Genomic DNA, 144,179 nt, shown 5'->3' with positions numbered 1-144,179 from the left:
CGTTTAATCCTTTTGTAGCTTGATTTTAAGCTCCATTAGGCAGGACCAGAGCAGCCTTTAGTCTCAGCAACTAATCTCAACCAGGAACAATTTTGACCCTATGAGAAGGGGACATTTGGCAGTGTATGGAAACACTTTCAGATGTCACAGCTACAGGAGTGGGAGTGCTACTGGCATCTAGCAGGTAGAGACTAGGGATCCTGCTAAACATCCTATAATGCACGGGACATCCCCGCACAGCAAAGAATAGAGCCAAGATTGAGAAACCATAGTCTAGGGCTATTCTGGCTCCATTACCAAAACAACACCCTTCTGAGTGCTCTCTACCTAGCACTCAGATGTCCTGTGTATTAAGAGATTTCTCTGCTCTGGCCATGGGGAAGGTGAACAATTGCAAGCCCTGTGGGATATCCAAGAATTACTTTCTTTACTCCTTTCTGGTGGCCTCAGGTAATTTCTTACACACTTGTGTGAATCAGGTTTCAGCTGAAGTGCAAAAGGACCCCTCTGCCAATTTCCATTGCTCCGTCTCTGTGATGTTCCTCCTCTCCAGTACTTTGCCCTAGAGGATTCTAGCCACTTGGCTTCTCTGAATTCTCAACTCCATCTCCTGAACACAGGGTGTCTGCCAGGCTCTGGGATTTCCCTCCCTGTGCTTTGGCCTGGAAACTCTCTCTGAGCAGTGAGGGTAACTGCAGGGCTCACTTCATTTGTTTCCCTTCTTGTGAGGATCACTGTTCTGCACTGTTTATCATCCAATGTGTGAAAACCCTCTTTCATATATTTTGCCTGTTTTTTTGTTTTTACAGTCAAGTGATTTTAAAAACGGGTGGAAACAGAGGTTTTTGATCTTTGAGCAGTGGCTAATGTCCTAAGGCACAATATACAGTTAAATATATAAGGGTTCATCCTTAAACATACTTCAAATAGTCTTGGTAACTCAAGATTTTCCCCAACTTTGTGTCGGCTCTAGTTAGACTATCATTGTTTTTATCCCATTGGATGGCTGACAAAAGACCCATACTAGGAGGAATGTGTCAGCTCTGCTATTTTCTTGTGGTTGGTATTTGCTTTATTAGTATTATCTTCAATTTGTTTTATCTATAAAAATCTGTTTTTAATTATAGAAAAATTCAGTCATATACAAAGGTGGAGAGGATAGCATAATGAACCTTGGCCTACCCTTCTCTCAGCTTCAACAATTAACAACTCACAGGCAATCTTGTCTCATGTATATTCCCACCCACATCTCCAGCATCTTCCCTGACCCTGGATTATTCAGAAATAGATCCCAAGTACCATATCACTTTAATCTATAATTATTTTAGTTGTGTATATCTAAAAAAACCCCACAATTCCATCCCCACCTAAAAACATAACAATAACTTCTTAATATCAATGGATATACAGTCCAGCTTCAAACTTTCCTGATTATTTCAAACTTCTTGGTTTTTTTGTGTGTGTTTATTTATTTGAATCAGCATCCAAATACTATTCATATATTGTTAATATGTCTTTTAAGTCTCTTTTAATTTATAGGTTCCCTGCTCCATATTTTTTTTTCTCCTCTCTCACACTCACTGACTCTCTCTCTGCAATTTACATGTTAAAGAAACATATAAATTTGTCCTGTAGGGTTTCCCACCACCTGGATTTTGCTTAGGGGTTGGGTATCATTTTAACCCATTCCTCAGTTCCCTATATTTCCCATAAATTGTTAATTATATAGAGAGATTTGATCAAATTCAGGTTCAGTTGTTTTGCTGAATCTACTTCATGGGTAGTGTATAATTCTATCAGGAGGCACATTTTGTGATGCTAACAGCCCTGGATAATGACTGCATAAATGATTGCATTAATTCATTAGGGTTATGGTATTAGTCTAATTCTATCATTCTTTCTTCATTTATTAGCTGGAATACATGTATAAAGGCAATCTTTTCTTCATAGTTATATTCTAATTCTCTCATGCCTTCTCTATTTAGTAAATTGAATATTTCTGTAAAGTTAATACTTTCTAACTTCAACTATTTTTCCCCAAGGGGTAGAAATTGTACAGGAAAAAGGGGATACATGCTTAATGCTTTCCCTTTATTTACCAGTTCTCAAAGTAACGATTGTTCCCTATCATCCTCCAAAAGTAACCCCAAGTTTTTTGTATCATTATGATCTCATGCATTTAAACATATTTAATGTGTTTCAATCCATTGCACTTATTCTTGTTAATGCTCAATTTGTCCCATCTTCGGCCAGTGGGAGGCTATTCAAGTTGACTCTTGCAACTTTTTGATATGCCTCCAACAGTCCTTGATAGCTTCCTTGTTATCTAGTTTGACAAGATATTTCAGGCTTCTGTGATTTTGCTAAATAGAACCAGATCCCCTTCATAGGGGTGGTATCATTTTGCACTGCCCCACACCAGGCTCCCCACCCACCCTCTAGATGACTGCTGGTTTCCCCACAGTCTCTCCAATAGAGTATTGAGTCAAACTTGAATTTTTACAGATCTGATAGGTGGGAAGTGGTATCTTGAAAAAATGGTACTTTTAATTTGCATTTTTCACTGTAAGACTGATCATCTTTTCATATGGTTTAGAAGCCATTTGCTGTGAGCTGTCTGTATCCCAGTCCATTTTGCAAAAAGCTTCTTAGTAATCCGTGGTTTCTTTGCAAGACTGTCTGAAGCCATGTGTCTATTTTGTAAAGTCAGGTGGAATCCAACTTAGAGTAGCCCAGGGCAGCAGAATTTCAATGTGATTCCAGAGGGGAAACTCTTCTGTCAGCACCTGTCCTCTTGGGGACTGTCCACCAGGTAGAGTCACCATTGTTCCGCATACTTCAGCCTCTTATCTCTCGATTCCTCTGGACCCACCCTGTTGTATCTGACCCCACACCCACTCTCCATGCAGAAAGCCCTCCTTGTCAGGGCCTCCCTTCCCTTTTCCAATCTCAGGCCAGGAAAAGCACCCAAATCTAAGTTCAAAGAGAGAGCTGGGTGGCCCCAGCCCATAAGCTGACCAAAGAGTGCTAAATAAAACCAATACCTAGATCACCATTTCACTTCTTATACTGATAGTTCAATGGATCAGAACTCAGAGAGGAGGATGAACTATTGGCTTCCTAGATGTCATAGATAGTAAGTTTAGTTGGGCAAATCTAATCAACCAAATGTAATTCACTTGAAGAAAGACTGAAAGGAAAGTGAATGGTCGGCCTAAAACTACATTTAGCCTTCATAAGTCCTGTGGAGAACTTATTTAAAATGCAGGTTCCAGGGCCTCTCCATTGAGATTCTGATTCTGGAAAATCTGGGATGACACCTGGGAATGTGAATATTTAAGTTCCCCAGTGAATTTAGATGCAGGTATTTTCAGACCAGACTTTGAGAAACAGTGGCCTAGATGATAAAAAGGGGAAATTTAGAGCACCTAAGGTTGCTGGGGTCATGTCAGCACTGCCCAGGGGATAGTCATTCTGTGTTGGCTACATCCCTGCTGTGACTGATGTAGCAAACCACCCTTGTTCTGGCTGTGGGCTCATCTACAACCTTCAGGCCACAATTCGACTCCCCTTGTCACTTGCCTGCAGGGAGGGAACCTACGGATCTGCTGACATGAAGACTCTGCTCTGTCGACAGCTGTCTTTCTCATTATAAACCAGTATATTGGCATTCACTTATATTTTTATTTCTGTGGCTTTGGTCACTCCTGAAAGCAGAGCTTCTCCTCTCGTGGTGCGGAGGGACACGGTTTTTTGGCGTGACAGAAACGGAGTCTTACTGTCAGCTGAATCGATCTCCTCATGCACTGACACGTCCAGAAAAATGTTCAGAACAGTAACTTCCTGCTCCTACCATCTGCTCTAATCCCAACAGCGTCTACGCCGCGCAGAGCTCCGCCCCCGCCCGGCCTTTGTTCTCCACTTCCAGGGCCACCCACGCCATCATCCTTTCCCAGGGCCCTGGGGAGTCCCTCCCTTTACCGAGTGCTTCTGACTCCCTACCACCCCTCGTCTTTGAAATCCCTCTGCTCCTCTCTCTGATCTCTCTTTCCCTCCTGGCTTTGGGTCTACGTTGTCAATCATTCTAATCTGTCTCTTTTCTGTTCTTTTCCCCCTCGTGGGATGGAGCTGCTGAGTTTCCAGTCCCTGCTGGTGGCGGAATCTGGTTGACAAAAGACCCCTTTCTGTTATCCTTGTTTAGTGCCCGACCCAGAGGAGCTGGCTGCGCGCGGTTCCCCGGGGAAAGAGAAAAGGGGGAGGGAAAAACTCATCCGCCCACAGGGTTAAAGCCAGCTGCTCTGCTGTGTTCAATGCACTCCAGTGAGTGTCACCCTGTACTGTGTCTTGGCAGCCGGCTGGCTTTCCTGGGCGATATGTCGCTGTGAATCCTCTGAACCACATGCATTAGCACTCACATTGCATCGCCAGTCATGGAAAAAAGCAGAAGAAAGGCTAAACTAGATTAGACCAATCTTCCTTCCCAGGCAGTCCTAGGCTCTTAATAGCAGCCATGACTGACAGGTTGCCCCTCAAGCTATTTACCTCAATAGGTTAGGGACAGCCCCCAAACAGCTTCTTTTCTTTACTAACCTGTTATTTAAGCTTCTCCTTTATTCTATCAAACTGGTCATCATGTGCTGCCAATTTCTGTTCTAATTGTTCTAATCCTCATTATCGCACATCCTGGCTCTGAGAGGGTCTGATTTCTGTGCTGTCTTCCCTCAGCCCCACTAGAGCGCTTCTTGGTGGCTTTCTCCATCTCACTTGCTGGCTCAGAATCCTACAAGGACAGTTAGATCCAGGCGCCCCTTCCCAGATCTCAACACCCTCGCTCCACCAGACCCCTCCCTTAGCGGTACACCCTTCTCTCTGTATTCTGGCCCAGCTTGGTCCAGTGTCCCAAGGCTTCACCCTCATACCTGCCTGCCGTGCCCTCACATGTACTCTTTTCAAAATTCGACCTCTTTTTAAAATGCCAACCTCAAACCTGGCTCTGTTTCAAGTGCACAGCTGGGATACAGTGAGAAGGCACTAGGTGTGGTGTCACAGGTCCCAACTTTCCAGCTTGGAGACCACTTCCCAGCCATGTGACCTTGGGCAGGTAGCTTAACTTCTCTGAACTGCAATGCTAGTAGACAATAATCATACTTCACAGGGTTTTCGTATTTTCAACCAGCTTGTTAACAACCTGAACTTGAGGGACAAACAGGAAACGGTTTTATTTTCCTCCAGCCCCTGCCTTCCACCATGTTCTATCACCTCTCCCTTCCTGGCCCTTGAACAACAGATTTCTGGAAACTTTAAGTTACAAGGACAAGCCTCACTTCCAAATATTAAAAAGTACTGTCCAGGGCTTCCCTGCTGGCGCAGTGGTTGAGAGTCCGCCTGCCGATGCAGGGGACATGGGTTCGTGCCCTGGTCCGGGAAGATCCCACATGCCGCCCGCGGCTGGGCCCGTGAGCCATGGCCACTGAGCCTGTGCGTCCGGAGCCTGTGCTCCACAACAGGAGGGGCCACAACAGTGAGAGGCCTGCGTACCGCAAAAAAAAAAAAAAAAAAAAAAAAAGAAAAAAAAAGTACTGTCCGATACAAATACAAACCTAAAAGCTTCTCCCCTTCCCCGTTCTTGACTCAACTAGACTCGTGACTCAGGAACCCTTTCATTCCTTCTTGGTCTTCCCGCTCCTCTTTTACCTGCTTCTGGGTCTTCCAGAGTCAGGGCAGGAGGAGAGAGAAATAGAAAAAATGTGGCAAAGTCTTTTCACTTAGCTGGCGCTCTCTTAGACACTGATGCCTCTGCCATGACAGAAGACTAAAGCCTGGCTCTTGTGTGGGGTGCAGATGTGTGGATTCTTTGGAGACCCCTCAAGGACCTCTGAACTGCACAGGCCCTTACGGCAGGTGATGGGTTCCCTGCCGGCTTCTTGACCCTGTGCCCAGCAGCACACACCCCCTTGGCTTTTTATGTGGGTGTCTCTCCTTGGCAAGAAGGCCTTTTCGCCTCGGTGGTGTCCCATTAAGATGGGAGGAGCCCACTTTTCTTCTCCAACATCTAATTGGCCCTGAAAAACCTTGTGTATCTTTGCCCTACCCGTACTAGGCACACACGCTGTGGCCTCCACACTCTCTTCTCCCCCTGCCCTTGTGGGCAGCTGCAGCCTAGCACCCACCTTCAGAATCTCCAAGCAAAAGGCAGCTCATCCAGCATCCAGCTGGGTCAGGAGATCCAGTCTCCTCGTGGCAGCACCCCAATCATTCTTGGCTTGCACTTCACCGACCTTAGGGGAAGGTGGAGCACAGAACTTAGCTCTAAGTCAACAAGTCAATACCTCTTCTGCCTCAATGACATTTTCAGCCTTCTCTCTTTTCCAGCCTTCTCTTTACAAAGACTGTGGATGGGTAACAGCAGTGAGGGATGAAAGACCAGTTTGTCAACCTCTCAGCTAGTCTTGCAGGGATGTGTCTAAAAACTCCAGTTTAAAATGTGGGGCTAATTAGAAAAATAATGAAATAATGCCATTTGCAGCAACATGGATGGACTTAAGAGAATATCGTGCTTAGTGAAAGAAGTCAGAGAAAGAAATACTATATGATACCACTTACATGTGGAATCTAAAAATAGACACAAATGAATGTATACGCAAAACAGAAACAAACTCACAGACATAGAAAACAAACTTGTGGTTAACAAAGGGGAGGGTGGGAGGGGAGACAATTTAGGGGGATGGGATTAACAGATACAGACTACTATATATAAAATGGATAAGCATCAAGGGTTTACTGTATAGCACAGGGAATTATACCCATTATCTTGTAATAATATACAAGATATATGTATCTTGTATAATGGAGTGTAACCTGCAAAAATACTGAACCACTACACTGTGCACCTGAAACTAAGACAATATTGTAAATCAACTGTACTTCAATATTTTTTCAATGTGGGGCTAATTATCATCCATTGTTCTCAGATTTGTAGGCCTTATCTAAAAGTCCAAGACCTTAGGAAAAGTCCCTTTCAATATTCATCCTATGTAGAACAAAGCAAATAATGTCATATTCTCTACACAGAGGCTGGCATAGTATATACTCAATAAATGGTCATTGTCATTGTGATGTGGCTGTCCTCTAAGAATGGTAAAAATAGCATATACACATAAAGTAATCTGATGCTGGTGCTGTCAACTTTGTGTAATATTTATTATCTCTGTACTGCAAAATGAATCTATTATATACTATCTATTCAATTATTCTTTCACATATATATGCATTGGATTTTTAATTAGAATGTAAACTTCTTGAAAGCAGTAGGTTTTTTCTCTTTTCCCCATAACATCAGAAACGGAGAGGAGCATGTCATAATTGTTTAATATTGTTGATTAACTTACTCTCACTTTCCCTTGTTTGATCTTCAATGGTATTCAATTGAGAATTTTATTATATTTTTCTTTGGTGACTTTCTGATTGTTTTGTGGGTACATTTTGCTATACCAAGGAAGCTATAAATTTGCTGAGTGTACGTGTCAACGTATTTGCTTCCTTGCCATCCCCTGTTCAAGCTCATCTAAGAGCAAAGTGAATAGAAAGGAATGATAGAGCACAGGTTGCAGGAAAAAGGTGAAGCCCCGTGAGTATTTTGGTTTTAATATAGAGTTAGGTCATTAGTGACTTCTGAAGAATAGTTTAAGTCTTAGAGATTCCTACAGAGCAAATCAGACTAGTTGAGGCTGAGGATTTTAAGCCAAGGGCAGCAAGTCTACTTCAAACTTAAAGGAAGGAGAGAAAGAGAAGAGTGCCTGCCAAGAAAAATTGGGCCAAGGAAGGATAAGGGCTTGGAGCAAGTTTGTAGGTCAAAGGCAAGGAACTGATGTGGCCTGTCTCAGAGGCGGCAAGGGGACCAGCATTGACAGCCTAAGCAGAGATTGGTCTAGAACAGATATTCTCAGCTGGGGGTGATTTTGCCCCTCAGGGGACATTCGACACTGTCTAGAGACATTTTTGATTGTCATGACAGGGGGAACTATTGGCATCTAGTAAGTAGAGTCCAGACAAGCTGCTAAGCATCCTACAATGCACAGGACAGCCCACCCACCTTCCCTCCAATGGCAAAGAATTCTCTCACCCCAAATGTCCATAGCGCCAAGGATGAGAAACCTGGGCCTAGAAAGAGGCCAAATGTTAGCATGAAACAGACATCCATTAAAAGCAACACAGGTAAAACTCAGGGGTTATTGATGGGATTCAAGGGAATTTCCCAGAACCTAAGTTAGGAGGTATAGCTTCATAGGAACTGGAAAGTGATTTGGAAGATGTTCTCTCCCTCTCGCTCACTTTGGGGCCACAGCTCTCTGCTCATCTGCCTGACTTCCTCCTTCCACTCTCTGCTTCCCCTGCATGCAGTTTGCGGTTCAAGTCTGTATATAGGTGTGAGTTGCAATCTTTGTGCTTTTTAATTTTTCAAAGGGAGACCCAGATTGGCCAGTCCTTGCCAATGGAAGGTCTGGCTTTGAGTCGGACTGTAACCAACTATGGCCAGAGGGCAAGAGCCTATCCACTGTCTGCTCAGCAGGGCTATGCCAGGAAATATAAGAAGTATTTCCTCAAAGATGTAAAGAGAAAACAAAACAAAACAAAGACATTTGAGGCCGAGGGAAGAGAAATCTAAGGAGTTCAAATCATGTAGCCTGAACTCTTGATAAATAGATGGCCAGGTCACCTGCCATGAGTGGCCCTCTGAGAACAGCTTGGAAAAATGCTTCCCTTTTCTTGGGGGAAGGGGGGGTGTCCGTTATCAATTTATTGACTCTCAGTTCCAGATACACTCTTCATTACCTGATCTGTGATAATGCAAATGGACCCTGAGGGTCTTTCTTTTGCCAAAAGGACAGTGTTAAGCTTTATCAGCATAGGACACTGGAGGGACTTCGTAGGAGGAAGAGGCTTCCCTTTCTAGTTCTAGTGTTTCCGTGTGCCTTATTTTTTTTTTTTTAATATTTGTCATAATACAAAGCTGTAGAGGCTGTGGAGTGTAGAGCATTACTGGCGCTCCACCTCAGCTAAGTGCCCAGAAATGCAGCCCCTTGGCAAACTTGCAGCCCAGGCCTGGTGACCACCTCATCGTGGCCCTCCTGATGTATGTAACTTGGCATGTAATTTATTTATATAGACACATACACCCAGCCATGTTGTTAGGCATAAATAAATGACATCCACGTGATGTGCGTGTGTGTTAGCGATGATCATCTCTATGCTGTGGGATTATGGGTAATTCTTATTATTACATCTATGTCGGGAATTGAAGCCAAAGATATGAATTCTCAAATTTTCCAAGATAATCTACTTTCTCCTGTCTTTTAGAAACAAAAATCCCCCGGGTTAAACTGGTATATGTCAGTAGACTAACTGCCCTCATATAAGTGCACAGAAATACTAAACTGAGCTCTTACATTGTTTTGGACTCCACGAAATACACAGAAATAGAGCAGTCACTTCAAGTCTGCTATTTACCTGCTACCAAGGACAATGACTACCCAACTGGGAGGATATTGTACATAGAAAAATACAACTTTTCTTTCTCCAAATTTGGGAGGTAGGAGGAGAAATTGAAAGGAATGCAGAATGCAAGAAATTAGAGGTAATTACATGTGTGAATGTGTAGTTACTTATTCTTTGGGGGCATGTCATTTTGCCCTTGCAAATGTATATTCTGGAACCACACAGGATGATTGGTGTATACCCTGAATCTCTACCTTAATTGCCTTATTGATTTTGGTGTTCCACGAAGGAAAACCCCAGGAGAGAGAGGGGAGTGGTGTATTGGGGACGGGGGTTGCATTTGCAACAGTAATTCTCCTAAAATACTTGTTAAGCCCAAACTCTCTGCCCTCTTTCTGTGGGTTAGAAATGTTTGTCCTTAATGCCAAAGTACATTTATTCTTTGGCATTTAAAAGAAACACCCAAGTAACTTAATCTCAATGTGTTAAATCAATTTCAGTTTCTGGGAAGTGAAGGAGTGTATGTACGTGTGTGTATGTAAACCCTTTCCCAAGTCTCTTGGATTGTACTGACACCATTGTTATTTCTTGAGAATATATCCTTCCTAAGTCACCCACTCATATTTTGAAATTTGCCAGGATTTGAAATAATTTAATGCTAAAATTATCCTTGGAGGAAAAGTTCTACACACCAAACGTTCACCCCAAAAAAGGACTCTAAAAATGCAAGTGTTTGGTTGTTCATGCCAGGAATCAAGGCTGGAGAAGAAGTGAATTCATCCCTGCCCAAGTTAGGGAGGGAAAAAAATCTGCTATGTCTCTTACAGCACAACTCCATCACCGTCGTGGCTTGGAAGCCTGTTCATCATGCTGCTGTGGTGCTCATTTACCTCACAACTGGCATTCTAATTTTTGAGCGCTCCCTTTTCAGCTAAGCAAAAGGAGAAGGGAATCTAAGATGTCCACATCCACTGAAGAGCTGGGTTACATGGATGGGATGGGCAAAGGCAGAGTGAATAAATAAGCCATATTTTTATCTAAACAACTTTTGCCACTTTTTAAGGTAGTTTTTGTCATCTAGAAGATGCATGGGTTTCTTTAAGGAAAAATTCATCACAGGAATATCTGTGTATATAAAATAGTATTGGCACCATGACTCCATGGACGATTACCCCTACTCTGATTAGGGTTAGAGAGACCGGTGACTTAACTAATAGTTTTGTTTCATCTTTCATTGGAACATGGCTAATTTATTGCAGAGAGAGGTAATGGTTTTTCTAAGAAACTTCAATTACCCGGGCTACACAGCCCATTCATCTCACAGTACCACGTCCAACGTACACGTAAGTAATGACCAAAATGTGACGACCTAGAAGATTTATTTTGACCACAAGCGTGGACTTCAGCTTCTAGCCTCAATAATTTGTGTTTTCTATTCCTGGAAAAGTCCCCCTCCAGCACCCGCCTCCACCACCCTCTCCCTCACCTCCGCACTTCCCCTTTCCCCCAACCCCCATGCATATTTCTCTCATTATTCACAAGAGAAACTCTTATGTATTCTTCCTGATTCACTTTACCTGCCCACCTCACCCCAAGGATCAATTTAAATTAAGTGCCCTTCTTCTGTGCTTCTTTAGCACCTTCCACCTGTGTCACAGCACCTGTTAAACTGAATTGCAGTTGGTTTTCTCATCTGCCTCTTCCCACCTGACTGAGGGGGCTTCTGGAGGGCAGGGATTTAGTGCTTTACTCCCAGCATTTTATTTGGCACAGAGCAGATTCTCATTCCATTGAATGGTGGTTGAGAGATGTTGAGATGCCCTCCCTCACAGGGTTGGCTGAGGATTCAATGAGATGAGGCATTTGAGATTGAGTTTCAAATGGTAAGGCCGTTTCTGGATGTTAGGTAGTTTTGGCAAAACGGAATACATGTAAAAGTTGTTCTACGGTGCTCACGTTTAAGCAGAAGTTTGGAACAGCTTATACTTATTGCAGTGAATGAAGGGCGTTAGGAAGGGAATGAATCTCTACTGATCACTTTCTCTGTGCCAGGCATTTTTCATGTATTCTTATTAACCCCTCCAGTAATCCTGGAGGTAGACGTTAATATCTCAATTTTACAGATGAGGAAACTGGAGCTCAGAAAGACCAAGGTACTTGCCAGTATCACACAGCTAGTAAATGGCAGAGCCAGGATTTGGTCCCAATCTGTCTGCCTTCAGAACCCGAGTTTGCCCCCTACAGGATGCTGCTTTTGCAGAGGAAAGAATCTTGGGTCATAGATTATAGATAATCACACCTCCATCCCTCCCCCATTCCACAGACCTGAGGTGGGGGGCGGGGCACCAGGAGAAGCTGCCTAAGGCATGCATCTCAATGGGGATGGCCCAAGAATCTGCACAAGTGTTGACTAGATGTCCAGAAGCCAGAAAGGTGCTTCATTTTCTGCACAGCAAAAGATACACCCACAAAGTCAGTCAGCAAATCCACAAAACACTGGAGTCTAATAGTTAAGTAATTGTATTTTTTCAAGCTCTGATTTTTTTCCCCACAAATTAAGGACATAGGAATTTTAAAAGGGGTGGTAAAAGAAAGTATTATACATCCAGGAAGGGGAGGATGGGAACTATAGTGTGCATTAGAACAGTGATCTACATTATTAAGAACACATCACTTATAATTTATTATAAAATTGTATTAATGTATGATATATTACTGTTAGAATCATGATAGGTATAATCATGGTAGAGCAAAATCTTGACTTTAATATAGATGCCTATTTGATTTAGTTTATCCCAACCTCTCTAATATACAACCTGCAGGAAGTTTGTGAAGTGTTTTGTGAGTATATGTGGGTATGCGGGATTATAACAACAGGATGAAGCACGTTTGAATCTCACATGAAAGGCACCTAGCTGTCACCTGAACACATTATGCATTTAATAGTTAATAAAGGACTAGCTTCCTTTATTCAGGCTGCTCCTTCAATCATGAAGCCACACACACACACACACACACACAGGTCTGGAAAACTCTTATGCATTTTTCAAGGTGCTTCTTAAGCGTAATTTGTTTGAAAAGCCCATCCAGACACACTTAAGGGAAATTGGTTACCTTCTCTGTGCACTCACAGATCATTGTATGTACTTCTCCTGTAGTTCCTTTTCACACTGTGCTATGGTTAAATACTCCTACTGCTAGACCAACAGCTCAACAAGAGTAGAAACTGTCTTAACATCTCAGAATTCTCAGAGCCTACCTCAGTGCTAAATATACAATAGATGCTCAATAAATGTTGAATAAGACTAAAAGGAAATGTTTATTGCACTTATACCCTCATGATACCACTAGAGGGCAATGTAATCAAGAGTACTAAACACCACTGATGCAGTTCCAAGATGAATAAGGAAAGTAGCTTTTAAAAAGTGTATATTATTTCTCAGATGTTCTCTGTAAATTTTTGCCATGTCTTTTCATCAATTCTGTATTTAAGTTTGAGGAGACATTCCACAAATGTAAAAAGAACCCTTGAAACGGGCTAAGTTCCAGAGTGCGGAGTCTAGGGATTAGTTCCCTGACCCGGGGAGAAGAAACTACCAGCTACAAGTGTGACTGGAGATGCTCTTACTTCCTCTCAGATATGAAGCAGCTATTTGATATTAGTGCTGTATCTTTTCACATTTTAAAATGCTTGATCCTCCACATTAATCCCACATTAATTAATTAAGTTAAGCATCACTGCATGTAAGAGAAAACTGAGGGACAGGGGAATAAGTCAGTGCTGAGAAAATACAAATCGAGTGCAACTTTCAGTCTAAAAAGTTCCCGCCTATTTATTTCTGAGGCATAGCAACTCTACAGCTGGTTTTCCTTCTGTTTACATATCAGGCCATAGATAGGCAAGAACTCAAGAGGCAAGTTTCTTTTTTTTTTTTTTTCTTTTTCTTTTTGCGGTATGCGGGCCTCTCACTGCTGTGGCCTCTCCCGTTGCGGAGCACAGGCTCCGGATGCGCAGGCCCAGCGGCCATGGCTCACGGGCCCAGCGGCTCCGCGGCATATGGGATCCTCCCAGACCGGGGCACGAACCCGTATCCCCTGCATCGGCAGGCGGACTCTCAACCACTGCGCCACCAGGGAGGCCCAAGAGGCAAGTTTCTAATGAGACATCTCTTCTGGAAGATGTAAATAAACTTTGGAGGAAACTCCACTCAGTGGTCATTGTCACGGTGCCAGATGACGCTTCCTCCATGAAACATTTTTGCCCCTTCCAGCTTCAAGTGAGCCCTCCACCCACTTCCCTCCCACAGCTCTTTGTGACTCCCTGATAGCTCCCCTCACATTCTACCTCGTGTTGTTTGTATGTGGGTACAAGCCTTAGCTCCCCTCTTACACCGCAGTTCCTCCGGGGTCAAAGCATGTTTGCTCATCCTCATGATCCAAAGAGTGTCTATTCATATCTTACATATAGTCGGTGTTCAGTAAATTTCATTTAATTAAATTGAATGGAATTGAGTTCCTGTTCCAATAACTGTGAATCTGAAGCTGCTTTTTTTTAGTCTGTTTCCACTTTCCCTTCACACAGCTGATTTAGCAGTAGCACTTATCAGTTTTAAATTTGGAAAGATTTTTGTTTGATTAAAAAACTTCTTAGTATAAATATTTAGAGCCAGTACTATGATTTAGCTAACAGTTACAGGCTCATTTAATCTAACTAATTCCCTCATCTGTATGGTTAGAGGTGGGGTGTGGACAAACAACATGTTTTCTTGAAAACAGATTAATAACTGATGTCCTTTTTTTTTTTTTTTTTTACTACTTTCCCCTGCCCATGAAGCCTATGATTTGAATCATCTGGCCAATCTAACTTCATTTACAATACAAATAAGTTTATTATTACCTCTCTAATGAGTTCAAAACAAGTAATTAGCAACAGCTGAATAATTGTTGTTCTAATACTGACTTGATATAATCCTGGCCCAAGTCATTTATTTGTTTTTTTGAAAAATGTTTATTAAGTGCCCATTGGGTATCACGTTCTGTTCTTAGGGATAATGGTGAACAAAAGAGAAAGCATCCCTGCCCAAGTGGTACTTGTATTCTAGTGGGGCTAGAAACAGAGAAACAATAGTTATCAAGATCAAGTAAATCTGTACAGCAGTATTTGATAATAAATGTATGACAATGTAGACTTCTAAATATTTGAAATAAGCCTGTGGTTTTACACTGTTTCCTGTGTCTAGAGACCTCCTTTGTCCAGGGAGCTAGGGCACTAGATGCATTCTGAGGCTCCTTCTACCTTAAATATTCTGGTTGCATTTTTCCTGACTATATCAGTTTTCTATTACAATGTAAAAAAAAAAAAAAAGCACAAATTTAGGGGTGTAAGACAACACCCATTTATGAACTCACGGTTCTTTAGGTCAGAAGTCCAGGTGGGCTTGGCTGGGTTCTCTTCTTAGGGTCTCACAAGGCTGAGGTCAGGGTGTCGGCCTTGCATGGAGGCTCTTCTGTGGAGGCTCTGGGACGATCTCACTTTTAAACGAATTTAAGCTGTTGGCAGAATTCGGTTCCTTGCAGTTGTAGGGCTGAGGTCACTGTTTCCTGGCTGGCAGTCACTGGGGCCCCTCTCTTAGCTCCTTAAGGCTACACATTCCTTCTCATGGTCTCCTCCATAGTCAAAGCCAGCAAGGGCACACGGCATCGTACTCACACTTCGAATCTCTCCAACTTCTGCTGCCAGCCAGGGCAAGCGCTCCGCTTTTCAAGACCCGTATGATTCGATGAGGTCCACCTGGAGAATCGCCCTATCCTAGGGTCAGCTGTGTCCCATAACACAATCACAAGAGGGAGAAAGCTTCACATTCACAGGGGCTGGGATTAGGGTGGGACATTTTGGGGGAGCATTTCAGAAATTCTGTCTACCATACTGACCAATGGAACTTCTGCCTCAAGTAATCAGCCTTTCAGAGACCTCGGTTGCCAGACAGAAAGATTTCAGACCTGTGTCACAGATAAGGTTTTTAGAATCATATAAGGTTATTTTATTTAATCAAATAGAGGTCTTTTAATAGTGCATGTTGGAATTTTACAGAAAACTTTTTAAGATTGTTTTGGTCCCTTTTCTTTCAGGTCCTTTCCTTAGAAAATATCTTTTTGGGAAAGTGAACAGGTTAATCACAGATACAATGAGTACCTTCAAGTAAAAAGAATATTAATGAGTTGTCATTTATGGAAATCTTTTTATACCTAATCCTGCAAGGTATGAGTTAATAATCAATACAATTTTCTTTTGTCCATTTTGATCTATGATTCATTAAATTTTAGTATTTCACTATCTCATCAACAGTGAGATGTATTGTAATAGGGAAGAAACTTTGTATTCTATTACAAGTTAATCACTAAAGGGATGTTGCCTATAAGCTTAAATTATACCTAATGGCCCATCTTTGGGAACCCTGCCTCCCAGGTAATGGATGTTAAGCTAAAATATCTTTGCTTAGCTTACAGGAAACATCCTGACCAGGCCCACCTGTGAAGGCCTGCAGGGAGAAAGAAATTAACACATCCCCTCCTGAGGCTGACCAGAACCTGGAAATGTTTGACTTCACTCCCTCCCCTTTCAGTATAAAAGAAGCCTGAATTCTAACTCAGGCAAGATGTTTCTTTGCGACACGAGTCTGCCATCTTCTTGGTCTGCTGGCTTTCCGAATAAAGTTGCTACTCCTTGCCCCAGCAACACGTCTCTCGATTTATTGGCCTATCATGTGGTGAGCAGTATGAGCTTGGACTGGTAACAATATCTGAAAGGGCAACATGGCAATAATGGTGCATAGAAATTTTATGCAGCATTTTTTACTTTAATGGAGTTGAAGAGTAAAGCAACTCATAGCTTTGTTTAAATTTTCTGATCTGTTGACTATTTAAGGTGACAGTTCAATTTTCCCTAAGTAATGATTACTTAAAACTCACTTTCTCCAATTTACCACGTGAGACATAACAATTGTTGTCATTGTGGTTGCAGTGAAATCATTTCTTATGCTAGCAGAGAAGAAAATGTATGAGTTTAAGTTTCAAAAATCATTTATCCTTGATGGATGCATTATGGACAAATGAGTGAAAGCTTCAAAACACAAATCACTAAATATGATTTAGTTAAACATTTTTTATTAACCTACATATTTTCCTTAGTTTTCAAAAATAAGCTTATGAGGCAGACACCTCTACTCTCTGAAAATGATACTTATCCAAATGTATTAGACTAGGTTCATGGCCACCTACTTTAAAATCACCTGGAGTAGCTTGTTTACAATGAGGATTCATGGGGCAACCTCACAGTTACAACAGCTAGGACTTATTTCACTGCAAGTAATGACAACAACAAACAAACAAAAAACACCACAAACACACATATATACACACACATACACTGTTTCTCAAAAGAAACAGGAGTTAATGAGCCAAAGAAATTGAGTGGCTCATCAATGTCATTAAATACTTGGTCCCTTTTTTTCCTTCTCTGTCCTCCATGGGGTCAGCTTTATTCTGAAGAGTGGTACCCCTAACTCCCTGGGAACTTGCTTATTCTACCACATCTTGGAAGAGAGGAGGTTGTTCCTGTATGTTATCTATGTAAGAACACATCCTCCCCTAAAAGTTCCCATAAAACACTTCTTCACCTCTTATTGGGTCAGGTGCCCATTCCCAAGCCAAATACTGTGATGGAGAGATGGGATCATGCTGATGAACTCCAAGCAACGTGTCAACCCATACAACCAGACATGGTGACACGGTCTCCTGAAGCACACTGGGTGGGGATAGGGAATGAGTATATGAGGAATGTGTATTTACCAAAAGATGGGGAAATGGTTATTAGGAAGACTCTACAACACCCACTGTACTTCCAAGACTCTACAGGCACAAAGGTGGTACATTCACACTCTAGAGATTACCATTCTGTTGACTACAGCATGAAGGCCTGCCCTTCCCCCATTCCCACCTGAGGATTTTGGAATTTGACAGTCTTAATCTCTGGGTGAAGTCTGAAAGTCTGCATTTTAAAAAGCTACCAAGAGAGTCTGCTACACAAAAGTTTGGGGACCATGGCACTACACTGTAAACTTCTGGGGATAGTTTCATAATCTTGTATCCTAAGCACCCAGTCCAATATGTTGCCTCCTGTATAGTAAGCGATCAGTAATGTTGGCTAATTGGTGATTGAATTATCAATTTTATCAACCAGATAAAGGTGGTCATGTAACCAAGCAGGACCCTATGAGGCCTTCCCAGAATAAGCCCCCATGCATGTCGTCTGGCTGCCTTTTGTCTGTAGAAAAACTTTAGTAAAAGAATATAATCAGAGAAGTGAGAAAATGCAGAAAGAAAGGAAAACAGTAAAGACAAAATAATAATACTTTAGCCATTAAACAAAGTCAAGGACATTTAGTTCTTCCTCAAGGACTACAGATACCATTCTGAGCCGTGTCCTTTGAGCTGTTTTACAGATACTGAAACCCCCCACCAGGTGGAAGAAGTTAACTTTATGCTGCCCACAAGCACTAGATCCCAGACCAGTTAGAACCAGAAGGTTGATGATGCTGACTCCCAATTATGTCACCACCAACCAATCAGAAGAATGCTCATGGGGCTTCTCTGGTGGCGCAGTGGTTAAGAATCCGCCTGCCAATGCAGGGGATGTGGGTTTGAGCCCTAGTCCGGGAAGATCCCACGTGCCACAGAGCAACTAAACCCGTGCACCACAACTACTGAGCCTGCACTCTAGAGCCTGCCAGCCACAATTACTGAGCCCACGTGCCACAACTACTGAAGCCTGCACACCTAGAGCCCGTGCTCTGCAACAACAGAAGCCACTGCAATGAGAAGCCCTTGCACCGCAAGGAAGAGTAGCCCCCGCTCGCCACAACTACAGATAGCCCACACGCAGCAACAAAGACACAACACCGCCAATAAATAAATAAAAGAAAAGAATGCCCACGAGCTGATCACACACCCCACAAACACACACCCCACAAACCCCCTTCCTCACCCTGTCTTATAAACCTTTCCCTGAAAGACTTCAGGAAGTTCAGGTCTCGGCACTAGCTGCCCTGGACTCCTTGCTTGGCACCCTGCAATAAAGCTATTCTTTTCTACCTCACCCAAAACTCTGTCTCCAAGATTTAATGCAGCACCGGGGTACAGAGGCCAAATTTTGGCAACAGTCAGGAAGGCCTTCTAAAATTAAAACTTTCAGTGGCACATTATCTACAGTGGGAGATAGCCAAGGGCATTGACATTCACCCTGGCTTTTCTGGGCTTATGGACTAGTGTCCCATCTGCAGCGATGGACAAAAGAAACTAACTCTATGATAGGGCCATCACGAAGAGTACAAATTTATCGTTAGAAATGGCTTTCCAAAAGAGGTTTGTAATCAATATAATTGTAAAAGCATTTGAGTATCAAGGTAGGCATGGAACTTCTTGACTTTCACCATGAGTTTTTTACCATGTATTAATACTTGTACTTTGACAGCACTTTTTTTTCAAGTAGATGTTTTAGTGCCATATAGCATTCTGTCACAAAGCAAAGCTCCTGCATGGTGAAAACAAGGCTCAGAGATAAGAAACTATGGTCCATGATCATCAGAATGCATTAGCACAGACCCTTAAGCAAGGAACTCCTTGACATTCTGGAAGGTGTCCTCGTGTTGGCAATCCTCACATCACAGGGTACCTTTATCCTGCCACTGATGAAGTGACTCAGGGCTTCAGCTTCCTATGAAGAAAAATCTGATAGAAATAGAGTCATCCCAGGAAGGTTTAATGCATCTCTTTTGGTTTTGGAGGAAATTTACCATGTGAGTGTATCCCCCAAGTGCTAATGCCTCCACCTAAACAGTGATACTGGGAATCCCAATTTCATATTCGCCTGCCCTTCAGAAATAAACTCTAATACCTAATATATTTAAATAATGTAAGACTTATTCAGATCTTTCCAGAATATCCTCTGTTGCTCTCCTGATCAAAACATGACTGTAACAAAACATTTGCAGAGCCTCCAAAAGTAGCGTCTTGGTGAAACATTTAACATTCATCCATTCAAAAATGTTTGTTGAGCCTGTGGGCCAGGAGGTTACAAAAGGCTGGATATCCTCTGTATCTGTCCTCAAAAACGTCTGGAGGCAAGAGAAATTGTTAGCCAGAGATGCTGAACTTGGACTGCCACCTTAATAAAGGATGATTATTTCAGTATCTGTAGTAGAAAATATTCCATTAGGAAGTCAGGCAAGAGGGAGGTGCTGGGTAAGCCTTCAGTAGCCATCCTTTATCATGGCCAAATCTATGAGTTTACAACATCCTAAATGGTATACAATTACAGGATCTCAAAAGGAATAAAATGCACATCTGTCCCTGCCTGAAGTTTTTTTGTTTTTGTTTTTGTTTTTTTTTTTTGGAGCAACTATGCTGTGCTTTCTGGGAAGTAAAGAGATGAATCTGCACAGTCTACTAGATGATTCCTTAATTTCCCCATCTATAAAATGGAGATGAGACTGCTTACTGGTACAAATTGAAGAACCATGAAATAATTTCCCAGTAAAGTTCCAAACAAATATCTGACTAAAAAAGAAACTAACTGACTTGCGGGGAAGATGGCAGAAGAGTAAGACGCGGAGATCAACTTCCTCCCCACAGATACACCAGAAATACAGCTACAGGTGGAACAACTCCTACAGAACACCTACTGAACGCTGGCAGAAGACCCCAGACCTCCCAAAAGTCAAGAAACTCCCCACGTACCTGGGTAGGGCAAAGCGGAGAGATTCCCGCACAGAGGATCGGTGCCGAGCGGCACTCACCAGCCCGAGAGGCTTGTCTGCTCGCCTGCCGGGGCGGGCGGCGCTGGAAGCTGAGGCTCGGGCTTCGGTCAGAGCGCAGGGAGAGGACTGGGGCTGGCGGCGAGAACTCAGCCTGAAGGGGGCTAGTGTGCCACAGCTAGCCGGGAAGGAGTCCGGGAAAACTCTGCAGCTGCCGAAGAGGCAAGAGACTTTTTCTTCCCTCTTGGTTTCCTGGTGCACGAGGAGAGGGGATTAAGAGCGCTGCCTAAAGGAGCTCCACAGACGGGCGCGAGTCGCGGCTGAAAGCGCGGAGCCCAGAGACGGGCGTGGGACGCTGGGGCTGCTGCTGCCGCCGCCAAGAAGCCTGTGTGCGAGCACAGGTCACTGTCCACACCGCCCTTCCGGGAGCCTGTGCAGCCCGCCACTGCCAGGGTCCCGGGATCCAGGGGCGGCTTCCCTGGGAGAACGCACGGCGCGCGTCGGGCTGGAGCACCCCGGCCTCTGCCGCTGCAGGCTCGCCCCGCACTCCGTGCCTCTCCCTCCCCGCAGGCCTGAGTGAGCCAGAGTCCCGAAGAGGCTGCTCCTTTAACCCTGTCCTGTCTGAGCGAAGAACAGACGCCCTCCAGCGACCTACACGCAGAGGCGGGGCCAAATCCAAAGCTGAGACCCAGGAGCTGTTGAGAACAAAGAAGAGAAAGGGAAACCTCTCCCAGCAGCCTCAGAAGCAGCGGATTAAAGCTCCACAATCAACTTGATGTACCCTGCATCTGTGGAATACATGAATAGACAACAAATCATCCCAAATTGAGGAGCCAGGAGTCAGTGCTGTGCCTCTGAGGTGGGAGAGCCAACTTCAGGACACTGGTCCACAAGAGACCTCCCAGCTCCACATAATATCAAACGGCGAAAATCTTCCAGAGATCTCCATCTCAACACCAGCACCCAGCTTCACTCAACGACCAGCAAGCTACAGTGCTGGACACCCTATGCCAAACAACTAGCAAGACAGGAACACAACGCCACCCATTAGCAGAGAGGCTGCCTAAAATCACAAAAAGTCCGCAGACACCCCAAAACACACCACCAGACGTGGACCTGCCCACCAGAAAGACAAGATCCAGCCTCATCCACCAGAACACAGGCACTAGTCCCCTCCACCAGGAAGCCTACACAACCCACTAAACCAACCTTAGCCACTAGGGACAGACACCAAACACAATGGGAACTACGAACCTGCAGCCTGCAAAAAGGAGACCCCAAACACAGTAACATAAGCAAAATGAGAAGACAGAAAAACACACAGCAGGAGAAGGAGCAAGATAAAAACCTACCAGACCTAACAAATGAAGAGGTAATAGGCAGTCTACCTGAAAAAGAATTCAGAATAATGATAGTAAAGATGATCCAAGATTCTATTTCCAAGATCCAAAATCTTGGAAATAGAATAGACAAAATGCAAGAAACAGTTAACAAGGACCTAGAAGAACTAAAGATGAATCAAGCATCGATTAAAAACACAATACATGAAATGAAAAATACTCTAGATGGGATCAATAGCAGAATAACTGAGGCAGAAGAACGGATAAGTAAGGTGGAAGATAAAATAGTGGAAATAACTGCTGCAGAGCAAAATAAAGAAAAAAGAATGAAAAGAACAGAGGACAGTCTCAGAGACTTCTGGGACAACATTAAACGCACCAACATTCGAATTATAGGGGTTCCAGAAGAAGAAGAGAAAAAGAAAGGGACTGAGAAAATATTTGAAGAGATTATAGTTGAAAACTTCCCTAATATGGGAAAGGAAATAGTTAATCAAGTCCAGGAGGCACAGAGAGTCCCATAAAGAATAAATCCAAGGAGAAATACGCCAAGACACATATTAATCAAACTGTTAAAAATTAAACACAAAGAAATCATATTAAAAGCAGCAAGGCAAAAACAACAAATAACACACAAGGGAATCCCCATCAGGATAACAGCTGATCTCTCAGCAGAAACTCTACAAGCCAGAAGGGAGTGGCAGGATATAATTAAAGTGATGAAGGAGAAAAACCTGCAACCAAGATTACTCTACCCAGCAAGGATCTCATACAGATTTGATGGAGAAATTAAAACGTTTACAGACAAGCAAAAGCTGAGAGAGTTCAGCACCACCAAACCAGCTTTACAACAAATGCTAAAGGAACTTCTCTAGGCAAGAAACACAACAGAAGGAAAAGACCTACAAAAACGAACCCAAAACAATTAAGAAAATGGGAATAGGAACATACATATCGATAATTACCTTAAGTGTAAATGGACTAAATGCTCCCACCAAAAGAAACAGATTGGCTGAATGGATACAAAAACAAGACCCACATATATGCTGTCTACAAGAGACCCACTTCAGACCTAGAGACACATACAGACTGAAAGTAAGGGGATGGAAAAAGATATTCCATGCAAATGGAAACCAAAAGAAAGCTGGAGTAGCAATTCTTATATCAGACAAAATAGACTTTAAAATAAAGACTACTAGAAGAGACAAAGAAGGACACTACATAATGATCAAGGGATCGATCCAAGAAGAAGATATAACAATTGTAAATATTTATGCACCCAACATAGGAACACCTCAATACATAAGGCTAATACTAACAGCCATAAAAGGAGAAATCAACAGTAACACAATCATAGTAGGGGACTTTAACACCCCACTTTCACCAATGGACAGATCTTCCAAAATGAAAATAAATAAGGAAACACAAGCTTTAAATGATACATTAAACAAGATGGACTTAATTGATATTTATAGGACATTCCATCCAAAAACAACAGAATACACATTTTTCTCAAGTGCTCATGGAACATTCTCCAGGATAGATCATATCTTGGGTCACAAATCAAGCCTTGGTAAATTTAAGAAAATTGAAATTGTATCAAGTATCTTTTCGACCACAATGCTATGAGACTAAATATCAATTACAGGAAAATATCTGTAAAAAATACAAACACATGGAGGCTAAACAATACACTACTTAATAACGAAGTGATCACTGAAGAAATCAAAGAGGAAATAAAAAAATACCTAGAAACAAATGACAATGGAGACACGACGACCCAAAACCTATGGGATGCAGCAAAAGCAGTTCTAAGAGGGAAGTTTATAGCAATACAATCCCACCTTAAGAAACAGGAAACATCTCGAATAAACAACCTAACCTTGCACCTAAAGCAATTAGAGAAAGAAGAACAAAAACATCCCAAAGTTAGCAGAAGGAAAGAAATCATAAAAATCAGATCAGAAATAAATGAAAAAGAAATGAAGGAAATGATAGCAAAGATCAATAAAACTAAAAGCTGGTTCTTTGAGAAGATAAACAAAATTGATAAACCATTAGCCAGACTCATCAAGAGAAAAAGGGAGAAGACTCAAATCAATAGAATTAGAAATGAAAAAGGAGAAGTAACAACTGACACTGGAGAAATACAAAAGATCATGAGAGATTACTACAAGCAACTCTATGCCAATAAAATAGACAACCTGGAAGAAATGGACAAATTCTTAGAAATGCACAACCTGCCAAGACTGAATCAGGAAGAAATAGAAAATATGAACAGACCAATCACAAGCACTGAAATTGAAACTGTGATAAAAAATCTTCCAACAAACAAAAGCCCAGGACCAGATGGCTTCACAGGCGAATTCTATCAAGCATTTAGAGAAGAGCTAACACCTATCCTTCTCAAACTCTTCCAAACTATAGCAGAGGGAGGAACACTCCCAAACTCATTCTACGAGGCCACCATCACCTTGATACCAAAACCAGGCAAGGATGTCACAAAGAAAGAAAACTACAGGCCAATATCACTGATGAACATAGATGCAAAAATCCTCAACAAAATACTAGCAAACAGAATCCAACAGCACATTAAAAGGATCCTACACCATGATCAAGTGGGGTTTATTCCAGGAATGCAAGGATTCTTCAATATATGCAAATCAATCAACGTGATACACCATATTAACAAATTGAAGGAGAAAAACCATATGATCATCTCAATAGATGCAGAGAAAGCTTTTGACAAAATTCAACACCCATTTATGATAAAAACCCTGCAGAAAGTAGGCATAGAGGGAACTTTCCTCAACATAATAAAGGCCATGTATCACAAACCCACAGCCAGCATCGTCCTCAATGGTGAAAAACTGAAACCATTTCCAATAAGATCAGGAACAAGACAAGGTTGCCCACTCTCACCACTCTTATTCAACCTAGTTTTGGAAGTTTTAGCCACAGCAATCAGAGAAGAAAAGGAAATAAAAGGAATCCAAATCGGAAAAGAAGAAGTAAAGCTGTCACTGTTTGCAGATGACATGATACTATACATAGAGAATCCTAAAGATGCTACCAGAAAACTACTAGAGCTAATCAATGAATTTGGTAAAGTAGCAGGATACAAAATTAATGTACAGAAATCTCTGGCATTCCTATATACTAATGATGAAAAATCTGAAAGTGAAATCAAGGAAACACTCCCATTTACCATTGCAACAAAAAGAATAAAATATCTAGGAATAAACATACCTAAGGAGACAAAAGACCTGTATGCAGAAAATTATAAGACACTGATGAAAGAAATTAAAGATGATACAAATAGATGGAGAGATGTACCATGTTCTTGGATTGGAAGAATCAACATTGCGAAAATGACTCTACTACCCAAAGCAATCTACAGATTCAATGCAATCCCTATCAAACTACCACTGGCATTTTTCACAGAACTAGAACAAAAAATTTCACAGTTTATATGGAAACACAAAAGACCACGAATAGCCAAAGCAATCTTGAGAACGAAAAGTGGAGCTGGAGGAATCAGGCTCCCTGACTTCAGACTATACTACAAAGCTACAGTAATCAAGACAGTATGGTACTGGCACAAAAACAGAAAGATAGATCAATGGAACAGGATAGAAAGCCCAGAGATAAACCCACGGACATATGGTCACCTTATCTTTGATAAAGGAGGCAGGAATGTACAGTGGAGAAAGGACAGTCTCTTCAATAAGTGGTGCTGGGAAAACTGGATAGGGACATGTAAAAGTATGAGATTAGATCACTCCCTAACACCATACACAAAAATAAGCTCAAAATGGATTAAAGACCTAAATGTAAGGCCAGACACTATCAAACTCTTAGAGGAAAACATAGGCAGAACACTCTGACATAAATCACAGCAAGATCCTTTTTGACCCACATCCTAGAGAAATGGAAATAAAGACAAAAATAAACACATGGGACCTAATGAAACTTAAGCTTTTGCACAGCAAAGGAAACCACAAACAAGACGAAAAGACAACCCTCAGAATGGGAGAAAATATTTGCAAGTGAAGCAACTGACAAAGGATTGATCACCAAAATTTATAAGCAGCTCATGCAGCTCAATAACAAAAAAACAAACAACCCAATCCAAAAATCGGCAGAAGACCTAAATAGACATTTCTTCACAGAAGGTATACAGACTGCCAACAAACACATGAAAGGATGCTCAACACCTTTACTCATTAGAGAAATGCAAATCAAAACTACAATGAGATATCATCTCACACCAGTCGGAATGGCCATCATCAAAAAATCTAGAAACAATAAATGCTGGAGAGGGTGTGGAGAAAAGGGAACCCTCTTGCACTGCTGGTGGGAATGTGAATTGGTACAGCCACTATGGAGAATAGTATGGAGGTTCCTTAAAAAACTACAAATAGAACTACCATATGACCCAGCAATCCCACTACTGGGCATATACCCTGAGAAAACCATAATTCAAAAAGAGACATGTACCAAAATGTTCATTGCAGCTCTATTCACAATAGCCCGGAGCTGGAAACAACCTAAGTGTCCATCATCGGATGAATGGATAAAGAAGATGTGGCACATATATACAATGGAATATTACTCAGCCATAAAAAGAAACGAAACTGAGCTATTTGTAATGAGGTGGATAGACCTAGAGTCTGTCATACAGAGTGAAGTTAGTCAGAAAGAGAAAGACAAATACCGTATGCTAACACATATATACGGAATTAAAAAAAAAAAAATGTCATGAAGAACCTAGGGGCAAAACGGGAATGAAGACGCAGACCTACTTGAGAATGGACTTGAGGATATGGGGAGGGGGAAGGGTGGGCTGTGACAAGGCGAAAGAGAGGCATGGACGTGTATACACTACCAAACGTAAGGTAGATAGATAGTGGGAAGCAGCCGCAGAGCACAGGGAGATCAGCTCGGTGCTTTGTGACCGCCTGGAGGGGTGGGATGGGGAGGGTGGGAGGGAGGGAGATGCATGAGGGAAGGGATGTGGGAACAGATGTATATGTATGACTGATTCACTTTGTTATAAAGCAGAAACTAATTAAAAAAATAAATAAATAAACTTAAAAAAAAAAAAAAAAAGAAACGAAATTGAGCTATTTGTAATGAGGTGGGTGGACCTAGAGCCTGTCATACAGTGTGAAGTAAGTCAGAAAGAGAAAGACAAATACTGTATGCTGACACATATATATGGAATTTAAGGAAAAAAATGTCATGAAGAACATAGGGGTAAGACAGGAATAAAGACACAGACCTACTTGAGAATGGACTTGAGGATACGGGGAGGGGGAAGGGTAAGCTGTGACAAAGTGCAAGAGCGGCATGGACATATATACACTACCAAACGTAAGGTAGATAGCTAGTGGGAAGCAACCACATAGCACAGGGAGATCAGCTCGGTGCTTTGTGACCACCTGGAGGGGTGGGATAGAGAGGGTGGGAGGGAGACGCAAAAGGGAGGGGATATGGCAACATATGTATATGTATAACTGATTAAATTTGTTATAAAGCAAAAAAAAAATAAAAAATAAAGAGAAAATAAATAAATATATAAAATGGAGATGAGTTCCTATTCTATGGCAATATTAAAAGTAGATTCCTAAGGAGAATACATGAACCTATCCTTGGAAAGTGCTTAGCAGATTCTCTTACCTAGTAAGAGCTCATTAAGTTAGACTTATTAAAATGCATTGTAATTCAAAAGGACTTTTGTTTGTTTTCTCATTTTGCTTCACAACACCCATGTAAGGATCAGGAAACTAACTCAAAGTTAGTTAGTTTAATTAGTTAAAAACTGGAAGAACCAAAACTAAAAGCCAGTTTTCATAACTCCTAATCTAACTCTTTCCAGTGCCTTGAGTTGAAATTTAGAGGCATCTTTTCCAACTCTCAACAATAAAGTTCATGCTTTTATAAAGGTTACTACAATTTCCGAAAATCTTAGAATTAAGATGAGACATTTTACTTGATTAGGGTTGTGTCTTTATAACTGAAACAACAGGTTAAACTAGTAGAAATCCAACCAATTAACTAGTTTGGGGATCAACTAAGAAAAAAAATTGTTGGTTAGTATGTGTGCAAGCTGAGTGTAAAAGAAATGTGTTTAGCTACAAACGACAGAAAAACCAGATATAGACAATCCAAGCTGGTATATCAGTTCCCCAATTCCATGAATATTCCAGAATCCTTCTGTCTTCCCACTACACTGTCCTGAGTCCTTTTACGTTCATCCTCATGCTTGCAGCCTCATGGTTATAAGGGAGTAGCACCGTATACACACATCATACCCTCATTTCAGGCAGGACAAAGGTAGCAAAAACTTCCCCTGAACCATTCAGCTTACAGCTCATTGGTCAGAATTATGTCACGTGCCCACCTCTAGCTACAAGGAAGTCCAGAAAAGAAACCACTTTTAACTGGGCATATTGCCATGCCAAATTAAATCAGTGTTCTGCTAGCAACACAAAAAGAAAGAATGAATAACAGTGTCTGCCATTCTGACTTGTTTTGCCATCTTCAGCAACCTTAGGACATATAGAGTTTCTGTTAACTTAGACTCATGAAAATTTGAAATAGGTGCATCATGCATAGAATTATTAATTAATTAAAATTATAAATAAATGCATGCTTTTATTGTGACATTTGTTGTTTTATTTATTTTTGTCTCATGTGTAGAAAGCAAATGTAAAATTGGGATTAAGATTTAGATGAGGTATAAATATATGTAGATATATTTATCTCTTTGGATATTGTTATTTCTTTGGAAATGTCTAAAGAGGGCATCCAAAACCAACTTGAAAACATATACAGACATTTCAACTTTACTGCCATTAACACTTTCTTCTCCGTAGCACCAGATTGCGGTCGTTTCTACATAGCACTGGGCTAAGACAAGAGGCAGTCAAATGTAGTTAGTCTCATCCACTTCTGAAAATGCAAATTTCTGTGAAAATAGTAAAGAAAAGAACCGCCTCCCCCCAAAAAAGAAAGAAGCTATTTAGTCTTTTAGGCTTAGACGTTTAGAGCTCGTTTAGACCTGCCCTCATCATTTGGGAAATGTTTGCTTGCATATATTCTGAAGCATGAAGTTAAGATACATTAAAGATACATTAGAGTTTATTAATAAGAGTACCACTACTTTGGGGCTATTCTTTTCAAGTTCACACTCTAGAGCTGTGCTGTCCAATATGCTGGTCACTAGTCACACCCGGCTACTCAAATACAAGTTAACTAAAATTAACTACAATTTAAAATTCAGTTCCTCAGTCACGACAGTCACATTTCAAGTACTCAGTAGCCACATGCAGCTAGTGGCTACATATAGGACAGTACAGATAGAGAACATTTCCACCGTTGCAGAAAGTTCTATTGGACAGCACTGTGCTAGAAGATCAAGACTTTTTTAAGAAGCAATACCAGAACAGATCATCTAAATTAGTGCAGCTCAATAAAGAAGATGTGATATATATATAGATGTATGTATATATATATATATATATATATATATATATATATATGTAATGGAATATTACTCAGCCATAAAAAAGAATGAAATAATGTCATTTGCAGCAAAAAGGATGGACCTAGAGATTATCATACTAAATGAAGTAAGTCAGAAAGAGAAAGACAAATATCATATGATATCACTATGTGGAATCTAAAAAAAATGATACAAATGAACTTATCTATTAAACAGAAATAGACTCATAGACATAGAAAACAAGCTTATGGTTACCAAAGGGGAAAGGGGATGGGAGGGATAAATTAGGAATTTGGGATTAACAGATATACACTATCATATATAAAATAAATAAACAGCAAGGACCTCCTGTACATCAAGGGAACTATATTCAATATCTTGTAAAAACTTATTCTTTTCTAATAGAAAAGAATCTGAAAAAGAATATATATATACATATATATATATAAAAAACTGAATCATTTTGCTGTACACCTGAAACATTGTAAATCAACTTCAATTTAAAAAAAAAAGAAAAAAAAGTGCATCTCATCACTTGAAGCATTTTTGTCATTCCTCTTTGGAAACAGTTTTCAGAGCCCCTTAAAAGCCACATTAAGAAAACATCTTATTTTCCTTTACTCTGAGCTTACTGAGTGCCTTCTCAACAGCACCCTCCAGCTAGTGTGCTACATGTGGGGATTCAAGGTGCAATTAGACATGGCCTTTCCCCTCTCTGCCATGACCTACTGGGGGAACAAATAACTACAATGTAGTGTAATAGGTGCATAAATATGTGTGTACAACACTCTGGGAGCAGAAAGAAAGAAACAATTGATTCTTGTTAGGACATTAAGAAAAGGAGCTCTTTATAAAGAATTCAGGTGAATGTTACACTAGGGGTTTCAGAGTTTTCCTTTGAGACATCACTGAAGTATTGTTAAAGAAAGGTCTGACAAGAAGTTATGTATTTTGAAAAGGGCATTCTGGTAGCAATAGGAGCAGCTAAAACACTGAAGGCAAGACCTGTTGGAAAGCTATGGAAATAATTTGGGTTAGAGATGTTAAGGGATTGACTAGGTTAATGGCCATGGGAATCCACAGAGAAAGAACAGATTCAAGAGAGGTCTGATTCAAAATATAAAGTTTGATCATCATCCACTCTATTCCTCAGTCTTGGCCCTCCATAACATTGAGTAATTTTTAAAAATTCATCCTCAAAAGATAGATTTACCACACCACTGGGGGTATTCTCAAGAATGAGTTGCATAGATACAAGCCGCATAGCACAGGGAGATCAGCTTGGTGCTTTGTGACCGCCTGGAGGGGTGGGATAGGGAGGGTGGGAGGGAGACGCAAAAAAAAAGAATGAGTTGCATAGATACAAAACAGTATTTCAGGATGTTCTGTTTTTATAAAAACAAAGCAAGAAACACTATGTGTGTGTTTAGATAGATAGGTAGACAGACAGAGAGACGGGAGATTTTGTAAAGATACAGACCAAGGTCTTAGTGATTACCTGAAGTTGGGAAGGATCCAGAGTTTATTTTCTTCATTTTCCTAATCTGTATTTTATAACTTTTTCTGTAATGAAAATGTATTGTTCATGTAATAAAGACAAGCTATTTTTTAATAGTAGTTTTTAAAAGCCACAGCAATTAAATCTAAGGAAGAGTTGTAACAATGTTTTTCAACAATGTCAACATGGCTAAAGTTAATTTATCCACGTTTACTACTTTAGAACAACACTCAGTTGAAATGTGAAAAAGATGTTTTCTTTAAAAAAAGAAAGTTCACGGCCCTGAACCAAGATGGCAGAGTAGAAGGACGTGCTCTCACTCCTCTTGCAAGAACACCAGAATCACAACAAACTGCAGAACAGTCATTGACAGGAAGACACTGGAACTCACCAAAAAAGATACCCCACATCCAAAGACAAAGGAGAAGCCACAATGAGACGGTAGGGGGGTGCAATCACGATAAAATCAAATCCCAAAACTGCTGGGTGGGTGACTCACAAATTGGGGAACACTTATACCACAGAAGTCCACCCACTGGACTGAAGGTTCTGAGCCCCACGTCAGGCTTCCCAACCTGGGGGTCCAGGAACGGGAGGAGGAATTCCTAGAGAATCAGACTTTGAAGCCTAGCGGGATTTGATTGCAGGACTCTGACAGGACTGGGGGGAAAAGAGACTCCACTCTTGGAGGGCACAGACAAAGTAGTGTGCGCATTGGGACCCACAGGAAGGAGCAGTGACCCCAAGGGAGACTGAAAGAGACGTACCTGCTAGTGTTGGAGGGTCTCCTGCAGAGGTGGGGGGCAGCGGTGGCTCACCGTGAGGACAAAGACACTGGCAGCAGAAGTTATGGGAAGTACTCCTGGGTGTGAGCCCTCCCAGAGTCCAATATTAGACCCACCAAAGAGCCCGGGCAGCCTCCAGTGTTGGGTTGCCTCAGGTCAAACAACCAACAGGGAGGGAACCTAGCCCCACCCATCAGCAGTCAAGTGGATTAAAGTTTTACTGAGCTCTGCCCACCAGAGCAACACCCAGCTCTACCCACCACCAGTCCCTCCCATCAGGAAGCTTGCACAAGCCTCTTAGATAGCCTCATCCACCAGAGGCAGACAGCAGAAGCAAGAAGAACAACAATTCTGCAGCCTGTGGAACAAAAACCACATTCACAGAAAGATAGACAAGATGAAAAGGCAGGGGGCTATGTATCACATGAAGGAACAAGATAAAACCCCAGAAAAACAACTAAATGAAGTGGAGATAGGCAACCTTCCAGAAAAAGAATTCAGAATAATGATAGTGAAGATGATCCAGGACCTCAGAAAAACAATGGAGGCAAAGATAGAGAAGATGCAAGAAATGTTTAACAAAGACCTAGAAGAATTAAGGAACAAACAGAGATGAACAATACAATAACTGAAATGAAAACTACACTAGAAGGAATCAATAGCAGAATAACTGAGGCAGAAGAATGGATAAGTGACCTGGAAAACAGAATGGTGGAATTCACTGCTGTGGAACAGAATAAAGAAAAAAGAATGAAAAGAAATGAAGACAGCCTAAGAGACCTCTGGGACAACATTAAATGCAAAAACATTCGCATTATAGGGGTCCCAGAAGGCAAAGAGAGAGAGAAAGGACCAGAGAAAATATTTGAAGAGATTATAGTCGATAACTTCCCTAACATGGGAAAGGAAATAACCACCCAAGTCCAGGAAGTGCAGTGAGTCCCATACAGGATAAACCCAAGGAGAAACACGCCCAGACACATAGTAATCAAACTGGCAAAAACTAAAGGCAAAGAAAAATTACGGAAAGCAGCAAGGGAAAAATGACAAAAAACATACAAGGGAACTCCCATAAGGTTAACAGCAGATTTCTCAGCAGAAACTCTACAAGCCAGAAGGGAGTGGCATTAAATACTTAAAGTGATGACAAGGGAGAAACTACAACCAAGATTACTATACCCGGTAAGGATCTCATTCAGATTCGATGGAGAAATCAAAAGCTTTGCAGACAAGCAAAAGCTAAGAGAATTCAGCACCACCAAACCAGCTCTACAACAAATGATAAAGGAACTTCTCTAAGTGGGAAACACAAGAGAAGAAAAGGACTTACAAAAACAGACCCAAAACAATTAAGAAAATGGTCAGAGGAACATACATATCGATAATTGCTTTAAACGTGAATGGATTCAGTGCTCCACCAAAAGACACAGGCTTGCTGAATGGATACCAAAACAAGATCCATATATATGCTGTCTACAAGAGACCCATTTCAGACCTGGGGCATATACAGACTGAAAGTGAGGGGATGGAAAAAGATATTACATGCAAATGGAAATCAAAAGAAAGCTGGAGTAGCAATACTCATATCAGAAAAAATACACTTTAAAATAAAGAACAGGGCCTCCCTGGTGGCGCAGTGGTTGAGAGTCCGCCTGCCGATGCAGGGGATACGGGTTCGTGCCCCGGTCTGGGAGGATCCCATATGCCGCGGAGCGGCTGGGCCCGTGAGCCATGGCCGCTGGGCCTGCGCATCCGGAGCCTGTGCTCCGCAACGGGAGAGGCCACAACAGTGAGAGGCCCGCATACCGCAAAAAAAAAAAAAAAAAAAAAAAAAAAAAAATAAAGAACATAACAAGAGACAAAGAAGGACACTACATAATGATCAAGGGATCAATCCAAGAAGAAGATATAACAATTATAAATATTTATGTACCCAACATAGGAGCACCTCAATACATAAGGCAACTGCTAACAGCTATAAAAGAGGAAATCGACAGTAACACAATAATAGTGGAGGACTTCAACACCTCACTTACACCAATGGACAGATCATCCAAAGTGAAGATAAATAAGGAAACAGAAGCTTTAAATGACACAATAGACCAGATAGGTTTAATTGATATTTATAGGACATTCCATCCCCAAATAGCAGATTACACTTTCCTCTCAAGTGCGCACGGAACATTCTCCAGGATAGATCACATCTTGGGTCAAAAATCAAGCCTCAGTAAATTTAAGAAAATTGAAATCATATCAAGCATCTTTTCTGACCACAAATCTATGAGATTAGAAATGAATTGCAGGGAAAAAAACGTAAAAAACACAAACACATGGAGGCTAAACAATACGTTAATAAATAACCAAGAGATCACTGAAGAAATCAAAGAGGAAGTCAGAAAATACCTAGAGACAAATGACAATGAAAACACGATGATCCAAAACCTATGGGATGCAGCAAAAGCAGTTCTAAGAGGGAAATTTATAGCAAACAAGCCTACCTCAAGAAACAAGAAAAATCTCAAATAAACAATCTAACCTTACAACGAAAGGAACTAGAGAAAGAAGAACAAACAAAACCCAAGTTAGCAGAAGGAAAGCAAACATAAATATCAGAGCAGAAATAAATGAAATAGAAATAAAACAATTGCAAAGGTCAATAAAACTAAAATCTGGTTCTTTGAGAAGATAAACAAAATTGATAAACCATTAGCCAGACTCATCAAGATAAAAGAGGGGGAGGACTCAAATCAATAAAATTAGAAATGAAAAAGGAGAAGTTACAACAGACACTGCAGAAATACAAAGCATCCTAAGAGACTACTACAAGCAACTCTATGCTAATAAAATGGACAACCTGGAAGAAATGGACAAATTCTTAAAAAGGTATAACCTACCAAGACTGAACCAGGAAGAAATAGAAAATATGAACAGTCCAATCACAAGTAATGAAATTGAAACTGTGATTAAAAATCTTCCAACAAACAAAAGCCTGGTATCAGATGGCTTCACAGGTGAATTCTATCAAACATTTAGAGAAGGGCTAACACCCATCCTTCTCAAACTCTTCCAAAAAATTGCAGAGGAAGGAACACTCCCAAACTCGTTCTATGAGGCCATGATCACCCTGATACCAAAACCAGACAAAGATACTACACAAAAAGAAAATTACAGACCAATATCACTGATGAATATAGATGCAAAAATCCTCAACAAAATACTAGCAAACAGAATGCAGCAACACATTGAAAGGATCATACACCATGATCACGTGGGATTTATCCCAGGGATGCAAGGATTCTTCAATATATGCAAATCAATCAATGTGATACATCATACTAACAAACTGAAGAATAGAAACCATATGATCATCTCAATAGATGCAGAAAAGACTTTCAACAAAATTCAACCCCCATTTATGATAAAAACTTTCCAGAAAGTTTCCAGGGCATAGAAGGAACTTACTTCAACATAATAAAGGCCATATAAGACAAACCCACAGAAACACCATTCTCAATGGTGAAAAATTGAAAGCATTTCCTCTAAGATCAGGAACAAGACAAGGATGTCCACTCCCACCACTATTATTCAACGTAGTTTTGGAAGTCCTAGCCACGGCAATCAGAGAAGAAAAAGAAATAAAAGGATTACGAATTGGAAAAGAAGAAGTAAAACTGTCACTGTTTGCAGATGACATGATACTATACATAGAGAATCTTAAAGATGCCACCAGAAAACTACTAGAGCTAATCAATGAATTTGGTAAAGTTGCAGGATACAAAATTAATGCACAGAAGTCTCTTGCATTCCTATATACTAATGATGAAAAATCTTAAAGCGAAATGAAGGAAACACTCCCATTTACCATTGCAACAGAAAGAATACCTAGGAATAAACCTACCTAGGGAGACAAAAGACCTGTATGCAGAAAACTATAAGACACTGATGAAAAAAATTAAAGATGATACAAACAGATGGAGAGATATACCATGTTCTTGGATTGGAAGAATCAACATTGCGAAAATGACTCTACTACCCAAAGCAATCTACAGATTCAATGCAATCCCTATCAAACTACCACTGGCAATTTTCACAGAACTAGAACAGAAAATTTCACAATTTGTATTGAAACACAAAAGACCCCGAATAGTCAAAGCAATCTTGAGAAAGAAAAATGGAGCTAGAGGAATCAGACTCCCTGACTTCAGACTATACTACAAAGTTACAGTAATCAAGACAATATGGTACTGGCACAAAAGCAGAAATATAGATCAATGGAACAAGACAGAAAGCACAGAGATAAACCCATGCACCTATGGTCAACTAATGTATGACAAAAGAGGCAAGGATATACAATGGAGAAAAGACAGTCTCTTCAATAAGTTGTGCTGGGAAAACTGGACAGCTACATGTAAAAGAATAAAATTAGAACACTGCCTAACACCATACACAAAAATAAACTCAAAATGGATTAGAGACCTAAGTGTAAGACCGGACACTATAAAACTCTTAGAGGAAAACACAGACAGAACACTCTTTGACATAAGTCACAGCAAGATCTTTTTTGATCCACCTCCTAGAGTAATGGAAATAAAAACAAAAATAAACAAATGGGACCTAATGAAACTTCAAAGCTTTTGCACAGCAAAGGTAACCATAAACAAGATGAAAAGACAACCCTCAGAATGGGAGAAAATATTTGCAAATGAATCAATGGACAAAGGATTAATCTCCAAAATATATAAACAGCTCATACAGCTCAATATTAAAAAAACAAACAACCCAATCCAAAAATGGGCAGAAGACCTAAATAGACATTTTTCCGAAGAAGACATACAGATGGCCAAGAAGCACATGAAAAGCTGCTCAACATCACTAATTATTAGAGAAATGCACATCAAAAGTACAATTAGGTATCACCTCACACCAGTTAGAATGGGCATCATCAGAAAATCTACAAACAACAAATGGTGGAGAGAGTGTGGAGAAAAGGGAAACCTCTTGCACTGTTGGTGGGAATGTAAATTGATACTACCACTATGGAGAACAGTATGGAGGTTCCTTTAAAAACTAAAAATAGAATTACCATACGACCTAGCAATCCCACTACTGGGCATATACCCAGAGAAACCCATAATTCAAAAAGACACATGCACTCCAATGTTCATTGCAGCACTGTTTACAATAGCCAGGTCATGGAAGCAACCTAAATGCCCAACGACAGACGAAAAGATAAAGAAGATGTGGTACATATCTACAATGGAATATTACTCAGCCATAAAAAGGAATGAAATTGGGTCATTTGTTGAGACATGGATGGATCTAGAGACTGTCATACAGAGTGAAGTAAGTCAGAAAGAGAAAAACAAATATCGTATATCAACGCATATATGTGGAACCTAGAAAAATGGTACAGATGAACTGGTTTGCAGGGCAGAAAATGAGACACAGATGTAGAGGACAAATGTATGGACACCAAGGGGGTAAAGCCGTGGTGGGGTGGGGGTGTGATGAATTGGGCGATTGGGATTGACATGTATACACTGATGTATATAAAATGGATGACTAATAAGAACCTGCTGTATAAAAAAAAGTTCACTAATTCATAGCTTTACCTTATATAATTAAAGTGTAATTTATACCCCACTTTTAACCAACCTGTCAGAACTTACTTTGCTACTGTTCACTGTAGTATCACTGTATATAATTACAGTAGAGTGTTATCTATAATTTATACCTTTCATTACCTTGTAATTTGGTCTTTGCTTTTCTTTCACGGAAAAAAACAGATCTCTAGCTCCCCCACCCTGCCCCCAAACTCCTATACCCCATAGGTATATGAATGAGCTCACGTTTTCCTCCTGGACTTAGGAAGGTGAAATGTTTCTCCTGCCTCACTCCCAGGTTTTCCTGGGCTAACGGGTTTGTACTTAGATGCCATCACTGTTGCACTTTTTGCTGACACTTGGCAGAGCTGAAAGGCATCTTCTGCACACCTCTGTTCAGAATGACCAGAGCTCTCTGTATGTCCTGTACCACAACCCTCTCACTCCTACCTGGGCCTTCAGAAGCATGTTGGTGGCACGTAGGAGTATGTTTCTCAAGCCCACTGGAGCCATCACTCTGCAGCTTTCCAGCAGCCCCTTTCCCACTCTCCAGCCTCCATCCTGGAGCCCAGGAGGATGAAGAAGGGAGGCAGTGGTGCATTGAGAGCAAGGTATTTAACAGGAAGTAAAAGAGAACATCAACGAATTATCATTTTTTTGTATGTAACTCACAGGTGAATTAATCAGTGGACTTGTGTAGAAGTGGATTATCTATTCTGGTGCAGTAGCAGAAATTAAAATTTCCGACTTGCCTTGTTTTGCCAGTATTAAAGCATTTTGTTCTATTGAATGTGACATGTACAAACTTTTATTTAGTCTCACACATGAAAAGAGAAAGCATAAGGCATGTAATTCACGTGGCTTCTCATCCAATCATTTTAGTCACCGATTACTAAATCTAGTTGAAAACAATAGGAAAAAGGATACAGTTGTCCCTCCAACCAAGGGGGATCGTTTCCAGGGCCCCTGTGGGTACCCAAATCCAAGGATGCTCAAGTCCCTTATAAAATGTTATAGTCTTTGCATATAACCTACACGTATGGTCCCACATACTTTATTCATTTATTTTTTAATAAATTTATTTATTTTTGGCAGCATTGGGTCTTCATTGCTGCATGCAGGCTTTCCTCTAGTTGTGGCGAGTGGGGGCTACTCTTCGTTGCAGTGCTTGGGCTTCTCATTGCGGTGGTTTCTCTTGTTATGGAGCACAGGCTCTAGGCGTGTGGGCTTCAGTAGTTGTGGCACATGGGCTTCAGTAGTTTTGGCGCACAGTCTCAGTAGTTGTGGCTCGCAGGCTCTAGAACGCAGGCTCAGTAGTTGTGGTGCCCGGGGTTAGCTGCTCCGCGGCATGTGGGATCTTCCCGGGCCAGGGCTCAAACGCGTGACCCCTGCATTGGCAGGCGGATTCTTAACCACTGTGCCACCAGGGAAGCCCCCCACATACTTTAAATCATCTCTAGATTACTTATAATTCCTAATACAATGTAAATGCTATACAAATAGTTGGTGGCAAATTCAAGTTTTGCTTTATGGAACTTCTGGAATTTTTTTTCTAATATTTTCGATCGGTGGAGGCAGAGCCTGTGGGTGTGGAGGGCTGATCGTGCTATTTTCCCTACTATTTGTTCTATTAACCTAGCTTCGCAGTATAGACTATCTTGAACTGTAAAGTCTTCCGTTTATAAAATAACATTTCAGTTGTTGTATCAAAAGATCTGCATACTGACCTGCTAAAAGTAGGAAATAACTGTACGTTCCTCCCTATAGAATGAGTATTTCAGAGGTCTAAAAAGGAAAGAAAATCCTGAAAAAGAATTCAAGAAAAATAGAAAGGAGAATGCTTCAAAGTAATGTGTCCACATCATTTCCCTCCAAGGCTAATTAGCAATGAAATACTTTTTGCCGACTATATGGCACGTCAAACCTTTTCCTAACTAATATTTAAATAGGTGATGACAGCAACTACAGTAAAACTAGAAAGCCTTTCTACAAATGAACGTCAGAATTTACAATTTAGAAGGTAATCTGGAATACTAATTATTATATTCATTACATGGTTTGCTTCAGATCTGCTTGTTACAAAGTCTGGGTTTGAAAAACATGCAACCTCATTTCACGATGCACTGTAACTAGTACTTAGTTATGCTAATAACTCTGAATTATGTAAAATAATAGATAACCCAAACATCGTCCCAAACATGTTTCAGAGATATTTTTGGTTATTTGGATCTCGGTATCATTGATCTGAAAATTCACTCAATCTCAAGTAAAATAACAAAGCCGCAAACGAAAAATCTGAAGATGTGAATGTCAAGAAATTCCCTATTTTTAATAGGCGATGCAGCGCATTCTTGCTCTCTCCCTTCCCTTAGATCAGCAGGTGTCTCCGCAGCTCCAGCAGACTGAAGAAAAGCAAAAGGAGGGGCGGAAAGGAAAGGAAATGTCTATGTGGCTTCATCGTGGGGGTGGGGATGGAGGCGGGGCTGGGGGTGGTTTAGTATCATGATTAAAAGCTTTCCTCCTCGGTTTTAAAGTTCGTTCCCATATTAATGATGACATTAAGGACTATGCGGCAGAGCTTGGGTCTGTCCATCTGTAACTTATAAAAGGAAGGGATCGGAGGCAGCAAAGGGATGCAGGGAGAGAGCGAGATGTAGGCGCGTGGGGACGGGAAGGGAGAGGCGGATTTGGCAGTCCAAGTGGGGACGAGAGGAACAGGAATGGAAAGTGTGGCCTGGCCGTCCTACCCAGCGGTGCGGAAGGTGGAGCCCACGACGTCTCATTTCCCTTCCCCCCACCCTAGGCTTTTCCTCTGTAGGTGGGGGATCTCTGGGCATCTAGAAAGGGTCGGTCGACTAAAAAAGGATGCGCAGGCTCGAGACCTCTCTCCTGGGGCAAGCGGGCGGGTGGGCGGGCAGGGGTGGCAGGGACAAGCAGCGGCCCCAAGGCGACGGCTTTGCGGGCGCTGGGGAGGAAAAGGCCACCAGCCTAGATCTCGCGGGTGTACGCGCCCCAAGTCAGGGCCGTCCGTGCAGAGGAGGCCCCGTCCCACAGGCGCCACTCAGGCACGCTCTATCCCTGCGCGACCCTTTGCAGGCCTCGCCTTGTCCCCCGCAGTCCCGAGCCTCTAGTCCGAAACCCCTCCTTGCCATCTCGGGCGACAGTTCGCAAACAACATGGCGACGCGGCGGCGGCGGCGCCTCCTCTCCTGGCCCCAGGGGTTAGCGAGGGCGGCCGCGGCCAGCGTCCCGGACGCGCGACCCGCGAGCCCAGTAGGGGGCGGGGCGGGGGCGATTGAGGAGAGCAGCAGGCGGGAGCGGCTGGCGGGTGGAGCGAGCGGGGGCGGGGGCGGGGCGTCCGGGCGCGCGCGCGGAGCGGGTGCGCGGCGGGTGCGCGGGCGCGGGCGCGGGCGGGGGCGGAGCGGCGGCTGAGGTTGGACGCGACGGCGCGGAGCCCTCTCGCGGCCGCGGCGGCAGCAGCGCCAGCCCCAGCAGCAGCCCGGCCGCCGCCGCCGCCGCCGGTGCCGCCGCCGCCTAGCGCTCCCGCTGCTCAGCCTGACATGAGTGAGGTGGATCGGGTGCCCTCGCCCGCCGCGCCGCCGGCGGTGGCGGCGACTGCGCCCGAGGAGAAGAAAGGGAAGGAACCGGAGCGCGAGAAGCTGCCGCCCATCGTGTCGGCTGGCGCCTGTGCGACTGCGGTAGGTGCCGGGCGGGGGCCGCGGGGCGCCCCGACGGCAGGTCGGGACGGGGGGAGAGGGGCGCCTGGGGACCCGCGTATCCTCCGGGGAGCCCCGGACCCGCCCGGGGAGAAGCGCTCAGGCTCCCCTTTCTCGGGCCGAAATCAAAGAGTTGTGCCTCGTGGGCAGCCGTGATCACTTCGCGATCTGCACCTTCCACCCTCGGGAAATGTCGGGGTGACCGGATACTCTGGCTGTTTTCGGTTATTTTCTGGCTTGGGGGGTTCCCACTTTCTCTAAGGAAATGACCAGCATCTTGGAGTCGGCATCATCTGTTGGATAAGGATAAGGTGTCAGGCAGGCGGGAGTGGGTTTTCCGCTGAGCTATCTGCCTGTCTTGGGAGAGCGAATATTTCCCCCTTTTCCTCGCTTTTCTTTCCGTTCCCCCATCAGATTGAACAGGCTCTGCGCCGAGTTTCCACCTAATTGTGACCTTTCCGTTGCTGTCAGCCTCGATGGTGGTTTTATTTTTCATATGATACAGGCGTGTGACGTAAGGTGGGGAAGCTTTTTTAACCTTTTATTTAAACTCAAGTGATCTAAGCTTCACGGGGATGATTTCCCAGATGGATTTTTTTAAGGATTATTTGGAGAGCGCTCTCAGGCTTCAAACTACATATTGCCAGATGATGTAATGGGACAGCCCCCCTTCCCCGTTTCTACTGGTGGTTTTGACTGTTTACTTTGGAGCACACACACAAAATTAACCTCTGATTTTTGAGATTTTTATTTGACATCATATTTAAATACTTCTTGAAACTTTAGTACATTTAAAGCGCATGACTTGTCATGCAGCCGTGCGTGACAAAATAGTAAAAGTTTAGAGACCATGGTACATTTTGTTTATTCCTGCTTGCAATTCATTTCTTAAAACCTCCCTCTTAAATGACTAAGAACTTACTAAAATAGCTCACTCTAAAGTATTATAGGAATAATGTTTTGATTTGGTAGGTTTTTCGAAAATGTGTAAGGACTGTGAACTGGAAATTGTTGGAACAAGCTCTTTACGTTAAATGAGCACAGCAGAGTGTAGACAGTGATAAAATGACACTTTAAAAAATTAGTACAGTTGATTGATAAGTTGGAGTTGTGGGTAGAAATTGCCTTGGGAAATACTTTGAAGGAATTTGTCACCCAACTGCTTGTAGACCCAATTCTTGCTGTTGGTTTCCTGGGCTTTCAGAGCTTATCTGGGAAGTTCTTAACTGGCAAATAGGCAGTGTTTCAACAGTTCATTTCTAAGTTAGTTTAAAACAGTGAATGCATACATGCTTATAGGAACAGTTATGTGAATGGGTTTAGGTCCTCAAGTAAGCACGCTCCCCCAAACTTATTTATTTCTGTGTAATTGAAAAACTGAAGGCTTGAAATAAAAACTTGGAGAAATTGATACAGTGTGGATACAGGTCTACAGACTGTTATCTGAAACCTTGGAGCTTTGAAATTCAGAGTTCTTCTGATTTTAGAAAGGTAATTCAGTACATATATCATGTATAATATCCACAGTGGGGTCCTGGCCAGTTCCCCATAATCAGGCATATGAACAACTCTGCCGTGAAATGTATGTGTTGTTCACACCAAATGAGGTAAGGTCTATCAGTAGCTTCCTGTCAGTTCAGCTCAGCTTGGACTGTCAGAGAGTTCAGATCAGGTACATGTTTTATCACCAAATAAGCTCTTTCAGTTTTAAGAGCTTAGAGGATTTTGGAAGTGTAATAAAGGAATATGGACTTGTACTACTAGACAAACAGAAGAATAGAATTCAATAAGTTTTTTAAGATCTTGAATAAAACCTTGAGAAGACATAGGTTAAATCAGAAGAGGATACGAATGAATAGAAACACTTGAGATTTCTGAAGGCAGTTTCTGGTGCCTTACAAGCAGGGTTGTTAGCATTGTTTTTGTTTTGTTTTGTTTTTTTAAGTGGCATTCAGAATTTAAGCCTCTTAGAAATGACAGAGGTTTATCATTAGCACTGATGTTCTGAGTCACATCAGGAGAGAAAAAGACTTAGGTTTTGCAATAAGAGTTAGGAGAGCAAGGGAGAGATGAGCAACTTATCGATGATGATATGTGGTGTGTATTTGTCAAAGAGCTTTCTAGAGCTGGAATTCTGAGCTATAGCAATGTAAAGCCTTAGTCAAGAAAATCTGTGCTTGGTCCTCCAGAGGGCGAGAAAACCAGGGAGCTGGCACAATGTCCGAATTCATCTGTAGGTGGGGAATGCCTTGGTGTGGGGGGCAGGGAAAGACAGCTTGTGGCCTGCTTAGTTGTTTTCCAGCCTCCATGTGGATCAAATAGAGCTTCTGGAGGTTTGCTTAGGAACCTGATTGCCATCAATAACTTATCTCTTTGAACCATTTTAGTGATTCTTCCTTTTTGCCCCAGGTTAACAGCTCTGTCTATGTAGATTGAGTTTATGACTCAATTACTGTAGCCCTACAGTAATAGCTTTTTCCAAAAATCATTGTATCACATTTCTGTGAGAGTTTGGAAATAGTTTAGAGTGACGGTTCCCTGAAATAAGTAGAAGGTCAGGTTATGATGACCCTAATTAAGCTTAAAGAGTTGGGATTGTATCCCAAAAATTTTTTTAAAGGTGCAGGGCTGGGATTGAGGGTGCAGGAAAGGACAGGCCGAACATGAATGATCCTAAGACTGCCTAAGTGTGCAGGAAGTCCATTCTAGCCAGTAAGTGCCTAATATGGTGGTCTCAAACCTGGCCATCATTGCCCAGGCCCAAATGCAGGCCAGTTAAATCAATTTCTGGGAGTGGGGCTCAGGCATCTTTTTTTTTTTTTAATCCTCAGATGTAGCTAAGATTGAAAATTGATGCTCTGTGTAGTGAATTAAAAGCTCCTTGGAGTCTGTATTTTAAGTACACTGCCCCGAGTCTGCTTAGTTAATGGAGCAGCATTTGAAATGGAGTAGTGAAAGGTATGGATTAAGTGAATGAGGCACAGCAGAAATCAGATGTAGTGGGAATTGAGAGAAATGGCAGTAAAGGTGGTTCTAGTTAGAGATGCTCACAGGTCCAAGATAGAGCCCTCAGAGGGCTGTCAGTGTTTGGGGTTTGGCCTTGCTGCTGTGGAGAGGTGATACAGACCTACAGAGCTAAGGGCAATAAGGAATATGAAGGGCTAACGACGTGAATATTTACTGAAGTTGACAGATTAGAGTGGAGAAGAATATTATAAATTAGTTGCTGCTGTAATACAGAAGTTAGAAAAAATTGGTGAATGGGGAAGAAGAAAAGGGTCAAAGGAGGAGCAGATAATAGTGATAAGTGAGGATGAGTTTTTCTACTTCATCATTTAAATCAGGTGAGAAGAGAAAGGGAGATTCTCCATGGCATAGGGTTCAAGAAAGAGCTAGACTTTACTTAGGTCAGAGAGGTGAAAGGAAACGGAGGAAATCATTTTAGGATGGTAAAGGGAAGTTTGCCCACAATGAAGGTCAGGAGACTTGTCAAGCAGGGGGAAGGTGAGAGCAAAGCTTAAGGTATGTGGAGAGGATTTGGTAGGAAGTCGGTAACAAGAGTGAGAAGTTTGTACATGTTGTGTCAGGAGTGTGTAAATGGGCTTGATGGAACCTCTGGGCCAAAATGTAACTACCAATTATTGAACATCTATTATGTTGTTGAGCTTTGGGTTAGATGCTACAGAAAACACAAAGTTTAAAAAAAAAAAAAAAAAGATTCCTGCCTCAGGGTAGGCAGGGCTGACACATGAATACACAGCATAGCAAAGCAATGTGTAAAAGCCACCATGTGCCATAGAAACAATATGCTCTATAGGAGATCAGAGAAAGGAAATCAGTGTGTACAGAACTGCAAAGAAAGAGCTTAAAGTAAAGGTAATTATTTAGGCTGGCTGGCCATTGAAGGATGATAGGATTTGGATGGGCAAAAGCAAGTGGGAAAAGTAATCCAGTGGGGAAAACAATGTGAACGAGGCTTAAAGGGAAGAATTAGGGAGTAATAAAGTAAGCCCAATGGAAGCATGCTGGCAACTTGTGGGAGGTAAGTGAGATTGCATGGGGGCTGGACCAAATCAGCAGGTGGGGAAGTTGGGACTTTTTTTTTCCTGTTCTTAGCAGGAAACCATTGGACTTTCTTAAATAGAGGAACAACATAATGAAATTAGTGGTAGTAATTAGAGGTAGTTAGACTGGAGGAGGAAGGAGAAAGAGGACAAGGAAGGAGCTCTGCAGTTCATACTGGAGATGATGGGGCATCTGCTAGAGTTGTGGCCATGTGATAAGGTATAAGGGATGGAAGAATCCACATGAAGTGGAATCTAGTGGAACCTAGATAACAGGGATGAAAGAGAAGGAAGATTAATAAAGAAAAAGGATTCTAAAGTTTGCAGATGAGTTCTCTCAGAGAAAAACATTTACGTAAAAAGGCAGTCCAGCCAACAGCATTCCAAATAAACGTGTATGTTTGAACTTCGATAAAACTTGCCCATCTAGGTGTTTGGAACAAACTTATTTTTGGAAAATTTTGTACCCTTTTTAAAAGAGATGAGATGGGAGAGAATGAAGGCTATGGTGGTAAAAGTGTCTTAAGCAATTTAATAAACCACAGATATTATAAAAGTGCATCATTTATGCATACGTGTAATACTTGTAAATAATACAAGTAATTGCCACTATTTACTTCAGTACCTACTCAGGCATTTTCCATGTATCTTTCATCTAGTCAGTTAGTGCAACCAAAGCCAATCATCTAACTGCTGTGACCATGAGGAAGATACTGTTCCCACTTAACAGACAGGAATCTGAGAGTCAGGTTATGTGTAGTATACCTTGCCAGAGGGTAAAATGGCTATTAAGGGGCAGAGCTCGGTTTCAGTTGAGACTTTTCTGACTCAAAAAAATGCCATGCTCTTTGCCTTATTCCATGTACTCTGTATCTGTGGTCAGGGACCATGGGGTTCAAAGAACCTGTACCTATAGCAGTATTTCCTAGTTTAGAAAAAAGGATGTGGTCCAGTGACAAATTTGTTCAAAACTTTGGTACTAGAGATAGAACTGTTATGGGAGAGAAATATGTATTCTAGAATATCTGATAATATCAGTTTTAATTATGGTATGAACGTATCATTAAATTCTATGTAAAATAAAGCAATCTCATTAAAGAAGAGTGATCAGAGAGTCATAAGACACAAAAAGGGAAGGCTGTCGCTACATAAATACATAACCAAGGTGTGTCTAATTTTGAGTGGGTTGTAAAGTCGTCTGCCAACTTATTTTTAATTGCAAAGCCGTATTGTAGTTGCCTACTTATCCTCCCATTCAAAATTAACTCAGGATGTTAGGACATGCATAATTTGACTATATTTACAGTTGAAGAAAAATGGTCATTATAAGTTACAAATCAGGGGCTTCCCTGGTGGCGCAGTGGTTGAGAATATGCCTGCCAATGCAGGAGGCACAGGTTCGAGCCCTGGTCTGAGAAGATCCCACATGCCGCGAAGCCACTAAGCCCGTGCACCACAACTACTGAGCCTGTGCTCTAGAGCCCGCGAGCCGCAACTACTGAGCCCGCGAGCCACAACTACTGAAGCCTGCGCGCCTAGAGCCCGTGCTCCTCAACAAGAGAAGCCACCACAATGAGAAGCCCGTGCACAGCAATGAAGACCCAATGCAGCCAAAAATAAATAAATAAATTTATTTATTTTTTTTAAAACCCATAAGTTATGAACCAGAAAATCTCTAGAAGTGTCCAGTATGGTACTGCCTTGCTATTTGTAGCTCCCTTTCTATAAAATGGGGAAAATAGTAATAGAACTTACCTCACAGGGTAGATAAGAAGACTAAATTAGTTAATACACGTAAAGTATTTAAGAAAGAGCCTTGACAAAGTAAGCATTCACGTAAGCCAGCCAGCCCTTTCCCATCCTGTCCTGTGGCTTCAGTACTTTCCTTTACAAGCTTTCTTTTTTTTTTTTTTTTGGCTGCGACTTGCACGCATCTTGCGGGATCTTGGTTCCCTGACTAGGGGTCGGACCCGGGCCACAGCAGTGAAAGCCCCGAATCCTAACCACTAGGCCACTAGGGAACTGCTTTACAACCTTCTATATCAAGCCTCAAGCTCTACAGATACTACCTTTATCAACCTACCTGACTCCCTCCTCTTCCTGCACCACCCCCCTCCACACACACACACACACACACACACACACACACACACACACACACACACTCGAGCACTCTCTGAATTAAGGGATGTCATGCGCTCTCTGAACTCTTCAGGGCTGGGGTATGGTACATATGAATTTTTCTGAAAGGGAAAAGTAATGGCTTCAGAAAGGGGTACTGCTCACTGTTCCAGTGTAGCAGCTTAGTTTGGCATAGTGTTTGGAAATTAACTTGCTTATATTTACTTGAATTGAGGAAGAGAGAGTAGCAAAAGATCAACAAAAGATGAATGAAGAAGTAGGTGGAGCTGAGAAAGCTCTGGAAAGTTTGGATTTTTCTACTTTTTCTCCTGTGACAAGGATCCCTTCTTGCACTATAAAAATGTTAGACTGCTAAGCCTTATATGAATAACTAGTTGTTCTTAAGTTGATATTTATAACTTGGTGACAGTTTAGTAAGCAGTCAAAAAACATTTTACAGGGAATAATTATAATAAATGTCTGTGCCTTTTAAAACTAGAAATTATTAAAATTTTACTAATTCAGCTTAATTGAAAAGTCATTGTGAAGTTTGAACCTAGTCATTAAAGAAAGCTATGTTTCAAATTAACTTGGTTTTGATCCAGACGTTTTTATTAAAGAACAGTAAATTGGTTGAGAATTGTGACTACCTCAAATCACACATTTTAAAAGTAGTATTTTATCCTATAAGGGTAATCTGTTGATGCAATTTCTTTTTTTCCCATCTTGTCAAATAAGTGAATAAAATCACCCAAGCTACTTTACCTTTCTGATAAGCAAACACTGAAATTTCTGAGCAACAGGACTAACATTTCCTCTGTATTAAGTAGAGTTAGTTTTCAGTTATCTATAAGGTCAATCACATTGTGATTTTTTTTTTGAGTGTTAAAATTTTGTTTCAGAATCCACATCCTTCCTAGTCTCCTTTGAAAGATGTGGTTTATATCACTTAAAGAAAGTAATTTCACTTGGGCCGGTGCTGTTTAGTTGGGGAGGGAGATTCTTCACACCTTGAAAGTAGCCAACTTTTCACATCTTAGTAGAAGGATATAGAGCACTGATTTTATAACCTAGTATCCTAATAAGGAGCTGTGAAGAAACATACAAAAAAGAAGAACAGGGCTTCCCTGATGGCGCAGTGGTTGAGAGTCCACCTGCCAATTCAGGGGACACGGGTTCGTGCCCCAGTCCGGGAAGATCCCACATGCCGCGGAGCGGCTGGGCCCATGAGCCATGGCCGCTGAGCCTGCATGTCCGGAGCCTGTGCTCCGCAATGGGAGAGGCCACAACAGTGAGAGGCCTGCGTACCGCAATAAAATTAATTAATTAATTAATTAATTAATTAATTAATTAATTTAAAAAAAAGAAGAACAAAATATCTTTACCCAGGAACAGGACCTCAAATAGTCTCCTTTGTAGACTCTAAATACAGTTAAGACCTCTCATCTGGTGTGGCCCTAACTGGTAGTTTAGGTCAGTTTATTTTAAAAGTTGGTAAAGCAAAGTATATTCAGTGCTTTTTATTTTAACTTAAAACATATAAATGTACATTTGTTCAGCAATCTTTTGACATAGTAACATTTGTTCAGTATCTCAGGAAGCCACTCAAGTCTTTTGTAAAGTAGTTTTTCTGTGCATCATAGGTATTCCCTGGACTCATTGAGACTGAAGGATCCCTGCTTTATATTAAGAGCACTTAATGTATTGCCGAACTATTCATCTTTGGGTTTGAAAAATAAATTTCATTGAGGTGTGACCGAAGTGTGCAGATCGCCATTGTCCCTATATACATATCTGAAATGACCAAAGCAAGAAACTCAGTTTTTATTACTTCAGATATCTTTGATTCTTCATCTATCTTTTATACCGTATTTAAATTTGCTACCTGTCCAGCAAATCTTTTCTTCCAGAATGATGCAGGGAAATTATGAATCAGAATAATAATTCTGTCCTAATTCCTAAGATTGTATGTTGGATTGGATCTAGTTTAGGAAAGTATGCTTTCATCTATATCAGCTCTGTCCAATAGAAATAGAATGTGAACCACATACGTAATTTCAAGTTTTCTAATAGCCACATTAAAAAGAATAAAAATAAAGACATAAAATAAATTTTAATAATGTATTTTATTTAATACAGTATATCAAGAAATTTACCATTTCAACATTTAATCAATATAGACGCTTAATGAGATATTTGAGCTCTTCTTCATACTAAGCCTTTGAACACTGTGTATTTTACACTTACTAGCACATTTTAAGTGCTCAGTAGCAAATGGTTATATTAGTGCAGATTTAAATGTTGTCTTCTTGTTCTCCCAAGATTTCTTAGATTCATTCTTTGTTCTAATTACTGTTTATTCCTACTGCAGCAGTCCTCAACATGTGGTCCTCAACATCCTTTTAGATGTCCATGAGGTCAAAACTACCTTTGTAACGATACTGGGATGTTATTTGTGTTGTTTTGTTCTCTCTTGTTCTCTTGAGTGTACGGTGTAGTTTTCTGTGTGACACATGATATTGCAACAAGTTGAATGCAGAAACAGATATAAAAATAGATTTGCGGGCTTCCCTGGTGGCGCAGTGGTTGAGAGTCTGCCTGCCGATGCAGGGGACACAGGTTCGTGCCCTGGTCTGGGAAGATCCCACATGCCACGGAGCGGCTGGGCCCATGAGCCATGGCCGCTGTGCCTGCACGTCCGGAGCCTGTGCTCTGCAACGGGAGAGGCCACAACAGTGAGAGGCCTGTGTACCCCCCCAAAAAACAAACAAACAAACAAACAAACAAAAAATAGATTTGCAAAATGTAAACCATGCCACTCTTCTCACTGATTTTTGTTTGGGAAAACATTTAATTGTCCATAAATGGGTTTATTCTATTTTAAAAGGAATTGTACGTACATACAATAATTTTTAAGAATGCAGAGAGGTCCTGAAACTAGAAAGTTTGAGAACTACTATGCTAGTGTATGTAGAATTTCCTTTGTATTATTACCATTAATGCTTTTTATTTGGTATTACTGATGACAGGTATTCTACATTCACTTATTCTACATAAGTGAATTTTCCAACTAGCCAAGTGTTGTTGGACATTTTAGAATACCCAATCATTTATTGTATGGAACATTTTCTGAAATAACATTATGTACATCTCTTCTCAAATAGAAGATACTGAACATAATTTAACATATCCTGGTGACTGGATCCCCTATGACAACTTTGCACAGCCAACTAAACCAAAGAGCTCTATGTAGAATCCATCTACCTATGCATTTGTGTGTGTTGTCTCTATAATAAATAAAACTTCTGCCAGTCTCACTTATCTAATAGCTAGAATGCAACATTAATTTTTACTTGACATGATTTAAAATGCTAGCATTTCCAGCTGGTTGCAAAGCTAGTAGTTTAAAATATGTTGTGAATGAATTTTGTAAACATTACAAAATAATGAATTTTGTAAACAGTTAAAAAAATTTTACTTCAGAGACTCTAATATAGTGAGATATTATGACTTTAAAAAGTGTTTCATGATGGAACAGAGCCAGCAATTATTCTTCTATCAAAGATTGGTTTAGGGACTTCCCTGGCGTGCATTGGTTAGGACTCCACGGCTTCCACTGCAGGGAGCAGTTATAACAAGGAATGATATACTTTTTCAAATGTATAGGTTATTTTAATTTTATTTTTCTAATTAGCTAGGTCTGTGAATTTGAGCATATTGTTTTAATTTACCAAGATTATGCAAATTATGTAATTTACAAAGACTTTTATAGAAAAGTACTGCATATCGCTATTTTATTAATCTCTTTCTCCATTTTCTCTGTCCTCTTTGGGAATCTACATTATAAATCTGTTAAGGATTAGAACTGATAGTTGTTAAATGGCTTTATTGATTGAATCAATTACTTGTGGGTTTTTTTTTAATTATTTGAAGATTCCACAAGAGAACCAAGCAGTGTTCTTTGGGGTCTCCTTTTATTAAGAAGGGGTAGAGGAGGGCTTCCCTGGTGGCGCAGTGGTTGAGAGTCCGCCTGCCGATGCAGGGGACACAGGCTCGTGCCCCGGTCCGGGAGGATCCCACATGCCGTGGAGCGGCTGGGCCCGTGAGCCATGGCCGCTGAGCCTGCGCGTCCGGAGCCTGTGCTCCGCAACGGGAGAGGCCACAACAGTGAGAGGCCTGCGTATGGAAAAAAAACCAAAACAAAAAGAAGGGGTAGAGGAAGGGGGAGAAAAATAAAATATTGAGTCTTTCCCAGAGTGCTAGAATATCACAGATTTTCCTAAAGTACAGTTAGTTTTTCTGCTTATGTTAATTTCCTCTGGTTAGGTGAGTTGCTCCTAAAGCTATTATATTTCATTCAGCATATATCTATAAAAGTAGAGAAGATAACATCCACCACAAGAGTTGTGAAAACAGGCTGATATGTGTAACATACTTCCTATCCCATGATAAATCCTTAATAAGTGATAGCTACTGTAGTGAGAAACTCTGAGCTATAGTGGTTTAAGAATACGGACATTAAGGTTATTCAGACTACAGTTTGAATTCCCACTTCCCAGCTCTGTGAACTTCGGCATGGTACTTCAGTTTCCTCATTTGTAAAATGAAGTGTGAATGTGCAACTCATAGGAATGTTGTATTAAAACACCTAATATAATAGTAGGCATATACCTAGTACTCAATACATGACTTGTTTTAGTGTGTTATTATCATAGGAGTAACCATTTGTGGAACACTCAGCGTGTCATATGTTCTGTACAAGACGCTAGATGACGTTGTCTGTGATTCTGAAACTTCAGGTTCATATCCTACATCTGTTAGAAGATGATTTTATTTCAGTTGGGCAATATGTTTAACTTTTTTTAGGCTGGATCATGTAGCCTAATCCTAACACAGAAATATTGATTCAGACTTCACTGAGCCTAAATCTAGCCAAAAAACAAGCAAAAACAAATAAAGCAAACAAACAAACAAACAAAAAAACAAACCCAAATTCTTTGAGCAGCCAAAGATGTCACACACACAAAATCGCATATGTATTTTCCTTATGGAAGCATTCCTCAAGTTCTCATTTAGTGCCCCTCACATCTCTGTGGCTTTGTTAGCTGAATGATTTTAGGTGAGTCTCAATTCCATTTTCCTCATCTATGAAATAAAGGAGTTAAATAACTAATTTCTAGAAATCTCAAGTCCAGAAACTTTTAAATTCTATGTGTATAGTATCTGAATTTTTTTCTGGGTTATTTTTCTATACTAATCTCTTAAAAAGAAAAACAGTAAATTTACTCTGCAGTGTAGGATCTATGCACAGGATTCCCTGGACGTCAAGCTCTGTGATGAATAAGGAATTTCTAGTCCAGCATGAAGGACCAGTATGAGACCAATTATAATTTCAGTGGAATAATTTAAGTAAATCACAAGTATAAATAAGAGTGATTGATTTTTGTGGAAATGGTGACCACCAGAAAAAGCTTTGCAGAGAAGTTATGATAGAATGGGTTAGGCTGCATTTACAAGGTAGTCCCAAGTTTCAGTGTTTGAAAATTGTAAAGGTGCATTTATTGCTGATGGTATAATCTAATGTCGGTCAGCAGTGGATCTGCTCCACATAGTGATTCGGGGACCCAAGCCAACGAATGCTCTAGCATCTCAGTTTGTAGCCTCTGGGATTACTGCAGTGGAAGAAAAGAGAGAGGAACTGGTGATTGGCCCACCAGCCTTAAATGCATTCATACTTTCTGGTCCAAAAATGGCAGACATCACTTCTGCTTCTGGCCTATTAGAATTAATCAGATGGATCCATTTATCTGTAAGAGAGTGGGCGATGTGGGAGAGTGAATATTTGGTGAGTGTAAATGGTTTTGCAACATGGCATCTGAGTTGATTCTAAAAAGCTAAGTGGAAATCAGTCTGGTAAATGAGGAAGGAGGAAATGAAAAACTCTCTACTCTGAAAGCAAAGAATGCCTAGCCATATTTTTCTTAAGTCCCCTTATATCCAAAGTCCAATCTCGTGTTTAGAGAAATAAATGAACTCTAAAAGATTTATCTTTTGACCTGAGCTTTTGAAGTTGCATCAAGACAAGAAAACCTTTAATGAATCAACCTGCGAAGTATCATATGCATGTTAACTACTGAAAAAATATTTGTGGAGGTCACAAAAACAGTGTTACCTAAATACCAAGTTAAAATAGCAGTTAACATGAATGGAACATGTACTGTGGACAAGGAACTCTGCTCATTGTTTTACACGCATTATCTCAGTTAAAACTCACAGTAACCCTGTGAGGAAGGTACTGTTATTATCCCCATTTCCAAACTGTATCAACCTGTAAGCAGTTAGATGGCATGACTGTTTTCCTTTTATACTTAAAACAATTTGGTCTGGAAAAGGTAAGTCAATAATATATACAGGTTTTATCTATCTATCTATCGTGCATCTATCATCAGATTAAAATCCCTATTTTAAAATGTTTATGATTTTTGCAAGAAAATAATTTAAATAGAGTGACTAGGAATTATGCTGCAATGTTAACTTTTCTGTTTTTAGGGTTTGGACAGGGGATCCAAAGGCCAGATTTCTACTTTCAGCAGTTTTATTTCAACTGTTAACCAGAAGAAAGAAGCCACTGAAAACAGAAGTTCACCTACACATCTTGTTTTCCCTAACATCAAGAATGGTAAAAAATTTTTAATTTTAAAAATTAATGTAGTTACAATTATTAAAAGTATATGTAGTATGTGTATCTTGGTGCAAGTATATTATTGAACTATTAAAAAGTAGATTTTAATTATTCAATGTTCTACTAGGTCTAGTTAGTTAATACAATAAAAAAATAAGCTATAAATATTTACAGAAAGGAGCAAAATCATTATTTTTAGGTAATTGTTACCTAGAGTAAGAGAATGACATACAAAGCTTATGAATAAGAAAGTTTGGTTAGGGAGCCTGACACAATATAAACATACAAAAATTCAGTAGATTTCCTTTATTTGAGCAGTAATCAATCAGAAGAGTTAATGGAAAATATATGAAATATTTAGAAATAAACCAAGGAGAAAGTGAGCAAAACCTATACAAAGAAAAACTATGAAACTTTATCAGAAGACTAAAAGGTGGTTTGAATGGAAAAACTTAAATATCATAGAGATGTCAGATACACCCAATTTACTCTCTAACATTCAGTGAATTTTTCAACAGTTTTTTGGGGAGAAACTTAAGAAAATGATGCTCTATTTGATTTATAAGAATAAATGAGAGGATGCAAGAAAAAGTAATGAGGGAACCCATTCCTTCGTATTACTATATATTATAAAGCTGTACCAATGGTAGGACTTCCACCAAGGTAGCCAAATACATGGAGATGGATCAGTAAAACATAGTGTATATAAATGATATTAAATTATTCAAAAGATGGAATTAGGCCAACTAGCCAACTTTTTGAAAATGGTAACTTTAGATTTTTAAAAACTACAAAAGTACTAGAAGAAAACACAGGAAATTGTTTTTATAATAAAATTCTTGGAATGATAGCAATGTGAACAGCCATAAAACAAAAAAATTGAAAAGTTTGAAGACATACAAAAATTTTAAACTTCTATAGGAATTTTAGAAGGTCATAAACAAAGTTAAAGTAAGATGTCATAGTCAGTGAAAACAAACCCTTGAATCAGAGATCATTAATAAATCAGTAAAATGAACATTTCATTAGGAGAAAAAGACAAAGTATGAACAGACCAATCAAAAAAGGAAATATGAATAATTAATACACGTGAAAGGATGCTCAGTCTCACTAGTATTAAAGGAAGTACAGATTAAAACAAGGAGTTAACATTTCCCTACTCAGTGGCAGAGACTGAAGGCATGTGTATCTGTTGGGTTGTCTAGGGAGTGTGAAAATGGGCACCTTTATGAATAGAGGGCTTGGAAATTGATACAACTTTTCTGGAGAGCAAATTATTTGACATACATTCAGTTTTTTAAATGTTCATATACTCGTTGACCATGTGTTAACATTTCTAGGAATTTATTCTAAGGAAATAATGTATGTTGAAAGACCTATGGAAAGAATGTACATTGTTTATAATAGTGGTATTTGAAGCAATCTAAATGAATTGGTTGACTAAATTATGGTAATCCATATTGTAAATACCATGCTTTTATTAAGAGATGCCAGGTATATAAATTTTCTAGGAGAAATACTTATAATACATTGTAAAATAAAAAAATGCAAGTTACACAGTAATAGGTAGAATATGACTCCAATTTTTTTAAGTGTGGGGAAACCTTTTATACTTCTTTGAGCAGAATAAAGAAGTATGGAAGGATGCCCACCAGCCTGTTAATGGTTTCCTCAGGAAAGTAGGATTGGGTGGATATTATTAATACGCTCTATTTCTTTATACAACTCTATATTGTTTTATCACAGGGAACATATACTACTTGCATAATTTTAAGTGCCCCTTGCCCTGTAATGAAACAAAACAAATCTGCAAAGGTTTAAATGTCCCTCACACCTGGACAAAAAAAACAAACCTCAGAATGTTTAAGGACCTTGTTCCTGGTAAATTGCTGTGTCCATAAGCTGCACATGGCATAAATTATTCTTGCACATATTTTCTGTTGACACTCCAAAGGATTGCTAGACATATTCTACACTCTTGCAAGTTAGTATTTATATTGTCTCATTTATCAACCTTTGCCTTTGATAATTTCTTTCTTCTTTTATTTATTTTTTTTTAGATTTTATTTTATTTATTTTTTTATACAGCAGGTTCTTATTAGTTATCTGTTTTATACATATTAGTGTATATATGTCAACCCCAATCTCCCAATTCATCCCACCACCACCACCACCCCCACCCGTGCCCCACTTTCCCACCTTGGTGTCCATACGTTTGTTCTGTACATCTGTGTCTCTATTTCTGCCTTGCAAACCAGTTCATCTGTACCATTTTTCTAGATTCCACATATATGCATTAATGTACGATATTTGTTTTTCTCTTTCGGACTTACTTGACTGTATGACAGTCTCTTGGTCCATCCACGTCTCTACAAATTACCCAATTTTGTTTCTTTTAATGGCTAAGTAATAGTCCATTGTATATATATGCCACATCTTCTTTATCCATTCGTCTGTCAGTGGGTGTTTAGGTTGCTTCCATGACCTGGCTATTGTAAATAGTGCTGCAGTGAACATTGGAGTGCATGTGTCTTTTTGAATTATGGTTTTCTCAGGGTATATGCCCAGTAGTGGGATTGCTGGGTCATATGGTAATTCTATTTTTAGTTTTTGAGGAACCTCCATACTGTTCTCCATAATGGCTCTATCAATTTACATTCCCACCAGCAGTGCAATAGGGTTCCCTTTTCTCCACACCCTCTCCAGCATTTGTTGTTTGTAGATTTTCTGATGATGCCCATTCTAACCTGTGTGAGGTGATACCTCGTTGTAGTTTTGATTTGTATTTCTCTACTAATTAGTGATGTTGAGCATCTTTTCATGTGCCTCTTGGCCATCTGTAGTCTTCTTTGGAGAAATGTCTATTTAGGTCTTCTGCCCATTTTTTTGACTGGGTTGTTGGTTTTTTTAATACTGAGCTGCATGAGCTCTTTGTATATTTTGGAGATTAATACTTTGTCCATTGATTCATTTGTAAATATTTTCTCCCATTCTGAGGGTTGTCTTTTTGTCTTGTTTATAGTTTCCTTTAAAGCAAAAGCTTTTACGTTTCTTTAGATCCCATTTGTTTATTTTTGTTTTTATTTCCATTACTCTAGGAGGTGGGTCAAAAATGATCTTGCTGTGATTTATGTCATGGAGTTTTCTGCCTATGTTTTCCTCTAAGAGTTTTATAGTGTCTGGCCTTGCATTTAGGTCTTTAATCCGTTTTGAGTTTATTTTTGTGTACAGTGTTAGGGAGTGTCCTAATTTCATTCTTTTACATGTAGCTGTCCAGTTTTCCAGCACCACTTATTGAAGAGACTGTCTTTTCTCCATTGTATATCCTTGCCTCCTTTGTCATAGATAAGTTGACCATAGGTGTGTAGGTTTATCTCTGGGCCTTCTATCCTGTTCCATTGATCTACATTTCTGTTTTTGTGCCAGTACCATACTGTCTTGATTGCTGTAGCTTTGTAGTATAGTCTGAAGTCAGGGAGTCTGATTCCTTCAGGCCCGTTTTTTCCCTCAAGTTTGCTTTGGCTATTTGGGGTCTTTCTTCTTTTATTTACATACACACACACAAGCATATTTCATTACCTCAGTCTTACTCTAAGGAGGCACCAGTGCCCGTACGTCACAGTCCTGCAACCCACAACAAAACAAACTTATAATTGTGATACCATTATACCATAAATAAAGTGAGCCTATTTGATGGGGGAGAGAAGTTGAGAGAGATGATTTCTATTTTAGACATTAACTAGATACTAACTGTAACCTTTATTTGTATAATATTTACAATTTAGGGAAACCTTTCATATAATTTTCTTTGAGCAATCACATAAAATAGAATAGATATTAGAATCGTTGCCGTATAGTTTTCTGTTGCTGCTTAACGAATTATCACAAACCTAATGTCTTAAAAACAACACCATTTATTAGCTCACAACTCTTTAAGTCAGAGGTCTTAGTGGGTGTGGCAGGGTTTTCTACTTGGGGGTCTCTCAAGGTGGAAACTGGGCTGGACTCTGGGGAAGAATCCTCCTCCGAGGTCCTCAGGTTGCTGGTGGAACTCACTGTTTGCAGGTGAGACTGAGGTCCCATCTCCTCGCTGACTGTCAGCCAGGGCTGCTCTTAGCTTCCAGGGACCCCCACAGATTGCCACGGGCTTCCCCCAGGCCCTTTGGCGGTATCCCAGCCTACAGTTTCAGGACTGGCAACAGGAGCCCTTGTGTCGAATCCCCTTAGTGCTTCCAGTGCCTCTGCCTTTCCCTTCTGCAGCCAGTGGGAGAAAGCTCTCTACTTATAAAGGCCTCACGTTACAAGGTTTTGCCTACCTGGATAATCTCCCTATTTTAAAGTCAACCAGTTAGTAGCCTTAATTAGATCTGCACAACCCCTTTTGTCATGTTATGCAAGGTGATCAGGATGGAACACTAGGAGGCTGAGAATCGTCCAGCCATCTTAAAATTCTGCTTCTCACACCCATAAGAAAATTGGCTCAGACAGGGTAAGTGACTTGGCTGCAGTCATGCTGCTAAGTGACAGAACCACAATTCAATCCCACATTTTCTGACAACAGAACTCTTGTTCTGAGAGACTGAGGAAACTCCTGATTGACTTGTTTCTCTTGCCTGATTAATCATATCACATTAATCACACAACTCTAATTACATCATCTCCATACTCCCTAGCTTCCAAAATTAAATAAAAATTTTTTACCTCAACACGCAAGGATATTCGTAATATGACAGCTTTTCAACTTTATCTCCCGTCTTTCTCCTACATACTTACATTTCAGCTATTCTCCGGGATGCCTCACACCTTTTTACCACAGAGTTGTGCAGTTTTTTCCCACTGCCTGGAACACTCTCTCCCCTCTTCTCTACCTGTCAGATCCTGTCTGTTCTTCAAAGCTACCTTTTTATTAAACCTTTACTGATTCTCCCTAACCAGATGTAATTCTTCCCTTCTTACAATTTAGGGGTTTTTTTCTCACCTCTTTTCGTCTCTCAACCTTGTGTAGTATCACTTGTGTACTTTAATCTCCTAGACTGTATGTTTCATGAGGGAATAAATACCTTTGTAACCCCTGCAGAGCCTAGGGCAGTCCCCTTATTCATCAGGGGATCTTAGCAAGTATTTATCGCATAGGCTGAAACAAGAGAGAACTCAGGACTGGAAAGAGCTGTGCGAGTGGGCACACCAGAGCAGTAACAACAGCAGCCACACCAGCCACTTCCTATAGCGCCTACTGCGTGTTGGCCACAATTCCAAGCACTGTACAGATATAGACTCCAGTAGTCCCTACAGCAGCCTGAGATAGGAATTATTTTCCTAGTCCAAGGGTAAGGAAACTTAAGCCACAGAGAGTTGTAAGTGCTTGCCCTGCATGAATTTATGTAGCTAATGAATGGCAGAGACAGGAAAAGAGAGTCAAAGGTAGTTTAAAAGAAGGAGAGTTGGTAAAAAGAAAAGGAAATGAGCCCTGAAGGAGCTAAGAGACCCAGGTTGTGCTATGACTTGGAAATTCAAGGGAAAGGAAAATTTAAAGAAGAGGATTTAATCAATAATGCCATTGGTAAGAGAGGACAAGATGAGTAAGCACTGGGGCAGAGCCAAGGGTTTGTTGGTTAATGTGTTTACTGGTGACTTTGAGAACAGTTTCAGTAGGATGGGATGAGGAGAATTCAAACTGTAAAAAGTTAAGGGGTAGGTCTAATTAAGGCTACTAATTGGTTGACCTTAAAATAGGGAGATTATCCAGGTAGGCAAAACCTTGTAATGTAAACCCTTTACAAGCAGAGAGCTTTCTCCCACTGGTTGCAGAAGACAAAGGCAGAGGCACTGGAAGCACTAAGGGGATTTGACACAAGGGATTCTGCTGCCAGCCCTGAAACAGTAGGCTGGGATACAGCCAAAGGGCCTGAGGGCAGCCCGTGGCAATCTGTGAGGGTCCCTGGAAGCTGAGAGCAGCCCTGGCTGACAGTCAGCGAGGAGACGGAGCCGCAGCCTCACCTGCAAACAGTGAGTTCCACCAGCAACCTGAGGACCTCGGAGGAGGATTCTTCCCCAGAGTCCAGCCCAGTTTCCACCTTGAGGGACCCCCAAGTAGAAAACCCAGCCACACCCACCAAGACCTCTGACTTAAAGAGCTGTGAGCTGATAAATGGTGTTACCACTAATCTGGTAAGAATCTAGGGGCAGTGTAAACAGCCTTTAGAGTAGCTTGAACTGGAAGGAAGAAAGAAAGAACAGTGGAATCTTTTTTTTTTTAAGCCGAGTCAAAAGAAATTTTTTTAACATCTTTATTGAAGTATAATTGCTTTACAATGGTGTGTTATAAAGCAGAAACTAGAACAGTGGAATCTTGCAGGGTAGTGTGGTCAAGCAAAAAGATCTGACACAGGGAGAGGTTAAAGTTGCAGTAGAAACATAAAATAATAAAATGAACAGAGAGAATAGGATCCTGGATGAAGACAAGCACAGGGGTTGAGGTGTTGGCTCCAGCAAGGAAAGAAGGGCACTTCTTGCTCAGACTGTGGACTTGAGGGAAGAGAGGAAGTAGGAGAAGGAAATGGAAGTTTTTCTTGCCATGAACTTAGTCATCTCCTTGGAGAATGTGTTAGTCTCCTAGGGCTTCTGCAACAAAGCACCACAAACTTGGTGGCTTAAAACAACAGAAATGTGTTCTCTCCTGGTTCTGGAGGCTATAAGTCTAAAATCCAGGTGTTGGCCGGGTTGGTTCCTTTTGAAGCTTCTGAGGGAGAATCTGTTCCATGCCTCTCTCCTAGCTTCTGCTGGTTGCCAGCAATTCTTGGTGTCCCTTGGCTTGTAGATGCCTCACTGCAATCTCTGCCTCTATCTTTACATGGCCTTCTCTCCTGTATGTCTTTCTGTGCCCAAATTTCTCTCTTCTTGTAAGGACACCAGTCACTGGATTAGGGCCCATCCCAATCCAGTGTGACCTCATCTTAATTCAGTTACAACTACAAAGACCTTATTTCCCAATCAAGTCACATTAACAGGTCCTGGGGGTTTAGGACTTGAACATATCTTTCTGGCTGACACAGTTCAGCCTATAGCAGAGGGTTAGAAACCTTATGAACACTGAATTGTCTGCTAAGGAGAATGATAGGAAGTCAAAAGGAAAGGATGCATAGCCATAACCTTCTTCATTTGGGCTGTTCATTCAAATTCCTTAGCTTTTGATTCCCGCTGACACTATACTCCATTCTTTCTACACTGCTACTATCTTAGTCTCTGAGCCCAGCTCACCAGCATGTTGCCCACACCTGCCTGTCTCCTCCCTGGGTGCATGTATTGATTCAGAATGTGGTCCACCTACTTGGGCTCCCACCACTTGTCTGCTTCCCTCTCATCTGTTCCATTATTGTGGAATCTGCAGTCAGCCCGACCCTAAACTTGGAGTATTTGTATGTATGTCACTCTACAGGAATAGGCCTGTTAGCAGACTTCATTTACCATGTTGGAACTCCTAGTGCTGACTTCTCCTAGCTGTTCTGTCTGGATGCTGCTTGAATTCGGCATGGAGTTCATATGTCAAGGCTGCTGCAAAAGAAGTCTTTTATTGAGTGGGAAGTTAGACAAAGTCTTCCGAATGTAAGCGTGTTTATAATTCCATGATCTTTTGCGAAGCCTCTCTTGCCAATAAGATTGTTTCCTCAAAGATGCCTCATTCTTGGCATTTATTACAGTTTCCCTCCCTTTAGCGGGACCTGTGCTGGGTATTCTCTAACAGCTTGTCTCCCCGTCTGATCTTCAAGTGGTATTAGAGAAGCTGCAAAAGCCCAGCGTGGGTTTACCTAACAGCTGAGGGATGCCTTTCCTCCCTGTAGATCACATGACTAGGTATGCCTCTCGAGTTGGCTGTCCTTTTAAAGATCAGAGAAGTGTGGGAGTTTTACCTACTATAACAGCTGCTGGGGATGATACATCTTCAGAAAAACAATGTAAATGGTAAGTAATGGTGTGGGGTGGTAAGCACTACATCCTCTCTTACTCTTTTGTACCTTCCTTTCTACAGTGATTATGCTCCTGTCGGATTATTTAAAACATCTTTAAACAGCACAGGCCATCTTTAAAAGAAAGGAAATTATTCCTCTCCAAACCTTTTAAAATATCTTTGCACTCTTGGTAATTCAGAAAGAGTTGACATTAAAACTCTGACAGTGCTCCGGGGCACTGTTCCTCTCCCAGCTCAGTCTGTTTTATGAGTTTACTCTAGAAGAGCCCTGAGGTGACATAATGAACTGTGCAGTATTTACACACTCTGGAGAAATGCGTCCCATGCTCTTTGCTGCTCTGAAAGAGCCAAGAGAACAGAGTGGTCTTCAGCTCAGATGGTGCTGGATCTGTGTGTGGTGGGATGCTGTGATCTATTTGCAGGTGAAGTACCACAGAGTTTTCACAGTTTCTCCAAAAGCAGCTTTAGAGGCAGACAGGGAAACAAACTGTGAGAAGAAACCCAGCACAGGACTTGCCATCTGGGGAGAGAAAAGTACTCACAATAACTGCTGTAGGATTTCCATCTTAGAAAAAGTATCTCCAAGGCCTCAAATGACCCCATTTCCAGGATTCCTGGGAGAATGACTTGATTTTGGACTAAATCTCCAATATCCTTTTGTAGGTCACTCAGTAACCTTGGACTTAGCTTTTCTTAACCATGCCTATGAGAGTGATATTATCTGTCAAGAACTTAGAGTACCTTGCTGGATTGATTTGTTGATTCGTCTATCTCTTTACTAGTCTATAAACTCCTTAAACTTCTTTTTGGAGAGGGAAAAGCCTAGTCTAATTTTTTTATATTAAAGTTAATTTTTTGAATGGATAGCACGCTTCTGTGTTTCAAAAATTAAAACTATAAAATTAGGTATGTTTCAGATGTCTCACTTTCACACTCTTCCCTGCTGTCTTCTGTATTCTTTCCTGTGTTTCTTTATGTAAATGAAAGCAAATATAAATATTCATTCTGATTTTCCACTTTATCTTAAAATAAAGTAACTACCTACACATTATCCAGCACCTTGTTTTTTTTTCTTAATGTACCCTGGATATCTTTCTATGTCAGTACATAAAGAGCTTCCTTACTCTTTTTTTATAATTATATTCCATTGTATTGGGCTTACTAAGATCCTATTAAAATAAATTAGTTGGTTTTTTGTCTTTTGCTATTGTAAACAATGCCACAATGAATGGCTCTGTACATATGTCATTTTGTTCCTATACAGATTTATCTGTAAGATTTCTTAGAAGTGGAATTGAGTCCAATAGTAAGTGCATTTGCAATTTCTATGGATCTCCAGGATCCAGTGTCCATGGTTCACAGAGTCTTTACTCAGTAAATAAGTTACTGAATGAGGAAATATATGGGAGGTACTTTTTCTGGGTTTCTGGCCAGTTCACCCTGTATCCTATCTCAAGGCTACAATAAGTTCTCTAAGATACATCCAGTATAGGGCATCTATTCTATTAGAGATGACCTTGTATAAAAAGGACTTTTGAATATTTTTATAACTAGACCCATAAAAGAACATTTTATGTATGCTTTCATTGTAGTTTTACAAACACACATAGCATTGAACTTAGTAAAAAGTACATCTCCAAACACTAATGAATGTGTCAGTTTATTTGGCTCTGATGGCTAAAGTCCTGTGAGTCAGAGTGGGGTTTTTTTTCCCTTCTTTCTTCCTTTCTCTCTCCCACCTTCAATTTTATTTTTTGCCAAATGTTCAGAAAAGTCATCCTATAGACAAGGATGTAAACACCACCTGTTATGAGTAATCCACTCTGGTCTCTCCCTGTTTCCACGGCTTGCCACTACTGAAGTAGTCAGAAGCAGTACAGAGTACTGAACTGCTAGAGGGATCCTTCAGATTGTAGCTCGCTTATTACCTGCCCAGCACTCGCAGGTCATCAATTATGATACTAAATAAGAACTGCGTCTTTGAGTTTACTACTACTAGTAGCTGTCATTGGGACCTTAGACGTTAAACCTAGCCCTCGAGACCCTTCGTTTACTCATATATAGACTGAGAAAATGGGGAATTATGAGTTGTAAAATATCTTCTACACCCGAGTTTTTTGATTTAAAGGGTTAATTTTCCAACATACTGATTTTGTTTGATCCTTGTTGAGTTTTGTTTGACATTTCATAGTTTACTAGAACCTTCTTCCATGTAAATTTAGGATTCAGTTTTGCTACTTGTTTTTATACGTGATAGAAAGTTCAGCTTTATTCTGTAATCTAGTCATACAGCATTCTGCCACATTTTTCATCCACAGAGAGCCAGGTTCAAAGGGAAAAGAATTAGACTTCATCTTTTGATAGGAGGAATATCAAAGAATTTATGGACATATTTTAAAACTACCACATCATGTGAATTGTAAGATGCAGATCAAGAAAGAGAAGCCAGGTCTTTTGAGGCTTATTTCAGAACTTTTCCCTTTACCTTGTTGTAGGGCAGGAGGTTGTAACTAAAATCAGGTGTTTAAATGACATATTCACGTTAAGTTTCCAGGCTTCTTCAATTTTTCTATTATAGGTCATTATATTATATTGTATAATAGAGAATTTTTACCTTTTTTGGTCGGTTTATAAGTCCTGTCCATTTTGGTCTTAAAAGTTTTAGAGATGGAAGTTAGAAATTATTGAACCAGTGGTTTTCAAACCTATTTTTGTTACTTTTATTTTCGGAGCAAAACACTTTTTGAAAAACAATTTTTCTCAGACCATCAGTATATTAAGCAGAGAAAAGCTGAGCTTCCCTGAGTAGACACGTTGACACAGCACCATTCCCCTGAGGAGGCCCTTGAAGTTCTTAGGAGCCTTGGGAACAACAGACTTAGGCCATCTGTTTCATTTTATAATGTCACAGCTGAGGCCCAAGGAGTTTCACTGACTTGTCCACAGTTATGAAAGTTAGTAACCTAGCCAGCAACAGGACCTAGGGCCTTACTTCCAAGGCTGGTGCTTTTTCCATTACTTACTACTTATTTAATTACAAATTATTTGGGATGACACTTAGGGTATAGCATTTTGCAACAGTGTGTCACCAGCAGCAAACCTTTATATCAGTGTTTCCTCTCCAGCAGTAGGGGGTTAAGGAACAGAGACCCAGGTTCCTCCTGTTGGACAGCTAACCTACATAGAGACTCTTGTTCCCTTTGATGCTGCTCTTGCTACCTGTGCTGGCCGACCAGGAACTGTCTTCAGTCTCCTAATCATATGACCAGTTTACAGTGTCAGTCTTCATCCTGGTAGTGCAGCTGTGGAAAGCTACGTATTACTCGTCTCCAACCAGAGTCAACCTGCACTAGCTTCTTGAAAATAGTGAGCTGGTAAAATTTGGCTAATAATCTCACACCCATATATATCGTTATATTATGATCTTCACATTTTTAAAAATACACTACAAGCCCCCACCATAACCCTTATTCTTCTTGCATTGCATTAAGTGTTTTACTTAATGTTTCTAAGCAACCAACTAAAATTGGCAACACTATATTAAAAGAAAGGGAGAATGATTACCATTTATCAGTTTAGCACAGAGTAGTCCCAAGTATTGGCTGAATGAAACCTAAATGACAGGTTCACTGGTAAATATATTTTGACTTTTTTCAGTGTATTATGATATTCTGTATTGCAAAGAAAGCTGCATATGATAGAATAAAGATCTGCCTGTTCTATTTATAATGTCAGTTTGAGATTTAATTAATCCTTCATCACCACAGTTATTGATTTTCTCTTTTGAATTAGATTTTAATAACCATCTGTGAGAACAGGCTGAAAGCCTGTCTCTGGAAACACTGCCTTGATATTCGGGGACATGAGAGCAGCTGTGAGCTGTTATTCTTCCTTTCTTAATAGCTGAATGTCACATCCTGTAGATTGGCTTTCATTCACTAATGTGAGCAAAGGATTCTGCCTTTCTTTCTGACTGAAGTCCCATTAACATAGTATGTTAGCATTCTGCATTACTCTTCAGTCCAAGTTACCTTCCAAACTAAAAATAAATTCCATCTAGGCCTCTAATTCTAACCTCACCCTATAATCCTCTCGGCTTTGGCACTGCGATTTCTCTTATGTAAGAATCTCCCCACTCTTAGTCTTTGCCAAAATCCAGTTCTCTTACTAAATAAAATTTCACTCTTCCACCTCAGTATGGTATTAATAAAAATGAGTGGGTATAAAAATGTGTATATATGCTCTATGAGTGAATAAGTTAATTTATATATGCATGAGTTTGTTTGTTTCTAATAGTGGGTGTTTATAGCCAGGTTGAGAAAGGTGTGCAGGAAGGGATAGGAAAGGGTAAGCCTGGTGAAGAGGAAGAGAAACTGTAGAGGACCCTCAAAATATAATAATAAAAGACTGATGTTGGAGAGAGGTTCTTTTCTGCAACATTCTTTCCCTTTAATAATGATTGCCAAACATAACCCATAACAAATAATTTACAGAGATACCAAATTTTACTCACAAATAAATTGAACTTCTGTCCAATTTGTGCTTAAAGTACAAATTGCTAGAAATTAGTTATTTCCATATTTAATAAAGGGTTTAAAACTCAGTTATAGAACTAAATTAAAGAAATTTGGGCCTCCCTGGTGGCGCAGTGGTTGAGAGTCCGCCTGCCGATGCAGGGGATACGGGTTCGTGCCCCGGTCTGGGAGGATCCCATATGCCGCGGAGCGGCTGGGCCCGTGAGCCATGGCCGCTGGGCCTGCGCATCCGGAGCCTGTGCTCCGCAACGGGAGAGGCCACAACAGTGAGAGGCCCGCATACCGCAAAAAGAAAAAAAAAAAAAAAAGAAATTTAATCATCTGTTTTATGTTGTCAGCATCATTGTTCTCTCCTTAAACCACTGAACAACATTTCTCAGTGTGATCCTCAGACTTGCATGTTAGAAATGCAGATTCTTGGGCCCCACCCCAGACCTACTGAATCACAAACTTTGAGAGGGCCTAGTAGTCTTTGTTTTAGTTCAACAAGGTCTTCAGGTGATTCTGATAAACAGTAAAGTTTGAAAACTGTTGCTGTTGATTATAAGAAATTGGCATCTCTGTACTATCTTCTAATGTGAAAGGTTATTTTAAAAGATACTCTTGGGACTTCCCTGGTGGCACAGTTGTTAAGAATCCGCCTGCCAATGCAGGGGACACAGGTTTGATCCCTGGTCCGGGAAGAACCCACATGCCACGGAGGAACTAAGCCCGTGCGCCACAACTACTGAGCCTGTGCTGTAGAGCCCACAAGCCACAACTACTGAGCCTGCATGCCACAACTACTGAAGCCCATGCACCTAGAGCCCGTGCTCTGCAACAAGAGAAGCCACCGTAATGAGAGGCCTGCGCACCACAACAAAAGAGTAGCCCCGGCTCACCGCAACTAGAGAAAGCCTGCACACAGCAACGAAGACCCAATGCAGCCAAAAATAAAATTAAATTTAAAAAAAAAGATACTCTTAACACTAATAAAATTTGAAGTCAGTGATAGATCCAAAGTTAGCTGCTTGATTGGGAGAGTGAATAAGGAAGGAAGGAGGACCTTATAGCTGTGTTACTGCTGTGATGATTGGTGATTCTGTTTGCTTAGTAGAAAATATATTCTGATTACATTAGAATGGAATTAATGGAATTACATTTCATTATTGTAGAATTTAGAATCTATAGAATATTAATCTATTCTATTGGTTTGGAAGTATTAATACTTGACAAAATACAGTAACCAAAGTAAAATGCTTAAAGGATAGGCTCAGCAGCAGAATGGAAGAGACAGGAATTAAAAAGCTGGAATATAGAACAATGGAAATTACCCAGTCTGAACAATAAAGAGAAAATAGACTGGAAAGAAAAAAAGAATCATCTCAGAGACCTGTGGGACTATAACAAAAGACATTACATTCTTTTTTTTTAACAACTTTATTGGAGTATAATTGCTTTACAATGGTGTGTTAGTTTCTGCTTTATAACAGAGTGAATCAGCTATACATATACATATATCCCCATATCTCCTCCCTCTTGTGTCTCCCTCCCACCCTCTGTGTCCCACCCCTCTCGGTGGTCACAAAGCACCAAGCTGATCTCCCTGTGCTATGCAGCTGCTTCCCACTAGCTATCTATTTTACATTTGGTAGTATATATAAAAGGCATTACATTCTTGTCATTGGAGTCTTAGAAGGAGAGGAAGAAGAGGGTAGGCTGAAAAAGTACTCAAAAAATAATTGAAAGCTTCCCATACTTGGCAAGAGACATGAACCTATAGGTTCAAGAAGCTGAGCAAATCCCATACAGGGTAAACCTAAAGAAATCCTCATCAAGTCATATCATAATTAGACCTCTGAAAACTAAAGACAACAGCAACAAAATGTTTAAAAGCAGCCAGAGAAACAGGATACCTTTACTGCTAGGGGAAAACCTTTCAAATAACAGCAGATTTCTTATCAGTAACCATGGAGGCCAGAAGGAAGTGGCTGGGAGAACTGCCAGCCCAGAATCCTACACCTGGTGAAAATGTTTTTCAGGAATGCAGAAGATATCAAGACATTCTCAGATGGAAGAAAACAAACAGAATTTGTTGCCAGTAGATGGTCTAAAAGAGTTCATGAAGAGGTTCCCTAAACAGAAAAGAAACAATAAAAGAAGGAACCTTGAACATCAAGAAAAAGAAATAACATGATGAGCAAAAACTAGGTAGTACAATAGACCTTCCTTTTCCTTTTGTGTTTTCTAAATTATGGTTGACAATGGAAACAAACATTATAACACTGGTATGGTTCTAAATGTATGTAAGTAAATACTTAAGATAATTATAAACAGAGAAGTGTAAAGAGATGTAAAAGCAGGTACAATTTCTACACTTTACTCCAACTGGTAAAATGATGACACCGTAGACTAAAATAAGTTATGTGTATATAATGTAACATCTAGAGCAACCTTTCGGTAATGCTACAGATAAATCAAAATGGAATTCTAAAAAATGTTCAAGTAACTCACAGGGAGGCAGGAAAAATAAGAATGACCAAATAGAAAACAAAAATATTAAATGGTAGAACTTAAGCCCTAACATATCAATAATTATACTAAATGTAAATGGTCTAAATACATCAATTAATAGACAGAGATTGGCAGAGTAGGTTAAAAACATGCCCCAACTATATGCTGTCTACAAGAAACTCAATTCAAATATAGCAATATAGGCAGGTTGAAAGTGAAAGGATGGAAAAAGGTATACAGTAATGGCTATATTAATATCAGATAAAGTAGACTTAGAACAAAGAAAATTACTAGAGACAGAGATATATTATGTAGTGATAAAAAGGATGATCATCAAGAAGATACAGCAATCATAAATGTGTACATACCAAACAATAGAGTTATAAAATATATAGAGCAAAAACTGGTAGAACTGAAAGGAGAAACAGAAAAATCCACAATTGGGTGTTGACGCCTCTAACTGTAACTGTGGATTTGATAGACCTAGACAGAAAAATCAGCAAAGATATAGAATATAGAAGATGCAGCTCAACAGCATCTTCAACCAACAAGATCTAATAGACATTTGTGTTCCACCCAACAACAGTAGAATACACATGCCTTTCAAGTGCCCACAGAACGTGTACCAACACTGACCACATCCTGGACCATAAAACAAATCTCAATAATTTTCAAAAATTGAAATAATGCAGAATATGTTCTCTGACCACAGTTGCATCAAATTAGAAATCAATAACAGAAAATAAAAGGAAAATCTCCAAACAACTGGAAACCAAACAACATACTTCTAAATAACCCATGGGTTAAGGAGGAAGTCTCTAGGGAAATTTAAAAAAACGAATGGAGCTGAAAGAAGATTAAAATACAGCATATCAAAATACTTCTAAAGCAGTTTGTAAAGGGGAAATATATAGCAATCAATGCATGCATTAGGTAAAAGGGAAAGTTTCAATACCAACATCTAAGCTCCCACTTTAAGAACCTAGAAAAAGAAGATCAAAATAAACCCAAAGCAAACTGAAGGGAGGAAATATAAAGATAAGAACAAAAAATCAGTAACAAAGAGAAAAGAGAAAAATCAGTGAAGCAAAGAGCTGGGTTTTTTTTTAACAAATGAATAAAATTGACAAACCTCTGTCATGAAATTGACAAAAAGAAGACATAGCTCATCAATATCACAAATGAAATGGGATATCACAACAGACCCCACAGGCAGTAAAAAGGGTGGGTGGGGGATGCCACAAACAACTCTGCATAAATTTGACAACCTACATGAAATTGACCAATTCCTCAAGAAAATACAAACTACCACAACTCATCCAGTATGAAGTATATAGTTTGAATAGCCCTATAAATATTAAAGAAATTGAATTCATAATTTTAAAACTCTTAAAAAAGAAATCAGCTCCCGACAGTTTTACTGGAGAATTCTACCAAATGTTCAGAAAAGAATTAACACCAATTTTATCCAGTCTCTTCCCAAAGTAGATAAGGAGAGAACACTTCCCATTTCATTTTATGAAACTGATGTTACTCCAACACCAAAACAAAACAAACATAGTAAAAAAAAAAAATTATAGACCAATCTTTAACAAAATATTAGCAAATAGAATTCAGCAATATATAAAAACAATTATACACCATGATCAAGTGGGGTTTATTCCAGAAATGCAAACTGTTTCCATATTTGAAAATCAATCAATGTAATTTACTATATTAACAGTCTAATAATACAAATCACGTGATTATATCAAAAGCATTTGACAAAATTCAACACCCCATTCATGGTAAAAAAAAATAAAAAGAAAGTCTCAAAAAATAGGAAGAGAGGAGATCTTCCTTAACTTGGTAAAGAGCATCTATAAAAAATGTACAGCTAACATTTTACTTAATGGTGAAAGACTAAATGCTTTCTCCTTGTAAGATTGGGAACAATGCAAAAAAATGTCTGTTCTCACCACCCTTATTCAACATAGCATTGGAAGTTCTAGTCAGAAAAATAAGGCAAGAAAAAGAAGAGCCATCCAGATCAGAAAGTAAGTAATAAAACTGTCCCTATTTGCAGATGACATAATTATCTACATAAAAAAATCCCAAGAAATCAACAACAAAACTCCTAGGACTAATAGATGAGTTTAGTAAGTTGAAGGATGTAACATACAAAAACCAATTGTGTTTATGTTAGCAATAAATACATGTGCCCTGAAATTTAAAATATGTATCATTTATAATCACATTAAAAAATAAAATACTTAAATATAAATCTAGCAAGCATTACAAGACTTATATGCTAAGAATTACACATTGCTAATGAAAGAAATTTTAAAAGACTTAAATAAGTGGAGAGACATACTGTGTTCAGGGATGGGAAGACTCGATGTAGTAAAGATGCCAATTCTCCCCAAATTGATATACAAACTTAACATAATTTGTACCAAATCCCGTAAACCTTTTCTTTTTTTTTTTTTAGCAGCTATAGACAAGATTATTCTCAAATTTATGTGGAAAGGCAGAGGAACTAGAAAAACAATTTTGAAAAAGAATGAAGTGGGAGAAATTAGTCTACCTGATTTCAAGATTTACTATATAGCTACAAGTAATCAAGACTGTGAGGTGTTACTGGAGGGATAAATACAGGGATCAGTGGAATAGAGAGCCCAGAAATAGACCCATGTAAATATGCCCAGTTACAATTTGACAAAGGAGCAAAAGCAATTCAATAGAAGAAAGATAGCCTTTTCAACAATTGGTACTGGAGTAATTGGACATGTATAAATATCGACCCAGATCTCACACCTTATACAAATATTAACTGAAAATGGATAACTGACTTAAATGTAAAACCCTAAAACACTTAGGGAAAAAAACCAAAACAATAGGAGACAATCTTCAGGATCTAGGGCTAGAAAAGAGTTTTTAGTCTTGACACCAAAAGCACAATTCATAAAATGAAAAAATTGTAAAATCTGACTTTTTGGTGATGGCCATTATGAGTGGTGTGAGGTGATACCTCATTGTAGTTTTGATTTGCATTTCTCTGGTAATTAGTGATACTGAGCATCTTTTCATGTGCCTGTTGCCCATCTGTATGGCTTCTTTGGAGAAATGTCTATTTAGGTCTTCTGCCCATTTTTTGATTGGGTTGTTTGTTTTTTTTATATTAAACTGTGTGAGCTGTTTGTATATTTTGGAAATTAATCCCTTGTCTGTCGCATTGCTTGCAAATATTTCTCCCATTTCATAGGCTGTCTTTTCATATTATGGTTTCCTTTGCTGTGCAAAAGTGTTTAAGCTTTTAGGTCCCATTTGTTTATTTTTGTTTTTATTTCCATTACTCTAGGAGACAGACCCAAAGAAATATTGCTGTGATTTATGTCAGAGAGTGTTCTGCCTATGTTATCCTCTAGGAGTTTTACAGTATCCAGTCTTATACCTAGGTCTTTAATCCATTTTGAGTTTATTTTTGTATATGGTGTTAGAGAATGTTCCAATTTCATTCTTCTACATTTAGCTTTCCCAGTTTTCCCAGCACCACTTAGTGAATAGACTGTCTTTTCTCTTGTATATTGTATATACAATATGTCTTGTATTTTCTCTTGTATACTGTATATACAATATGTCTTTTCTCTTGTATATTGTATATACAATTTCTCTTGTATATATATATATTCTCTTGTATATTCTCTTGTATATCTCTTTTCTCTTGAATATACAATAAGAATTGTATATTCTTATCTGCTTTGTTGTAGATTAATTGACTATAAGTGTGTGGGTTTATTTCTGGGCTTTCTATCCTGTTCCATTGATGTATGTGTCTGTTTTTGTGCCAGTACCATACTGTTATTACTGTAACTTTGTAGTATAGTCTGAAGTCAGGGAACATGATTCCTCCAGCTCTTCTTAAAAAACTAAACATGCAATGACCATTTAACCCAGCAATTGTCCTCCTGGGCATTTATCTCAGAGAAATGAAAGTTCACCCAAGAACCTATACACGAATGTTTATAGCAGCTTTACTCATAGTCACTCCAAACAGATGTCCTTCAATGGGTGAATGGTTAAATAAGCTGTAGTACACCCATGCCATGGATTACTGCTCAGCAATGAAAAGGAATAAACTGTTCATACATGCAACAACCTGAATGAATCTCTGGAGAATTATGCTGAGTAAAAGAAAGCCAATCCCAAAAGGTTACATATATATGATTCTGTTTATATAGCACTTTTGAAATGACAACATTATAGACATGAAAGAACAGATTAGTTGTTGCCAGGGATTAAGCAAGGTGGAGGCAGGGGGAAGTAAGTGTGGCTGTAAAGGACACCATGAGGGCAACACGGTGATGAAATGTTCTATATCTGACTGTGTCAGGGGTACATGGGATGTCTCTGTATTATTTCTTACAACTACATGGGATTCTACAGTTATCTCAAAATTTAAAAAGTTTAATTATAAAATTAAGTATGGTAACTCTAGAAGTTTAGGGAAAAACAGGTTTTTGATCCTCAGATGTACAGAATTTGATTAATCACAATTCTGGTTCATGACACTGACCTTGGTCCATGCAGAGCTCTATTGGTTGCTTTATTTTAATAATAGGGATATGAAATAGTATAATATAACATATTATAGTGTCATAGTTTATTTCCACTGAATGCTGTGTTGTCTAAATATACCACAATGTATTCAATTCTCTGAATAATGGATAATTGGATTATTTTCAGATTTTTTTTCCTGAAACAATACTTTTGTGAATATTCTTGTACATGTCTTCTGATGTACTTATGCAAAATTTCTCTTGGACATGTGTTTAGGAGTGAATTGCTGGAAATGATTATAAGATAATGCCAAACTGCTTTTCAGTTTTTTAAAGTGTTTGTGGAAGTTAATACACCTACCAGCAATACGTGAAATATCAAATTAATCTACATCCTCTCTAACAGTATCATACTTTTTAATTCTTGCCAGTTGAGTGGATATAAGATTGTGTCTCATGTTCTTTATTTGCATTTTCTTAATCACTAATGAGACTGAACGTCTTTTGATGTGTGTATGGTATATGTGTTTCTTTCTCTAGAATGCCTGTTTGATTCTTCTGCACATTATTCTATTGGATTTTTTCCTCTTTTTCTCAATGATTTTTAGGAAATATCTTTCTATTCTTGGTGCTCATCCTTTGTTGTATGTGTTTCAGATTTTCCCTCCAACTTCTAACTTATATTTTTAATTCAAGATATCTTTGATGATCAGTTTTTAATTTTAACATAGTCAAATTAAATTATGTATGTTTTTTTATAGTTGCACTTTTTAGTTTCTCTTAAAGAAACTTCTCTGTCCCCAAATCAGAAGGATTTTCCTATTCCTAGTTTTTAAGGTATGAGATAGGAGTCCAACTTCATTTTTTCCCCATGTGGTTAACCATATTTTCAAATCCTTTCTTTCTTCCAATGATCTGCCATATATTTCGTATATTGAACTTTCATGTGTGGATGGATATGATTCTGGGTTCTCTAGTCCACTGGTCAACTTATCTAATCCTGTGTCAGTAAAACACTGCCTTAGTTACTATAAGCTCAAAATTTTTGATATTTGGTAGAGCAAGGTCCCCACTTCTTACTCGTGTTTCTTTAGAAACGCTTTAACTATTCTTGTGCACTTGGTCTTCCATATGACTTTCAGAGTCAGTTCTATGACTTTTAGAATCAGCAAGTTCCAAAATATTGCTGGGATTTTTATTGAATTGCATTGACTCTGAAGAACAATTAAGAAAAATTGTCTTCTTTATGATCGTCAGCATTTCTAGCCATAAACATGGTATTGCTTTCTATTTGTTTAGATCTTTTTTTCAATCTCTCAACAGTGTTTTAGTATTTTCTCTACAGAGATTTACAATTTGTTTATTAGTACTTAATTTTTAATAGTTCTACAAATTTTTAAAAATTGTATTTTCTAGTTGTTTGTTGCCGGTGTTTACAAATGCAGTTGACTGTTATATATTGATTTTTTTAATCCATCAACCTTGCTAAACTCCTGTCTTATTTCTAGTTGTAGATTCTTTTGGATTTGACTGTGTTTATAATCAAATCATTTGAAAACGACAGTGTTTTATCTTCCTTTCTAATCCTGAGTCTTTAAAATCTCTTTTCTGTCTTTATACATGCTAGGACCTCCAGCACAGTGTTGAATAAATGTGCTGATAGTACCTTTATTCCAATGTTATTCCAGTCCTTATTTAAAAGAGAATGTTTGTAATATTTCTCCATTAATTATGATGTTTGCTGTAGTTAACTCACTTTGTCCCCTTCAAATAGAATATAAATTTTTTTAAAAACAAAATTTCATAATATATGGACAGAGTTGTTTTCAATAAATTATTCATATGAGGAATTGTTAACTTTATATTCCTTGACCGCAATGGCACAAAACTAGAATTAATATAGAAATTTAAGCATACTGGCTGAAAAAAAATTTTAATAGATTCTTTAATTTCTACATTAAAAAAATTAAAACTGAACTTACAGGTTTAGAAAATAGCAACTATGAGAACTATGAGAATACTGCATGATGAATTATGAGATAAGACTAGAGCTGTATTCAAAACAAAAGTCAAGCCTTTAATATTTTCACTCTGAAATAAAAGGGGGAGAATTAATTAGCTTCCAGTATTGGATTGCTCCAGGGCTCAGTCCCCAAAACTCAGTTCTCGGGCTTCTTCTCTATTTACACCCTCCTTAGGAATCTCATTAATCGAGCATTTTAACTGTGAACTATAAACCTTCACACTCCCCTGAACTCAAGATTCATATCTACTCAACATCTGCATTTGGATATCTCATGAGCATCTTACCTTTAATGGGGCCAAAAGAAAACTTTTGACTCCTCCCGCAGCCCAACTGCCCCATGCCAAAAAACTTTCTCTAGTGTTCTATTGTTCTCTATTTCAGTAAATGGTCTCACCGTTCACCCAGTTGGTCAGGTTAAATTATCAGTCATCTTTGGCTCATCTCTATTTTAACAGATTCTGGCATTTCTACCTTTCTGCCAGTATACCTTCCAACAGCATATCCTATTAATTCTCTACGCAGAATATGTCACAAATCCAACCATTTCTCATCAGTTCTACTACCACCGCTCTGGTCCCAGCCACCAACCGTCTCTCACCAAGCCTACTGCCTTACCAGGTATTGCTAGATATTATTAAACTATAGTAATTGAAATTATTTGGTACAATAATAAACAGGTCAGTGAAATCATATGCATAGCCCAATAATAGACCCCAGTATATAAAAGAACTTAATATATGATAAGAGTATCAAAAAACATTGTGCAATGACATACTTTCATAAACGATATTCTGAAATGGGCCATTTAGGAAAAAATACTTATATTTTATATTGTACTACCTCTTATATAATAAAATAAATTCTAGAAATGATAGAGAACATTTATTGAGCATTTACTCTTTGCCAGGCAATGTGGTAAGTGTATCCTTCACAAGTGCTATAATGAAGAAAACAAATTAAAATAGATACATGGTTATCTGATCTCTAGAGAGGGAAGGCTTGGCTTACTAATCATAAAAAATACTAAAGGAATAGGTTGATAAAATTAACTAATACAAGTATTACAAGTATTATTTAAATACTTTTCTGTTTTCAGAAATAAAATTAAAAGGCAAAAGATTTTGTGAAGGTAGCAGCAGAAGCAGCATTGTTTTTTAATCTCCCTGAATCCCCAATGAAACATGCACACCACCTATATAGCAGAATTAAACATCATGGACATCATTTACCACAGAATTAGCTCATAAGATGTTCCCATAAGCCCCAAAAGATAGCAGGAGAGATCACCAAAATCAGAAGATCTCCATGGTGTAAGCAGAAGAAAGCATCTGGGCTGTTTGATGGACCTGAGAACAAGAGAGCTTAAGAATAAGCAACATGTGCCTGTACAGTTTTCCCAGCACCACTTATTGAAGAGGCTGTCTTTTCTCCACTGTATATTCTTGCCTCCTTTATCAAAGATAAGGTGACCATATGTGCGTGGGTTTATCTCTGGGCTTTCTATCCTGCTCCATTGATCTATATTTCTGTTTTTGTGCCAGTACCATACTGTCTTGATTACTGTAGCTTTGTAGTATAGTCTGAAGTCAGGGAGCCTGACTCCTCCAGCTCCATTTTTCATTCTCAAGATTGCTTTGGCTCTTCAGGGTCTTTTGTGTTTCCATACAAACTGTGAAATTTTTTGTTCTAGTTCTGTGAAAAATGCCAGTGGTAGTTTGATAGGGATTGCATTGAATCTGTAGATTGCTTTGGATAGTAGAGTCATTTTCACAATGTTGATTCTTCCAATCCAAGAGCATGGTATATCTCTCCATCTGTTTGTATCATCTTTATTTTCTTTCATCAGTGTCTTATAATTTCCTGTATACAGGTCTTTTGTCTCCTTAGGTAGGTTTATTCCTAGATATTTTATTCTTTTTGTTGCAATGGTAAATGGGAGTGTTTTCTTAATTTCACTGTCAGATATTTCATCATTAGTGTATAGGAATGCCAGAGATTTCTGTGCATTAATTTTGTATCCTGCTGCTTTACCAAATTCATTTATTAGCTCTAGTAGTTTTCTGTTAGCATCTTTAGGATTCTCTTTGTAGAGTATCATGTCATCTGCGACAGCCTCTTCAATAAGTGCTGGGAAAGCTGGACAGGTACATGTAAAAGTATGAGATTAGAACACTCCCTAACACCATCCACAAAAATAAGCTCAAAATGGATTAAAGACCTAAATGTAAGGCCAGAAACTATCAATCTCTTACAGGAAAACATAGGCAGAACACTCTATGACATAAATCACAGCAAGATCCTTTTTGACCCACCTCCTAGAGAAATGGAAATAAAACAAAAATAAACAAATGGGACCTAATGAAACTTAAAAGCTTTTGCACAGCAAAGGAAACCATAAACAAGACCAAAAGACAACCCTCAGAATGGGAGAAAATATTTGCAAATGAAGCAACTGACAAAGGATTAATCTCCAAAATTTACAAGCAGCTCATGCAGCTCAATAATAAAAAAACAAACAACCCAATCCAAAAATGGGCAGAAGACCTAAATAGACATTTCTCCAAAGAAGATATACAGATTGCCAACAAACACATGAAAGAATGCTCAACGTCATTAATCATTAAAGAAATGCAAATCAAAACTACAATGAGATATCATCTCACACCGGTCAGAATTGCCATCATCAAAAAATCTAGAAACAATAAATGCTGGAGAGGGTGTGGAGAAAAGGAAACACTCTTGCACTGCTGGTGGGAATGAAAATTGGTACAGCCACTATGGAGAACAGTATGGAGGTCCCTTAAAAAACTACAAATAGGGGCTTCCCTAGTGGCGCAGGGGTTGAGAGTCCACCTGCTGATGCAGGGGACACGGGTTCGTGCCCCGGTCCAGGAAAACCCCACATGCCACAGAGCAGCTGGGCCCATGAGCCATGGCCGCTAAGTCTGCGTGTCCGGAGCCTGTGCTCCACAACGGGAGAGGCCACAACAGTGAGAGGTCCGTGTACCGTTAAAAAAAAAAAAAAAAAAAAACTACAAATAGAACTACCATACGACCCAGCAGTCCCACTACTGGGCATATACCCTGAGAAAAGCATAATTCAAAAAGAGTCATGTACCAAAATGTTCATTGCAGCTCTATTTACAATAGCCAGGACATGGAAGCAACCTAAGTGTCCATCATTGGATGAATGGATAAAGAAGATGTGACACATATATACAATGGAATATTACTCAGCCATAAAAAGAAATGAAATTGAGTTATTTGTAGTGAGGGGGATGGACCTGGAGTCTGTCATAAAGATTTAAGTAAGTCAGAAAAAGAAAAACAAATACCATATGTTAACACATATATATGGAATCTAAGAAAAGAAAAAAAAGGTCATGAAGAACCTAGTGGTAAGACAGGAATAAAGACACAGACCTACTAGAGAATGGACTTGAGGATATGGGGAGGGGGAAGGGTAAGCTGTGACAAAGTGAGAGAGTGGCATGGACATATATACACTACCAAACGTAAAATAGATAGCTAGTGGGAAGCAGCCACATAGCATAGGGAGATCAGCTCAGTGGTTTGTGACCACCTAGAGGGGTGGGATAGGGAGGGTGGGAGGGAGGGGGATGCAAGAGGGTAGAGATATGGGAACATATGTATATGTATAACTGATTCCCTTTTTATAAAGCAGAAACTAACACACCATTGTAAAGCAATTATACTCCAATAAAGATGTTAAAAAAAAAAAAAAAGAAGAAGCAACAGGTATTCATTGGAAAGCTCAGGAGCCCAGTTTGAGAACAAAAGCTGAAACTGGGAGGGGTTTTGCCAAGAGCAGGTGAATGCAGAGGGCCCATGCTGAGATCTGAAGGGAGCAGGTAACCCCTGTGAATTCTCCAAACTAGGGATCCCTTCCAGGCAGGGGGGCGGGGGGGGTGGTGCATTCTGAGATCAGAATCATATTTGAGCAGCACTGGGACAATAAAGATTAAAGACAGAGATCACCTGAATAAAAGTGGAGGAGGGAAACAGGGCCTGGAAATCCCAGAAAGAAGCTACCATGTATTTGAGTTCTACATAAAAACAAAAAACAGGGGAGCTACACCTCCTTCTGAAAGTTTGGGAAGATTAATTTCAAATGAAATTGGCTACAGAAAAGAAACAAGGTCAAATTCTATAATTTTTAATTACAAAATTGTAATAAAAAAGAATAAGAGGGCCTCCCTGGTGGCGCAGTGGTTGAGAGTCCGCCTGCCGATGCAGGGGATACGGGTTCGTGCCCCAGTCTGGGAGGATCCCATATGCCGCGGAGCGGCTGGGCCCGTGAGCCATGGCCGCTGGGCCTGCGCATCCGGAGCCTGTGCTCCGCAACGGGAGAGGCCACAACAGTGAGAGGCCCGCATACCGCAAAAAGAAAAAAAAAAAAAAAAAAAGAATAAGAAACAGAATAACAGCCACTTGAACAATGGGAGCACATCAGAAACACATGCCCACAAAAATAGATAAAATACTATTTCAAAATGAGCTAAAGTTCATTAAGAAAATGGTATGACACTTGAAAGAATGCCATAAATCAGAATTGCAAACAATGAAAAATGAGGTGACAATAAAGGAAATAATTAGATTTTTTTTAAATTTTAGAAATAAACTAGAAGGAACACAAAAGCAAACAAATGTAACAGATAATGCCTTAAGAGAAGTAGAAGAGGAGAAGAAGGAAGTATTTAAAATTCTAAAAAGAAATGAGGAAAGAGATAAAAAGAAAGAGAAATTAAAATTAGAATAGGCAGAAAAAGAAGGGGTTGGTAGCACTATTCCTTGACTGGTTAGTGGTTTCAGAGGTGTTTGCCTTATAGTAATTCATTAAGCCATACATTTGTTTTGTGAGATTTTTCTGTGTTTGTTTTATTTTACAATTATAAGGTTATAAAATGCAGCAAAAAGGCAAACGATGAACTGGCGGATATTTGGGAAAAAAGAAAAATACATAAAATGTTCGTGGAAATTGATGATAAAATGCTAAAACTCCAATAAAGAATTGCAGAGGATGTAAATAAATGATTTACATACACAAATGACCGTTGAACAACATGGCTTTGAATTGGGTGGATCCACTTAATGTGCTGATTTTTTCAATAAATTTCAATAAATACATAGTATAGTACTACAGCATCTGTGTTTGGTTGAATCCACAGATGCTGAACCGCAGATGTGGAGGGCCAACTGTAAAGTTACGTGGGGGATCAGTGCCCAAACTCCACATCATTCAAGGGGCAAGTGTATTCAAAAGCTAATAAACACTAAAAACATCTAGTCTCACTGAAATAATCCCTGAAAGAAAATTTATGGGAAGGGAGGCGATGAAAGAAAAACTCTGTATTATATCAATAGATTACTTTTAATATCAGATACAGCCTAATTTACCTGCTATGGGTGAAGTTGGGTAGGTGGCAACAGACCCTCCAGTAAGTGCCCTTCAGTGTGCTGGTTTTTTCTGTTATATGATCCCAAGGGAATGCAATACAAACTAATCCATTGTTTTCTGTTCATGTTGAGTTAGCCTGGCATTTTATAATTTGGAAAAAATTTATGATTAATTACATTGAAAGATTTTTTATCCTTCACAGTGAGAGACCTACCACCAATTTGCCTTGATGTTAGACAGAAACAGCGCATCTCAACAGATGCTTTGTCATCTGAAATGAAGCCCCCAGTTCTTCCAGAACCCATCCTTCCCGTTCAGCCCAAAACTATGAAAGACTTTCAGTAAGTTTCGACTCATTGTTACATGTAGACACATAGTCATCTGCATGTCAGCACTTTACATAATTTAATATTTTTGTGTGAGAAATTAATTGAACTTGTGGCTCATTATAAGGTATTAGCCAAGAGTGAAGACACAGAAGACTAGATGTCTCAAGTTGAAGGTGAAAACAAGCATATAATTAACCAGTAAGGGATAGATAATGTTGCAGCAAAAGACACTAAATAAGAGAAAATGAGTCAAAACAGGCAAGAGAGACTTCCCTGGTGTCACAGTGGTTAAGAATCTGCCTGCCAATGCAGGGGACACGGGTTTGAGCCCTGGTCCGGGAAGATCCCACATGCCGTGGAGCAACTAAGCCCGTGTGCCACAGCTACTGAGCCTGCGCTTTAGAGCCCATGAGCCACAACTACTGAGCCCACATGCCACAACTACTGAACCCCATGCTTCTAGAGCCCATGCTCCACAACAAGAGAAGCCACCACAGTGAGAAGCCCGCACACCACAACGAAGAGTAGCCCGTGCTCACCACAACTAGAGAAAGCCCATGTGCAGCAACGAAGACCCAACACAGCCCAAAATAAATTAATTAATTAATTAAAATAAAGAAAAACAGTCCAGAGGAGGTAAAGGTGGTAATAAAATAATAGAACGTGTCCTTTTTAAAAAATGAGATTTCATCTACTATGTGACATATAAATCATAAGAGCCATGTTAGTAGTAATAACTACTAAAAAACCCAAATGGAGACTTGAAGGACTAAGTGGGAGTGAGAAAGTAGGGACAGAATGTAAACAAAATCTGTCAAGAAATTTCGCTATGAAGTGAAGGAAAGGAAGAGTGATCATTGTAAGGATCATGTCAAAAATTAACTTTTTAAAAAGCAAATGGGAGGGCTTCCCTGGTGGCGCAGTGGTTGAGAATCCGCCTGCCAATGCAGGGGACACGGGTTCGTGCCCCGATCTGGGAAGATCCCACATGCCGCGGAGCAGCTGGGCCCGTGAGCCATGGCCGCTGAGCCTGCGCGTCTGGAGCCTGTGCTCCGCAACGGGAGAGGCCCCACCGTAAGAGGCCTGCGTACCGCAAAAAAAAATAATGATAATAAATAAAATAAAATACTCCTAACTAAAAAAAATAATAAATATAAATAAATAAATAAATAAATAAATAAATAAATAAATGGGGAAGTTGAAGCTGGATTAATATCTTAATCCAATTAAGAATTATAAATTCATAAGCTACCTTTACATTAACTGGAACATATTTCTGTATTCAGCTTCATTATTTCAAGTTGCATGTTGGGTGACATTTATCTATAAAGAATTAATGCTATTTTATCTGAATAACATTTTTATCTGTTATGGCTAATAAATGTTTTTATTCTAGGGAAGATGTAGAAAAAGCTAAGTCATCAGGAGATTGGAAAACAGTACATGATTTTTATCTCACAATGTTTGATTCTTTCCCAGAACTAAATGCTGCATTTAAGGTAATAATACATAAAGCACATTTTTCACTTTTAGTTTAAATTTTCCAAAGAAAGATACTATAAATTAACCTCTTTTTCTACCCAGTATTGGCTTAAGCAGCTGTTTAAGCAAACATAAATAGGTATTAATTCTGAAATTGTATGTATCACAAATAAATATTACTTAAGTGATATCTTAAAGATTGTTTTTATTTGTACTAATGTTAATGTTTGACTCCATTCTTTCAGTTTTAAAAAAGAAAGTAATTAAAATAACCCTTATATATTTATTTTTATTTTTAGCAATTTTGCCCTCACAGTCCTTTTTTATCATCATACTAGGAATATTAGAAATTATGTAGGAATAGTTATGGTACAGATATTACTTAGATTAGTTCTTAAAATGTTATATACACTTGGTTCTTTAATTGAATTTGCAGAAAGATGCCTCTGCCTCGTTTAATACTATCGAAGACTCTGGGATTAATGCTAAATTTGTGAATGCTGTATATGATGCCTTACTTAATACTGTAAGTATTATTTATGAACACATGCAAATAGCATAATTGTTTGACTCTTCTGTATTTTAAAAGCAGCCAGACAAATATTGTAAAAACTCACCTTGTAACATAATTACATGAGAAACTCTGATATAATTTTTGGTAAATTTAGTTGAAATTCTCAGAGAGTTAGATTATTTTATTCTTATATTTTTCTAATTAAATGACAATTCAGCAGAAAATACTTTTACGTTCAGTCCTTATTTAGAAAGACTTGCTAAGATAAAAATCATGCTTTACTGACTCAGCAAAAGGAGGTAAATTATTTGGTTGTATTGGAATTACATTGAATCTGTAGATCAGTGGTTCTCAAATTTTAGCATGTATCAGAATCACAGAAAAGGCTTCTCAGTATTCAGTAGGTCTAGGATAGAGCCCCAAAATTTGTGTTTCTAACAACCTCCAGGATATGTTGATTCTCCTGATCTGGGGGCTCTCTATGGCCATGTGAGTTTGAATTTCATTGTAGTTATAATTGAAAGTCCTTGAAAGATTTTAAGCTGGGAACAAAGGGATGACGGACCTGATTTATAGTTTAGAAAGATCTCTCTGGATGTTATGTGGAGGATGATCTATAGTGGGGCAAGAGAAAGGAGTTAGGAAGGCATTGCTGAAACCTAAACGAGGGTCAGTGTTTGGACTAGGGTTTTGGCAGTGGAACTAGTGAGACATATTCAGACTGAGTATATTATGGAACAGAGCTAAACATACTTCTGTAGATTGGATGTGGGACTTGAGGGAAGAAGGAAACTGAGTGGATGGTATTGCCATTTAATTAGATGGATAGGGCTCAGCCATCAGCAGAGAGAAAAAAGGTGTTTCAAGGAGGTAATAATCTTGTCAAATGCTGCTGAGAGATTTAGTAAGATTTGGACAGAGAATTGAGCACTGTCTTTGATAAGGTGAATAATTGATGACTGACTAATAAGAGCCGTTTCCGTGAAGTTGTGGAAACAAAGCCTACTTGGAATGGGTTGAAGGGACCATGAGTGGAGAGTAAGTAGGGATAGTGAATACGGACAGCTCTTGGAGAGTTTTGCTGTGAAGGGAAGCAGAGAAATGAAGGGTTAGCTGAAAGAGTACATGGGTCCAAATGAAAGGTTTTTAGCATGAGCAATATATTAGCCAGGGTCCTGGCAGGAAACAGATGACACACTCTAACTGGTAACCTGTAGAGGACTGTTTACAAAAGTGTTAGCAGAACAAGGGAGGCCCTCAGGAGTAGTACAGTAGAGTGAATCTGGAGATGAGCTGTCGGGGAGAGGGCTGCCTTACAGGAGATGAGGGGCATAGCCAGCCCATGGTGACCTTGCAGGGAGGGCGTTGAGGGAATAAATACCCCAACTTTCCTCTCTTCCCTCTTCTGTCAGTGTTCCCTATGGCTGAATCCAACCAGAAGGCAAAAAAAGGCAAAGGAGTCTGGTTGATGTAGTCCTTAGTAGTCAGCCTCTTAGGGCATAGACCAGGGTGGAGCAGAGTGAAAATGCATAGACACATCCGTGCAGATGGTATTAGGATGTAGTGTTCTACTGATGGGAACGACCTAGTAGTGTGGAAGAAATGGATGATATGGGGGAGATAGAAGAAAACTGAATAACCAGGTCCTTGACAAGGTGAGAGAGGATGGAGCATAGGGCTCAAGTGAGGGGGTTGGGCTTGGTCAGTTGCAGTGCAGGTAAATGATTAGAATAATAGTGGCAAGATGAATCTGTTCTCATTTGAGTGCATCTGTTTTCTCTCTAAAGTGTGTGGCAAGATCAAAGCTGAGAGTGATGATGGGAAGAAGGTGTTGAAGGTTTGAGGAATGAGAAAAAGCTTTGAAATAGTTGTCATGGAGACCAGGGAAGTAGATGAACTAGGGAAATGTTGAAAGACTGTCAGTGGTGTTGAGTGTCCTTTTGAGATTTGTGACATAAACTCAGTGTGTCTAGTCAGCACATTTGTGTGATTTTTCTCCTGCAGGCTTCCATTGCTCTGGGGCGCTGTTTGCCTTCTGGGTGTGAAGGGTCACTGCAAGCAGAGGAGGAGAAAGGAATGATGTATTAAATAAGTATATTAAGAAAGGTGCTAGGCTGAATGAGTGCTGACAGACATGTCTTAGAAGTGATGATTGTGTTTTTTTTTTAAATAAATCCATGATATACGCTTGTTTTCTTGACGTTTGCCCCTTTCATATAACAACATGACAGAGAAATTTTAATGACTGTTTGGAGCTTCTAGTTAATGAAGGTTTTAGTCATTACTTCTTATAAGCTAAAAGCACCATCTAGATGTGTTTTCATTAATTCTTATGGGACATGTTTGGTAGTAATTAAGTTTTTTTAGTATTTGAATTATTAAACTATAAAAATGTTATTTAGTACCTTTTTCAGATCCTATAACAAAAAATCTTTATCTTGTTATTTTTTTATTGAACATAATTTGGTTGTACTTAATAATGAATTGTGGGCTTAAGTGCTAATTATAACATGGTATTGGTAGGACTAAATATGTCCAAAATGTATGCAGTCATTTTATATTGTTAAACATGCTATTCTTAGATTTATGTTCATGATTTTATCCTGTCAATCCAGAGAAAGTGGAATTGTTTTTCTTTTTCTGTTTTCACTGTTATATAAAACTGATGGTAGTCATCAAACAGCCACCATGTATGTTTGTGCAGGTTGTACAGTGCACATCCCAGGGAGCATTCTCATTATAATCTCTCAGATGTGAAATTGAGACTACCGTTAAGTGGTAGTCCTTGGTCATAAAGTCTGGTTTTAACTATTGAAACAGATCTGTAAATATAATTAACATATAAAAGTCACCTAAATAGCTAATCCTAATTATTTCATGATTTTCTTTTGCCTACAGCCTCAAGACATTCAGAAGACAGTATTAAAGGGAATCATTAACAGCCTGTTACGAGAATGGAAAGGGTAACTGAAACTAATATTTGGCTAATCAGTATAGATGGTTAATATACACAGCTCATCCATCTTTAATATATACACGTATGTGTTTTACTCTCAGAAAAGATTTTAGTTGCTACAATAAAAACATAGATCAGAATGAAATTATAAACCATTTATAACAAAGCTTTTTAACTTGAGACTTATGACTTCTCAGGACGGTCCACAGGTGAGCTTCAGAGGATCTGTGAATTCTTTAAAATTGTATATAAGATCTGTCATGTACAGATATATGTGCTTTACAAAAATAGGATGGGTAGTTAAATCAGTCACCTAGAATGAAATAATATGGGTGTTAAATTTAGCCTTGGGCTTTCTGGTAGCAGAGCAAAATTTTTCTCATTTCTAATATAAGGAAAGTAAATTTAGCTACTGAAGTATTTTTTCCTGGAACTAAATATTGAATTGTTACGTAAGGAATGATGGACAGTGTAATTGATAATGTTTTGAACTGTGAATATGCAGAACACAAAAATATACTTTTAAAAGCACATATGATTTAAATTGGTGTTACTTAACATTATAATTTAAATGATAGCTTCTATTAAAGCCAAATAATACCATTAAATTATAATTGAAATGTTTATATTTAGCCCAATTTGAAAATACCAAACTAGAGTTCTTAAATATAATGTTAAATGTACCCTATGTATTTTAATAACATTGTTCCAATTTTCAAAGAAACTTGTGGTTTTTATAGAAAATTGAGAAAAGTCAAGGTAGTATAAAAAAGTAAAAATGTAACATTTTGCAGTTTTTTTCTAGTCATCTTTTTAAAACAATTGAAATCATACTGTATTTTTCATGTGATTTTTAACTTAACAGTATTTTCCTAGTTTATCATTCTAGTAATACTTTTGCATTTTCCTTGAATTTTATGTTTCTGGTTGAATACATAATGCTTCATTGAAAGTGAAGGGGAAAATTTGGAATGTAAAATGAACACTTAGGAGAGTGGGGAAGTCCAGTGGTCCAAAACTGCTGGGACCTCAATCCCCTCCAAGCATGCTCACACAGCTTTCTAACCCCTTCTCCTCAAATGTGTGCCGGAGACAGATTAAAATAATTTGATGCAACTTACTTATCAAAGGATCATGTGGTCTTTACCCCCAAAATCTTGTTTTATTTTGGATTTATAATAACGACAACAAGATCTACAGTTTATTGACTGTTTACTATGGGCTAGGCACCTTTCAAACGATTTTGCATGTATTTCTCATTGAATCTTCACTACAATCCTGTGAAATAGATAATATGATTAGTTTCATTTCACACTTGAGGAAACTAATTTACAGAGAAGTAAATTGCCCACATTAACACAGTAAGTGCCTGAGTCAGAATTAGAACCCAGGCTGTCTGGCAAAAGAGCCTATGGGGCTTCCCTGGTGGCGCAGTGGTTGAGAGTCCACCTGCCTATGCGGGGGACACAGGTTCGTGCCCCGGTCCAGGAAGATCCCACATGCCGCGGAGCGGCTGGGCCCGTGAGCCATGGCCACTGAGCCTGCGCGTCCGGAGCCTGTGCTCCGCAACGGGAGAGGCCACAGCAGTGAGAGGCCCACGTACCGCAAAAAAAAAGAGAGAGAGCCTGTGATCTTAACTACAATTTCTGTACCCAGAACTGTATACTGTACTAAAATACTAGTGCATAGAACAGGAAAATGGAAGTTTTCATGGTACAGCTATAAAATGGGGAAAACAAAAATAAAGGGACTCTCCTATCACCAGGAATTTTAATATTTATGAATTGCTTTGAGCTTTTTAAAATGTTTTCAAATATAATTTCTAAAACAAAACAGTAGTCCTATTGAGAAAATAATCTGACAATTATGTAGAATAGTATAGAAAGAAATAGTTTAGATTTTATTTAAACCTAAATAATTTAAATCATTATTCAGTCAAGATAATTCTTCCACAGAGAAATATTACTACTAATTTAAAAATTATATATATACATGTGTATATATATCAATTTCAAAATGTAACACATATGTTATATTTATATTTCAGATGATGTGGCTTTATATCTTGTAAAGATCATCTAGTACACTTTGGGCAATGATTTATTTTTTCAGGTTTAAGTCTAGTTTTTGGCTTTTATCAAGTCAATTCTCACAGAAACATTGATAATTTTTTATTAGATACTATAAGATTAAACATTCATCTTTAATCAATTACAATTATTTCTGTTTCAGTCCACGAACAAAAGATGATCTTAGAGCATATTTTATACTCTTACAGGTAAGAAAGCAAAAACATAGTTGAAGTGTGTAATTCATATCTCAATCTATGCATGTGTAAGTGAAATGATATCAAATACTAAGTATTATTTTGAGCAACATTTTTGATGCTTTTTTAGATTATAATTACTTGTAACCAGAGAATTAAAGCTATAACAAATAAACAGTGGAAGGCTAAATTATCTCCAGGATTAATATTTTAACTTGCCTTCCTGCTGTGGGATTCTGGAACAAACAGAATGGGAGCACTTTTCCTCCTCCAGTCAACTTCCTTTCTTGTAACCAGTTTTTTAAGGGACTCCAAAACTTTCTTTTATTTCCCAATTAGTGGGTTTCTAACTTTCTGTGTATTTTCAATAAATGTTTAAACTAGAATTCTAATGGAAAAATCAAAGTGGTTGTTTATATTTGCTAAAGCAAATATGATTAACTTTTTCCTCTTGAGAGATACAGATTCATTGATACAAAAAAAAAATAAGGTCCAAACAAATGAAAAGCAATTTTAGTTTTTATAATTTTTTGAGAAGTATGTTATTCCCATAGCTAGCATACTATGTTTGTATTATTCTTTACAATTTACCAAAGGTGTTCATATAAATGATTATCTCATTTAAAGATAAGAAAAAATTATATTAAATAAGATAGGATGTTTAGTTCAATATTATGTCCAATAAAAGGAAATATGGAAGATGGGGTAGAAGAAGGAGGAGAGAGGAAACAAAAAAAGGGGAAATAGATAAGAGGTAATTGAGGGATGTAAGGAGAGGACGGGAAGTAAAGAGGTAAGAGGAGAAAGACAAAACTAGAAAAAAGAGGAAATATACCTGGAGAATAGTAAAAGCTAGAAAGTGACAACATGAAGCTCAAATTTTTAAGTGAGTGTATTGGTCAGCAGTAAGCTCTGCTCATGACATCTTGTTCTTATGAGCTATCACTTGATGAGTTTATCATCTGGGGTCACTCCCTCATTTTGAACCATCCTGACCATAAGTCAATTTTGAAAAACACATGGTGCTCTTTTATTTTTTACAATTTTTGTTTATTGTTCAATAGTACTCATTTTTCCCATGGAGCTCTGAAATGTACACTGTGATGGAGTTTTAGATTTTGGAAATATAACTAGAGGTTTTGCTTGGTTTACAAGCTCTACTCTAACACTTAAAAGTTCTCTGAAGCTATTATATGGTTCTCCCCTTGTTCTTTGTGAAATATGCAAATAACTCATTTCACAATGGCAAAAGTTTCATTACCAGCTTTTATGTTTCTAGCATTCTCTCTCCCCCTTTTTTAATCAAGGAAGAACCAGGTTTTTGTTTAGTTGGATAGTAGTAATTGCCACCATTTATACCAGGCAGTGAGCTACGTGCTTTACATACAGTTTTTTTTAATACTCAAAACAACCTCCAAGATAGATACTATCATTCCCATTTTTCAGATGAGGAAGTTGAGAATCAAAGTTTAAGGAACATTCCTAAGGGCATATAGTAGTAAGTGGTAGAATTAGCCCTCAGACCCAGATCTGTCTTAATTCCAAAGCCACTGGACCATAGTGGAAATCCAAGTCTCTGTTAATTAAATAATTAAACAAATAGATTCTTGTTTTCAAGGATTTCACCTAGTATTTCATAATCTCAAATTTAGTTTTCTGAATTTGCCACTTAGCTCATTAAGCATAGTGTCTTTCCTTTTACATGTTAACAAAATTTTAACGCAATTATCTTTAATATCTTTTTCAGAATCCTCAATTTAATAACACATCTACATATGTCATCTATGCTCACTTGCTACGACAGATAGCTACCTTAGTGGAAGCTGACCATCATTTCCTAGTTCACTGGTTTAAAAAGTAAATTATTCTATGATATTAAGAACTTTTATAATCTTAAAGTTTTAAGTTTGTTAGTAACTTTATAAGAAAATATATTAACTGTTTTCAGGTTTTGAGAAATGATACTTATAATTCACAGTGCTTCAGAAGCCAATTATAAGCATATTCTTTAGTACTACATAGAGGATACATTAAAGATCTGTTTTGTATGTAAGTAATCATTTTGCTTGTGCCAGCTGTTGTTGAGATTTCTGTCCACTGCTTTTGCATTTTATACAGCACATTCCTATCATTGATTTTTCATATATCTCAAAGATGGTGACTGGATTTGCTCATACATTACTATTTTAATTTGTGTCTTTTTATTTCCTATCAATAAACTTTACCATTATTTACACAATGCCTTTTCCTTACCTAAAAAATCATTGTAAAACATACTAGCCATCAATATCAATTTATAAAAGTACAGTACTTTTTTTGCACAGAAAAATACTTACATTAACAATTACTTTTCCCCATGACTAATAAAAGTTAAAGAAGCTAAATATTCCCAAAATTAATTTTAAATATGGTCGATTCTTATTATTAACAATAGTTATGTTCTATAAAGCTACTGGGAACACTGAATTGGTGAACAGTGAAATACAGGGTTAGCTTCCTGCGAGCCTTTGGTCACAACATTTTTATCAACCAATCAGTACATAACCTTGCTTTATCTGTATTTCTATTTAAAGACACCTATTTGATATAAATTTTTGTTTTATTAACATTGAACTCACGGCCAACAGCACCATAACTCATGTCTGAGCAAATTTTATCTGACATAAGTACCTTCTCCATAAGGCACATCACATCCTTCTTTACTTAGGAACACTAGACAGAACTTTAGCACTATAGTTAAGGGCCATTTTAAAACAGCAGAATCGCTAACAAAAAGCACAAGAATTTGAAAAACATGACCCGAAGTAGACTGCATAAAGGACACTTGTTTGCAGTATGAGAGCTAAAACAAGAAGGCAGAGTGTGGCCTTGTTCAGCCTCGGCATAAGCAACTCCCATTTTTTGCCACTCTTTGCACAGCCATGAAATGACCATGAAAGCGCCACAATTATTGATTTGGGGATCAGAATTAAATTGTAGGGAATGGGTGAATTTGCAAATACAAAGTCTGCGAATGAGGATTGACTGAATACTAAAAGCCTTAAAAGTGAAATGTTTAATGCTAACTTTATAGTAATTTTGGTGTTTATTTCTTATTTAAGAAATGATATTCGAGGTAAGATTTTGCATCTTTTCAAATTTTTGGCAATTTAAGAAATAGAGTTGGGGGAAATAGTCTAAAATTTTATGTATGAAGGATGAACTTTGATCTCTAACAAATATATTGCCAAAGTAGAAAATGTGAATTTTGATTGGAATTATTTCAAAATCTTTACCAGATTATCCCAGAAGAGGTTCAAACAATTGGTAGAGAGATTGCTGCAGTTTATTTCTTTACGCCTGTTTCCTGCAAAGCCTGAAGAATTTCCACCTATATCAAAGTGTTCCTGGTGGATCCCATCAGCATCTAAAGTGTTGGCTTTACTTAGTAGGTTTTATTATTCAATCATCTTTACTTTTCTTTTGTTAAATATAAGGACATTTCCATAAGGATCTCAAAATACTATAGAAGCATTCTTACATCTTAAACCATTCCTTTGAGGAGAAGAGTTGTAGTGATTTATTTTCTATTTTGCTAATGGATTTCACAATTAATGTATAAGCATGAAAAAGCTTTATGCATTTTATTGGACAATATTCTGTTTTATGGCTCTCAACTGCATACGACCTGCTACATAGTGATTCCTAAGAATACAAGAACTTCCATTCATTCCTGCAGCCCCCTAGAACACCCTGATGGGGAAATAGGATGCGTAGCTGGCCATCTGCCTACTCCCCTTACTATACTATTATAATCCCCACGATTCAAGTTTTTTTTTTTTAAAGCAAGAAATTATTGCCTTCATTTTGACCACAATTTTAAAACTACCTTTTCGTTTGGCACTACAATTGCTTAAAGTAGGAATTTCTAGATAAAGCTTTCTGGTGGGCATTAAAATGTTCTTATTATTATTAGAATGAATCATGTACATGTTAGGAAAGATCATTATGTTAGAATTTATCTTTACAGATACTGCAAACAATTTGGTTCATCCTCCCCTTATTCCTTATACTGATTTCTATAATTCTACATTGGATCATATTGATCTCATGGAAGAATACCACACCTGGCAGAGCTTTGGAAATTCTCACAGGTATGATCAAAAGCTCATCTGATTACTCACCTAAATAAAATGCTATTCAAAATAATGACTGGCTTTTAAGTTTGTGTAAATAAATTTAAATATACACATACCTTTGCATATAAACTTATAAATGTAGTTTAGATATCCAGCCTTGAAATATCATTATATTTCTTAAAGCATTTTCTTTTTCTATTACATTTTGAATTTATAGTTATGTTAATATGGTTTTGGCTCGATTAGTAGCATCTTTTTAAGAAGGGAAAAGTTCTATCTTAGTATGCAGTTTCTTATATCTTATTCTATGTGCCGTCACCTAGCACAGAGGTCAACAAACTTTTTCTGCAAAGTACAGGATTATAAATGTTTCTGGCTCTTTGGGCTATACAGTCTCTGGTCTACCATTATAGCACGAAAAACAGCCTTAGAAAATATGTAATTGAAGGGGTGTGTCTGTGTCCCAAAAGCTTTATTCACAAGCCTAGGTTGTAGGCTGTATTTGTCCCATGGGTCATAGTGTGCCGCTGCCTGATCTAACACAGTGATCACACGTGTGTGCACATACACACATACATTCACTCTTTTTCTCCCTTTTTCTGTGGATGAAGTGTTTGTCCTTTATACACAGTATTAAAAGAATGGATGTTACAGAGAAATGGCTTTACTAGAAATGATTTATTACAGTAGTATAATAGATTTTGGAAACACTTGGCCGAATTCTTTATTACCCTGCACCTTATATTCACACTTACATTTTGGATTAAACCAGCAAGACTATCCCAGACTTAATTTATTCCCAGACCACAAGATATCCTGCAGAATGCATTATTCTAAAGGAGACTGACTAAGAAATAGGATGTGGATATAAGTAATCTAAAGTAATCTAAAACCCCAGGTTACTTCATAAATTGGTTCAGGCTCCCAGGGACCCTTTCTACCAGAATTGGCCTAAAACATAGACTAGCTTTCTGGACGTATCTCTGTCCACACCTGAACTAAGAATTCTGTTTCTGGGGACCTTGGTCAGTCTGATGGATGTTTTCTTGACAAAGTTTATTTTACACTTTAATGTAATTGTAATGTTGTAGACAAAACCACAATACAGTTCCGAGAGTTATTTTGCATATTTCAGTGACATCTTTCAAAAATGCAGAGCTCCTCTAAACACTGTGCCATAGCGTTGTTGTACCAAAAATGAGTTAACAGAGGTTTGATTCTATGATCCCTTCAGCCCTTGGGAAGCCACCCTGGACCTAGAGGGGGACCGGAGCCCCAGGGCAAGTCACATGTCTGGCCATGGGCAGCCTCATCTGTTTATCTCAGTGTGTCATACACATAGTATGGTTTGTCTACGTGCCGTGACTGGGGAAAGGCTGAGACGCACCGTTTTAAAGTACATAAGACCAACATTATCCTACTAAGTTCATTGCACTTTTTTTTTTTTTTTTTTTTTTGTGGTATGCGGGCCTCTCACCGCTGCGGCCTCTCCCGTTGCGGAGCACAGGCTCCGGACGCGCAGGCTCAGTGGCCATGGCCCACGGGCCCAGCCGCTCCGCGGCATGTGGGATCCTCCCGGACCGGGGCACGAACCCGTGTCCCCTGCATCGGCAGGCGGACTCTCAACCACTGCGCCACCAGGGAAGCCCTGCACTTCTTTTTATTTCCAAATTTCTAGTTAGCACTTAGTGATTCAAAATTATTACACATTAATCCTGAACAGTTTTCTTACTGCTTTCTAACAGTTTCATCCCAAGGGGAAAGCCATTTCATTTTCAGTTCACACTAGGGCTATTTCCTTTTTCCTCGTCATCCCTACATTGCACAGTGGTCACAGATGCACTGCTTGACTGTCCTCAGTGCATTCCAACTGTAACTGATGGATGCATTACAGCCACTTCTGGTGGGAGTCTAACTCCTGAAGTGTCATTGCTACGATACTAGTTCTCTCTAAGTGCATTTCTCTGTGTGGTTTGTGGCTCTTTTATATAACATAGAATGAGCTCTGACCCAGGAAAGAAGTTATTTTCATAACTTTTGATCAAATGTTGTATTTTTACAAATACATACCATTTCATCTTACTACATCATTAAATACAGTGCTAAAGCAACACACCTTTTTCTAACTTTTATTTTATTGCTCTTAAATTTACTACTTTTCCTACCATAGTTATTGCTACATTTCCCATTTCTGAAGCTCACGCATCAGAAAATATCCATATAGTAATGGATTCTTATATTAATTTCTGCACATGAATTTTCTGTCCTAAATCCTTCATCAACACTTCTGCCTCCTGGTTCTGCTGTTGCCCATATTTTTCCCAGGTAATGATATACAAGTGACTATCTAAACTGAAATTATTTGTACAAACAATACAAGCCGTTAGCACATATTTCAGAACATTAGGTGCAGCTTCCTCTAGAGAATAAAGGCACTGCACATCTAATAATGAAGCATACTTCGCAGGGCTGTGGGGATTCAAAGAAGTGATGCACATAAAGTCATTTTGTGAATGGTAAAACACAATACAAAAGTAATGTTTAATATCGTTAGAAGGGGTACCTTAGATTCCCTTAGTATAATTTTGCTAAAAATACACCATTTTGCTTTTTCTGTTTTCACTTGTTGAGCAGGTTTTCCTTCTGTCAGTACCCATTCGTTATTTCTGTAGCTGCAAAAAAAATCATTATTCAAAGAGACTCAGAGCAACAGATGATAAGCATCGCAAGGGTAAGCCAGCTATGAAAACATTTATGCTGACTATAATCAATATATAGTAAATAATTTAACAAATAAGTCAAATGTCTTGTGAATTGTTCTAGCATAATCAGGAAATGTTAAAAGTAAAATTCATATCATACTCCCTCAAAAAGTACTTAAACCTGTTCATGATATGGGGAAAAGATACCCCTCATCAACTTCTCATTATATTATAAATATAGCATGGAGATTAAATGCCTCTCACAGATCCAAAGTACTCGGAACTTGTTGGACATCATTTTGTAGATAACATCCTCCAGGGTCACTAGCAGAGCACTGGTGAGAAAGAACTACAGTGAGGACAAGGAAAGGAGTGTCCTTAAGAGCAAACTACTCAAACCACTGACACATTTTCTAGATTTTATGAAAGTCAAATAGAAACAACTGAAAAATTAGGAAATGTAACAAAAAGTGTAGTCTTGAAAAACAGAAAATATGTCCAAAGGCGAGAGATGTTTAATGATCCTTAGGGAACCAAAATGCATGGAGGCCCATTGAAACTGGGGTAGCAGTCAGGCTGGCTTTAGACAAATTAATGGAGCAGGATGAAGTTCATCTCTGGGCCTGTCCTGTCCACAGCCTACCATGGTTTCAGCACAGCACAGTAAAGTTAGGTACTTTAATATATATCAGATTGACTGAGCTTTTTTTTTTTAGGTTACAGCTCTAGACTGTACATTTAAATGCTCATATATTTTGAGTATCTGCTTTTGTGACATGATTACTTGCAACTTTAAAACTTAGAGGGAAGGTTTGGCTGTAGTCTTCTTAAAATAAAGAGACCCAAGACAGACCCATAGAGTAAAAGGAAATGATTTCTGTGTCTGGTCTAAGAATATAAAAAGAGTCCTAATGCATAAATTGTAATACTTCAAAATACCATAAAAATAAGAATTGTTTATTCTTCAGTAATTCACCAGAAGGTGAGTATTTTTTCCTGTCACAGAGCAGGACAAAAGATTCGAGTGACTAGTGACATCCCAGAGTCAGTTTACACTGAGTATTGGAATATTACAAGAAATGTTATTGCCTATGTGTACCAAAGGAGTAACATAGCCACATTACCCTGCTGAAAAGTAGATTTCAACAGGTATATTTAGCACAGAATTATTACCTAATCTTGGGTAGATATTGGCTCAAAGATTAGTCTACATAGCTTGTCATTTTGACGTTTTCAGTTAGTTGCATTTATGCAATTTCATGTGCCTTTTTAGTGCTTTTTTTTTTTAACCTTGGGCTATGATTTTTTTATATTTATAAGGGAAAAATCCAAAGAGCTAGAAGTTTATCTAAGTTCCTCTGAGCAGTCTTCTGCTGTGTCACTTAAAATATTAAATAATCTTCTTTTAACTTTTCTTCCAATTAAAAGGAGAGTGACAGCTGTAGACTGTGTCCCAGGCTATCTTCCACAGGGCATGGGCACAAATGAGTAGCAATTGAAGAGTCAAGTGGCATTATCGGTTATGGGTGTTTCCCAGCATTTTAACTTGTAAACTGCCATACCACTTGGAATTAAGACTGGTAACTATTTTGACACAAGGACAGCCTTATAAGTAGTTAATGCAAGCAAGAGCTTATATAGTATACTTTAAAGTTGCAAAAGAGATTCCCCAGCCTAAAAATAACTTCCTCATCAGACTATGTCTAAAATTCTACCATTGTTGGTTATTTCTTTCATTTGAAACACTTTCTATTCAATATGAATTCCTGATGGGAGGAGTAGCCACTAAGCCTTGTCTTCCATTAGCATCCTAATTTAAATTTGTGTGTTGGATATTTCCAGTGTGACAGCTTCCCAGGAGCTAGACTGGGAATAGAAGAGAGTAAAGGGTTGGAAAACAGGTCCACGACACAGCATACTATCCCGGAAATATAGATCTCTTTGAGCACAAAAGAGAGGACACAGAGAAGGAATAAAAACTACTAAAAGCCTTTAGAATTGAATATTGGAGAGATGAGGAAGGGCTCTGAATTAATGTATTATTATAGTAATCTACAAAATCATGAAATTAGCCTTATGTAGATTTGGGGCATTAAAATTTTACCTAGTAAGCAAATTGCTGCATGTATTTAAAATATCTGAAGTGTTCATCTTTAATCTGTACAATAATTCATTTTCTTTGCTACCAAAGAGGATGAGGTAGTCTGAAAAAGATTTAGATAAATTAAATATACAAGCATGATATTTATATATTCCTTATATTTTTTAAATCATATTTCCATCACTCAAGCATAACTATTGCTAACATTTTAGGAAATTTTCTTTTGATAGTTTTTACCTATATTATCTTTAAAAGGCAGCAGAGTTGAAACAATATTGTATATACAATTTTGTTTCTCCGCTTTTTTTTCAGTTGTATATTCCCTAAACATTTTCCATGTTATTTACATAGTTTTTATGACCATCATTTTTGATAGCTGTATTATATTCCATTAGAGAGATACATACTTAAGATATTTCTAAAGTTTTGCTCTTATAGATAATGCTGTGGCGAACATCTCACTGTATAAAATATTTTCTGTGTTTAGAATTCCCAGAAGTGGAATTACTGGGACAAAGGATATGAACATTGTTAATGGTTTCTGAAATATGTTGAAAATTACTTTCTGAAAGTAGACTAATTGTACTTTTAGAGTAAATCCAGTATCTAAAAAAGCTTAAGCCAAGTTTATCGTCAGAAATATATACCTTGTTTCCAATGTTCCCGCTTTGTTTGTATTTACTAAACAGAAAACTTTGCTATTTAAGAGATGAGACATATGGAAACAGTAATGCAACATTATTTTACTAAAGAAGATGAATTATTTTAGGTCCTCCATTTTGGATCCCCTTCCGTTATCATTGTCCCCAAATGAAATAATTGTAGGGCATTATCATAAATCAAAATTTGTATAATTGTGTTTATGAAATTGTTTATGAGAGATGGCAAAGAGAAGAATATAAGTGATTTTTACTAAAGTGTTTAAATGTTTTAAATGAGATTATAGTTTAAGTATAAATGGAAATGTTTGCTTTCTTTTTTAATTAGCAAAGTCTGGTGGATAAAGTATCTCGAAGACAGAGACCTGATATGAATATGTTATTTCTAAATATGAAAGTAAGACGGACACATCTGGTCAGCGATTCTCTTGATGAGGTATTGATCATTTATTCCAGAATAGTATTATTTGATTAAAGCTTTAAATAAATTTGATGATATGGCTTATTACTAAAATCTTAGTAAGCTATCTTTTGTTTCTGTATGCCAGTAGTGTGCTTGCTTATATATATATATATATATATATATATATATATATATATTTTTTTTTTTTTTTTTGTGGTACGCAGGCCTCTCACTGTTATGGCCTCTGCCGTTGCGGAGCACAGGCTCCGGACATGCAGGCTCAGCGGCCATGGCTCACGGGCCTAGCCACTCCGAGGCATGTGGGATCTTCCCAGACCGGGGCATGAACCCATGTCCCCTGCATCGGCAGGCAGACTCTCAACCACTGCGCCACCAGGGAAGCCCTGCTTGCTTATATTTTGATACCATAGTTAAAAACAGTTCTGTATTCACAATTAAGCCTTATGTTCATTTTTATATGTTTATTAGTGTCTTGTTAAATCTTCAGAAAAGAATTTCATATAGAACACTTAAATGTATGTTTCTGAATGTATAATTTAGATTCTAGACCACCTTTGTTAACTGGTTGGGTGTGTAACAAGTCATTTTAACTTCTCCAGACCTCAGATTACTCATCTAGAAGTCTGATCTACAAGGATACCTTGGGTCTATTTAGGGTCAAACATACTTTGATTGTATGTATATGTATTGTAGAGCTTCATGCATGTACAGTTCTTTAGCCAGATCTTCATGTGGCTATTATAAGATAATATTTGATTTAGTTATGTGATTTTTTTAAAGTTTAGCGTTGAAGACAAGTTAAAAGGCAATGAACTACTTTGTACTGTATTCTGCTAAATTAAAATCTTGGAGACAATATGGTGCTGGGAGACAGTAACCTTGGGCAAGCTACCTGAGCTCTCTAATTCTGTTCCTTGATCTCTATTACCATACCTGACTAATACAGTGTTGGGAGACAGATGGATGGATGGATGGAGTTTTGTGACATTGTAAATAAGATAATACATATTCCAAAATTTAAAAAGTTAATTTCGTTTTTACTTCCCTTTATTCTCCTCTACTTTATAATTTCTTCAAATAGTTAACCCGGAAAAGAGCAGACTTGAAAAAGAAGTTGAAAGTTACGTTTGTAGGGGAAGCTGGTTTGGATATGGGCGGCTTGACTAAAGAATGGTTCCTTCTTCTAATTCGCCAAATTTTTCATCCAGATTATGGTGAGTAGTTAATTTTTATGAAAGTGTTTTCTCCCTAATTGTTAGGTTCAAGTAGTCACTCTTATTTTTAATTTATCCTATGATTTTACAGATTTTTTTGTCAACCATAAATGTTGAATGATTTTTTTAAAGACTGTTAGTTACATTTTTTAAACTGACCAAATTGATGAGCATAATATTCATTATCTTACTGGGAATCCTACACAAGGTGTATTTGCAAGGAAGTATCCACATGTTTTCTGACTAAGCCAAATGCATGAAAATTTGTCACTGAAATAAAAAGAACATTCGAAATTAAAAAACAGAACTATAGTTTGCTCTTCACTAATATTCAAAGACTCTTTCATTAAAAAATGAGCCATTTTAATAAATAAGAATCATTAAATAAACCTTTGAAATTTATTTAGATTTTATTTAGAGAAAACACCTATATAATCCTTAGTATCATTAAATGTTTTTGTTCAAAAGAGAGTTTTAAGTGTTTTTCTTATTCTTTATTTTTCTTAATTTGGTATATATGTATATACAGCATCTCTCTGGTAATGGGAAATAGAGATGACAGAGATACATTGAAATCTCCAGATAATCCTCAAAATTAATTTTGATCATAACTTATAAAGTATAAAACTATAGTTTTTATAAATCAACTGATTAATTTAGTTTCTGTCTTTTTTACCCTGTTTCTACCCTTGGTTCAGGATACCAGTGAACAATAAAGTGCTCTTGCAAATTCGTTGGACATGTATTTGATACATTTTAACATGAAAGGTAGTTTGTAACAGAACTATTGCTGAAATGTTTTGTTTCTAATAGATGAGATGCCATGTACATGTTTACCGCTCTGATTTTTTTAAATCAATCATATTGATGAAATTATGCTTCTATTTTCCAGGCATGTTTACGTATCATAAGGATTCATACTGCCATTGGTTTAGCAGCTTTAAATGTGATAACTATTCTGAATTCCGATTGGTTGGAATTGTATCCTTTAAACTTTCCACTAGGAGGTGCTAGTAGACTAGAGATTTTTAAGAATTTTATCTGAATTTTGGAAAACTGTTAATAAGCATTTTATTCAGATTAAACATTCTTGTCAAATTACTAGTAGATTCTTCAGTAATCTTTATTATTTTGTAATATAGCTATGTAATATCAGCAGATTTAGTTAATTGGAAGGAGTGACTGAATTATTCACACTTTTCTCTGAAAACCTTATCTCAGAATAAATATTATTTCCTATTTCATATATAACCTAAATTATCAGAAATTTAAGACATTTTTTAAAAGTCATAGTATCTTTCCTATTCATAATGAACTATTTTTCTGTTAGTTCTTTCACTTTGTGCTTATTTCACCCAGTTTTCTAAATTGAAAGTATGAAAATTAAGTCTAACTCTTAACGTGGCCTGAAATCCTGGGACATTCATAAAAAATTAAAAGTTGAATGGAATGGGAACATTTAAAGCATACAGCATTATTTTATAGTGTCTTTTAAAATTATATAAATTTCTATGCCATCTTCTGATCCCTATCAGCTGTGTTGGAGAGGGCATTCCTGCATTGGGTGGGAGATTGGACAGGATGCCTTCTGCATTCATTTTTAAATTCTAAAAAATATAATTGTGGAAGAAAGGAGGGAAGAATAAATAAATAAGCAAACACTGGGGATACATAGGTTAAAAGAAGGAAAAAAAAACTACCTTTAAGAAGCTTACCATCTAGACAGACAGATGACCACCAATTCAGTCAGTTCTCAGAGTCAAATGACCATTTGGCATTAAGTGCTGAAGAGTTCTGAGAAGGAAACAATTCAGTATATTCCTCCCAAATTTTAAAATGGAACCAATATATTTGATTAACACAGGACTGGAGAGAGTAGGACATAGACCAGGAGAAAGGCTGGGGACAAGTCAGCGTTGTGCTGGCCCTGTTACAGAGCAATGTGGAGGTCCACTTGATGGGAGCAGAGGGCGCTCCGAGAGTTATGGAAGGTGCTGGCAAAATAAGAATTAAGAGCCATCTGATGGAGGGCTTTGAATGTCTGTCTTTCTTGCATTTGTTGGAGTAAATCCTGAAGAATGTATTTGAAAATTGAGAGGCTGGATGGAAGAAAAGGTAGTGAAGAAAACCACACCTTGTGATGGTAAACTTAATCTGAAATTTTGTATGTGTTTTCGTATCTAAAGGTCCAAAGTTCTAAGCCCACAGTAAGGAACGTTTAACAATTATTAGTCTCCTGCTTTTACTCTCTTATCTCCAGTAGTCACTTGTTGAATATTTCGACTTCATTGAAGGCCTGAGTCATTGATACTTCTCACCACACTAGGAGCTATTTGAATTTCCTGATAAATATGTTTGTCATTACTTTACATTCTTATCATGGCTTAGATTTGGCTGATACTTTGACTTTCTAATATTTGTAATAAAGTATCAGCTCTTATACCACATTTTTAGAGTGGTATATGTAATATTGTGAATTTGCTTTTTGTGTGTGTGTTGTTTTTTTTTTTGCAGTAGGCATTAGCTTCTATTCAATCATTACCCAAAAGAGCATATTAAGTGTATTTACATGTTGTATATTACAAGTTAAACAATCTAAAATTAAATTATAGCCACTATTATCTCATTATTATGTGTACTTATCTCACACACACAAAAGAAACTATAGAAAGTAAGATTGATGCCCTAAACAGCATGATAATATATATAAAAATGTGGGATGACAGTGGATTGTGGTCACGTAAGTGGTTGAGAGATCTGTCAAAGGTGAGGAGAACAAAAAATTGAGAAGTAACAGGTATGATGATTTAGAAAATATAGGTGGTTCCATACATAGTTCCAGTTTCTAAATTTCAGGACCAAAGATTTATTGTTCTAGTAGTTCTCACAGTATAGTATTTCTAATATAATTATTTTTAAATATTAAGGCCTTGGAGTTTACAAGAGGTGTTATAGTAAAACCTATAGAAATAATTATAAAATGTTTTGAAGATTGCATGAAGAGCCATAGTCTAACACTTTTTTAGGAGTAGAATTACCAAAGGGGACTGGAACTAAGGGTAGGGGTGACATAATATAGTGCAGGGTTTTCAAAGTCTGCTCTGTTTGCACCACATGACACTTCAGTGGCTCCAGCAGAATTCCCACATCCCCACCCCTGCTTCAACCAGAGCAACTTGATTTAGTGCGAAATGCAGCATGATTCTTCTGTGTATGGAAGTGCCCCGAAGCAGATCCTATGAACCTACTTCCTCATCTGTTAAAAACCTTCCTTCAGGATTATAATTTTTTTGTAATTTTTAATGAAAAATGCTTAGAACTTGTCACTATAGTAGATGATCATAAATGGTAACTACACTAGTATCATGCTTATTAATGTTATTGCTATAATCACAATTACAGGCATATATTAGAACTTAATTTCAGTATCTTTACCCTAGAACACATTGCTCAGTCTCTGTTGATATGGTTACCTGTAAAATCACATATCTATTCCTTAAATTATTATTAGCCTTCATTCTGCCTTAGCAAATTAAAATATTGGCTGTCTTCTAATCTTTTAAATTGTTTTCAATAATTTATCCAGCCCATATATTTAGATTTCCTTTTAAATCAATAAAATTTGACTTCCTTAAGCACTTGATATTATAATGTTTATTTGACAGTTGAAATATTATGAAATTTGATCTCAAACACCTTTTTTAGCAAATGGATAAATTACATTCTGCTGTATAACTGATAAACAAAATACAATTGGGCAAACTTTATAAATATAACATTTGTAGCTTTTTAACTTTAACACTTTGAGTAAACTCCAAGTAATAAGTCTTTCAAATATTACTGTGGCAGATTAATTGTCCTATTAACTTATCAGTAGTGCATGTGTATGTAGACGTCTGCGTGTGTGTATCCATAGGCCTACTCAATACAGCTCTCTCTACATAACCTGTATTTAGTTTTGGGTTTTTTTGTTGTTGTTTTTTTTGTGGTACGTGGGCCTCTCACTGTTGTGCCCTCTCCCGTTGCGGAGCACAGGCTCCAGACGCGGAGGCTCAGCGGCCATGGCTCACGGGCCCAGCCGCTCCGCGACATGTGAGATCTTCCCAGACCGGGGCACGAACCCGTGTCCCCTGCATCGGCAGGCAGACTCTCAACCACTGTGCCACCAGGGAAGCCCTGTATTTAGCTTTAAAATAGCCAAAATGATCACCAAAATCAACGGTGTTGTTCTGCAGTGAGTTGTGAATAAATTGCTGCTGCTTATGAAATCACCTACATCTTTGTTTAAATGTAGAAAATTTTCTTATATGTTAAATACTTTATAGAAATGTATGAAATTGCTATCTATTGTGATCTTAGATAAACTTTTCTAGGGAAATCATTAAATACTCTCACCAGAACCTCTTCTTTTTACATGATTTTTGGTAATTATCAATATATTATGTAAAATAAAGGGGAAATAAATGAAAGGAAAGAGGAAGTATGTGGGATTAATTAGAAAGTCAGTGTTAGATCTGAAAGAAGTATGCAAGAAATAGACTGATGCATAATTCAAAACTCATTTGTTGTCATGGATTTTATGTTAATGCTTAACATTTAGTATGCATAGCTTATGGGACTAGCTGTTTATAACAGCATTACTTTGGATATTCGTTTCCCCCCCTGCTGCTACAAGAAATTATTGAGCCCTCCCATCGTTCCTAATGACCAAAGTATGCCAGTAGGCATCTGCAGTGTTACCACTGATGACCTGTGTCAAATTATGCCTGTAAGTATAAAGTCGTTTAGCATCTTATCCCGTAATTCTAGATCATCTCTCTTCTACTGCAGTCTCTCTCCTCCTAACGCTATTCTTATGTTTAAATATGGTTTCCCTCTACCTTTGTAACCCATCTCCTTTTTTGTCTAATTTTCTCCTTCCTTATAGAGACACATAACCCGCTTTGCAACACTTCTAAGTTCCTCTAACATAGTAGAATAGGCTTTGAGTCAGGGGCAGAGATTTGAATCCAGCCTCTGCCACGTATTAGCTCTGTGAATTTGGATAAGTTGTTTATGTTTCTGAGCTCTAATTTCTTTATGTGAACAATGGGATAGTAAAACTTCCATACTGGGAAGATTACATGAGATAATAAAGTACTTAGTACTTGATTGCTTCTGTAGATTCTTATTAACGTGTCACTATGCAATATCGTTAACAACATCTGCAACACCATCCCTGAATAAAACTAATGAATTTCACAGGCCTGTCTCTGATAACATTCCTCAGTTCAGAAATTAGATTTTCAATCATCAAGTTTAATCCAGTGTTAAAATTTAGTAGAAGAGTGGATAGTATACACATCATCCTGAAAATCCCCTACAGTAATAATGCTTTTTACAGCTGGGTTTTGGTAGCCATTGGTCAGCAGAGAATTCCCCATAATATTCTTAGTAAATACCTGGATGTGGATTAAGGGCCTGTTTAAATATCTCTGTGTCTGAATGGTCAAATGAGTTTGGTGTAGGGTTGGAACCTTCCTATCAAAGTTGAGAAACCTCTCCAGAACATGTGACTAATTAGAAAACCATTCTTCATGTGATATCAGACACATTTTTGGAAGTTGGTTTGGATTCTTTCAGATTAAGAGCCTAAATCTATATTTTTATAAAGCTCAGTAGTTGGAAGAAGTTGCAAAAGGTATAGAGCAGACTCTACTTAAGAAACTGAAAGATTTGCCCTTTATAGTCTTGTATTTTGGCCACACACTACCTATGAGCCCTGGACGATTCAATTAATTTCCTTATTTGTATAACAGTGGGAGTTATTGTTATATCTATACACTGATATATATACTAGTTAGTATATAATATATATATATACTAATGGCTGAGCTACCTTCTGATTTGGATTTCTGTGATTTTTTAGTCCCATATATGCAGTTTTTGTCAGATCTTTTACCAATAAATTTCCTAATTTTATTATTGGTTTTTAGCAATAAATTGTCTAATTTATGATTAAAACTATTTGAATTTGACTCATTTAGATCCAGGTTTTTTTAGTTAATAATAATGGATATTTTATGAATGATTATACCAATATGTTGTTTTATATTATGGAGCTGAAGATGATGCTGAGCTAATTTCATATTCTTATATTGCCTCTTTAATAGTGAATCAAGATTGTGCATATACTATGAGATCAACTGTAGAAAAAACTGAGTCTCTATGAATGCATGAATAAAGACTGAAAGGAAGCAAGAAAACTGCCGTGTTAGGATAGTGGAATGTGGGGAATTTTTTTTAATTTAAAAATGGATTATCGATTTATTAATGGCATCTATTAAAAATTAACACCTAATTCCCATTTCATATATGGTAAAATATATCTATAAAAAAGTTTTAAGTGCTTTTTTATTCAGTACTTTACCATTTGTATTTGTACACTATGTGTTTTAAGAAGAGTAAACAGGAAAGCAAAGAGAAACCTATAGTGATACATTTCTTAATTTAAGCACAGTATCTGTGAACAAGGACAAAAAATACAGAAAGTAAGCAAAATATTCAATGATGGAGCCTTCAATAAATATAGTGTTAATAGGCCAGTGCTTTTCGATGACCATGTTAAATGAAAACTCCATTGGTTTTATAGAGACGGATCCATGACTCAAAGCATCAGAACTGTCCAGCAGCAGCAACCAAATCTTCCCCACACAGCCTTGTGAAAATTACCCTTGAGGGTTTTGGTTGAGAATGGAGGAGAGGCTAAGTGTAACCTTGAATCAGGAACTGCAATAGCTCTTTTCTTTTTGCTTAAGTCACTCTCAAATATGCTCTATTAAATAATAACAGGGTATTCAAACAGTGTGTAAAACCAGTAGTCTGTATCTTCACACACTCAATTTTACATTTACAAAATTATAAAGATGTTGAACTATATGGGTAATTAATATTTTAGAGATAACATATTACAGTTAAGAGTCTAAGTACAGATAAACAACAAATCAACAGAAATTGGGTTTTGAAAATACAAAGCCTGGGAATAAAAGGCGCTACAGTCCTGAATAAAGCAGATCTGAGTATATAACTTTACTACCTAATTGACTTTGTATTTTATCATTAAAAATTTAATCTTTGAAAGAAGATGGTAAATACTTTCCATTAGATTCATCTACTAGTCCCTTGAATTGTTTAAAAAACTGCAAATCTCCGAATTATAATTTTCAGCATCCATAATTTTATTAATAATTGAAACAAATGATGAAAATCATATCGGAACCTATGCCAGCCTAGATTTGTTTTAAAATTTCTTAGTTTAATGGAATGGAAATTTTAATATGTAAAGTGTGTAAGATCATTCTAACCATGCTGTTCCTTATATTTTCTACTAACATTTAAAATAAATTAAAACTTTTTTTCATAAAACCTGAAATTTTTAAAAATACGGGCTTAGTTTTTCTATTTTTCAATCTCTGTTCAGGGAAATCATGAGTTACAATGTAGGAAAATATTTCCTCCAGTGTTCTCAAGTTGTTCTTGGGAGAGGAAGGCACTGTAACTGAAATGTAAAAACCACTTAACATGTATGAACTGTGTATTTTTATGTTTAAAAGATGAATCCTAAAACATTAACAGAGTTTTTTAAGAATATAAACTGAAAGTGAGAAATACTGCAAATTCATAAACAGTGATGTTACAGATAGCAGTGAATTATGATGGAAACTGTGCTCTTAGCTCACTGAATAAGAATAGACCCCAGAATTATGCCTCTGTGGGTATAACTGGGTATTTTCCTTTATGTGACCTTTTCCAATAAATTTTTCCAAGCCTTTTACGTGGTAGAAATCATTAACCAGCATTTTGTGCCCTGGAAAAAAATATATCAAATATTATCATTATTTCAAAGTCTGAGTTTATCTCACATGTAACTGAACTGTAGTAGATCTGCTTAACTATTTTGGGTAGTACTATTTGATATAAAAACACAGATAACAGATTTCTCTTTATAGGAGTTGGCCCATGGATTAAGTGAACTCCTATCATATGAAGGCAATGTTGAAGAAGATTTCTATTCAACATTTCAGGTATCCTTAAGGGCAAATAGCTTTCTGTTAACCAGGTATTTCATATGTGAAAAATACCCTTTGTTACCATACACCCATCATTAGAAAAGATGAACAAGGACTGATCAGTACATACCACCCCCTATCTTAAAGGATCTTAACCTGATAAAGTAGAGATAAAGAAGCAGACACATATGGGTGAGCAGTCAAGGAAAGTGCTTAAAGAACGTCAGCAAGGGTGAGGGTACTCTGCCAGGCACCTGGCCTATGCCCTTGACTCAGTTACTTTCTCAGAGCTTTTCAGCTTCTAAAAACAAGCCTCTTCTGTCACTTCAGTGCAAGAAGTTAGAAGCAGAAGCTAATCGATCAGACCAAAACTCTCATTTCCACTCCCCTGACAATAATCAGGAGGTGGAAATTATAGTAATCCACATGGCTCCAAAGACCTGAGCGCTTCCCTAAATGCCCGCGCAAATTTTGTTAACATCAGTGAAGTATTTAACTGTATTCAAGAGGGTTAAGACCCTACTTTTTTACCCCAAAATACTTACACGACTCTCTTCTTAATACAAATATCACAAAAGCCTAGCCATTCTGTAGTTTGTATATTTAGAAGAGGGGGGAAAAAGTCTTCTTTTAAATTTTACAAACCTGTTCACTGAAGTCTGTTAATATATTAGCCATACCAATAAATATGCTGTGTTGGAATCTCCCATCAGGTGTTTCAAGAAGAATTCGGAATAATTAAGTCCTATAATTTAAAGCCAGGTGGTGATAAAATTCCAGTTACCAATCAAAATAGGAAAGGTAAGTTAAAACACTATTAATTAAAGCGCATTAGTGTTTGCCCTTTACTTTTACTATTTAACAGATATAAAATTGTTTTCCAGAATATGTACAGCTTTATATTGACTTTCTTCTCAACAAATCCATCTATAAGCAGTTTGCTGCATTTTATTATGGATTTCATAGTGTGTGTGCTTCAAATGCCCTAATGGTGAGTTTAAAACTTCATGCTTTCAGTTAGGTTTTGTAATACTATGTTATTGACAAATAATCCCTTAAATATTTTAGTAGATAGGCTTTTAAAAATTTTTTTTTAAATGTTTTCCGGTTTTTTTTTGTCTTGAAAATAATAAAGATTTTTTAACATCTTTATTGGAGTATAATTGCTTTACAAAGGTGTGTTAGTTCTTGCTTTACAACAAAGTGAATCAGCTACACATATACATATATCCCCATATCTCCTCCCTCTTGCGTCTCCCTCCCACCCTCCCTATCCCACCCCTCTAGGTGGTCACAAAGCAACGAGCTGATCTCCCTGTGCTATGCGGCTGCTTCCCACTAGCTATCTATTTTACGTTTGGTAGTGTATATATGTCCACGCCACTCTCTCACTTTGTCCCAGTTTACCCTTCCCCCTCCACATGTCCTCAAGTCCATTCTCTACGTCTGCGTCTTTATTCCTGCCCTGCCTCTAGGTTCTTCAGAACCATTTTTCTTTTTTTAGATTCCATATATATGCGTTAATATATGATACTTGTTTTTCTCTTTCTGACTTACTTCACTCTGTATGACAGTCTTTAGGTCCATCCACCTCCCTACAAATAATTCAATTTCATTTCGTTTTATGGCTAACTTTCCATTGTATATATGTGCCACATCTTCTTTATCCATTCATCTGTTGATGGACACATAGGTTGCTTCCATATCCTAACTATTGTAAATAGAGCTGCAATGAACATTGTGGTAAATGACTCTTTTTGAATTGCGGTTTTCTCAGGATATATGCCCAGTAGTGGGATTGCTGGGTCGTATGGTAGTTCTATTTTTAGTTTTTTAAGGAACCTCCATACTGTTCTCCATAGTGGCTGTATCAATTTACATTCCCACCAACAGTGCAAAAGGGTTCCCATTTCTCCACACCCTCTCCAGCATTTATTGTTCGTAAATTTTTTGATGATGGCCATTCTGACTGGTGTGAGGTGATACTTCACTGTAGTTTTGATTTGCATTTCTCTAATGATTAGTGATGTTGAGCAATGTTTCATGTGTTTGTTGGCAATCTGTATATCTTCTTGGGAGAAATTTCTATTTAGGTCTCCTGCCCATTTTTGGATTGGATTGTTTGTTTTTTTGATATTGAGCTGTATGAGCTGCTTGTATATTTTGGAGATTAATCCTTTGTCAGTTGCTTCATTTGCAAACATTTTCTCCCATTCTGAGGGTTGTCTTTTGGTCTTGTTTATGGTTTCCTTTACTGTGCAAAAGCTTTTAAGTTTCATTAGGTCCCATTTGTTTATTTTTGTTTTTATTTCCATTTCTGTAGGAGGTGGGTCAAAAAGGATCTTGCTGTGATTTATGTCATAGAGTGTTCTGTCTGTGTTTTCCTCTAAGAGTTTTATAGTGTCTGGCCTTACATTTAGGTCTTTAATCCATTTTGAGCTTATTTTTGTGTATGGTGTTAGGGAGTGTTCTAATTTCATTCTTTTACATGTAGCTGTCCAGTTTTCCCAGCACGACTTATTGAAGAGGCTGTCTTTTCTCCATGATATATATGCTTGGGTGCATCTCTGGTCTTTCTATCCTGTTCCATTGATCTATGTTTCTGTTTTTGTGCCAGTACCATACTGTATTGATTACTGTAGCTTTGTAGTATAGTCTGAAGTCAGGGAGCCTGATTCCTCCAGCTCCATTTTTCTTTCTCAAGATTACTTTGGCTATTCGGGGTCTTTTGTGTTTCCATACAAACTGTGAAATTTTTTGTTCTAGTTCTGTGAAAAAATGCCATTGGTAGTTTGATAGGGATTCCACTGAATCTGTAGATTGCTTTGGGTAGTATAGTCATTTTCACAATGTTGATCCTTCCAATCCAAGAACATGGTATATCTCTCCATCTGTTTGTATCATCTTTAATTTCTTTCATCAGTGTCTTATAGATTTCTGCATACAGGTCTTTTGTCTCCTTAGGTAAGTTTATTCCTAGGTATTTTATTCTTTTTGTTGCAATGGTAAATGGGAGTGTTTCCTTAATTTCTCTTTCAGATTTTTCATCATTAGTGTATAGGAATGCAAGAGATTTCTGTGCATTAATTTTGTATCCTGCTACTTTACCAAATTCATTGATTAGCTCTACTAGTTTTCTGGTAGCGTCTTTAGGATTCTCTATGTAGAGTATCGTGTCATCTGCAAACAGTGACAGTTTTACATCTTCTTTTCCGATTTGGAATCCTTTTATTTCTTTTTCTTCCCTGATTGCTGTGGCTAAAACTTCCAAAACTATGTTGAATAATAGTGGTGAGATTGGGCAACCTTGTCTTGTTCCTGATCTTAGTAGAAATGATTTCAGTTTTTCACCATTGAGAATGATGTTGGCTGTGGGTTTGTCATATATGGCCTTTAGTATGTTGAGGTAAGTTCCCTCTATGCCTACTTTCTGGAGGGTTTTTATCATGAAGAGGTGTCGATTTAAATATGACAAAGGATCTGAATACACATTTTTCCAAGTAAAATACACAAATGTTCAAGGGCATATGATAAGATTCTGGGTATCATTAGTCACCAAGGAGATGGAAATCAAAACCACAGTGAGATTCCACTTGACAGCAGTTAGGATGGCTATAATCAAAAAGTGAGGCAGGGGCTTGCCTGGTGGCTGAGAGTCCGCCTGCCGATGCAGGGGACACAGGTTCATGCCCCGGTCCAGGAAGATCCCACATGCCGCGGAGCGGCTGGGCCCATGAGCCATGGCCGCTGAGCCTGTGCATCCGGAGCTTGTGCTCCGCAATGGGAGAGGCCACAGCAGTGGGAGGCCTGCGTACCGCAAAAAAAAAAAAAAAAAAAGTGAGGCAATAAGTTTTATCAAGGATACACGGAGAAATTTGAACTCTCAAATGGAGTGGAATGAAGATAAAATGGCAAAGCTGCTCTGGATAAAGGTCTGGGAGATCCTCAAATATTAAACCTAGAATTATCATATGGCCCATCAGTCCCACCTAGGTACATGCTCAAGAAAATGAAAACACATGTTTGATCAAAACTTATATACGAATTTTATAGTAATGTGATTCATAGTAAGCAAAAGGGAGAAACATCCAAATGTCCATTAACAGGTGAATAGATAAACAACATGTTTTATCCAATCAGTAGAATATTATTCTGACATAAAACAAAGGAAATATTCATACATAGTTGTCTCTTGAAGAAATTATGCTGAGTGAATGAAGTCCTTAAAAGGCCATGTATAATTCTTTTAATATGAAAGAGCAGAATATGGAAATAGAAAGTAGAGTAGTGGTTTTATAGGCTGGGAGATTGGAGGAGGAGGATAAGAAAATTAGCAATTATAGCTAAAGGGCAGATGAGTTTCTTTTTGAAGTAACAAAAATCGTCACAAATTGTGGTGATAATTGTGTGTATCTGCAAATATACTGAAACCATTAAAATGTACACTTAAAGGATGCCTTCTAAAGTATGTGCTTTATATCTCCATAAAGCTGTTCAAATAAATCAATGCATGAAGTATTTTGCAATGTAAAAAAAAAAAAGAGGTGTTGAATTTTGTTGAAAGCTTTTTCTGCATCTATTGAGATGATCATATGGTTTTTGTCCTTCAATTTGTTAATACGGTTTATCACATTGATTGATTTGCATATATTGAAGAATCCTTGCATTCCTGGAATACACCCCACTTGATCATGATGTATGATCCTATCAATGTGCTGTTGGATTCTGTTTGCTAGTATTTTGTTGAGGATTTTTGCATCTATGTTCATCAGTCATACTGGCCTGTAGTTTTCTTTTTTTGTGACATCTTTGTCTGGTTTTGGTATCAGGGTGATGGTGGCCTCGTAGTATGAGTTTGGGAGTGTTCCTCCCTCTGCCATATTTTGGAAGAGTTTGAGAGGGATAGGTGTTAGCTCTTCTCTAAATGTTTGATAGAATTCACCTGTGAAGCCATCTGGTCCTGGGCTTTTGTTTGTTGTTAGATTTTTAATCACAGTTTCAATTTCAGTGCTTGTGATTGGTCTGTTCATATTTTCTATTTCTTCCTGGTTCAGTCTTGGAAGGTTGTGCTTTTCTAAGAATTTGTCCATTTCTTCCAGGTTGTCCATTTTATTGCCATAGAGTTGCTTGTAGTAATCTCTTATGATCCTTTTATTTCTGCAGTGTCAGTTGTTACTTCTCCTTTTTCATTTCTAATTCTATTGATTTGAGTCTTCTCCCTTTTTTTGTTGATGTGTCTGGCTAATGGTTTATCAATTTTGTTTATCTTCTCAAAGAACCAGCTTTTAGTTTTATTGATCTTTGCTATCATTTCCTTCATTTCTTTTTCATTTATTTCTGATCTGACCTTTATGATTTCTTTCCTTCTGCTAACTTTGGGGGTTTTTTTGTTCTTCTTTCTCTAATTGCTTTAGGTGTAAGGTTAGGTTGTTTTATGAGATGTTTCTTGTTTCTTGAAGTAGGGTTGTATTGCTATAAATTTCCCTCTTAGAACTGCTTTTGCTGCATCCCATATGTTTTGGGTCATCGTGTTTTCATTGTCATTTGTTTCTAGGTATTTTTTGATTTCCTCTTTGATTTCTTCAGTGATCTCTTGGTTATTTAGTAGTGTATTGTTTAGCCTCCATGTGTTTGTATTTTTTACAGTTTTTTTCCTGTAATTGACATAGTTAGCATTGTGGTCAGAAAAGATACTTGATACGATTTCAATTTTCTTAAATTTACCAAAGCTTGATTTGTGACCCAAGATCTGATCTATCCTGGAGAATGTTCCATAAGCACTTGAGAAGAAAGTGTATTCTGTTGGTTTTGAATGGAATGTACTATATCAATTAAGTCCATCTTGTTTCATGTATCATTTAAAGCTTGTGTTTCCTTATTTATTTTCACTTTGGATGATCTGTCCATTGTGAAAGTGGTGTGTTAAAGTTCTCTACTATTATTGTGTTACTGTCGATTTCCCCTTTTATGGCTGTTAACAGTTGCCTTATGTATTGAGGTGCTCCTATGTTGGGTGCATAAATATTTACAAGTGTTATATCTTCTCCTTGGATTCATCCCTTGATCATTATGTAGTGTCCTTCTTTGTCTCTTGTAATAGTCTTTATTTTAATGTCTATTTTGTCTGATATGAGAATTGCTACTCCAGCTTTCATATGATTTCCATTTGCATGGAATATCTTTTTACATCCCCTCACTTTCAGTCTGTACGTGTCCCTAGGTGTGAAGTGGGTCTCTTGTAGACAGCATATATACAGGTCTTATTTTTGTATCCATTCAGCCAAGTCTATGTCTTTTAGTTGGAGCATTTAATCCATTTACATTTAAGGTAATTATCGATATGTATGTTCCTATTCCCATTTTCTTAATTGTTTTGGGTTTGTTATTGTAGGTCTTTTTCCTTGTCTTGTGTTTCCTGCCTAGAGAAGTTCCTTTAGCATTTGTTGTAAAGCTGGTTTGGTGGTGCTGAATTCTCTTATCTGTTGCTTGTCTGTAAAGGTTTTAATTTCTCTGTCAAATCTGAATGAGATCCTTACTGGGTAGAGTAATCTTGGTTGTAGGTTTTTCCCTTTCATCACTTTAAATATGTCCTGCACCTCCCTTCTGGCTTGCAGAGTTTCTGCTGATAGATCAGCTGTTAACCTTATCGGGATTCCCTTGTATGTTATTTGTTGCTTTTCCCTTGCTGCTTTTAATATTTTTCTTTGTATTTAATTTTTGTTAGTTTGATTAATATATGTCTTGGCATGTTTCTCCTTGGATTTATCCTGTATGGGACTTTTTGCTCTTCCTGGATTTGATTGACTATTTCCTTTCCCATGTTAAGGAAGTTTTCAACTATAATCTCTTCAAATAGTTTCTCAGATCCTGTCTTTTTCTCTTCTTCTTCTGGGGCCTCTATAATTCAAATGTTGGTGTGTTTAATGTTGTCCCAGAGGTCTCTGAGACTGTCCTCAATTCTTTTCATTCTTTTTTCTTTATTCTACTCTGTAGTAGTTATTTCCACTATTTTATCTTACAGGTCACTTATTCATTCTTCTGCCTCAGTTATTCTCCTGTTGCTTCCTTCTAGAGAATTTGTAATTTCATATATTGTGTTGTTCATCATTGTTTGTTTGCTTTTTAGTTCTTCTAGGTCCTTGTTAAACATTTCTTGTATTTTCTCCATTCTGCTTCCAAGATTTTGGATCATCTTTACTAGCATTACTCTGAATTCTTTTTCAGGTAAACTGCCTATTTCCTCTTCATTTAAACCCTCTTCTGGTGGGTTTTTACCTTTCTCCTTCATCTGCTGTGTATTTCTCTGTCTTCTCATTTTGCTTAACTTCCTGTGTTTGGCGTCTCCTTTTCGCAGGCTGCACATTCGTAGTTCCCATTGTTTTTGGTGTCTGCCCCCAGTGGCTGAGGTTGGTTCAGCGGGTTATGTAGGCTTTCTGGTGGAGGGAGCTGGTGCCTGTGTTCTGGTGGATGCGGCTGGATCTTCTTTCTGGTTGGCAGGACCGCGTCCGGTGGTGTGTTTTGGGGTGTCTGTGACTTTATTATGATTTTAGGCAGCCTCTCTGCTAATGGGTGGGGTTGTGTTCCTGTCTTGCTAGTTGTTTGGCATAGGGTGTCCAGCCCTGTAGCTTGCTGGTCGTTGAGTGGAGCTGTTTCTTAGCACTGAGATGGAGATCTCTGGGAGAGCTTTTGCCATTTGATATTACGTGGAGCCGGGAGGTCTTTGGTGGATGAGTGTCCTGAGCTTGGCTCTCCCACCTCAGAGACTCAGGCCTGAAACCCGGCCGGAGCACCAAGACCCTGTCAGCCGCATGGTTATAAAGAGTTCCACAGATATGGCTTGAAGTCTATAGACAAATCATTGATCATCACCTTGTATTGTCCTCTTCCCTCACAGCCTGGATACAAACCTCCAAGCTCATTTAGATTGATGGCAGAATTCAGTCCCTTGTGTTTGTGGACTAAAGTTCCCATTTCCTTGAAGACTTGGATGGGGTGACTCCCAGCTCTCTCCGATTCTCTCACATGCTCCCCTCCATTTCAAAGCCAGCAGCAACATGTACTTGGAAACTCTCTGGCTTCCTCTTCGACTACCAGCCTGTGAAGACTCTTTTCTTCTTTTCTTTTCCTTTGTGCTTAGTCTTGTTTCACTTGCTCACAGGGTGCCGCGTGGGGAGGACTCGCACCAGGCACTTCACAACAGAGTCCCTAGTCAGTTTTCTAGTTTTTAGAGGCAGAACTAGAAATAAAAATAGTTCTCCCATTTTAGCCTTAATTTTCTAAAGGGAAAAAAAACAGTCAACTCCATTCCCTCCCCACCCCACTCCACCTTACACTGTGTCTTATACTATGGCTTTTAAGACTTTAAAAAATTTCCTCAAGCAGAGTGGATGAAGAGATCCCAAGGGCTCCAGGTCTTTAATACTGCGGGGCAAAGCACAGAAAATAGTCAACAATAAGCTCCAGGGCAGAAGCCACACCTTCTTACTGTTTAAGTAACAGGTTTATAACTGCTTCCTGACTCTTCAGGGGTCCCCCCAGCAACTCTTGAGTTGCCTTTTAACCACAGGATGTAGTTTGTCACCAGAGTCATGGTGGACTCCAGTTAGTTTGACTTTTTCTTAGCCTTGTGAGTATGGGTCAGTTGCTGTTGAGAACACTATGTTGGAAATGTCATAAGATAAAAGCGTAGTTTTCTCTTCAACACTGCTCCCCTGGGCACACTCCATCAAGCCATTTGCACCTCCAGGCAGTTTTATAAGGGGGGTTGGGAGCAAGGTCTTCAATGTGAATTATTTTGCATAGGAGAGAGCTTGTTTTAGAGTGATCTTTGTCACATGTTTATTGAAAGTACCTTTGAAAATGGAGCACCTGTTGATTTCTAATTGAGTTTTGTCTGTGACGCAGGGGTGGAGGGAGGGAAAATAAATAAATAGCATAGCAGGTCTCTGTTTTTCAAATTGTAATCTCTTTAGGTGGGAGACAACCTATGTAAGTGAAAAGAAACAAGTGAACAACACAAGACAGACTAACCTACTACTCAAACTCTACAGTGTACACAAGAGGCTTTATGGATGTTGGAACCAGGCATGTCAACAGATGCTGGAGTATTGATAGCTGAAAGAGTTTCAGGCTGGGTTTCAGGGAAGAGTTGTAATTTGGATTTATGCTTAGTCATCTGCTTATTTTTCTGGCAAACTGCTAATTGCTATTATTTGCAAAAGGGGGAACCTAACAGTTTGACAAGATTTATAAACTTTCAGAAGCAAAAATACCTTACCTTAGTAGGAAAAATATAAATGGAGATTTTTCTTTAGCAAAAATGGTTTGATTTACTATAAGAACGTCATGATTTTTGTTATTTGATTCAGTGAAAATAGTTCCAATTTCACTTTTTTTAATCATCACTTTTTCTTATCATTTTTGATAAATAATTATTGGCAGCTGCTTCGTCCAGAAGAGGTTGAAATTCTGGTCTGTGGAAGTCCTGAACTGGATATGCACGCCCTGCAGAGAAGTACTCAGTATGATGGCTATGTGAAAACCGACCTGACTATACGGTGAGCTTTTTTACTTCTGAGAGTGAGGGTGCTGAAGAGGGAATGAAAGAGAATGTGGTTCGTTTATTTGCATAACTTACAATCTTTGAATCAAGTTAAGTCAGCTGAAATACTGTACAGCCCACACTGCTTTCTTTTATCTCTTGAAAATAATGTGAGAATATTAAATATGAAAGCACTTAGCAGTCTCCTTAGGAGAAAGTAATATAAGTAAGTTTCTACAAAAGTATAGAGATTTGACTTTTTTTTAAAAAATTACTTTGGTTCTAGAATTGCAGGGATGCCATGCTTATAAATAGCCTTTTAATAGCACTGTGTTGAAAAATAAGGAAAATTATATAGGAGAAAAACGGCTTTTGTTCTCTTTGCTGTTGGACTATTTTTATAATGATGTTAGTCAAAAATCTAATTTATATTAGAAGCCTGTCATTCCTCAATTTCACATTAAGCATATTATGTACCTTTAAGGGAAGTTGTTTCCCTAGAGCTTACTTTATATTACTTTATTCTGATCTGCAGGGTTTTTGTCAAGACATTTTATATAAATATCCTTTGGTGTTCTCTAGATACTTTTGGGATGTTGTGCTTGGATTTCCTCTTGATCTTCAAAAGAAGTTGCTACATTTTACCACAGGAAGTGACAGAGTACCTGTAGGAGGAATGGCTGATTTGAACTTTAAAATCTCAAAGAATGAAACTTCTACTAACTGGTAAATTTCCATATTGTAATTTTTTTAATCTGTAGGTTTTGCTAATAATAATATGTTTGGAATTAGAGGATTCTTTGATTCTGAAGTTGTTTTCATAGAAAAATCTTGGGAGTAAGCATGGCTTTGAAATAAGAGAGACTATGGCTTAAGGTTCTGTATGAATTTTGAGAACTACCAATACAAACTGATAATAATTCCTGTGCATCAACTTTTTACTTTGCTAAGTCAACTGCTTTGTAGTTGCTTCCAGAATCTAGCTTGCTTTTCATAGTAGACTGTCTAACCTTCATTTTTACTTAAAGGTGTTTTTTATTTAAAATAGTATGGTGACTTTTTTAGCTATTATAATTAGTTCTTGTGCTGGAATACCTCTAGTGCTAGTCTTTTTTTCTTTATCTGGTGCTCTTTGCATATGAAAGTGATGCCGATGATGGCTTTAAATTATTTTCTGTAGTGTTGATGGGTTAATGCTAATCTACTTACTTCTTTTCCCAATCTCCTTGTAATTTCTAAAGCTAATTTGAGTAGACACTACTTTGATTATAATCATTTTTTTCTCCTGCCCCATATATTCCCTGAGCTTTGTCAGTTCTTGCTTTCATAAATTAGAACTGAAATCTGTCCTTTCCTTTCTCAGCGCCACCACCGACAGCTGTTCTGATGCTGTGGAGTTCCTAAAGACTGAGGGAAAGGGTCTAAGAAATCTGTAGGAATTTTGAATAAAGATAACAGTGTCATCGAGTAGAGGGTTGGGAGAGCTGAACAAAAAGATTCAGAGGATGAATGTTGCTTGTACCTTGAGGGCAGCAACATGAGAAGCATGGGTATCAAGTGTCCCAGAAATGTTCTTTTTATTATTTTTTGACAATCAAGACTAAAAAAGTAGTAACAGTTATATTATCCACTATTCTGCTGGGTGTTTTATGTAGATAGCTCTTTTCATCTTCCCACCCATTCAAATAGTTTGCCTTATGATGGTGATGAGGCAACTGAGATTTGGAGACATGAAGCCGCTTGAACAAGGTCTCACAGCCAGAAAGTGCAGGAGATGGTATTCAAATTCAGATTTGTCTGACTCCAAAAATAATGCCTGTAGAATATAAGTTTTGTGAGAGCAGTGACATTGTCTTGTTGGCAAACCCAGCCCCAGTGTCTAGAATGGTGCCTAATACATAGCAGGTCCTCCAAAAATATTTGTTCAGTAAAGGAGTGGATGAGTCATCTCATTGTAGTCAAATAGATTTGAATGTGTGTATCAAGGTACTTTGAAAGTTGCTTACCAGTCATTCTGTGTTTGTTTTAGGACTTGGTATCTTTAAAAAAAATTTTTTTCTCTAGGTTGCCTGTGGCCCACACCTGCTTCAATCAACTTTGCCTTCCCCCCTACAAGAGCAAAAAGGACCTGAAACAGAAATTGATTATTGGAATTTCAAATTCAGAGGGTTTTGGACTTGAGTAACCTAGAAGACTTGAAATATATTTTATATGTAGCATTCACTTCCCTCTTACTGTGCCTTTAACCTTTTCATGTTTCTGTCTCAAAACACCTTGACAAAGCTCACCAACTTTAAAATACTGATTTTTTTAAAATCAAATATGAAGTATGTTCAGTAGAGGCATGGTTTTCTAAAAACACAACACTGCTTGAGTGAGAAAAAGACCAGATGGCAGAGACAGGTGTGGGTCCAGTCCCTCTTTTTTATAGCACTTTATCATTCTCCATAAGTAGTTTGTCACAGGTGTTCCACTGGGAAAGCATCGTGCAGTAAAGAATGCACAGATGACAGAGTGGAGACCAGTGGCACCTTGTGTGCTGCTCTCACACAGTAGCAACACAGATAGCTACATTATCATTAATGTAAGGCATGTAGCCATATTTTCATATAGCGGTTAAACAACAGTATAATTGCAAATGCAATTTACAGGGGTTTTTGATATACTGGCTTTGGTCCTCTAGATTCTTTTCAACCGTTGCTGAAAAGCATGTAAATAACTACATAATAGCCTGAGAATAATGGGATTTTGATAGTGCCATTTATTGCTAAAGATTTATTTTTACAAAGTAAATTCAGGGTTTTAGATGTGTATACAGCTTTTACAAATCAATAAAGATGATTGTACAAGAGTGTAACTATTTTCAGACTAACTGTATTCAAGGTTATATTCTTTTACATATTGTTAGTCTGCATGCATATGCGCAGTAAGCTAGTTACTTTGAGTACTCTGTAATATTTGTATAATCATTTCTTCTTAAGGGTCGGAATATTATATAGAAAGGAAATAGAACTGACTAATCACTGATAAATTAAGTCAATTACAAGCACAAAAAAAGAGAACTGTTTTTATATATACTTTGATTGATGTACAAGACTTATTTCTAATATTTTTTGATCACCAGTTGTACTGAAACACTAATTTTTGGGAAAAAGTAGGATAAGATATTTGACAAAAGTGAATACAATAATATTTGTGTCAAAATGACGTAGCTTGGTGTAAAAATAAAGTTCAACATTTTGGCCAAAATGTTTGTTTTCCACTGGATTCTGAATATAGCAAATTCAAAAGTACCCTTTTTGGAGTTTCTTAATAAAGTAGCATGTAAAAAGAAACTGCATTTTTTAAGTCAGACAGTAAATGGTTTTCTTTTTAATTTACAGCAAATGAAGCAGTTTTATTAGCATGTTATAGATATTTCCAAATCAAGAATTCTCTATTATACTTTGATAGCTTTCCTTCAGAAAACTCTGAATATATATTTGCAATAATAATGAAGCCAGCACTTAGTACCAGCACATGGTTCACAGGCAAATAATACTTTCCCAAAATCTTTTCTGAGTTACACTACTATCTTATTACTATGCTTCCTACACCCCACCAGCAGAATTCTTTAGGGTGGAGGAACTAATCAGCTTGTTCTGCATTTCTGAAGCCAACTTGTGAATCTTAGAGGAAAAGGAGTTAGTTTACTATTCTCTTGAGACAGAAGTGACTCCGCTTTTCCACTTGGACATACTATTTAAAGGATTTTTCTTCTTACAATTTTTGGAACACCTAAGATTTAAAGGCATGTTGGTTTTGTTTTGTTTGCTCTGTTTTTAATCCATATGCAAATAAAACTGCTTCTCTCTTACACTGCTTGAACTAGAAAGTAAGATGTTTAACATAGGTTACTACTAACTAATAAGCACAAAAGAATCATGTGTAAGAAACCAGATTTAAGTGTTTTAAATAAAATGTGAACCAAGTTTTTATTTGGTAGAGACGGAAAAATTGTGTTGGTTTGGTCTGCATGTTTAATGATGTGCTTGTATATCAATAGCTATGTCATTTTTAAATAAGAAGTACACAAGCAAGCCGAATTTTTAAATGACGGAGTCCATAAATAACTGGAAAATTTTTGTTGTCTGTTGTTGAAATTTATCACTAAATTGCACATTGCCTTTATTTATTTATGCTCTGGTTTTGGTTTACAGTGTAATTAATACCTCATTTTTTAAAAGAACCACTGCTGTTACATTTCGTTAATTTAAACAGCTAGAAAATTCATATAGTTGCTTTTTTTATATATAATCTGTTAATGAATTCTTGATTTTTGTATCTGCCACAGTAAATTAAAGCATTGCACAGTATTTATCAGTATTTACAAAATGTCCTGTCCTTTTTTAATCTTTCCTTAATTAGTCATATTTTTGTCTGTATGATCAGAAGTTTTAACAGTCCCTCTTTTTTGTACAAATGTGTATTGTATTACGTTGTTAATTTCTGGATAAATTTTTTTCAAATATTAAAATTATATAATCAGCCAGGCTTCAGTTCATTTTTTGAACATTAGGCAATGAATTAAAACCACAAGTTTAAAATATAAATGTAAACTACTCTCTTTGTCACACTGTCTCTTAAACTGGTGCTTAGGAAAATTGCTAATACATACACCTTCAAAAGATATGTGTTGTTGACACCAAATATAACTAACTTCTAGCACTATTTTTCAGTACAAAACAATGTATAGCCAATGGCTGGATGATCACACAGATATTCCACCAAATGAACGTTATACCACCATCAAGGCCACCTAGAAATGAACTAAGTATGACATTTCATTGGCCATCGATAGACAACTTCAGATCTTAAGTATTCCCCTCCAAAACCATTAATTTGGCCCTTTTTTCCCACATTTCCTATGCTTAATGGAAGAAGAGAGGATATTATGAGAAAGTAGGAGAGAATGTCATGGGTGATGGATGGAAGAAGAAGGTAGTTGGATGGAAGACTAAGGAGGGTACAAGATCAATTCACCCAGACCACACACAGCCTTTAGTCCAGTGAGTGGTTAAGAACTGTGCTTTGGAGCCAGACTACCTGGGTTTGAGTTTACTGTTCAATAGTTGTGTTTCCTTGGGTTACTTAATCTGCCCATGCCTCAACTATCAAGTGAAAATAATTTATAAAGTGGAAATAATAAACCTATCTATCTCTCTGATAGGGTTCTAGGGAAGAATAAATGAATTAAGATGTGTAAAGCACTTACACAGTGCCTGGCATATAGTAAACCATATAATGTGATGCCAGAGGAACCGTGGTGCCAAGGGGATTACATCTTTCAACCACTGCTTCTGAAGCCTTCTGGAGGTTTTTGACTCTCAGACATCAGGTGCGACCGCAGATTAAAGAACACAAAGTGTTTCTGAGGCATTAAAATTGTGTTAGGAGAATATTCTTATTCTAGGAACAATGCTTTAGGATTTATCCTTATAGATGTCTCAGTAGGCAAGGGCTTTTAATACTGTTTTGCAGATGTGTAACAAGATGTCATTTTAAAATTCAAAACTAAATGAGCAGTTTATTTTTTTAGCATCTTTGAGTATAATTGCTTTACAATGTTGTGTTAGTTTTGAGCAGTTTATTTTTAATGAAACATTTCAAATACAGAGAAAAATTTCAGAGATGAACATAATAAAACGCCACGTCCCCACACTCAGATCTAACAAATGTTAACATTCTGCCAGATTTTTTTTTAATTAAAAATTACAGATGGAGTGGAAGCCCCTTTTTGTGCTCCTCTCCAAACCCAATATACTCACTCTTTTCCCCATTAAGCTGCAGTTGCTGTGAATCCTTCCCACAATGTCTTACATTTGTACTATACATATGTCTTTCTCTAAACACAGTTGACCCTTGAACAATGCAGGGGTTGGGGTCACGACCATCGTGCAGTCAAAAAATCCAAAATCTGCATATAACTTATGTGGTTCCTCTGTATCCACAATTTGCCATCCTCAGATTCAACCAACTGCGGGTCATGTAGTGCTGTAGTATTTACTGTTGAAAAAATCCATGTATAAGTGGACCCTCACAGTTCAAACCCATGTTGTTCAAGGGTCAACTATATAGTATTGTTATAGTTGCATATACCAAATATCATACTCTCCGTATTTTCACACAACTTTTTACACTCAGTATTTTCTTTTCTAGATTTATCCCTGATTATACCTTAATTCACCCAGTTTAATGCAGAATAGAATCCTGTTAAATGAATATACCACAGTTTGTTGATCCATCCTCCTAAGAACTAACGTTTCCATGTTTTCTCCAGTGTGGCCCAGGCTGTGATGAGCACCTTGCCTATACTAAGTATGCACGCACAGTCCCCCAAGGTTGTAGCCCAGGTGTGGAGTGGCGGGATCACAGGCTGCATATCTTCAGCTCTACCAGGTATCATCCAGCTGCTCTCCAGAGTAGTGCTTCCAACATGAATTTCCATATTATAGGAGTTGTAATTCTCCACGTTCTCCCAACACCAGGTTTTGGTAGATTTTTTTTTTTTGCTAATCTAACCAATGTGTTTTAATTTGTCTTTCCAAAATAGATAATGATGTTGCACATTTTTGTATGTTTACAGGCCATTCAGATGTCTTCTGTGAATAGCCAGTTCAATGTTCTTTGCCTAACTTCTATTCCTTTCCTCATTGATTTTCAGGAGTTATTTCTTTATTCTGGACATTGATCCTTTGTTAACGGTTGTAAGCTACATTACTAGTTTGAATCCCAGATCTGTCAATGACTGTGTGACTTTGGACAAATTACTTAACATCTCTTGATCTCAGTTTACCTGTCTGTAAAATAAAATAATAATGCATAGCTCATAGAATTGTTAAATAAGCCTAAGTACAACAGAAGTATATATGTGTGTGTATATATATATGTATATATCTTTCTTTTTTCTTTTTTTTTTTCAGTACGCGGGCCTCTCACTGTTGTGGCCTCTCCCGTTGCGGAGCACAGGCTCCGGACGCGCAGGCTCAGCGGCCACGGCTCACGGGCCCAGCCGCTCTGCGGCATGTGGGATCTTCCCAGACCGGGGCACGAACCCATGTCCCCTGCATTGGCAGGCGGACTCTCAACCACTGTGCCACCAGGGAAGCCCAATATGTATATATCTTTTATATAAATATAAGTAATGTGTATATATATATGAATTAGGTATATAGATATATGCTTATACATAAAACATATATATACTTATATGAGACATATTTAACATATAAATGTATATAAATAAAGAAGTGCTTATATCATGCCTAACCTATAATAAGCATTATGCATTTGGTATTATTACTATTACCTTATTATTATAGCTCATGCATTGCAGAGATCTAGTTGTGGCCAGACTTTTATCTTTTATAATATGAATTTTTAATATACTCCAGAAAATATTATTCTATATATTAATAGTTTGTTTAGATTTAACCACTCATTTATAGTTTCTTTGCACACCATTCCCTCTTCTACTGTTCTTCACAGCCACCTCTGGGATCAATGTTTTTCCTCCTAAATTACATCTATTAGAAGCTGTTTTAATGATAGTTTGTTGGTAGTAAATTCTTTTTCCATTTGTCTGAAAATGACTTTATTTCACCTTTATTCATGAAAGATAGATTCATCAAGCATGCATTTCTATTGTGGTACTTATTGTTTTCTTAGGACTTTTAATGTATAATCCACTGTCTTTGAGTTTCATTGTTGATAGGAAGTTAGCTGTCAGTATAATTGTCATTCCTTGGTAGATAATCTCTTTTACTCTGGCTACTTTTAAGATATTTTTTTTCTCCTGAAACTGCAAAACATCAAAGACAATGTGTATATTCTGTATTTTTTTTTTTTTGCAGTACGCGGGCCTCTCACTGTTGTGGGCTCTCCCGTTGCGGAGCACAGGCTCCCGACGCGCAGGCTCAGCGGCCATGGCTCACGGGCCCAGCCGCTCCGCGGCATGTGGGATCCTCCCAGACCGGGGCACGAACCCGCATCCCCTGCATCGGCAGGCGGACTCTCAACCACTGCGCCACCAGGGAAGCCCTATATTCTGTATTTTTTTATCCCTCTTAGGATTTGTTATGGTTCTTGAAACTAGGAATTTCTATCTTTCAGTTTTAGAAAACTCTTCAGCCATTTCCTCTTTGAATATTGCTCTTCCCTCTTCTCTCTAATCTCTCCTGTTAAACGTATGTTGGACCATCTCACTCAACCATTAAATCCCTCTTGGTGCCTAATCTGTTGTTTAACCAATGTTTATTTTAGTGGTTGTATTTTTTATTTCTAGGAATTCTTTTGGTTCCTTTCCAAGTCCACCTGCTCTTTCTACATACTGTTCTTTCTTTCATGTGTGTGTGTGTGTGTGTGTTTTTTGCGGTACACGGGCCTCTCACTGTTGTGGCTTCTCCCGTTGCGGAGCACAGGCTCCAGACACGCAAGCTCAGCGGCCATGGCTCACGGGCCCAGCCGCTCCACGGCATGTGGGACCCTCCCAGACCAGGGCACAAACCCATGTCCCCTGCATCGGCAGGCGGACTCTCAACCACTGCACCACCAGGGAAGCCCTTTCATGTGGTTTTTAAAAAATAATTTTCAGCATAATTATTTGATACTCTCTTTTAGATTGTTTTACTCTTCTCAGTTCTCAAAGTACTAGTTCTTGTTTTGTTCATACACTGGCTCTCATAGTGATTTGGTTCCTTGAGTGATTTATAATTTTTTATTTTTGCATTTTTTATTTCATTTTGTGCCCTGAATAGCACAAGTGCCCCTAGCAGAGTAGTTTCATGTTGTTCTCAACCAAGGCCCTATGGGTTTCCCACACCAATTTTTTTTCCTTGGATTAGGGTTCCTTCCCCACTTGTGTACATTTGGACCCCCTCACCTAAGTGGTACAGGTTGGGGTTTATGAGTAAAGTTTTTCTATCCGCTTTTCATAGACATAGTAACCCTTTTAAATTCTAGGCTTTATGAAGTCGGATCGGCTATGGCTCCTCACCTTCAATAGGCTTAAGGAATATCTGTTGAATTCATGTGGACATTAAAATCCATTAGAGAGTTCATGACCCCCGTGAGTCACCTAATCCTGCTTACTTCTTCTGACTTTTCATTTCTTCCTCATTTCCTATAATTGATGACTTCCCTTCTTCCCTTCCTTTTAATCTTGGACATTTATATTTTAAGATTTTTGTAGCTATATGTTGCCCAAAATTTATAAAAGTTTAGAGTAGTAAATGGCCTCTTCCCTTTCATCTCAGCCTATAAGGCCTGCCCCTTGGTTGTTTTTTTTTTTTTTTTACCCTATCCAATGCATACAACTTTTAAATACATTGTTCTCTGTAGATTACTTGCACCAATGTTTATTTATTTGTTAATTTGACATTTGTGTATTTAGTGCCTATTATATTTCAGCTGGAGGCTGATCTTCAGCTCCATACATCATTTGCTTATTCTTTACAAGCATAAGAAGCAAATGTAGTTCTGAATACTTATTTTGTAAAGCATTAAAATGTGTATCATAGCAAGAAAATTTCTCCAGGACTTACATGACAATTATACAAATCAATGTTTTCCTGCCATTTAGATATTACAACTCTGATATACATACCATAGAAGCATTAGTCACCACTGAGTTAAGCTGCTAGATTTTTTTGGCAACCCAACTTGACATTTTCTATGTATGCACACACATGCACACACACACACACACACACGTTGTGATAGAAAAAAATATAGAATTATTTCAGTAGGGTTCCTCAAGGAGCATAATCTTGTGCTGTGTTTCCACCTGCAAATAGACCAGCTCTGCTTATAAGGCCTTCAATATGCCTTCCACTGGCAATCTTATTCTCCTGATTCGCTTGGCTTGTAAACATTGGTCTCATTTTGACTTTTCATTCTCTTTAACCTCATGTCTGCGAGGCTCATCTTTATGCTGTTTCTCAGGTCTGACCCTTCTTTCTACTACATTCCTACAGACCCCTTCTTAGTTTAGACCCTCAGTCCTTCACAGCTGACTGGCTTCTCTGACTATAGGCTTACACTTCCCCATTGATCCTAAGGTCCCTGCTGTTACTCTTTATAAAATGCTGTTCTTACCACGTACCTTGGTATCAAGGGCTTATCTGACCTCCCAACTCCGAAGCCGAGCATGTGTTCCGCTTTCACTTTGCATATTCCCCAGTGCTGATTCCCCAGTGCTGACTTCCCTTTTGCTCCTTTACTGCCTCCTGAGCACACCCTGCACTGTCACATCGCTCCTCAGCTCCGTGCTTCTGAGGCGCTCAGTCCCTTGCACTCCAAACTCCCCCAGAATAGAATTTTCTCTCCCCTGCCAAACCTTGTCCTGAACGACCACCAACCCCCAAACAAAAAAGCTAGCTGGAAGGCACCTCTCCCTCTTTTTCACACCCATCCTACCCGTCTTCATTGCTCAGGTGGCTCTTAGTATTTTCAGACTTGCTGTGGTTCATTGTGTACATATCAGCAACGTGAGAACAGAGGCATTTCCTGTGTCCCCACCTAGCACAGAGCGGGGCCAGTCAACTCAGATAAAATCCTACCTGACTTGTTGACTTGACTGGGCAGGTGAAACACTCATCAAATCAGTGGAGCAAACCAGAAACCCGCCTGGGTTTCATCTTTCATTTGTAGCCTCTTGCCCTGACTCTTACAAACCTGCTGTCATCCTGGTTGTCCAGGCTTCAGGGTGTCAGCCTCAGGGAAACGCCTCTGAACCCCCATCTACCACCATGTTCCCATCAGTCTAGGCCAGCCTTTCCACTCCCAACACACAGAGCCTTCGCCCGCCCACCTCCGGTTACCAAGTGCTCGTTCACCAGACGAAACAAAACCAGTGAGCAGTGGTGCCATCGTGCATTAACTGTGTAAGGGGAAAAAGGTGGTTGCAGAATAGCTCTGAGGTATCATCCAACTTTTGAGGGTGCGTTTGTGACTGAGGGTGAATATATATGAATGTGTGTATGTTCTGAAAGATCATATCACACTTTGTTAATAGTAGCTATCACTGGGATTATACATGATTTAATTTTGCCTTTTTGCTTTGTTTGTTGTGTGTGTTTTTTTAATTTCTCTGCAATGAACACTTTGTAATAAGAAAAGAAACCATTTTGTTTAATTTTTTAAACTAGTTATCCAGTACCTCAAGCATCTATAGCATATTACTTGAAGGAGCAGAGATGGATGTTTATTGATCACCTGTGGTGTATGAGGTACACCATTTCACGTTTCATTTAATCTTTACAACAGCATAAAATTGATGTTATCATCACCATGCTATAGGTAAGGAATTGAAACTCAGAGAGACCTAGAAGCTTGCCCAAGGTCACACAGGCGTCAAGGAGCCAAGGCAGAATTTGAACTCATGCCTCTCTGACTCTAAACATCACGATTTCCCATTTCATATGCTCCCTCAGCTAGTGAGCCTTTCCAGAAACTCCCAAGCTTGAACTATTCTGCTAGGTATGGATAAAACACGTTCTCCCTGTTCGGACCAGGAGTCAATCAATGTGAACTCTAGACCTGAGTCTGACACTTAATGGCTGTATAACCTTAAATGATTTTTTTGCTTCCCTTTTTGTCTTCCAAAAAAGTGATAGATATCCCTAGAATTTTAAAATGTAGTACAGATTAGAATTTGCTCTGGGTCAAGGAAGAAATTAAGTCTATAATAAGGACTACTTAGAAAACCATGACGGTGACAACACTATGTATTTGATCACCCGGGATATAGGCAAAGGGTATTCGTGAGGAAATTCATAGCTCTAAATATTTTTATTACTAAAAGATAAAATTAACAAATTCAACAAATAAACTTTCAGGGAAAGGGGCAATGGAGAGGGAACAAAGAAAAACAAAGAGAAGAAGATAAAAGCATCAATAAATAATTCAATTAGAAAACATAAAAACCGTATAATTGTGGCATAAACTCAAAAGGAGATTTGAGCTTAAAAAAGCTGATAAAATCCATAAACTTCTAGCAAGTATTAATCAGGTAAAAAGGAAAAACACACTAGATTAGAAACAATAAGCAGTTGCAAATAAGCAGGGGTGTGCCATGGAGCTCGTTGATCCTGCTCAGCAGACATTCACCCCACTCAGGCTCTCCTTCCAGGTCTGCTCTGTCCCTCACCCGCCCTCTCCTCTGACCTCCACTCTGCTCACACCACCCTGGAGAACGCTCAGTCACACACAGTCGCAGGCTGGATTCTCCGGACGCAGGTGCTGACATGAAGTTTGGGGGCACACGAAGGTTATTGGAAATCAATACCTGTGAAAGGAAAAGGAGAGGAAGCAGAATTGGGCAGTGGGAGAGGTCAAGCTGTAACACAGTCCTGACAAAGCAATAGAGCCAATACTGCTGGTCAGAGTTGTCCTCTCTTGGGCGGAAATGGCCAGCCTTTCTGTCAGGCCTCAGGCAATCAGGCAGCCCCTTGGAAGGGTTTGACATGGGGCGAGGCAAGCTCTCCGCAGCTGAAGCCGACCCCGAAGGAGCTGGCAGCCAGGGCTCTCTGCTGACCGTACTTCCTGGCCCTGGGCAGCAAGGCCTTCCTTGGGGGCGTGGTTCTGGAGGCCTGCCGTCTACCTCTCATGGCCACACCTGACTGCCAGCGAGTGGGAGGAATGTGGTCCCGCTGCCTAAGAAGAGGGAGAGCCGAGTGTGGTGGCATCTGGCAACCAGGCAAGATCTCAGTACGTTCTCCAAACCGACTTTCCAAAGGAGCCTGTGCTTGGGAGTTACCTGATAACAGCAGGCAGTATGATCTCCATTTAGCCGCTGGTTTACCCCACCCGCTAGGACCCTAAGGGGAGCGGGATGGCAGGCACGGGACCTAATCCTAGCAATAATGTCTGTAAAGTGCCTGGACAGGTGGTGCCCGCTCAGTGCGGCTTCCGTCTCCAGCTTTCACGGCTGGATGGGCTGCTTCCGAGAGCATGACCAGCCCCACTGGAGCCCCACTCATCACTGCTCAGTGATTTATTAAGTAAAAGGGGGAGATGAAAATGGCCTCTGGGTTACACAACTGCCCTTGTTTATGTGAGAGCCTGTCAGCCTTGACCTCCGAGATACCAAGGCCTACAATCACTTTCAGGTCCAAAAGAAAAATCTGGAGACCTAGAAATAAATCCCCCACTTTGTACCAAGTGACCTACTTTTCCATTTTGACTGTCACTTCTGAGCTTCCCATGGTCAGAGGAAAAGTTGGGCAGTTCTCTGTGCAGGTCACAGATGCCAAGCACTCCTCTTTGACCCCTCACATGAAAACATTAGGAAATTCCAGCCAAACACAAGTCCTGACCAGCCAAGGAGGCTGTGGGTTAGCTCCTGGTCATCTGGAACCAGGATTGGGTACCACAGCACCTCCCCAAGCAGGAAACCTGGCTGGCTACCAGCTGAGGTGGGTGAGGAAGGGCCTGGCTGGATGGGCAAATGTGGGCCCTCCCCTCCTCCTTCCACCCCTCAGTGGTGCCCAAAGCTGGCATTCCCTTTAGGGAGCCCAGGAACCATCACAGAACCAGGTGGAAGAGACCATCTCAGCCCTGCTCAGGCCCTAGCCCACACCGTGACCTTGGGCAAGTGACCTCACAGAGCCTCCGTGATCCAACGATTAAATGGAGCCAGAATACTAAGGCCCCCTACCTCTCTGGTGGCCTTGTAAACCAGGAGGTCCATGTGCATTCTCTGGAGGCCAGTGGGCTCTCCTCTGTCATTTTTCTTTTTTATCTTGATAACCTAAAATGATTCCCACAAGCCGACGCTGGCTAGTTCCTGGTCATCTGGAACCACAGATGTGTCATGATTTAAGTAGGACACAGCATTTGTGTTTGGATCCAAGGGAGGACCAAGTGTCAGCATGCTAGAGACAAACAAGTGAATGGAGGTGTCCTCATTTCCTATTGCTGCTGTAACAAATTACCACAAACTTAGAGTCTCAAAACAGTACATATTTATCATCTTACAGTTCTGGAGATCAGACGTGTGAAATGGATCTTACTAGGCTAAAGCCGAGGTGTCAAAAGGGCTGCATTCCTTCCGGAGGCTCTAGGGGAGAATTTGTTTCCTTACCTTGTTAAGCTCCTAGAGGCTGCCTGCATTCCTTGGCTCATGGCCCCTTCCTTCTTCATCCTCAAAGCCAGTAGTGTAGCACTCTGACCCTCTTGCTGCCTCTTTCATTTATGAGAGCCCCTGTGATGACATTAGGCCCACCCAGATAATCCAGGATAATCTTCCCATCTCAAGATCCCTAATTTAATCATATCTGCAAAGTCCCACTTGCTACGTTATGTGAGGTAAAAAATTCACAGGTTCCTGAGATTAAGACATGGACATCTTTGGAAACCGCTATTCTGCCTACCACAGAAAGTTTTCCATTGTCCAAACAGTCCAGTTGAAGGCAAAATGGACAAAAACAAAATAATAAGGAATGGTTAGAATAGGGAAGTGCGTCTTCCATTTATTCACTGATTTCCTACAGCAATCCCTATCATTCCTGTGATCTTTTTTTTTAAACTATAACTGAAGTATTTAAAAACTAATTTCAGATATTCTCCATTTCCTAAATACAGCAGAAACGATACTGAAAATGAAAGAAAAACAACAACAACAAAAAACAAGCTTTATATACTTCATGATTACCTCCTTTTTCTAGATTCCCTAATGCATTAAGAAGACCTCTTGCTGTTAAAAGGAATGAAACAAATCAACATGTGTTAACATGGACAGATATCCAAAACAGGTGGTTAAGTATGAAAAGCAGCCTTCAGAGCAGCATGTTTAGTGTGATCCAATTTCCATAAAAGTCATAAGATTTATTTTTGTTTTTACATAGAAAATACCCACAAGAATATAAACCAAACTGTCAACTGTGTGTGTTCGCCCAGGGACTGGGGCCAGCAGGAAGGAGGCAGCCATAGAACTCCAGGAGATTTTCACTTTCTAAATCATCATGTCTGTAACGTTTAATTATAGTTATATGTATTATATATATTATAGTGTTGTACTTAAAATTGTAAGTTTACATATACAATATATAGTTACTGTATATTATGTCAGTATAACAATATGACATAATACATATAATATATCATAAATAATATAATTACATAATATGATAGATATAATAAACTCGTCTTACTTTTTGTAACTATGAAAAAATAGAACAGTGCTTATTTGTGTTTAAAGACTAAGGGGCACTTGTAAAATACAGCTTTTTCTGGAGAATAGCATCAACCGGAATTTCAGACTCTGCCCAACTGATGTGAGCCTCAGCCTCACCTCTGAGTGCTGTTCATTCCCTCCTTTCCAATTCTTCCTTAGAAATCTTAGCTCGGCCCCCTGCCATTGCAATCACAGGGCGTGTAGGTCAGGTAATTAGTAACCAGGGTTTATTTCCTTTGGAAAATAGTACATTTGGGCAAAATAGGCCAGTTCCCATTCCTGATGGCAGAATCCTAGAGCTTTCTCGAGGGGAGGGGCGCTGAGGTCACTGAAAGCCAGGGCCCCCCGTTGTACCCTGGGGCCCACAGCTAGGTCACCAGCTAGTAAGCACTAGTACTGGGATGCAAGCCAGGTCCATGGACTCCTGAAGCCATGTTCTTGCCACTTGACTGCCCCTGGTCATGGTCCTCCCTGGGATTCCAACGTGGGGCTCCAGAGACAAGCAGAGCCCAGATGTGCAGTCATGGCCCCACTCATGCCCCACTTTACCTTGGGCTGGGACCCTGGTGACCATGGGGAGTGACTGGGAGCATTTGTCACCCAAACAGCCCAGAGATGCACATGTCACAAATGGCTGGGCTGCCCCTGCTGCAATCCAGCACCATCTGGGTAAACACTGCAGTCTTGAGGATCTCTTGGGTAGATTTTGGCTCCTTAAATGTGGAGTTTTAAAACCAGGCCACTTTCTTTTTTTTTTTTTTTTTTTTTTGCGGTACGCGGGCCTCTCACTGTTGTGGCCTCTCCCGTTGCGGAGCACAGACTCCGGACGCACAGGCCCAGCGGCCATAGCTCACAGGCCCAGCCGCTCCACGGCATGTGGGATCTTCCCGGACCGGGGCACGAACCCGTGCCCCCCGCATCGGCAGGTGGACTCTCAACCACTGCGCCACCAGGGAAGCCCCCAGGCCACTTTCTTGACTGAACTGAATATGATATGACTCATGGATCCCAGGATGGTTCTGGCTAGTGAAACTATCAATGCAGACAAGTAGGAGCAGCTTCCAAAAATCACTGGGGGGGTGTTTATATCACCTACAAGCATCAGGTGAGCTAGAAGACTCACGTACAGAAAAGCCTGAGATCCACCCAGAGGGTCAGGACAGGAGGTCCCAGGACACAGCGGCAGTTGCCCCCGGGCTCACAAGTAGGCAGGAATCTAGACAGAAAGGTAGCCCAGCTGGTAACCAGCTTGGAAATGCTGCCGGGCATTTTCTTCCCAGACTCTTTGCTGGTATTGATGTGGCCACCATCCCCTTCCCCAACCAGGACAGGGCAAGCAGTGGTGGATGCTGGGGACACATAACGTTGGTGAGCAGGGTAGAGCTGCTTCTGTGTGACACCCCCAGGGTGTCACCACCTGTGAGCAAAGCCTGACCCCAGGAAATCACCAAGCTTTGTCTCCAGGGAACTTGGATCCCAGCGCCACACCACATGGGTCCAGCTGCTGCCCTGCTCCGTCCCTTGAAAGCTGGAAACACGTGCTTTGTTCTGTGGGGGTGAGATGAATAAGAACTGGAGCGCCCACCCCAAATCAGCATTCTTTTACCACTAAAGCGTCTCCTCCAGAGCCGCCTACAGTTTTGTTCTCATTGATCCCAGTTTTCAAGGACTCACCAGTGGGGGAAGACAACCAGCTGTTCTCTGTGCCAGAGGAGTGGTCCTTCTATCCCACCGAAGAGCACAGAGAGGACCCTGGAAAAGGATCCATTCTCCCTCCCACTGCCACCCCCAACACACACACACAGCTTATAAGCCTGTGTCGATACACAGGGAGCACCCCATCCCTAGGTCTTCCACCTAGAATCCTACTCAGGACAGCAGGTTTGGGCATGTAGGGCAGATGTGAGACCAGATCTCAGACATCAGGGAGCTCTATCTCCCGATGGAGGCATTTTGTTCCTTCTGAGTTCCTCTGTTCAAATGCCTGGAGACCATGGTGAAGTCCTCTCTGTATCACTATGGGTTGATTTGTTGAAGGCCTGCCTCTTTCTTGCCTCCTTACCGTGGCCAGTGTGGCAGCCTGACCTTAAGGGAGGTCGGAGCCCACAGGACCAGAAACCTCCTAAGCTGGGTCAGAACTCAGAGACCACCTAGGAGGGAACAGAGTCACAGCATTGGGAACTTTGTACACAAGTTCACAAAGGAGATGGATGATCTTATGGCAAATACGGCCCCCAGAGCTCTGGGAATCATCTCAGGAGAGTAACCACCTTTGCACGTCAGATTTTCAGTTTCACTCTCCAGGCTGTGCCAGAAAGCAAGAAAGGGCAGGTGGCTTCCCCTGCACCCCACTGGGCCCCCGACCACCTTGGCAGTCTTCCCTCCCTCCTCCACTCCCAGGAGTCGAATGACTCACCACAGCATCGCCTTCCCTTCCTGAGGCTTCAAGACTTCCCTGTCTAGGGGAGTGGGCTGCACTCCCCTAGAAGGAGCCAGGGTCCGGGGTAGGAGGAGAGAAGGGCGGTGAGCAGAGATGAGGGAGCCCGGGGACCTGCTCTGCGAGGCCCCGCGTGGATGGAGCAGCGCTAAGAGGAGGCCATCTCTTCACCCCTTTCTGGATTCCGAATTTTGAATGTGTCACTGTGAACATGCAGTAAGGAACCGAGTGGAATTTCTTCATGGCTTGTGCATGTGTATGTGCACATGGGCTCTTCAGCAGAGGCGGGGGAGGAAGGCAGAGCGCTGGACAGCACGGGCTGGAGGAGGGGGAGAAGCTTGCAGCCAAGCACACAAACCAGAGAGGAGCGGCTTCATGTAACATGGGGGTGAGGGACTCAGGCCTCCGGCCACCTGGCCTCCGTCTTGCAGCTCCCCCGAGGCCTCTTGGCAGAACCTCAGGGCTTCCAAAACCCTAAGTAGAAAATGTCACCCGTCCAATCCAGCCCCTCAGGGTGCAGCTGCGGGAGGGAAAAGCTGCCCCATCGCCTCACAGTCCTGGCAGGGCTCTGCCCTTGCTCCCTGGGTGGCTCAGCCTTTACTGAGCCGCTCTTCCTCTTTTCAAGATTTCTTGGAGCTCTGACAGCCACGTCAACTTGCAGCAAGGCCCGCGGTTGCATCATTCCTTCCTTGCCCCAGACAGTATGCAAGAGGGTTTGGTAACCTTGGTTCCTCAGTGCTGGTTGGCCCAGAGCTGAGACACAGGGCGGGGATGGGGGCCGCCCTCACTGTCTCCCTGTCCCCAGTCCGCCTCTCCTCACCGTGCCTGATGCCTCTAAACGAGCGACTGTAGGACACTGATGAAGCACTGTGTGGACAGAGGGGTGACAGCAGGGGCGGCACAGTGGTCTCTCTGGCATCTTTTAAAGGACATTCCAAACAACAAGGATGCGGGGTGGGGGGGACGTGTGTCTATAAAGCCCTGGGGACTGGCCTGTGGGCTGGCATCAGCTCTCAGAGCCTCTTGTATCACTGACCCCCTCGCTGACCTCCCCATTCCTCCCTAAGTCCTTGTGCAGGTGTTTAATCCCCAAAGAACTTAGGATCTCCACCCCTCCTCTGCCCTCCATTAATGGAACCTTTGTCCCAACTTACTACTCCCTGCCTATAAGATCTCAGGATCCTTTCTGCTCGTCTCAGCCCCCAAAACTCTGCCCAAGGACTCTACAACCAAGCTTCTATACAGTCCTGCTCTGGACCACCTTCTCTGCTCCCTTGGCATCGAAAACAGAGATGAAGTAAGACCTAGCCCCACCCTGGCAGAGCTCTCCACCTGGTAGAGATGGTATCTCTATGCACTGGTCCCATAGAGCTCATGGCAGGGTGTACTGTGGGAGAGAATCATCACAGAGCCATGGAATCCCAAGAAGGGAGCAATCATTTCTGTGAGCAGATCTGGGATGGCTCAGGGAGGGTCAGGAGCATAGAAGCATGAAGAGCAAGGACTCTTGGGTTGGGCAGATCAGGTGTAAACCTTCCACTTCCTGCTGTATCTCTTTGTCCATGTTAATATCTCTGTGCACAGTCTCATCTATAAAGTGGGGATAACACCCCCCTTACAGGGCTATTGAAGACTTATTGAAGATTGCGTACTTAGTGCTCCCCCCCTTGTGGGTGCTCAATAGGCATTTTTTTTTCCCCTTCAAGGAGCAAATAGTGTAAACTCTCTGAAGCCAAGGGCCAGAGCAGGATTTGGACATGCCTGTGGAACTAGAAGACCTGGGTTTGAATCCTGGTAAAGGATGTGGCCTTCCTAAACTTCAGTTTCCTCATCCATAAAATGGGAATGATAACAGGACCCAACTCAGAGGGTTGTTGGGAGGACTAAATGCAACAAGCTTGTAAGACGATTAGCTCAGGCCCTGGCATTTATTAAACACTTAATCAATGTTGGCTACTGTTACAGCTTGTGGGCTCATACAGCCTAGGCTGACTGGCACATGTCACTCCCCAACCCAAATGCCAGATGGCCTGTAATGACACAGGGCAAGGGTCTCTCAGGGGCCACAGTGAGAGCAACCACAACCACAAGCTTCTGATGGGTCCTTCCACCAAAATGGATCCTTTCTGCCCAAAGTCGCAAAGGCTTTGTGGAAACTTGTGTTTGCTCAACTGGTTTTGACACCCCTCCTGTTCGCCCCACCTTCATCCCATGAATTCTAACCTGTTTGTGTGAAACTTTCCTCCTGACGAATGGTTTACAAGTTCAGCTTCAAGTAATCAATGGTATGTATCATCCACCCACTCCTCAATCTGGTCACTCTAAAGACAAGTCAGGTCGGACTTTGATCTCACCTCTGAGCTGTTAATGATAAATGTTATTTACAATGGTGAATAACATCTGTCCAGCATATGCAGCATCTTTGGTACACACTATCACTCAAATCTCACAACCCCATGAGGCTGATGGGGCAAGTCTGTCCCAGCAGGTTAAGAGTAGACGGACCTTTGGCATCTGCTCTAGGTTTTCTAAATTGTCATTTCTTTGGGTCAGCAACCTGAAAAGGGGATTATCTTGAAATTTGGTGTGCATGGAACACACTGTTGTGGGTTGATTTGGGGGTGGCTTGGGGAATGGATAGCTGCCCCTGGGGACCACCAGACCTTCATTATCATGTAATTTAACTTTCTCATTCTACAAATGGAATAAGTTGAGGCCCAAAAAAGGGAAGCAACTTCCCCAGGGTCATGAGACAGTCAGTGCGGAGCCTGGGATAAGACTCTGGTCTCCCAAAATTAACATTTTGTTGGCCACCTAGTAGGTGCTCAAATTGAAATTTAAAAGGTTTCTGTATGGCAGGGCTTCTCAGTCTTTAATGTGCATTAATTTCTAAGAGTAAAATCATTTTTAAACTTCTTCCAAACTTTAATTCCTTTTTCCACAACAAACACTTATCAATGTCATGGTAAAGAACACAGTTGAGAACAGTTGGTCTCATCTTGCCTGTCTATTTACATCTAAACAAAAATCATTTTGTAAACCAAAAATCAATCCTGATTAAGAAGACAAAGATAGGGACCTCTTCTTGGAAAAAAAAAAAAAAAGTCCCAAGAAAGATTTGTTATGAACATGAGATTACCTTGGCTGCAGGTCCTTCTGCCAGTACCCAATGCCTGGAAGTTTGTTCCCCAACTCTCAGCAGGGGAAGCTTGGGGGAGTGTACCAGATTGAATCTTTCAAAGATGGCTGCAAAAATCTCTCCTGTCCCACATTCTTTTCTACAATGCAGACTTGCTAAGATGCTCTTAGGAGGCAGAATCAGTTTCCCTTCCCCTTGAGTGGCAGGAAAGTAATGCTGTGTGACTTCTGGGGCTGAGTCATAAGAAGTGATGCAGCTTCTGCCTTGCTCACTGGAAATTCATAGCCATGCAAGAAGTCCAACTACCCTGAGGCTGCCATGCTGTGAGGAAGCCCAAGCCCCATGGAGATGCCACATGTAGGTGCTTCAGTCAGTAGTCCTGGCCTTGAAGTCAAATCAGCCCAGTACCAGACATGTAAGTGAAGGAAACTGCAGATGATTCCAGCCCTGTGGACGAAGAATGTCGCCTGCCTCTCAGTAAACAAATGATGTTGTGGCCATCGAGTCATCAGCCACTGTAGCCATCCCAGACTGTGCACCCTCAGGGGATTCAGGATGGAGAAAAGCAGGATACTGGCCCTAGATAGTTAAGGTGCATAACAAAGGAATGATTTCAATGAGCCCAGACTATTGCATCTTCCCATATATAGAAAAGCACTAAATTTATTAACTTGATTTAACTTTATTAAATTAATTGATTTATTTATTAATATCTGTTTTTCCTTAATTTACAGTAATCTTTCGATGTTCCAACTACCTGGGGTTTTGTTGCAAAAACTCCTATGTATCCTGGCTCCTCCCTTACCTCTTCAAAGCAGTCCCTCATAGTTATCTTAGAGGCTGTCTTCTGGGCTTAAGTCCTCAGTATGTCCACCAAATAAAATATAATTCTCAGCTTTTAGGTTGTGCATATTTTCAGTCGACAGCTCCCTGTTGAGTCACCCCCAGGCTTTGAGTCTTCCCAGCTGAGGTCCCAGATGTCACGGAGTAGTGACAAGCCATCCCCTTTGTGCTCTAAATTCTTGACCCAAAGAACCTGTGAGCATAATAAAAATGGCTGTTGTTTTGAGCCAGTAAGTTTTGGGATAATTTGGTATACAGCAATAGGAACTGGACTGTGCATAACACAGGCATGAGTAAGCATGTTTAAGTTGAGGGTTTAGATTGGTATCAATGTTCTCTTTTATATTGATAGGTGATTCTCTTCTGTATGCTTTTTTGTTTGGCACTCAACTTTTTGATGGAGGACTCATTTACTCAACAATACATGTTAAGATATAGCTATATGCAGGATCAAAGAGACAAAGCACTAATATGGTACCATCTGCATGGAGTTTCTATTCTATGTGGACACTTAGACAAATGCTAGTATCACACAACTGGAAATACTCAACAAGAAGGGGTGACCAGGGGAGGAAAAAGGCAGAGAGACGCCCCTGGGTAACCAGGAAATAAATAAAGCTCTGAGAGCTTCAAGTCATGGAGACAGCAAGTCAATGGCTTGAAGCCGGAAATGGTTTTCCAACCAGCTGTGACTCTGAAAATCCCATATGTGGCACAACATTAAGCTGCTATTTTGGATATTCTTTCATCTTTTTCAGAGACATCTCAGGGGCCCTTCCTCCCTCTTGGAAGACAGCCAGTTCTCTGCAGAAATCACTTCATCAGCAGGAGCTGAGGCATTTCACATGCAACTGTATAATTCTGAAAACGTGGCTTGAAAAATGTTCTCCCCTGGGTGAAGAAAGGAAACTTGCAGAGCAATGTTTCTGTAAGCACCAGCTAGGCAGCTTTGGATGCACTTTCTTTTTCTTCTTTTTCCCTTTCGAAACGGCAGAATCTTGGCACCTGCATATGAGCATAACGCAGCCCTGTTGATTTCCTTAAAAGAGTGGTGAGTCCACTTTGGAGTTACTGGGGTTTTCCATTATCACTAGTGTCCATGGCACCAGTGGTATCCTCTTAGATGTTCAATTGAATTTATAATTATTCATTAAGTATCTGTGCCTAACACTGTGTTAGGAGTTGTCGGTGGAGTAATGAGCAAGACAGTCATAGTTCCTGCCTTTACGTAATTCACACTCTAGGAGGGACAGCAGGTGTTAAACAGTTCTAGGGGTATAAGTATGACAAAGGGAGAGTAAGTTGCAGGTGCAACTCAAGGCCAGGGAAGTTCTCTCCAAGCAGATACTTAAAGGAGGAGTGGGAGGTACCAGATGAAAAGAGGGAACAGAGAAGAGCTGGTGGAGGAAGAAAGCATGACCAAGGTCTGGCCACTAGAGACAACTGCAGGTGTCTGAGGAACTGAAGGAAAACCAGTGGGTGGAGACAGTGGGAGGAAGAGTGGCCTGAGGTGAGTGTGGGGAGGGGGCAGGGCTGGACTCAGGCAGAGACTGCAAGCACGCGGAGGATTTGGATGTCGTCTGAAGCACAATGGGACACCACTGATGTATGTTAAGCCATGTGAGCGCATGAGTGTCTTGGAAAGATCACTCTAGCTTTAGTATAAAGTACACATCAGAGAGACCCAAGAATGATGTCACAGAGGCCAGGTAAAAGGCTACTGCGATGGTCCACGTGAACAACTGTACTAGCCTGGACTAGCGCAGTGCCAGAGGCTTCAGAGGATGTAGGGACGGGAGTTGGGAAGCTGAGAACTCTGACTTTTGTTTAACACAACACTCTGATGGGCCTTTTCATTGTAGTAAAAAGTCCTAGGGCTTGTCCAGAGGCAGAGGAGTTAGACCGAGGGAATTTGGTGCCTGGCCTGATAATGTGAGAAGAAGCTGAGGTCGCTATGAGCAATCCCAAAGGAAGCACAGGGGTGGAGAGACGTTGTGGCAATCGCAATGGAGAGGGGGCCCAGCAAGACGGGCAGAGGCCAGGATTCCGGAGAGAAGCAAAGACCAGGGAGAAGTCTCAGGTGACAGGAGTAGCAAATGGACATTTAAGAACCAGGATGTGGGTTTTGTGCTGTGTGTTGCTACCACTGAACGAGTTCTCCTCCCATACCACTGCTGTTTCCAACCCCCCCACCTCCGAATCCCCTGAGAGCTGTATGCAAGTAGTATTTTGAGAAAATGAAGGGAAATGGGCCACCATCCATGTCTGCGTGGGTGCTGGAAGGAGAAAAGCAAGAAACCTTGAAAAGTGTCTACTGAGCCTTCACAAAACGGAAAATTGGAACAAGAGGCGCCCAGAAGTACTGTCCAGGGAAAGGCACAGGACAGAGTGTGTGGAAGGGGTTTGAGGCATTTGTAGCCAGATACCACAGGTCAGGTAAAATATCAAATGAATACTATCTGTGAACTGTGTTTGGATTCTGATTTGAAAACCATCTACAAAAAGTACGAGCTTTCCTGCAGGAACAACCTTCCTATAAGAACACGCCTCTCGGGCTTCCCTGGTGGCGCAGTGGTTGAGAGTCCGCCTGCCGATGCAGGGGACACGGGTTCGTGCCCCGGTCCGGGAAGATCCCACATGCCGCGGAGCAGCTGGGTCCGTGAGCCATGGCTGCTGAGCCTGCGCTCCGCAACGGGAGAGGCCACAACAGTGAGAGGCCCGCGTACCGCAAAAAAAAAAAAAAAAAAAAAAAAAGAACACGCCTCTCAAAGGATCTCCTTCATCTCTTCATCCCTCTCCAGAAGAGGAGAGGAAACACAAGAAGTGCCTGGTTCAGAGCCTCAAACCCTACATGGGTTCAAAATGCCCAGATGCTATCGAATCGCCATGGCCTGTAGCCAAGCACAGATGATGGTGGTTTTGTGTGTTGGCTACTGCACTGTCCCTGCCAGCCTGCAGGAGGTGAAGCAAGGCTTACAGAAGGATGCTCCCTCAGAAGGAAGCAGCACTAAAAGCAGCAGGATGAGGGGGAAACCATCCTAATAAACACATTTTGGATAATACAAAAAGAAAAAAAAAGTAATTGAGACAATCAGAGAAATTTTAATGTGAACTGGATCTTAGGAATTATTAACTATGTTTATGTGATAATGGCATTGCATATGGGTGGGTTGTCATTTGTTTGTTTTTTGCTTTAGTCCTTTTCTGTTACAGGCACATACAATATTTATGGGTGAAATAATATGCTGTCTGGGATTTGCTTTCAAAATGTCTGGGAAAACACACACACACACAGAAGAGCCCCAGACCCAGACAACTTTCTAAGAGAATTCTACCAACCCTTCAGGAACAGATCATTACAAGGCTGTCTAAACGGTTCAGAGTACTAAAACTGTATTCACGCATTTAATCCTCACAACACCCCTTGAGGCAGATGGTATCCTTAGTTTGCATGAGGTCACTAAGTCACAGAGATGTGAAGAATCTACCCAAGATCACACAGCTGGAGGCGATGTAGACAGATTTGAAACCAGGTGATGCAATCCAATGCAACTGCCCCTAACCTAGGGTTGCCATATATGATCCTTGTGAACAGCGCCCCCTGGAGTTGTGCAGAGCATAGCACAACATTTAAGAAGGTTCATGTGGGGCTACATTTACCACTATGCTGCTCAGCCTTTCATAAATGAATAAATGAGTGAATAAATACATGATAAAGGAATGAATGAATTCTCTTCATTTCCTCTTACTAGTTTCACCCTCAGCAGATGGGTTCCCTAAATTCTGCCTTGTTCTCAAGAAGGCTGAATGCAGAGATATCCGTGCCAAGACTGCACTGATGGAGTTCCAGCAACCTCTTTGCTAATTCGGCTTTCCTGCTTGGGAACAAATCAATTGTCAAAATTGCCTGTTGGGAGATGAAGTGATGTTGGCCTGGTTCCTTTTGGCTACCCTGGCTTCCTCCAACTGCGAGGGACAGCAGTCAATCCCCTGTCAGAAATCCTAGCCTGAGATGAAGGAAGAAGCCACCCACGCAGTGGAGTGCAAAAGAAGCCAGAGGCCCAACTACCCCAAATTACTTATCTTCCCTGGACTGCTTCTGTGCTTGAAACTCCTGCCATTGTCTTCTCTTGCCTGGATTAAGTAAGGCCCAGTCAAAAATGTGAATCTGTAAGGTGAGAGTAAGAGCACACAGCTAATCCTTGGTAACACGTTTACATGAACACAGACTCCTTTATTGTCGAACTAAGAGAAAGCAGCACCAAGAGGAGTGGGATCCAGGTAGAGGTGATGAGAGGAGAGAGGAATCCCCAAAAGCCCTAAGTGTGGACCTTTTTTTTTTTTTTTTTTTGCGGTACGCGGGCCTCTCACTGTTGTGGCCTCTCCCGTTGCGGAGCACAGGCTCCGGATGCACAGGCTCAGCGGCCATGGCTCACGGGCCCAGCCACTCTGCGGCATGTGGGATCTTCCCAGACCGGGGCACAAACCCGTGTCCCCTGCATCGGCAGGCGGACTCTCAACCACTGCGCCACCAGGGAAGCCCAGTGTGGACCTTTCTGTTGAGAGGAATCTGCCATTTTGGCGGGAGGGATGGTCTGGAAAGATGGAGCCATGTGCACAGGTGGACATCAGGAGACCAACAAAAGAGGATCTGGGAGACTGGGAGCTGTGAGAAGAGAGAAGACTGACAGAGAGAGCTGTGATGGATATGATGGTTTTCATTTTTGTGCATCCAGCATTCCTTCCCATGCTCTTTCCTTTGGAGTCTTTGCAGAATTCTTCCCATTTCATAAGGTCCGTGGCGTGGCTGTCAGTCACAGTGTCTGACCCTCATGAAATGAGTATGTGACACAGGCTAATCAATTAGACTCTTCTATGAGATTGATACATGGACTTTGAGAGATAGAGGTCTGCCATAACGACATTTTTTGTTAATTTTTAAATTTAAATTTTCAAAAAATTCAGAAGACTTCCAGAAAAGTAGCAAGAATAGTACAATGAACTTAGTTTGTCCTTCACCTAGATTAACATTTTGCCAAAATTGCTTTATCATTCTTTCTCTCTTCCCCTTCCCTGCATATCCTATTCTAGTCTAGTCTAGTCTAGTCTATTCTGATATTATATTGTTGTTATCGTTGTAATTATTACAGTATTTGAGAGTAAGTTGCAGACGTCGTGCTCCTTTATCCCTAAATACTTTGCATTTATCTCTTAAGAACAAGGATATTCTTTTATATAATCACAATACAAAGATCAAATTCAGAAAATTTAACATTGAAACCATACTACTGCTTAATATACAGTACATTTCTTTATAACAATTTTTTCCAAGATCCAATCCAGGATCCAGGTTGGTGCATTGCATTTAATTTTCATAAATGAAAGTGAGACTCCTTAGTCTCATTTAGTTTGAAGAGCTCCTTAGCCTTTCTTTGTCTTTCATGACGTTGGATTTTTTTTAAATATAGGCTAGTTGCTTTGTAGAATGTTCCTGAATTTAGGTTTGTCTGATTATCTCCTCATGATTGGGCTCACTTCTGGCAGGAGTGCCAGCAGCTTCCTTGATAGTCATGTAGAGAGAACCAGTCGGA

General features: G+C 39.3%; 1 protein-coding gene across 4 annotated transcripts; it reads left to right on the top strand.

The window, feature by feature from the left end:
- Positions 1-40,521: 40,521 nt before the first annotated feature.
- HECTD2 (HECT domain E3 ubiquitin protein ligase 2) lies at positions 40,522-121,381 on the top strand. Of its 4 annotated transcripts, XM_081251567.1 has the most exons (22): positions 40,522-40,739; positions 53,492-53,621; positions 75,705-75,800; positions 80,804-80,942; positions 82,327-82,429; positions 82,849-82,938; positions 85,825-85,889; positions 88,115-88,160; positions 89,896-90,005; positions 91,427-91,575; positions 92,158-92,281; positions 94,901-94,997; positions 98,057-98,164; positions 99,234-99,366; positions 100,259-100,347; positions 103,976-104,134; positions 107,355-107,429; positions 108,128-108,215; positions 108,299-108,405; positions 116,856-116,971; positions 117,538-117,681; positions 119,020-121,380. In XM_081251567.1, the coding sequence occupies exons 1-22, from the start codon at positions 40,602-40,604 to the stop codon at positions 119,138-119,140; spliced, it is 2,427 nt and encodes an 808-aa protein (XP_081107693.1). In that variant the 5' UTR covers positions 40,522-40,601; the 3' UTR covers positions 119,141-121,380. The 4 variants fall into 4 exon arrangements, with proteins under 4 accessions (XP_081107693.1, XP_081107694.1, XP_081107696.1 ...); XM_081251568.1 differs by lacking the exon at positions 75,705-75,800 and having other exon boundaries at positions 119,020-121,379; XM_081251569.1 differs by lacking the exon at positions 40,522-40,739 and having other exon boundaries at positions 53,555-53,621; positions 75,638-75,800; positions 119,020-121,381.
- Positions 121,382-144,179: the final 22,798 nt, after the last annotated feature.

Source organism: Mesoplodon bidens, assembly GCF_964165515.1.
Source record: "Mesoplodon bidens genome assembly, chromosome: 1".
Lineage (NCBI taxonomy): Eukaryota > Metazoa > Chordata > Mammalia > Artiodactyla > Ziphiidae > Mesoplodon > Mesoplodon bidens.
The sequence above is the reverse complement of the archived record's forward strand: the minus strand, read 5'-3'. Positions and strand labels throughout refer to the sequence as shown.

Excerpts from the sequence above, each read along its gene's own strand:
- HECTD2 (XM_081251567.1), top strand. The coding sequence starts at position 40,602 with ATGAGTGAGGTGGATCGGGTGCCCTCGCCCGCCGCGCCGCCGGCGGTG. Across the intron at positions 85,890-88,114 it reads CTGTTACGAGAATGGAAAGG|TCCACGAACAAAAGATGATC; the intron begins GTAACTGAAACT and ends TTTCTGTTTCAG. Across the intron at positions 90,006-91,426 it reads CTAGTTCACTGGTTTAAAAA|ATTATCCCAGAAGAGGTTCA; the intron begins GTAAATTATTCT and ends AATCTTTACCAG.